We start from the raw sequence: 117,139 nt of genomic DNA, 5'->3' as shown, positions 1-117,139 counted from the left end.
CTCAAGCAGGCGGCCGCGACCATGACAAGCCGGGGGCAGCCAGATGCGGCTGTGGTGGCATTCGAGGGGGTGGCACATTCCATGCCCTCGGTGACCCAAGTGATGGCATCAGACGTGGGCCGGGCGGAGTTGGATGCCGCCACGGTGGCGTTCGACGGAGCAGCACAGTTCACGCCGCCGGGGGCCTCGCCGGAGGTGGCCATGACCGTGATAAGCCCAGCGGGGTCGGATACTGCCATGGTGGCGTCTAAGGGGGTGGAGCAATCCGTGCCACTGGCGTTCCAGGCCGTGGCGCCCGAGGCAGGCTGGATGGAGGTGGACATGGCTAGAGGGTCTTCGGTCGTCATGATGGTGGTGGGGAGGACCCAAAGGGAGCCCCCTTTGGCCCTATTATCGGGAGGCATCCGCTCTCCTATAAGGGGAGAGCCACTGCTTCAGTGGATGGCCACCGAGGCGCCATCATCGGCTCTGTTCTCACTCGACGATGTTGTTGAGAGCCTAGAGCGGGAGAATCTGGACATCGGGTTCTCGGCTACGTTGAATGCCTTGAATGAGGCCAGTGGTGCCTTGCACAAAATCCTTGCTCCTTCAAGTTGGGTATCCGCTTGATCTTCTCGCTTGTTTTCTCTTCTTCTTCACATATTTTTTCGTGTCTTCTGAGTTCCGGTCTTTTTTCAGAACATTGTTGCTCATAGCCGAGACAAGTCCTGGTTCCTTCGTGAGCAAAAGGCAGAATGGGACCGCCTTACCGAGGAGGCCAGGCTGCGAGGAGATGTAGGCGCGCAACTTGCTACTGCACAGCAGCGGGAGGCCAAGGCATGTCGAGATGTGGAGGAGGCTCATGGAATGTTTGAGGATCTATCGGTGAGGGTGAAGCTAGACGAGGAGGATGCCGCCAGGCTTCGAAAGGAGCGAGACAAGCTGCTATAGAAGGATGCTGCAGCTAGTGAGTGAGCCAGTGAGCTCCTAGCGGAGCTAGAGACGGAGCAAGACCTCAAGCTGAAGGCTGAGGAGAGGTTCGTGGTGTTGCAGCAGAGGGCAGATCAGGACGCTGCGTCGATCACCCGGTTACACGAGGAGGGGGATGAGCTATGCCAGACCGAGGAAAGACTTCACTCGGAGCACAGCGCAGCTCGTGAGGATCGCGACCGAGCCATCCGGGAGCGCGACAAGGCATGTGGGGTGGCCGACTCCCTCCGGGCGGATCTTGGCGTCATGGTGAACCGAAGGTTGGATGTTGAGAGTGCTATTGCTAGGCTAGAGAAGGAGCTTACCAAAGTGCGAGAGATCCTCCGGACCAAGAGCGATGAGCATGAGCTTCTACAAGTCGCTGTCAGGGTGGTCATCGATGCCCTGAGGGTGGAGCAGCCGGTGAAACTAGCTCACTCGCGGCTCATGCCGCTTGTATCATGGCACGGGTGGGAGAACTTGAGGAGGACGCCTTCCACACTGGGATCACCCAAGCCTTTACTGTTGCTCATTCCCATTATGCTCAGGAGATTAACCTAGAGGTAATGAGCCATGGCTTTGCGCCTGTCTATGATGACAATGAGCTAGACGAGATGGAAAAGGTAGTGGCTCCCCTTGCGCGAAACCTAGCGAACAGGTTGAAAGAAGAGGTCCTTCGTTCGCGGAAGTAGTTAGCTTGATAAACACTTATTTGTAATATGTGAACAAGTCTCAGTACTTTTGTGTCCTGGAAATAGTTCTGTAATTTTTATTTCGTTTGTTTGATCTTACCTTCTCTTTTTTGCGATGAAAAAAGATTTAGACAATCGACCCTTTCGTTTGTTAAGGCTGTAGGGCCCGAAGTTTTGTAGAGGAAATTTTAATTATGCTGGTGAGCAAAATTACCATAGCTATTGGGGCGTGGGCTTTTTGTGGTCTTACCAGTCTGTTCCGCCGAACCTTGCCACTGGTCTTGATGCGAAGAGGAAGTCTAATATAATGTTTTCTCAAAAAGAAAAGAAAGGAGGTTCCTATACCTTTATCAGCCCCCAAGTGAGATCCGACCCCTTGTGGTTTGTTGGGGTTGGATGTTACTGGAGACCAGAGCAAGGGAGGCAAACTTACATTCCCATACCTTTAATGATTGCTGCGTGACCATGCGTTATGAGCTTGCTAACGGGGATGTTCGGACGGAATCCAACCCCGTTTGCTTCATGGTAGGGTCGGCGAAGCCCTTGGGTGGCGTTCTGCTACTCCTTGGCCTGCCTTCCAATAGATTCCCCCTCAATGGGGTTTCTATGGGCTTGGCTAGATGCTAGATTTGAACAAGAAGGTTGAGATGACCCTACTCACCTTAATGCGGGTCGGGCAAAGGCCGTTGAGGCTCATCTTTGTTTTCTCCCCTTGCTCTTGTTTGACACGAGGTGGCCCCGAACCCTTCACTGGTCAACCTTTGAACCTCGGTCTCTCGATCTTGGATCGAGTGGCTCGAGCCCCTAGGCCCTTTAGGGTCTGCTAGGGGTCGGCCGTGTTTTCGCACGCTACCTCGTCCTCGGTTTCCGTGGCTGGAGGGGCTGAGTTGATGACACTTGCCTTGATGGCTCGAGTGTCGTGCTCAATGAGCTCGCTAACGGGTATGTTTGTGTGGAATCCGGATCCATCATTCACTGACAGGGTCGACAGAGCCCTCATGTGGCATTCCACTACTTCTTAACCCATCTCCCGGTAGATGCCCGAGCCGTTTGATGGGCTTAGGCGGCCTGTTGGCCTCTCCTCGATAGAGATTCTATGGGTCTGGCTCGAGATTAGAATCGAACAAGAAAGGTCGAGATGTCCCTGTCCGCTTCTAAACGGGGTCGGGCAGGGCCGCTGGGGCTCATTTTAGTTTTTCTCCCCTAGCTCTGTTTGACATGAGGCGGCCTCGAGCCCTTTGTGGGCCAGCCTTTGAACCCTGGTCAGGCATCGCTCATATTGAATGAGGCGGCTATCGCTTCGTGATGCGATATGAAGTGTTGAGATGCAAGGATTTGCATATGTGGTGCTTGGATATATGGATTTAGCGTATAGTTTAATCAAAACGAAAGCGGGGTTCGGTAACATTACCTTGGTGGTATGAGCCATGGGAAGCTCCTACCAGACATGTTCGTGCCAAGTTCGGGTCTGATATTTGTGATGAGGCCAGTGTAACCTGCATAGGTTCTACAGGTGGACCCCTCCAAACTCCTTACGGGAAGGCGGGAGCTAAGGCTAGTAGTGTGAGGAACTGAGAACACGATTATGCTGGTGGACCAAAAAATACCGTAGCCGTCAGGGTGTAGGGTCTGGTGGTTCGTCCAGTTGTGCTCATCGCTTTATTCCCACACGCCGTGCTTTTGGTCTCCCAAACATAAGGAGGGGTTGGGCTAAGAGGGTGTTAAAACAAACAAGCGCCCTCGGCAGCCCTCGAGCGATGTCCGTGCCCCTACCGTTGCTAGGGTCGAAGGCTCGATAAAGAATTCAACACTCAAAGTAAGTAAACAAGGGTGCTTATCTTTCAATTGGTCGTTCATTTGTTGTTTTGCTTGGGCCACCCGATTGACCCAGGAGGCCCGCTGGACTCCCCCTAGAGGGAGGTTCCGTCATCGGGTCGTTCCATGGTCCTGCCTAGGGAAGCAGAAAGTTGCCTGTAGGTGAGCGTACCTCGGTTCTCACGTCCAGGGCGCATTAGTGGTGGGCCATGCTCGGGTGACGTTCTAGCTTACCAGGCGGCGTCCCGTCATTTCCGGCGCGTCTCCTCAGATTTCTGTCAGCATTGATTTCGCATTTGCATTGAATAGGGGAAGGCAGAAAGTTTTTTGTTCGAACCTTTCGCCTTTCCTTAGCTGCTCAACCCCCTCTTTAAATAGGGGGGAGGGAAAAGGAGTTCTCACCCCACCTCCCCGCCAGCTTCTGAGCCGCCACCTCTTCCCCTTCCTTTTCTCCGAATGCATCGACTCCTAAGTAAAAGAGGGTAATGCCAAGCAGAGAAGAACTCACATATCTACTTATGAATCTAGAGCGTGATGTCGAGCTAGAGGTCATCCAATGTAGATGAGATGGCGTGGTTCGCCGGTGCTGAGGAGGGGTCGCTGTTGCCAAAGGAGGAAAGGCGCCGGAGGGTCCTAAGCGTTGTCGATTTTGCCATCGTTGGTTGTGGCCTTCCTTCAGCGGGAGATGCTTTCTGCCCCAACGCCGTTGTTAGGGTTGCGGCTAATGACGATGGCGTAGTCCCTGAGCATCTCGGCGGAGGCGCCGTTGTCGGGGTTACGGCCGATGATGATGGCGTAGTCCCTAGGCGCCCCGGTAGAGGCGCCGTTGTCGGGGTTGCGGCTGATGGGATGGCGCAGTCCCTGGGCGCCCCGGCGGAGGGACACCGCAGTTGCCGGCATGGTGCTCATTGTTGCAGATGACGATGCTTTCGAAGATCCGGCGGAGCGGTGGGACATCGCCGATGGAGAGCATGGCGCGGCGCCCGCAATAGACGAACTGGTCCGTGTACATGCCCGGACATCGCCGATGGAGAGCTTGGCGCGGTGACCATAGTAGTACTCGTAGTAAAGCTAAACAGAGACTATAATCGAATAAGTTTGGGGGAGCCCCTGAGTGAATAGTCATTTGAATTTTAGGAGTACACTAGTCCTTTGTGTGATGAAATCACTTTGTAAGTGGTGAATTTGTGCAAAAATAAACAAGTTTTCATGTTTTGTTATGGCAAACAGTAATAGTTTTTTAGTTTCCTATTTTTGTGAAGAGGTTTTGATGCCCTCCCATGGCCCAAGATGCAAAAAACTAGGAAGGTGGGTGAATTAGTTCTGATTATACTGGTGAGCAAAGAGGTTGTAGCCGCTGGGGCATGGGTCTCCCGTAGCGCTACCAGTTGTACTCAGAATTTGTTCCCAAAATCTTAGTTTTTTAGGACTTGAGGAGAACCGAAAAACTTAGATAAAGTTTGCAAAGATAACCACAGGAAGTGTTTGCACAATGTACTTGTATTATTTGTATCAGCCCCCGAGTGAGGCCCGGCCCCTCGCGATTTGCAGGGGTCGAATGTCACTAAAGATCGGGGATTTGTAAAGACAAAAACTGATAAGAAGGAACATGCATTTATTAAGGGTAAAAACGACGTAGCTGCTCAATGTTCCAGGCGTTGGTGAAGACCTCGCCGTTGATGGTTTTCAACTTGTAGGCACCTGGGCGGAGTACTTCTGCGATGACGTATGGCCCCTCCCAGGGCAGGGAGAGCTTGTGGCGGTCCTTATTGCTCTGCACGAGGCGGAGGATGAGGTCCCCGACGTTGAAGGCCCGGTCCCACACCCGTCGACTGTGGTACCATCACAATGCCTACTGGTCCTTAGCCGAATGGAGGAGGGCGATGTCGCAGGCTTCATCTAGCTGGTCCATGGTGTCTTGGTGGGATGCCTCGGCCCCCTGTTCGTCGTTTGCTCTAATTCTTGGTGCTCCGTAGTCAAGGTCCGTTGGGAGAACAGCCTCCGAACCATAGACCATGAAGAAGGGTGTGTAGCCGGTGGCCTAGCTAGGAGTTGTCCTTAGGCTCCAAAGCACCACCGGGAGCTCAACGAGCCAGCGCGCGCTGAACTTATTCAACCAGTTGAAGATCCTAGGCTTAAGGCCTTGCAGGAGCATGCCGTTTGCATGCTCGACCTACCCGTTCGTTTGGGGGGTGCGTGATGGCTACCCAGTCTATCCGGATGTGTTGTTCATCATAGAATCAAATGAATTTCCTGCCAGTGAACTGCGTGCCATTGTCGGTGATGATGGAGTTTGGTACTCCAAAGCGATGGATGATGTCGAGGAAGAATAGCACAGCTTGCTCGGATTTGATCATGGAGATCGATCGAGCTTCAATCCATTTTGTAAACTTGTCGATGGTGACAAGTAGATGGGTGAAGCCCCCGGGTGCCTTTTTGAGTGGTCTAACCAGGTCGAGCCCCCAGACCGTGAAGGGCCATGTGATGGGGATCATCTGGAGCGCCTAGGCCGGAAGGTGAATCTACCGAGCGTAGTACTAACACCCTTCATAGGTGCGTACAATTTGCTCGGCGTCGGCTACTGCGGTGGGCCAGTAGAAGCCCTATCGGAATGCGTTTCCAATGAAGGTCCTCGGCGTGGCATGGTGACCGCAGACCCCGCCATGGATGTCACTCAGCAGAAGTCTTCCATGTTCACTGGGGATGCAGAGCTATAGGATCCCGATGTGGCTCCATTTGTAGAGTTTGCCTTTTACAAGAATGAAGGACTTGGCACGGCGTGTGAGCCGTCAGGCTTCCATTTTGTCTACTGGTAGTATGTCGTGGAGGAGGTAGTCAAGGTAAAGCGTTCTCCAGTCGTCGAGAGCGTTGGCCTCTGCTACTAGACCTTCTTCAAGCTCCATGAACTTAGGGTTGGGTGGAGTAGTCAGTGGGTCAACCCTTGGGGCCGGATTAGATGGGCCATCGTCGGCCTGTTCTAACTGCTCATAGCGCACCGAGGGCTTGTGTTGATCGCTGGCGAAGACACCCATTGGTACTGGCTCTCGGCCAGATGCTGCTTTCATGAGTGCGTTGGCTGCTTCATTGAGGTGCCTCGGGATGTGATTGAGCTCGAGGCCGTCGAATCTGTCTTCCAGTCATTGGACTTCTTGGTAGTACACCGCCATCTTGGTGCTATGGTAGCTTGACTCCTTCATGACCTGGTCGACGACCAGCTGGGAGTTGCCCCTAATGTTGAGGTGTCGGATGCCTAGCTCGATGGTGATTCGTAGGCCGTTGATGAGCGCTTCATATTCTGTGATATTGTTTGATGAGGGGAAATAGAGCCAAACCATGTGCCTCATGTGGACCCTGAGGGGGATATGAAGACTAGTCCCGCGCCGGCACCCTTTTTCATCAGCAATCCATCGAAGTACATCGTCCAGTACTCTTGATTGACGATAGTTGGTGGCATCTGGACTTCGGTCCACTCCGTGATGAAGTCAGCCATCACCTGGGATTTGATTGCCGTTCGGGAGGCATAAGTAATGCCTTGATCCATCAGCTCGAGCGCCCACTTTGCGGTTCTTCCTATAGCATCCTGGCTATGGACGACCTCGCCGAGGGGGAACGACCTCATGACTATCACAGAGTGTGACTTGAAGTAGTGGCGTAGCTTCCTTTTGGTGATGAAGATGGTGTAGAGGAGTTTCTAGATTTGGGAGTAGCGGGTTTTGGAGTCGGATAATACCTCGCTGATGAAATATATAGGGTGCTGCACCTTGAAGGCATGCCCCTCTTCTTCCTGTTCTACTATGAAGGTGGCGCTAACCACTTGCGTGGTGGCCGCTATGTATAGGAGGGATTCTCCATTGCTTGGAGGAACCAGGACCAGGGGTTTTGTTAGAAATTGCTTGACCATGTCAAGCGCCTCCTGGGCCTCGGCTGTCCACTCGAAGCGGTTGGACTTCTTCAGGAGTCGATAAAGGGGGAGCCCTCGTTCACCGAGGCGTGAAATGAATCGGGTGAGGGCGGCAAGGCACCCCGTGATCCACTAAACCCCTTTATGTTTTGGATCGGGCCCATCCTTGTGACGGCTGAGATTTTCTCTGGGTTGGTTCGATGTCGCGCTCGGAGACAATGAAGCCGAGCAGCATGCCCCTCGGGACCTCGAAAACACATTTTTCAAGATTGAGTTTGATGCTATTTGCCCAGAGTTTTGCAAAGGTTCGTTCGAGGTCAGCGGCAAGATGGTCAACCCGTTTGGACTTAACTACGATGTCGTCGACGTAGGCCTCAACAATCCACCCGATGAGGTCCTAAAACAGTTGAGCATACAACGCTGGTATGTCACCCCTGCATTCTTTAGACCGAATGGCATGGAAATGTAGTAGAACAATCCGAAGGGGGTGATAAAAGACATCGTGAGCTGGTTGGACTCTTTCATCGCAATCTGGTGGTAGCCGGAGTATGCATCAAGGAAGTAGAGGGTTTTGCACCCTGAGGTGGAATCGACTATTTGGTCTATGCGTGGCAAAGGAAATGGGTCTTTTGGGCATGCCTTGTTGAGGCCCGTGTAATTGACACACATCCTCCATTTCCCTCTCTTCTTTCACACAAGAATAGGATTTGCCAACCACTCTGGGTGGTGTACTTCCCTGATGAACCCAGCAACCAATAGTTTTGCTATCTCTTCGCCGATGGCCCTACGTTTTTCTTTGTCAAAGCGGCGTAGACGTTGCTTCACCGGCTTGGAGCCTAGGTGGATTTTCAAGGTATGCTCGGCGACCTCCCTTGGGATGCTTGGCATATCCGAGGGTTTCCACGCAAAGATGTCTTTGTTATCACGAAGGAAGTCGACGAGCGCGCTTTCCTATTCAGAGGAGAGCGCGGTTCCGATGCGGACTTTTTTGCCCTCAGAGCTGTTGGGATCCATGAGGACCTCCTTGGATCCTTTTGCTGTTTTAAATGATCCAGACGACCTCTTTGCGTCGGGCACTTCTTCAACGACCTCCTCCCTGTGGGTGGCGAGCTCTTCGGAGGTGACGACTGCTGTGGCGTGGCAGCAGCATTCGACTTCGCACTCGTAAGCACGACAGAAGGAGGTGCCGACGGTGATGACCCCATGGGGGCCCGGCATCTTCAACTTGAGGTACGTGTAGTTGGGGATGGCCATGAACTTCATGTAGCATGGACGTCCGAGGATGGCGTGGAAAGTTCTGGGGAACCCAACCACATCGAAGGTGAGGGTCTTAGTCCTGTAATTGGACTGATCCTCGAAAGTGATGGGCAGATCGATCTGCCCTAGCGGTACGGCCTGTCTACTAGGTACAATGCTGTGGAAAGGCGCTCAGATGGGGTGGAGGTTCGTTCGGTTGACGCCCATCTTGTCGAGCGTCTTGGCGTACATGATGTTGAGGCCGCTGCCTCCGCCCATTAGTACTTTCGTGAGTCGCTTTGGGCCAACGATTAGATCGACAACAAGCGGGTACCTTCTTGGGTGTGGGATGGCATCTGGATGGTCGGTTCGATCGAAGGTTATGGTGAATTCTGACTATTGGAGGAAGGCAGGCGTGGCTGGTCTGGCCGTATAGACCTCACGATGTGCGACCTTCTAGAGGCGCTTGGAGTCATAGGCCGCTGATCCTCTAAAGATCATGAGGGTGCCATTCAGTGTTGGGAAGGCATCATCCTTCCCCCTCTACGTCGTCTGTGGTGGGGGCAGGTTCCTTCCCCTGCTCCCCTTTGTTGAGGCCCCCGAACAAGTATTTGCGCATGAGGCCGCAATCCTTGTATAGATGCTTGGCCGGGAAAGAATGGTTTGGGCATGGCTCCTCAAGCATTTTCTCAAAGTGGTTCAGAGCGCCCTCCGTGGGCTTCCGACCACCCTTGCAGTCGGCATCGACCACGAGTGAGTTGTTGCGTCGTTGCTTCTTGTTTTTTCTTTTGGCGGGACGGTTGGAGGTGCCTTTGCCGGTGTCCTTGTCCCACCTCGCCTTGCCGTCAGAGTGGTCAAAGATGGCTCTGACCGCCTCCTCCCCTAAGGCATGGCTGGTGGCGATGTCCAAGAGCTCCTTGGTGGTCCATAGGCCCCTACGCCCCAGCTTGTGAACCAAAGACTCGTAGGTTGTCCTAGATAGGAAGGCTCTTATCACGTCGGCGTCGACGATGTTAGGGAGCTCATTGCACTACTGGGAGAAGCGCCGGATGTACCTGCGGAGGGTTTCATCTTCCTTCTGGCAGTAGTTCTTGAGGTCCCATGGGTTTTTGGGGCATTTGTACGTGCCCTGGATGTTGCCCACGAAGATCTCCGTCAGATTCGCCCAACTTTGAATGGCATTGGACGGTAGGTGCTCCAACCACGCTCATGCCGAATCGGCCAAGAATAGTGGGAGATTGTGAATAATGAAATTATCATCACTCACACCACCAGCTTGACATGCAAGCTGATAGTCTTCAAGCTAAAGCCCGGGGTTTGTTTCCTCAGAATATTTAGGGATGTTGGTTGGCGGTCGGTACCTTAGTGGGAAAGCAGCGTTGAGGATGTGTCGACCAAAGGCCTGAGGGCCTGGTAGGCCAGGGCTCGGGCTCTGGTCCTCGCCACTATCGTAGCGTCCGCCGCGTCGAGGATGGTAGCTGCAGTGGGCTCCCTCCCCTGTGTCGCCGTGGGTGCGGCTGTGAGCGTCGATGGTGCTGTGCACGTCATGGTCGTGGTCGAGACGTTGATGTACCGGGACGGTGGTGTGCTACCTACTGCCTGGCGATGTTTGGTGAATGGACACGTCCTTGGTGGGGCGCACCGAGGGCGTGCACTGGCTGGTGTCAGGCTCACATCGTCAAGACAATGAGCTTTCTTCCTACTACGCCGCCGCACGCTCGAGCAACGTGTGAATTTCTCAGTGGGCTCGATGATCCTCGAACGTCGCGGCCTCTGGAAGGCCGTGCAGCAAGGCTGTCATAGCAGTGATGTTTTGGCTTGCCCAAGTGAAGTGAGGGAGGGTCCCGTCGTCGATGAGGATCCTCTAGTGTACCATGCGGGCTGTGGCACGCGCACGGCCACCATTTTTGCGGCGTTCGATCTCACGATTAATGTCCATGTACTCCTGGACGAGCCCTTGTCCGGCCTCATCGATTTCTAGCTTGCGGGCTCTTAGCTGCTCCATCCTCAAGTAAGATGGGGCCACTGCCTCCCCCCTAGACCTACCGTCAGGGTTGCTTGTCGGGGTAGCCTCTTCCCCGGAGACGCTTTCAACGCGCCCCTCGAGGGTTTGCGCTATGAAGCATTCCCGAGAAGGGTGATGGCTCCCCCTGCTAGAATCAGAGCTGGAGGAGGATCCTGGCTCCTCCATGAGGAGCTTGTGGAGGGTCTCCGTATCATGTTCAATTGTCCCCATGAACTCGCTGTCCATGGGTGGCTGATCCGTACGTAGCGCCAGAAGGTGGCCAGCGGTCGTCGCGGCGTTGCGGAGACCAAGCGGAGACACTGTCGGGGTGCTCCGTGCGTGGTGTTCCGGAGAGAGGGTGATGCAGCGTGGGGCCTCCCTGGATAACTAGGATCTAAGGGAGTCGCCGGACTAGCCCTCAAGCCTCCGGTGTCTGAAGCTGATGGAAGGGAGAGACTGGATGGCCTGTGGGCTAGCACCAGCTTTCCTCCTAGTGTGACGATGAAATCTAGGTCACCGAAACACACATGTGCACCGGGGACCCAGCTGATTGCATGGTTGGCCATCCGAGGCCTAATTTGGAATGCGCAAAGTCCCCTACCTGGCGCGCCAACTATCGGTATTTTGTACAAGCACCGGTAAGTAAATTTATAGTGATGCACGTTAGGCCCGGATGGTGCGCTAAAGGACACAAGATTTATACTAGTTTGGGCTGAATGTCCCTACGTCTAGTCTGTCGCTGCTCATGTTATTAGCACTAAAAATAGTTCGTAGTAGGGGGTACAAACGGTTGAGAGAGAGAATGGTCCCAAGTCTCTGATGGAAGGATCGAAAGGATGCCAAGAGCTTAGTAGTAGCTTGACTATGTGTGATGTGTTTCATGTTGTCTCAAGTCCCTCCTCTTGTTGGAGGAAGCACATCCCCTTTTATAGATGAAGGGGATGGCTTTACAAGTGAGAGGGCAAGGATGCGTATGCTACCTAGCCTTGTTGTTCACGTCTACCAAGCCTTGTAGTCCATTCCGGTGGGTGCGAGAGGATGGTAAGCGCCTACAATACTGTCGATGCCACTGTAGAATGTCAGGATGGCTACAGAGTAATGCTCCACATAGGGTATGGACTCTGGTATAGTAGTTTTGACTTATGAGCCTTGCCTAGCCTTGCTCTGCATGCCTTCTTGTTCCTATGAGTCCCTGTCGGAGGGACGTGGGGTCAGGGTCTAAAGTAGCGCTGTGGGCAAGGCCTTCCAATCGAAGAGGGCGTCCGGAGGCTAAAGCGAGTGCTCTGATCTAGTGGACCCGAGGGGCCGTGAAGCAGGCGCCGCTCCCTTGGGACCATAACGTGGTGATAGCACATCCATCATTTGTGGAGGACGTGAGTCCTTTCCTAGACTGTAGTGGTTGTCGTATGTCTACGTCGGGTTCCATGTCCGAGAGCTAAAGGCGGCGCCTACAACTCTGTTGGGCGAAGAACACGCACCCGTAACATTTTTCAAGCTCTGCTACGCCTAGGAGGGTCTAAAGCACCCATCCTGTCGTTCCCTAGCAGTACTTTTCCTACTGGGGCGTAGGGTATAGTCCTCGAAGCCGCGGTTGACCTAAACGTCTTGTCCTACTCTGTACCTATCATCGTGAGGGGGCGGGGAGAGGTTGACAGGCGAGACGAAACTAGTCTTTAGACATCGGGCGAGGCAAAGTCTGCCCTCGGGGGTTGGGCGAGACAGAGTCTATCCCTAAGCCCTTGGGCGAGGCAGAGCTGGCCCTTATCCCTCGGGCGAGACCGAGCCCAGCCCTCGGGGGTCGAGCGAGGCAGAGTCTAGCTGTTAGCCCTTGGGCGAGGCAGAGCTGGCCCTTATACCTCAGGCAAGACCGAGCCCAGCCCTTGTGGGTCAGGCAAGGCAGAGTCTAGCCCTTAGCCCTCGGGTGAGGCGGAGCTGCCGAAGGACGTCGGACGAGGCGGAGTCTAGCCCTTAGCCCTCGGGCGAGGCAGAGCTAGCCCAAGGGCGTCGGGCAAGGTGGAGTCTAGCCCTTAGCCCTTGAGCGAGGTGGAGCTGGCCCAAGGGCGTCGGGCGAGGTGGAAGCAAACTCTCGTTATTTGGGCAAGGAAAGTAGCGGTGTCCTTATCCGTTTGGGAGTTTTTAACGTTCAATGGCTATTGGTTCCACCTCTCGGGGTACCCCGGTGTTAGGTCCCCAACATGGAGAAGGCAGGCGCACATAAGAGCATGTACCACAAAGGACAATAAAAGTTAAGAAAGACACCAAACAACCCACAGTAAAGTGCTGCCACCAACCGCAACAACCAAAATTAATAACCCAATGCCCTTAAAACCATATAAATAAGACACCCGGGGCTCCCCAAGACACTAAATCAAGTTTTAGTCTAGGGCTAAAGCATTAGGATAGCCACCCACGCTGCTCAGATCGGCTGTGATAGCGTGTGAGGCATCCTCACGCGTAAGCACAATGAGTGGGATTGATAGAGTATCAGGGGTCTCGGCAATCGCTGAAAGAGCGAAGTCCCAGGGATGGGACAAAAGGCTGTACAAGCATAAGGTTGCCAGTGGTGAAATCTAGATGTTGAGCAAAAACACGTAAAGATCAGGGCACATACCATCCAAAGGAGCGTGTGCCTGGTGTTCGTCTGGCATGGAGCTGAAAGATGAGGCAACAGGATGTGGTCGCGCCACTGCAACAAGCAAGCATCGAGGGATGTTGCTAGAAAAAATGTCCCCCCATCCAACGAAACCACACCACGAAGCCATGTGCATCCATGAGACTAGATCCTTGTAGCAGCTCTATGCTAGTAAGCACGACACCACAACGCCATGCATCAATCTAGCTAATTCACCTTGTAATAGTGCTAATTCACTCTGGCAAATTAACCAAATGAATTAGATGTTGCGAGCCAAGAAGCAGAACGAAAGATACCGATTGTGCATATCTACCAATATGCCTAGCCGCCGAATCGAATGTAAAACACCATCTCAAAAAGCATGTAAAGCAAAACAACTTCATCTCCATTTTGACACAGCACCACGTCAAGGGGCTGGCACAGGAGCCTCTCGAGCGTTAGCATTTTCACACATCCCCTTGACACAAAAAGGTTGGGGGGGGCACAACGCCTATTTGACTTAGCTATACGCCGAGGGGCTGGCGCAGAAGCCTCTCGAGCATCAACATTTTTGCACATCCCCTTGACACCAAAAGTATGGGGGGGATGATGCCTATTTGACTTAGCGATACGCCGAGGGGCTGGCGCAAAGGCCTCTTGAGCATCAGCATTTTTGCGTATCCCCTCGCCACCAAAAGGTTGGGGGACGACACCTATCCAATCAAGCGACATGTGGCAAACAACATCGTAAGTATTATGTATACACAAGTATTCCACAATATGACACAACAGATAAGATTACAAGCATCACATAACATCCACAGTTTTAATTATGCTCCGTCCTGCGTAGGGCATCCAAAATGGTGGGGTTGAATTCCAAATAGAAAAACCTATGGAGAACCCTCTCCTTTCTGAGCATGCGACGGAACTAGGACCTTAGGAAACCGGTCATGCTAGAACCCAAACACTTCTTGCGATGATTAAACCAAGAAGCACCACCAACGTAAAAACCGTTGCAATCTATCATTAATGGGTAAATTTCCACAGGTTGTGCATGCCCCACGCTAGGAACCTACGCACCGAAATCACAGTAGTTTAAACTTAAGTCTTTACATCCACACCCAACCAAAATCAATGGTTCAAGAAACATCAGAATGGTGAATCCTAGTGTTCTACCCCATCTTGAGTGATGCCCTCACCAGGACCACCGGTGCCCTCCTCAGCAGGGGTATCAGTAGCAGGAGTCAAAGGCTTATCCGCATCATCCGAACCACTGCCAGCCATGCCATCGCAAGCATTCTACACTACAATAAACTTTTTAACCTTTTCTTTGATGGCCATGCACTCCTCAATAGACTGCAAAATAGGTTTCAAACATAAAAATGACTTTTCTTGACTCATCGCACAAAAGCTTGCAGGGTAAAAAGAGAACCTATGGCCAAGATCCTGGACCCAGGACGCCAAAACCCTTCGAAAAACCTCTTCCCCGCCTCATGAGCGTGGCTAGGAGCATTCTAGCAAGACTGCATGTCCTTGACCTCAAATTTATCAAGATGGTCGCACCCGAATTCCTCTAGAGCCTGGACGAAAGCATGGAGAGAAATGAAAGAGGCGTACTCGTGCCCAATGGTCATGTAGTCATCGATAGTGGCCTGCTCGTTTGCTGGCCATTCCTTGAAGTCGATGACAGGGGCATCGCGGGGCTCTTCCGACTCCTCGCCCACACTCTCAATGAGTTCCTTGTACATGTTTGTCGCTCTCTAGGCGCCGGCAACTACCTTTTTGCGTTCATCATGCTTTCGCCTCGGGTATCATCAAATTCTTGACCCATCTTCTCGATCTGCTCCTCGGTAGTCTTGCAGGCAGCTACATTTTCTTCGACCAACTTTTTAGCCGCCTCCAGCTCCTGTTCGAGGGCCTGGATCCATGCATCCTTGGCCGCCAGATCCTTTTCTAGGCACTAGCAAAAAGCTTGGCCTTGATGTTGAAGCCCCCAAGCCAGAAGCATGGCCTACGAAAATAAAAAGGCAAAACATGAAACTACAGCCAGATAGAGAAAAGAGACAAAGCGAATACATGTCAATACCCATCCACTTACACAAGCAGCATGAAAGTTTACCACCTCTATAAGAGATGAATTAGGGACCTTCAAAAGGTCCATCTCCACCTCAGGAGCTGAAAATGAACTGAAGCACACATCAGTGAAACTGTCTGCGCTTAGGTTTGATAGCAGTCCAACGGTGCGGTAGTCCACGTTGGTGACCACCCAGGAATTCGACGAGGCCCCTAAAGAATGAGCAATCTAGTAAGTCTCCTCCTTCATGGAACTCATTTGACCAGAAGAGCTCGACCCCGAATAAACTCGCATATCACCATGATCCTCAAGCCGAGAACTCAGTCGTAGTTCCCCATGACCAAATAGTTGCCTATGAACCAAGTCATCGCTTAGGCGAATATACTTCGCATAAAATTTAGATTTACCCTGCAGCTAAGAGCCCAAAATATCAGGAGATGCCATGGGGGTATGGGCTGGGTGAGCAAAAGCCACCTCTTTGGGAGAAGTCATTATTGCCTTTTTTGTGCTAGTCTCCTTCAAGAGTCACTGGCCTTCCACAAATTCTTCTTAGCTTTTTTAGTAAAGAGGTCATCGACAAACATTGTATCCGCAAGACTGAATGTGTCATTCACATCGGCGACTTTGGCCCTACCAACCATCCCATCGAAGCTCGAAGATAGCTAAAACAACAAAAGCAACATCGCATTAATGAATATGTAAAACAAAGGACGATTAAGAAACGAAAGGCCAAACCAGGAACAACAACAACAAAAATGCACAAAAAATATAACACTACCATTTCAATCCAGACTTGCCTAAATCGGTGGGTCTATTCGATCATGACCTTTTTGCTATTGCCCACCTTGCCAGCAATCTCTCTCCTAATCCGCACATCGGTAGGCTCCACTAGACCACGTCCTCGCCCGCTAAGCTTTCGCTTACGGGATTCCATTGTAGCAGTGCTCTTTCCACGTCCAGACATCATCTTCCATACTCTGCGTCCTCACCCTTGGGCCCCATGACCACGACCATGAGCGGCGGCGTTGTTAGTCGAAAGGCTGGTTGAAGGGCCTGACCAATCAGCATAGCAAAGACCCATTGCTTCAAAGACATAGTTTAGTCGCCTCTTCCTTGCCAAAGATTGGCACCAACCCTTGTGCTCTCTATTGCCGTAAAATCCAATGATTTCTTTGGCCTTGTGCTCTATCAAGTTCACAAAGCTAAAGTCGGTAGTAAAAGCATCCAACGACGCGATAGCAAGACACGGAAAGACATATCCGTCCCTTCGCTCTATATCAGAAAACTGAGTCTCATGGCTCAACAGAGGACTATTGCAAGATATCCATTCTTCCACCAAATCTCGATTAATCTGCCAGCGCGATGTCAAAGCAAAGGTGTATGTGGCTTTGGTATCATGTGGCCCATCAGCTAGAATCTTGGCCAAGCGAAATCCCTCTATGGGCGTCATCTTTGAGACAAGTATATGCGCTTTCGACAGCCCATTTATCAGCGCCTCTGCCACCTCTTCATCGGAGCACACATGGTGGTAGAACCAGTAGTCGGTCCAACAAGGCCATTTATTTCGGTAGGTTGGCACAATTTGCACGGTGCCTTTTGTCTTCTTCGGGACAAAATTGTAGGACCCATAGTGGGCCACCATGTCAGTCTTGGTCTGCTTATCCTTGACCATTTTCTTGTGAAAATGAGTCTCATAGTAGCGAGCGAACATGTTTACGCTTGAAAGATCCTAAATGGCTAGAGGGGGGTGAATAGCCTATAAAATTTTTCTACAAACACACTAGAGCAATTGGTTAGTAACCTAAATAGCAAAATGCAACTTTGCTCTAGCTCTACAAGGGTTGCAAGCCACCTATCCAACAATTCTAGTTGCTACGATCACTAGGCACAAACAATGGCTATGTCACTACTCACTAAGAGCTCTCAACAAGTCTACACTAAAGAGCTCCACTAGGTGATACTAAACTAGCAAGCAAGACAAGCTCTCAAAACTAATTACACTAAAGAGTTTGACAACTAGTTTGCTGGGAATGTAAAAGAGTGAGTATGGTGATTATATCGCCGCATCAAGGAATGAACCAATCACAAGATGAAGACAATCCAATCACTAGGAGGAATCCAATCACACAAGAGACACAAGATTTTTCTCCCGAGGTTCATGTGCTTGCTGGCACGCTAGTCCCCATTATGTCGACCAATACTTGGTGGTTTAGTGGCTAATAGGTATCAGACACCTAGCCCACCACAAGAGACACCGCAAGAACCTACCCACAAGTGAGGTAGCTCAATGAGATGAGTAATTTACTAGAGTTGCCTTTGGTGCTCTGTCAGGGAAGGCACAAGACCCCTCACAAGCAACCGATCGAGGCCAAAGACAATCACCAACTCTGCTCAATGATCCTCCAATCATCGGGCCATCTAGGTGTTGGCAAACACCAAGAGTAACAAGCTCACAACCAACCCAAATCACCCAACTAGTGCCACAAGATGATGCAACTCAATGCAATGCACTAGAGGCTCTAAAATCTCACTTAAGATGATGAAATCAAGTGTACAAGTGAGTGAAGTGTGATGCTCAGCTTCCAAAGGGTGTGCACAAGTGTATGAGGTGCCAAGAGAGTGGCCAACGCCAGCCACACCCTCTATTTATAGCCACACAAGCAAATAGAGCCATTATACCCCTTGGAGTTGTTTCTGCGAGGTCACCGGACAGGGTGACCTGCCCAACGATTGAATTTTAACGGTCACAAACTAGCTGTTGGGGCACTAGATAGGGTGGCAGTGGCACCACCCTAGGGGTGGTGGTGGCCACCCAGCCATGCCCCCAAGAGACCAAGTCTCTAGAATAAAATGGCGGTGCATCGCCGTCCTAGTGGCGGTGCCCACAGCAGTGACCGAAGCCAAAACACTTGCTCTCTAGAATAAAATGGCGGTGGCACCAGACAGCCCATGGTGGTGACCAGGTGGTGCACCGCTGCGCCCATGGCGGTGTACACCGGCATGTCCAGTGACCACCCGAAATGAGCCACTCTCGGCCCTTCACTGCCAGATCTAGGTGGGAACCGCCCTAGGGGTGGCAGTGCCACTCAGGCACTAAACCCCTTCCCCAAGTTGCAATTTTTTGCATTTCATTCCATGACAACTTAGAGCAACTTTCCACAAGGGATGCTAACTCTTAAAGTGTTTTCTCAAAACATGTTAGAGCCAAGTTAGCATTTCTCAAATCATTTTTGATAAATATTTTTGCTTGCTCTCCGATGTGCACTAGGCCTAAATGCAATGCATGAAGTCCAACACCTAGTGGCACTAGATGACCGAATTGTCTAGTTAAGAACCCCTCTTAATAGTACGACCATCTATCCTAAATGTCATCACACTCTCTTTAGTGTCTTGACCACTAAAACAAAATTCCTAATTATACCTTTGCCTTGATCTCCATAGGGTTTTGTTTTTCTCTTTCTTCTTTTCCAAGCTGAGCACTTGATCATCATCACTTGTGGCCATCTCATCATTTCATGTGATCAACATCACCATTTGAGTGCCACTATGCTTCACAATTTGGATTGCACCAACCTAGCTCATATCACAACTCATGCCAAAGGTTAGTGCATAGGTTTCATCAATTATCCAAAACCAAACTAGGGCTTTCAATCTTGGTAACATATCAGGTGCAAACCAAGCAACCTATGGAAACTTGGAAACTACTGATCAGGGACATAGGATGTCAATCCAATGGATAGGATGAGAGGTGGCACGATTTTGCGCTTAAGCCCCCCCACCTACTGGTTTTTTTTTCCAAAAACCCCCTGCACCCTCCTATGCAAATTCATCATTAGAGACATGCGCTGCCCTAGGTGATTCGCATCTTGTCGCCCCAGCCCTACGCCGCTAGAGACCTACACTCTGTCATCGCTGGCCCTTGCCCTCCGCCACCCCTTGGTCACATCACGATCGAGGGAGCCAAAACTGCACTGTCGAATCCTCTTGGAGGACATTAAAAAGATCTTGAAGACCACCAGCGGCACACCCTTCATCATCCTAACAACCGGTTCTTCATCTACCTGTGAGCTCGATCATGGGAGCACTGAACTGTATGTGAACAACTCTGATATCATGCCATGCACATAGGCACTGAGACACAACACACCATGCTATGGATCGACCAGCAGCGCCTGGGCTTCAACATGGACATGGTGGAGAGAGACTGATCATGTTTGCATGTGCCTGGCCATCTGTGAGGTCCTGCGCAGCTCTGACGTGTGTGAGTTCTTTTTTGTGACCTTTCTTTTCATTTTTGTTTTCGTGGCCCGGTTTCCTTTTTGTTTGATTGAAAGTTCTATCAATATGATTGCCAGAGGACATACTCGAATGGCGTGATGATGTGGAATGACAGCAACAGCCAACAGCAGCAAGAGCTGCAGCAGCCATGGACAAGGAACAATGCCATCTCTGAAGCCGTCGTCGTTGATCCCGCCATTGTGGGACTTATAGGAAGAAGTTTTGAGGCCACCGCCATGGATCATTTGAAGCCTATGGTTGGAATGATATTTGATACACTTACAGATGTGGAGAAATTTTACAAATCGTATGCACATGAAGCTAGTTTCTCTATTCGTGTTGGTCAGCACAAGAAGCAAAATGATGAAATATTATTCAAGCGGTATTATTGTTCAAGGGAAGGATACAGAAAGGAGAACGTAAAAAATGTTATTGATGAATCCGAAAAAAAGAGAAAGACACATAATGTGATGGAAAGCAAATGTGGTTGTGAGGCACATATTGTTGTGAAGCTTGGCAATGACAAGAAGTATCGGATATCTTCAATGGTTGAGGAGCACAGCCATGGTTTTGTGTCACCAGATAAGAGACATTTGCTAAGATCCAACCGTAATGTTAGTGAGAGGGCAAAGAGTACCTTGTTCAGTTGTCATAAGGCTAGCATTGGCACCTCACATGCATATAGACTTCTCCATGTCAGTGAGGGTGGGTTTTAGAATGTTGGGTGCATGCTGAGGGATTTGCAAAACTATTACCGTGACCTCAGGAGCAATATCAAGGATGCAGATGCACAAATGTTTGTGGCACAACTTGGGCGAAAGAAGGAAGTAAATCCTGCCTTCTTTTATGACATTATGGTGGATGAACAAGGATGACTTGTTCGTGTGTTTTGGGCAGATGCCTTATGCAGGAAAACTATAGTGTTTTTGGTGATGTGGTGTCGGTAGATTCAACATACACCACTAACTAGTATAACATGATTTTTGTGTCATTTACTGGAGTCAATAATCACTTGCAAAGTGTTTTCCTAGGGACAACATTCTTGGCAAATGAAAAGATTGAGACATATGAATGGTTGTTTAACACCTTTCTTAAGGCTATGCATGGAGTAGCACCTCATCTAATCATAACAGATGAAGATGCGAGCATGAAGGCTGCTATTGCTCATATTCTACCGGATACAACTCATAGACTTTGCATGTGGCATATCATGGAAAAGGTTCCTAAGAAGATCGGGCCCTCTATAAGAGAGGATGAACTATTCTAGGATAGACTACACACATGTGTTTGGGGCTCCAAGACTACAGATGATTTTGAGTCACAATGGAATTCTATCATAACATATTTTGCACTCATGGGAAACGATTGGTTTTCCACAAAGTTTGCCATGCATCAATCATGGATTCTGGCATACTTTATGGACATACCTCTAGCAGGAATCCTTAGGACTACATCACGACCAGAGAGTGCAAATTCTTTTTTAACCATTTCATTCATCGAAAATTGACCTTTGTTGAGTTCTGGCTAAGGTTTGACACATCTTTGGAGTGCCAACGCCAAGAGGAGTTGAAAGCCGATAATTTAAGTCTTCACACCACTCCTAAATTGATGACACCATGGGCCATGGAGAAGCAATGTAATGTGATATATACACATGAAGTCTTCAGTAAATTTTAGGAACAAATCGTAGCTACAAGAGACCATTGCATTATTCAAGGCATTACAGAGTGTGAAGATATAAAAATTGTCACCATCAGCAGTATCTCTGGAAAAGAGCGAGTGGTTCAGTTGAATAAGTCAGACATGTTTGGTAGGTGTTCCTATAAATTTTATGAGTCCTATGGCATCCCATGCCATCATATTGTACAAGTGCTTAGAGCTGAGAAGCAAAATGAGATACCATCTATTTATATTATGAAGAGATGGGAGAAAAGATATAAAAGGTTTGTATTGTATGATTTTTTTCTATGGGTGTTTTGTACAATAGTACTAATCAGATATTCAATTTTATAGGGATCTATTGTTTGATGAAGAAGGTAACCTGCTAGATGAAAAGCCTAAAGATCCTATGGTGGTGTCAATGCAGAAAAAGAATTCAGATTCACGCAACTAGTTTGAAGATCTTATCCAAATGGCCATGAACTCTGAACAAGGGATGGACTTTTTATTTTCTAGTTTATCCAACCTAGTGGAACCTCTCCAAATGATCATGCCTACTACTAGAGTTAATAAACAGGATGAGTATGAATCTTTCCTTGGTAGTAAAATTCCAAATCAAGTCGATATACATCCACCAAATGATATCAAGTCCAAAGGGAGATGCAAATGAATTAAGAAGAGCAAGGAGATGAAGGCTGCAAGCAAGGGTAAAAGTAAACAGACGTGTGGAAAATATAAGCAAGTAGGGGATCATGATGCACGCACTTGCCCAAACAATGTTGTTGGCTAATATTTCAAGTTCGTGTAAACACTTTTTTTACTAGTGACATCATTCAGTTGCCAATTTTCAGTGTTACATTTTCCTATCTACAAGCTTGTGATTCTACAATGTACTGATATACTTAGTTCTAGTTTACATTTTCCTATATACAAGCTTGTGATTCAGTTACAAGGTACTGATATTGCACTTTCCTATCTACAAGCTTGTGGTTCTAGAACATCCCTTATGCATTATTATAATATCTAAAAAGTATTATTGATTTGCTTAGATTTGTAGTGGGACTAAAACATTATTGATCTTCTATATTTTTTAGTGCTGATAACTATTGACACTCACCAAACATTATGTTTTCTTCCATTTGGGATCAACATGAACAATCAATCCTACTTTTTGTCTCTTTATTTCGACAACTACAGAATCTGGTTGTGCTCACATGTGCTTTCATGTCTCAATTGATGTTCTATTTTGTCAGCCCAAACTTCTTGTATACATGTGCTACTTTCTACTGATATTAGCTGCAGGGCTTGCTTGATCCAAAGTAGAAATTCCCAATAACCAGTACAACATTTTGAGTTCTGCAAATTTCTGTTCATTCCAATGATAGCACAATTTAGAATACAATTTGCCATCTATACAATTTCTATAGTCTTTGATGTGTCCTATACAATCACAACTTGCCCAACTTTCTACCACCTGGACGGTTTATAGATCACCAGGCAAAGCACGATTTACAGAACACATGCTTCAATGCATCTCAGGATCAACACACAACTTCAGACTGAAGCAATCCTCCCCATTCACCTTCCTCTCACCAATGCACCTCAGGATCAGCACAACTTTAGAATGAAGCAATCCTCCCCATTCACCTTCCTCTCGCCAATGCACCTTGCACCAGCATGGCAGTCAACGGATACAAGCCCTACAGAGACAAGGAAGAACAATTTTCAGTCACAAATGGCCATTCCAGCAGGCGGCGGAGGGCCATGGGTCTGTTCGATCCGATAGGTAGACGACAGACCCTGCTCTACTCCTTTGCTGCCAAAAGTGGAGTGCATGCGTGTGCGTGCTCTGCTCTGCTACAACCAAATGTTGTCGACCCACGGAATGGAGTGAATTCGTGCGCAGTGCACTACGTCGTCGTCCCGACACCTGCTTTGGCATGGCGCCAGAATCAGAACAGAGACAGTACTCCTCCTAGAGGAGATTTAGAGAAAGCGATAGACCATGGCTGCAAAATAGTAGACATGCTTTTAACAGCGATAGCGAGCGCTCGGTGGGGTTAGGGTGGCGGTCGATCGGGGCAGGATGTCGACATCGAACTTAGTCCATGGCTCGCACCCCTGACCAGTCGGCTGGGGCGGCGAGATGCGAATCGCCTGGGGGTGATGCAGGTCTCTGGCGGCATAGGGCTAGGGAGATGAGATGCGAATCGCCTAGGGCGGCGCAGGTCTCTAACGTTGAATTTGCACAGGAGGGGGCAGGGGGTTTTTGGAAAAAAGCCGACAGGTGGGGGGGGGGGGGGGCTTAAGCACAAAACCATGCCGCCTCTCCCCCCATCCATTGGATTGACATCCTATGTCCCTAATTGGTAGTTTCCAAGTTTCCATAGGTTGCTTGGTTTGCACTTGATATGTTGTCTTCAATCTCCCCCTTTTTGGTAATTCATGACAACCTATTTACAAAGATATTCGATAAAATCTATTGGATTCATGTTGCTTGCCCAACCATATTACCATGTGTAAAGGTTATGGACAAGTTTCATAAACTTGAAATTGGTAGTATTAGCTCCCCCTACATATGTGCTAAGAGTTTCTATTTGAAAGCTTGCACATATGCATGGATAGAAAGTTTGGGAGAGTAATAGCTACTAAATGATGCTAAGGTGTAAAGAATGGACCTTTGAAGTGTGATACCAATCGGAGTTGCCAATATACATCATCCTTAGCACCATTAGTAACTAGACATTCACAAAAACTAGAAAACCCTATGAGATCAACATTATATGAAAGGGTCTAGCTTTTACATGATAGGCACAAGTCTAGTTACTCTTCCTATTCTTATGCATGCTAGTTTTCATTTGATCAATCCTTTTCTACAATCTAGCATACACCACACAAGCATGAATAGGAAATTTAGAACTTGTGCCATGCAAGAAATCATATGTAATGCACATACAAATGCAACATACAAGTTTATGAGCTTGCTCCGCCTACTTGTGTGCTTCAAATTTTAATTGATCCCCTTACAATGTCATTTCATTTGTTAGTTTGCTCCCCCTATCTCTTACTATCTTTGTGAATTTCTCTCCCCCTTTGTCAACAATTAGCACAAAAGGTGAGCTCAAATTTTAGATAGGTTGGGGTGAAACCATGTGAAGTGAGGATCATTTTCCTAATTTGGTTCAATCTAGATCATTTGCAAAAGATATTTAACTCGGTTTGATCCAAGGGCAAGCTTCTTCACACCTCCAAATAAGGGTTATCATGCACCATATTGAATTAAACACTTATAGCTCATTTTCTAGATCAAACACTAGGTTCACAAGCTCACAAACATGTCATATGCTACCACTAGATCATTTCAAGCATACAAGCAATAGTGGTACCATACAAGCATCAAATTCATTTGATTTGCATGAATGAGCCTAAGACATGATAGGAATGACTAGATGCACTAAACAAGTCCTTAGTAATGGATGAATCACATGTCAATCAACTTTATCTTGCTTTGCTCGAAGGAGAGGCATGTCATATAATGGGGGTGCATCAACACATATTTGAGAAGTCAAGTATGTTCAATTCATTCCTTAGTTTGCGAAACCTTTTCTCATCTAGTGGCTTGGTGAATATATCGGCTAGTTGATCATCGGTGCCCACACTCTCAATATAAATGTCCCCTTTTTGTTGATGATCTCTTATGAAATGGTGACATACATTTATATGCTTTATTCTTGCATGTTGAACCAGATTGTTGGTGAGTTTGATTGCACTCTCATTGTCACATAGCAACGGTACTTTCTTGAACTTGATTCTAAAGTCATTCAAAGTAGCCTTCATCCAAAGTAATTGAGCACAACAACTACCGACTGAAATGTACTCCGCTTCGATGGTTGAGAGTGCTACACTATTTTGCTTCTTTGATGACCAACACACAAGTGATCTTCCCAATAGTTGACATGTGCCCGATGTGCTCATTCTCTCAACTTTACATCCTGCATAATCAGAGTCCGAATATCCAATAAACTCAAATCTAGCTCCTTTGGGATACCATAATCCAACATTTTGTGTATGCTTCAAGTACCTTAATATTCTCTTGGTGGCCTTCAAGTGACTTTCTCTTGGTGAGGCTTGAAATCTAGCACACATGCATACACTAAACATCACATCCGGCCTTGATATGGTCACATAGAGTAGGCTTCCAATCATAGATCATCACCGATATATCTATTTATCTACCATGTTGCCACTAGCATCACTATCCAAGCTTCCATTTGTCCCCATTGGTGTACTAATAGCTTTAGCATCATCCATTCCAAACTTCTTGAGCATGTCTTTGATGCACTTGCCTTGACTCACAAATGTGCCATTTTTCAATTGCTTGATTTGAAGACCAAGGAAGTAATTAAGCTCTCTAATCATGGACATCTCAAACTCACTTGCCATTATCTTTCCAAACTTCTCACAAAAATCTTGATTGGTTGATCCAAATATGATATCATCAACATAGACTTACAACACAAACAAGCATTGCCTAGCTTCTTGGTGAAGAGAGTGGTGTCAACCTTACCCATCTTGAATCCCTTAGAGAGTAGAAAATCTCAATCTCTCATACCATGCTCTTGGTGTTTGCTTCAAACCATACAAAGCCTTTCTCAACCTGTAGACATGGTTGGATTTCTTCTCATCTTCAAATCTAAAAGGTTGCACAACATACACAAGCTCATTAATGTACTCATGGAGAAATGCACTCTTCACATCCATTTGGTATAGCTTGATGTTATGTGCACAAGCATAGGCTAACAAGATCCTAATTGCTTCCAATCTTGCAACTGGGGCATATGTCTCTCCAAAATCAAGACCTTCAACTTGAGTGTAACCTTGAGCCACTAATCTTACTTTGTTCCTTACAACAATCCCATCTTCATCTTGCTTGTTCTAAATGTCTCACTTTGTTCCAATCATATTATGATCCGTAGGCCTCTCAACTAACTCCCATTGATTTATTTTGAAGTTGTTTAGCTCTTCATGCATGGAGTTGACCCAATCAAGCTTCATCTATCTTCTTAGGTTCAATGGATGACACAAATGAGAAGTGTTCACAAAAATGGTGCCAATTTTGATCTTGGTTGCACACCTCTTGAGATATCACCAATGATAGAATCCAATGGATGATATCTTGCAACATTGGTTAGTTGGAGCACTTGCACTTGATTGCTTACATTTGATTGATCACTTGATTGAGATGATGAACTAGCCACTTGTTGTTGATCTTGCACTTTGTCATCACTAGCACTTGCTTGAACTTGATCATGAGAACCACTAGCTTGCACATTTGAGTTAGAGAGCACTTGATTCTTGTCATCTTCAACATCAATCACCTCTCTAGCCCTTATGTCACCAATGTCTATGCTATTCATTACATTGACCAATTGAGTGCTTCTTGCATCACTAGATTCTCATCTTCCTCTTGGGAGCCATTGGTTTCATTAAATTCCACATCATGAACCTCCTCAAGAGTACCACTAGGCAAATTCCAAACTCTATAAGCCTTGCTAGTAGTTGAGTAACCAAGTAAGAAACTTTCATCACATTTCTTCTCAAACTTGCTCAATCTTGTGCATTTCTTCAATATGTAGCATTTGCAACCAAAAACCCGAAAGTATGCAATATTGGGCTTTCTTCCATTCAAGAGCTTATATGGTGTCTTCTCCATCATGGGATGACAATAGAGTCAGTTGCTATAGTAGCAAGCCATGTTGATTGCTTCAGCCCAAAATGAATGAATCACATTGTACTCACTCAACAATGATCTTGCCATGTTAATCAAGGTTCTATTCTTCCTCTCAACTAGGTCATTTGATTGAGGAGTGTACTTGGTTGAGAATTGATGTCTAATCCCAAACTCATCACACAAATCAACTATTGTATTCTTGAATTCACTTCCATTGTCATTTGTTACTTTCTTGATGGTTGTTTCAAACTCATTTTGAATTTTCTTGATGAATGTCTTGAAGGTTGCAAACACATCACTCTTGTCAACAAGAAAGAACACTCAAGTGTATCTAGTGAAATCATCCATAATCATAAATCCATATTTGTTTCTACCAATGCTAGTGTATATGGTTGGTCCAAACAAATCCATGTACAACAACTCAAATGCCTTAGATGTACTCATCATGCTCTTCTTAGGATGTGTGTTGCCAACTTGCTTTCTTGCTTGACATGCACTACAAAGCTTATACTTCTCAAATGTGACATCTTACAAGCCTCTAACTAGATCATGCTTAATCAACTTGTTCAATTGTTTCATTCCAACATGACCAAGCCTTCTATGCCATAACCAACCCATGCTAGACTTAGTGAGCAAATATGTTGACAATTGAGCTTCTCTAGCATTGAAATCAACCAAGTATAGATTCTCATATCTAAAACCTTTGAATATCAAGTTAGAGCCATCTACACTTATGACCTCTACATCATCAACTCTAAATATGCACTTGAAACTAAGATCACAAAGTTGTGCTACCGACAAAAGGTTGAAATTCAAGCTCTCTACTAGTAGCACATTGGAAATTCTCAAGTCATTGGATATTGCAATCTTACCAAGCCATTTGACTTTGCCTTTGCCATTATCACCAAATGTTATACTATCAATCCCATTGTCATCATTTGAGTTAATTGAATTGAACATTCTTGAATCACCGATCATGTGTTGTGTGCACCCACTATCAAGCACCCAATACCTTCCTCCGACTTTATAATTGACCTACAAAAGAAAATCAATTCTTTTTAGGTACCCAAACTTGCTTGGGTCCTTGAAGGTTAGTCACTAAGGTCTTTGGTGCCCAAATAGCTTTCTTCTTTGAGCCCACAATAGGTGTACCAATGAACTTAGCCTTCACACCATTCACACCCTTGGTAAGCATGTAACAAGAATCAAAACAAATTGAGGATACATTAGCAATTATCTTGTTCTTGTTCTTTATGTAAGATTGCTCTAAGTACCCTACTTGCTTGCATCTATTGCAAAACTGACCATTGCCCTTCACAAAGCTAGCTTTGGGAGTGACAAAGGCCGTCTTGCCTTTCTTGGGGGTATAGCCTAATCCCTCTTTGTTGAGAGAAAACCTTTGGCTATCCAAGCACTTTAGCAAGCGGGCATCTCCACCGTAGGCATTGCCTAAGGCACGAGTGAGCTCATTCACCTCCTTCTTGAGGGTCTCATTTTTCCACCATTAGTGAGGGATCACAAGTAAAACCATCACTTAAAGGTGAAGTTGTAGTGGTGGTGCTACAAGAGGGGTTAGTGGGAGCAACAACAATTGGTTTATAAAAAGATTCATCAAGAATATCACATGTTAGTCCCATATCACATGACACAATCACCTGCTCCTTCTTCGCTTCTTCCTCCTTGACTTGCTTGAGAAGAGAGGAGTGAGCCTTTTCAAATTTAGAGTGAGCTTTGCCAAGCATCTCATGGTCTTCCCTTAGACTCTCATGAGAGGCATTTAGCTCATCAAAGGATTGCTCAAGAGATTTGATCTTCTTGCACAATTCTTTGCACTCCTTTCTCTTCATCTCAAAGCAAGTGTGCACTTGCTCACACATGTCCATAAGATCCTCCTTGGTGTACTCCTCATCATCATTACTCCTACAATCATCACTTTCACAATCATCATCACTCACATCATATTTTACCTTGGTAGGCTTTACCATGAGGCATGTCGATGGAGTATCGAAGATGGAAGGCTTCTTGTTGACGGCGATGCTTACTAGTGCTTTCTTGATAGATTTTTTGCCATCATCACTAGAGTCATCACTATCCAAAGAGCCATCACTATCCCATCCACCACATAGCCTCCACCCTTCTTCTTCTTTTGGAAGGTCATCTTCTTCTCCTTCTTTTCCTTCTTGTCCTTCTTGTGCTTCATCTTCTCATCCTCATCATTATCACTATTGTAGGGACAATCCACTACAACATGATTCGAGCTCTTGCACTTGTAGCATCTCCTCACATACTCTTTGCTCTTGTTGTTGTCTCTTCTCTTACTTGCACCATAGCCCTTCTTCTTCATGAATCTTTCAAACTTGCGCACAAAGAGAGCCATGGCTTCATCATCAATGTCACTAGCATCTTTATCATCACTTGATTCTTCTTTCTTGGACTTGCCCTTCTTCTTGGGTGGTGAGCTAGCCTTTAATGCTACACTTTTCTTCTTCTTGTCTTCATCTTCCTTCTTGTCATCCTTGTCAACCTCCTCCCTTTCCATATGGTATGTCTTTTGTGTTATGTCATCACCTAGTACTTGGTTAGGGGTGAGTTGCTTCCATCCTCCTCTAATGATGATCAATCTCAATGTCTCAAATCTAGAAGGTAAGCACATCAAGAACCAATGAGAGACATCATCATCATTGATCTTTTCTCCCAAAGCCTTCAAATCATTGATTATCACTTGCAATCTATGGAACATCTCCGGAATGCTCTCATCATCCTTTATCTTGAAGCTTGTCAACTTGTCCTTGAGGATATATAGTCTGGCACTCTTCACTGCCGTTGTTGATGGTCGTTAACACCAATTATAAACCATCAACATAACCTGCATATATACTTAATTCCATCACCAAACATAGTTATAGGGTCTGATTCTAATAAGTTCTATGACTTTTTGTGCTCTCACTTGTCTCACAGCATATTTAATTTTTCATAGAACAAAATTATCTCAAATGGTGAATTGGAGTGCACCATTGCGAAGAGCTCATCGAGCTGATCAAAACAGATATATTATTTGCTATATTTGGAGCTCGAAATAAAAATATATAAATTTCGCAAATAAAATAAAAACTCCACATCATGAGCTGCAGGATTAATTGGGCTCAATTCAAAATTTGTCCCATAAAAGCCATGTGTATTTTAATGAGATATGGTGGAAAGTTTAGTACCAATGAGGCTAACTAAGAGGAGGAGGGTGCTAGGAGCCCTCATATATAGCAGCCCTTACCCCCTCCCTAGAGCCATCTTGGAAAACCCTAATTCATATCTCTCATTCAGATCAACGCACACTAGAAGGATTATGTCTAGAACTCTCCAATGTAGTAGATTAGTAACTCGGGAGTGAGGGTTGAGTTGGGCTCATGCTCAAGTTCCGGATCTAGTCTTGGAGGCTCAGCAAAGCCTTGTATCTTTACTTCTACAACTTGTAAGACTTACTATCAATTTATTATATTCTTATCTACATGGCTATACTTACTTTGAATATATATCTTGCTTAGTTGAGGTTATCATTACTTTTGTGTGCGGGTTCATAGAGCGCTTAGACTGCTATAGTTTATCGATTGGGTTAAGTAGCCGAGCCTCGTGTAAGCATGGTGCTTATATGATTCTCTGCCTATGAGTACACCCTATTCTCTGGTTGTGTGGTAGTAGCAGGTGGTGACAGTCCCATCTATCCTTTGTAGTACATGCTGAATTGATTAAATTGTAGGACCGTAGTTGCGTTAGTAGAGTTATCCATTGTGGATGCTCTACTATCTAAGCGGCGCCCCGAAGTGCACAAGAGTAGAGTTAGTCTTAGCTATAGTTGGGTGTATATATACTTTGACCATGTAATACGAATATCATAGGAATCGACCTCACTCGTTGTTCTCCCGAGTTGACTAGTTTACATTATCTTAGTGATCTATCCCCTGAGTGTCATTATACTTAATTCCTATCATTACCTTTACCTCTTGCTTTAGCTATACTGGTATGTTGATTAGTATACATTTGTTTGTTATCCAATAAATTTTTACTCCATTGTTTCCCTGTGGTAAAATATAAATAACAATACCAGAAATACTCCTGATAAAATGCTATAATGGTATTCTGTGTGCTTGCGGAATCCTGCATATTCTATTTGCACTTATAAATACCAACAGCCGATGTGCCCTCATATATTTCTTTCAATCTCTTCCATCTCACTAGCTCTCTCACTATCCTTGATTTGCTCAAACACCTTGGAATCAATGGCATCGTAAATGGTGTTTAGAGCGATTGTATTGCATTGCTTGTTGGCCTTGTCATTGTTGGTGAGATTGTCTGGATCAAGAATCACAAAGTCACTCACAGTCACATCCCACACTTGGTCATTGATTGAACCAAGGTACATCTTCATCTTTCTCTTTCAATTGTCATAGCATGTACCATCAAAGAACGGTGGTTTGTCTCCCACATGGTTGAACACAATTTGAGCCATCTTTTGACACCGAGGTTGTTAAGCCTTCAATCAAACGGTGGCCATGGCTCTGATACCACTCGAAAGGTCCTAAATGGCTAGAGGGGGGTGAATAGCCTATAAAAATTTTCTACAAACACACTAGAGCAAGTTGTTAGTAACCTAAATAGCAAAATGCAACTTTGTTCTAGCTCTACAAGGGTTGCAAGCCACCTATCCAACAATTCTAGTTGCTATAATCACTAGGCACAAACAACATCTATGTCACTACTCACTAAGATCTCTCAACAAGTCTACACTAAAGAGCTCCACTAGGTGATACTAAACTAGTAAGCAAGACAAGCTCTCAAAACTAATTACACTAAAGAGCTTGACAACTAGTTTGCAAGGAATGTAAAAGAGTGAGTATGGTGATTATACCACCGTATTGAGAAATGAACCAATCACAAGATGAAGACAATCCAATCACTGGGAGAAATCCAATCACACAAGAGATAAGATTTTTCTCTCGAGGTTCACATGCTTGCTGACACGCTAGTCCCCGTTGTGTCGACCAACACTTGGTGGTTTGGTGGCTAATAGGTATCACACATCTAGCCCACCACAAGTGGCACCATAAGAACCTACCCATAAGTAAGGTAGCTCAATAACATGAGCAATTTACTAGAGTTGCCTTTAGCGCTCCACCGGTGAAGGCACAAGACCCCTCACAAGCAACCGATCGAGGCTGAAGATAATCACCAACTCCGCTCAACGATCCTTCAATCACTAGGCTGTCTAGGTGTCGGCAAACACCAAGAGTAACAAGCTCACAACCAGCCCAAATCACCCAACTAGTGCCACAAGATGATGCAACTCAATGCAATGCACTAGAGGCTCTCCAATCTCACTCAAGATGATGAAATTTAGTGAACAAGTGAGTGGAGTGTGTTGCTTAGCTTCCAAAGGGTGTGCACAAGTGTATGAGGTGAAGAGAGTGGCCAAGGCCGGCCACACCCTCTATTTATATTTACACAAGCAAATAGAGCTGTTATACCCCTTGGAGCTATTTCTGTGAGGTCACCGGACAGGGCGGTGCATGGCACCGGACATAGTGGTGACCTGCCCAATGGTCAAATTTTAACAGTCACAAACTAGACGTTGGGGCACCGGACAGGGTGGCAGTGACCACCCAGCCATGCCGCCGAGAGACCAAGTCTCTAGAATAAAATGGCAGTGCACCACCGTCCTAGTGGGGTGCCTAGGGCAGTGATCGAAGCCAGAACCCCTGCTCTCTAGAATAAAACGGCGGTGGCACCGGACAGCCCATGGTGGTGCACCACCATGCCCATGGCAGTGTACACCAGCGTATCCGATGACCACCCCAAACCAGCCACTCTCGGCCCTTCACTGCCAGATCTAGGTGGGCACCGCCCTAGGGGTGGCGGTGCCACTCAGGCACCAAACCCCTTTCCCAAATTGCAAATTCTTTCGCATTTTGTTCCACGGCAACTTAGAGCAACTTTCTGCAAGCGATGCTAACTCTCATAGTGTTTTCTCAAAATATGTTAGAGCCAAGTTAGCATTTCTTAAATCATTTTTGATAAATATTTTCACTTTCTCTCCGATGTGCACTAGGCCTAAATGCAATGCATGAAGTCCAACACTAAGTGGCACTAGATGACCAAATTGTCTAGTTAACAACCCCTCTTAATAGTATGACCATCTATCCTAAATGTGATCACACTCTCTATAGTGTCTTGATCACTAAAACAAAATCCCTAATTATACCTTTGCCTTGATCTCCATAGGGTTTTGTTTTTCTCTTTCTTCTTTTCCAAGTTGAGCACTTGATCATCATCACATGTGGCCATCTCATCATTTCATGTGCTCAACATCACCATTTGAGTGCCACCATGCTTCACAACTTGGATTGCACCAACCTAGATCATATCACAACTCATGCCAAAGGTTAGTGCATAGGTTTCATCAATTATCCAAAACCAAACTAGGGCTTTTTAACGCTTAAGGCACACCCGGACATCTTGAGTGCCATGGTGAATATGCCAAGCCACGCAAAAACATTAGGAGTTAGCTCATGGATCTGTAGATTGAAATGTTGTAGAACTTCACCCACGAGATCTTCATAGGGGAACCATCATAGCCTAGCTACGAAGAAATCATGAAAAACAACTGCCTTGTAGGGCTCTAGGTGTAGAACCTCTTCTTGGCCTAGGGCATGGCATAAGCCACGAAGCGAAGACTTCATAATACCTTGCTCAACATACTTATCAAGTTTGGCTTCTATAATGCGAGAATGACCCAAGCGGTAGGTAACTAGAGTCAGTTCTGGTTGGCCCCGGACAGCGGCGGGCATAGGCCCCACAGTTTCACCCTCTTCACCCTCCTCCATGATATCCACATCGGTATCGGTTCCCTCGCTAGCATCAACACGTGAAGGGCCTGGCCCGCCCGTAGTAAGTCGCTTCGACGCCAGGTGTCGGTGTTTTGGATCATTGGCTAGTAAATTTTGTGATTTGCGTGTCTAGCCTAGATGGTTGTGCTCGGAGGACACAAGGATTTATATTGGTTTGGGCTAAAGGTCCCTATGTTTAGTTTGCTACTGCTCATGTTACCGACACTATTTTGCTGTAGGGGTTACAAACAGGCGAGAGAGGGAGCGGATCCCAAGTCCCTGGTGGAAAAATGGAATGGGGTTGATGCTAAGATGTTTAGGTGTTATCTCCTATCATTTCTTGGAAGCCCCTCCTTCTGGGGGCGTCCTGCTTCCCCTTTCATAGATGAAGGGGAAGATACAGGTTACACGAGAGAGAGAGAGAGATCAGCAAGGGGAGAAGAAGGCTTCTGACATCATGGCGCCCTTCATTTCCTTCATGCGGGTCCCACTGACCCTATAGATGATGACAGGGATGGCTCCATGTCGTTACTCTATTCATCACTGGTGCTGTACGCTAATGTCATTAGCTGGTCGTGGTGCTCCATACCGTGCGGCGGGCGAAATGGTTAACGAACACCACTGTCAGAGGCCGTACGGGGATTAGGTATCACAGCATCGACACGCCCAATGTTGTTGGTGATGTGTGTCCTTAGGTATGGCCCATCATGGCTGTGGGTCATGTCACGATGCACATACTCCCTTTCTAGTGTCAAGAGTTTGACCCAGGGTCCATACCCTAAGACCCGTAGTGGTTGGGGCGGTACAGACCCCATCGGGCGAGGCAGAGTCCCCCTTCAAGGGGTCTGGCAAAGCAAAGTCTCTGCCTAAGGAACCTATCGGAATGGAGCCCGTGTACTCTGGGTCAGGGCATGTCATAGCCCACACCCTCAAGGTCAGGCAAGATGGATGTAACACCCTAAATTTGCATTTTCTAAAAATAGCCAAATTGATTTATTTAAGCAATTTTGGTGAGCATTGAAATATAGGAAATAAATAATTTTTGTGAAAACTAAAATCAAATATAAGGTTAGCTGCAAGTGATGCATACATGCTGTTGCATATTTATTTTGAGATGAATGGTTTTGATTCGAATTCCAAATGAGTTCAAAATCTAATTGAAATTTGTATTTAAAATGCTTTTGGAAAATTTGTTTGGAAAAAGAAAAGGAAAAATTCCTCTTTCCCTCTCTTCCTGGACTTTCGGCCCCATGGCCATTTCTTTCCCCGTGGCCCAGCACCGTAGCCCAGCCCCGCAGCCGCGCCAGCCCGGTCGCGCGCCTCGGCCGTTCGGCCCAGCAAGCCCCGCCGGCCCGCTTGGCCGCCAACCGCCCACACCCCCCCCCGCGCCCAGTCGCTGCCAGCCCAGGCCCCACCTGTCGGCGCCGTCTCCTTCCCCGCGCGGCTCGGCAACCGCCCGCGCCCGGCGCTGCAGCAACCGCCGCCCACGACTGGCGTCGTGGGAGCGTCCCCCTCCGCTCCTAGGCCTCGATAAATAGGAGCCGAGCCCCCTCTCGCGCGCCCCTGCTGCCCCGCTCCAGTTTCGCCCTCGCTCTCGGCCGCAACCGACGCACGGAGAAGCTCCGTCGGCCGCCGTCCTCACCTCCGCGCGGCCAGCCGTCACCGAGCCGTCTCCGTCTCCATCCTTCCCCGCTGTGAGACTCCCCATGATCCCCTTTACCTCCCCAAGCCGTTTAATTTGAGTTTCATGGTGTCTAGTGCCCGTTTCGCGTGCGCCCGAATGCTCTCGGCCGCCGGCCATGGTGTCCGCCGCCCCGGCTTTCCCCTCTGGCCGATTTCTTGGCATGGACGTGTTCGCTCGCTCCCTCTCGTTCTCCCGGTGCTCTCGGATTCGAAAACCGAGGCCCGTAGGCCAAGTTACCCGCGCGCCGGTGATCTCCACGCCGCCGGCCATGGAGTTGCCGCCGGCGTCACTGTTCCGGCCGGCCACTCCTTTCTTCTATCTTCCCCAATTCGTTTCCAGCCATCCGTTCTCTGATCAACGATCGAGATTAGAAGATACCTCTTCGGGGGTCATTTTGCTTAAGAGACCCTGTAGTTTTCTAAGTCTTAACCCGCGGTCTAAAGCATAGTTCACCGAATGCGCATTCTTGTTTGGAAAACGTAAACTTCGCTGTTTAAGTCAAAAGTACGCTTTCAGTATTTACAGAAATGCCATTCGAACTGTTTCGCTTATAGAATTGTCGTTTTAACTCCGAATTGATCCATTCAAATCGCGTTAGCTTCGTAATTTCATAAGCTACAAGTTGGAGCTACTGTTAGTCAAGTTTGGAACTTTTTAATTTCATGATTAGAATTAATTAAATATAGGGCTTTTGGAAAACCCGTTTTAATCATAACTTTCACATTTTAGCTCCGTTTTTCGTGAACTTCGCATTGACGTGACCGTAGCGAAACATAGATTAGTTTTACAAACATTTTATTTTGATTTCAATACTGTTGGTGTACTGTTCTAATGATAGGAGTGTTTGCTTTGCATGAATGCTTTTGGAATGTTGTATGTTGCCGTGTTGGTCGCGTTCAGACGGTGAGGAAAACGTTGGAGACCAAGAACTCTTCGACGACCAGCAGGACCAGCACGAGTTTGTGAACCAAGGCAAGTATAACATGGGCCTTCCTTGATGTCCTATTTCACTTTAAGCAATTACTCATTTGCATGTGTCTAAATTTGATACCCGTAAGGACATCCTAGTGATTGTTATCCTGTTCCTTGTCTCCTATGGGTTAAATGCATATGGGTAGATTGCTAGTGCTCTAACTGAACATTGATATACTTATAGATGAATGATACTATGGAACAAAGTGAGTAACATGAATTATAACAACTGTTCCATAGGGCGAAAGTGCAAATGACCTTTGTTCATGTTGCTCCCGGCCCTCCATAAGGACTTATCTGTCGGCAAAAGCTGGGACTGACAGTGCAACCGGGAGAGTCATATGGCTCTGACTTTAGCTCAGTAATAGGACCTTTCCTAGCTGGTTAGAGGTTACCTTTTTGGCGCAAATGGGGCTTGCCACTTTGGGTATAGGGCTGCCTCTGTTCCTATGAGTATAGCCGCGATGGACTTGTGCCATAGGAAAGGGGGGTCCCTACATCTGCCTGCTAAGGAAACCTAGCGGCCCTAACTTGTTAGGGAAACCTATGAAATGGCTTCATAGTGTACCCTGCCCGCTCACCTTGGTAGTGACATGGGAGTAATTAACCCGGGCATATGGGGATCACGACTCGCGGTGAATGTGCACCACCTCTGCAGAGGGTAACAAACTGTTATAACAGCCGTGCTCACGGTTACGAGCAGCCCGGAAAACTCACAGAATAACTAGTTAATTGTTGATGATCATTTAAAGTTGTTCAATGATGATATATGGTACACCTGATCCCGATATTTTGTTCTTATGGGTTTAAATGGGAGCTTAAGCATAACTTGATAATACTTGAGAATAAAAGTTTGACCTATTAAAAATGCTAACTGCAGTAAACCAGAGTCTATCCTTTTGAGCTTCATAACCCCATGTTAGCTTGCTAAGTACGGAATGTACTTACACTTGTTTATTTTCTTTACTTGGATAAAAATCCCGGATGGGTAACAGATGACAACGGGTATGAGGATTTCCCGGAGGATTATTAGGCTTGTGGTCAACCAGTTGACCTTCCCTGTGATGACGGCCATGAGAGTTTATTCTATTTTTATTATTCCGCTGTGATGTATGATACTAAGTTCTATTATAACTCTGATGTATGAGACACTGTGATGATACTATTGTAATTTGTCAGCTTGTGTGTGTGAATGATTCCTGGGCACACACGAGTTTTGTGCATTCAATTTTATCCTTAAAATTGGGTGTGACAAATTGGTATCAAAGCCGTGTTGACTGTAGGACGCAAGCCTAGTTAGAAAATGGTCATTTTAGCTGCTTTGCTCCTCTGGTTTCTTGCTTACTGACTTATTCTTGTTATTTTATTAAAACATTTATGCTTTTCATACCTTAATCTATTATTTAAAATTGTTGATTCTAATTTCTATCTCACTTTAAATCTATAGATGTTTCATAATCCGAAGACTGCTCGACTCAGCACCGCCGGTTATCGCGCCATGTTCACCCCACGTGCCCCACCGGCGGAGAGGGAGATTGTGATCATCTCCGACGACGAGGAGGTGGCTACACCGACGCCTACTCCTACACCAGTCGCCGTGCCCGTCTACCCTGTGGTGGCTACACCTAAGGAGTCGACGGCTACTTCCCCTACCCCTGTACCCTCCCCAGCTGCCCCCGTGGAGGACGATGAGATTGGCTGGAAGTGCAAGTACTACTTCAAGCCAGCTCCAGAGACAGCCTACTACCACACTCTCCTCACCCACGTGCTGGACGACTACTTCCCCGACTTGCACGCCTCCATCAGCTACCACTGCGCCGAGTACAAGCACCCACTGGAGGCTACCTTCTGGAAGGTAGAGCTGGTGGTCACCGCATGGAATGATATCATCAAAGGACATGAGGTGGAGACTGTCCACAGTGCCCCTGCCAGGAGAGCCCATGCTTTGGATGGCATGGAGGATGCAGCACAGAATGCCTACATCCACTACCATGGCCGTCGCTTCGAGGCCATGAGGGAGGATCGTTTCAGGTTCCTTCCTCGAAATGATCATGAGGGTGTTTGGCAGGTTTTGGCTCCACCGGAGAATGACCCAACTCTGGAGGCAACGGTGCAGCATGTCCACGCTATGCAGGGAGTGGATGATGAGGTCAAAGGAGAACTGCGTGCATCTCAGAGAGCGCAGAGACGTCTTCAGAAACAAGTGGATGAACTTCGTGCACAGCTGGGACAGCCTTCCATCTACAAGAAGAAGCGCCGTTCCTTCACCATGATTGACACCGCTCCATAGGTGTTAGGTGCCTTGATCTAGATTATCACGTCGTTAGTTGTGTCCTTATTTAGTCTTGTTGGTCTTGTGAACTTGGTTGATTAGATGTTTGATTTGTGAACTTGGTTGAGTTGGTATTTTGCTTGATTGCTGGAAGTTTGTGGGTATGTCCACAACTTCCTTAGATTGGAACTTTAAATTTAGAATGAAATCTTAATGCAGAAGTATCATTTTATCTTATCTCTGCTGTGCTGATTTCTGGAGCAGCCTGTGTTCTTTATCTGGTAACTCGAAATCTGGGATGATAAAAATTCTGAAATTTTTGTGGAGATAACTAGACCTCTGTATCTTTCAAGTGTCTTTGGAATCACGTCAATAGCTGTTCATATTTGGGAGATCTAGCTGTCACAAGTTGATGTTCCTGCGCTGTCTGGAACTCAGAACAGTTTCGGTTTAGCTCTATTTTTGACTATGTGCGATTTCGAATCTGTAAAAGTGGTCTAAATGAAAGTTGTAGCTGATGTCCTAAGCTTTCTAACGAATCTTGGTGCACCTCTGTTGGATCTCTGGAACTCGAGTTATAACAGTTTTACTGAACTGCTGAATTTGAATCTTGCCCAGAAAATTTTCAGCATTGTTTCTTATCTTTTGTAAGCTCTCTAAAATTGGAAAAATATCTAAATTTTGCACATTTGTTGGACAACAGATGGCCGCAAGAGGAGGAAGAGGCAGAGGCCGTGGTCGTGGGCGTGATGCTCTTATGAATCCACCACCGCCACCTGTGACCATGGAGCAGATTTTGGGAATGCAAGCGCAGCTGATACAAGCTATGATGCAGCGCTTGGACAATGAACCTGCAAGAGGTCCACCGCCTGTCCAGGTTAGAGATAAGCGTGGAGAGTTTATGAAAGGTCGTCCACCGGTGTTCACACATGCCACAGACCCTATGGAGGCCGATGACTGGTTGCGTGCTGTGGAGAAACAACTGAACATAGCACAATGCAACGACCTGGAGAAAGTGTTGTATGCTTCCGGGCAACTCCAAGGAGCTGCTCAGGATTGGTGGGAATCATTCCAGTTTGGATGTCCCAACAATGCTCCTGATATCACTTGGCAGGAATTTAAGGACAGTTTCCGATCATACCATATTCCTGATGGACTAGTGGAACTGAAGCAGGAAGAATTCAGATCTCTCAAGCAAGGATCAATGACTGTGGCGGAATATCGGGACAAGTTTGCACAACTATCTCGCTACGCTCCTAATGATGTGGCAGATGACAAGGATAAGCAACGCCGTTTCCTCAAGGGACTCTATGATGGACTGCAGCTCCAGCTGATGTCTAATACTTATCCTAACTTCCAGTCTTTGGTGAATCGCGCAATCGTGATTGATGATAAGCGCAAGGAGATGGAAGCTAAGAAGAGAAGGCTCCAAGGGCAAGCTTCTGGAAGCAACACTCGCCCACGTGTTTTTCCCCAGCAAGGTTTCCAGCAGAGGAATCAAGGACCAACTCATCAGGGAAACCGTGGTCAGTATCCTCAGCGGAACCAGTTCCAGCAACGCCCTCAGTATCAGCAACAGTTTGGAAATCAGCGTCCCCCGCAACAGACTGGCAATCCTGCAACACGCCAGGGAGTGCCTAACAATGCTCCTGTGAAGAGTGGCGCACCCAACAATTCCAATGCCTGTTACCGATGTGGAGAAGTAGGTCACTATGCTCATCAGTGTCCTAAGAAGCAGAACCAACAAGCACCTCAGAACCAGGCCAACAATCAGAAGTTCAATGCCCGACCACCCCTCACAGTGAAGGTGAACTATGTGTCATCTGATGTAGCTCAGGAGACGCCTGAGGTCATGTTGGGTACGTTCAGCGTCAACTCTATTTCTGCTATCGTACTTTTTGATTCTGGTGCTTCGCATTCTTTTATCTCTCAAGCTTTTGTTAGAATGCATAGCATACCTTTGTGTGCCATGAAAAACCCAATACTAGTGAATTCCCCGGGAGGTAGTATGCCCGCTTCTTATTGGAGCCCCTCAACTAGCATTTCCTTAAGGGGGGTAGACTTCAAGGTGAAGCCTATTGTGTTGAGAACAGCGGGAATTGACCTTATCCTGGGAATGGATTGGATGAAACAACACCAGGCAGTGATACAGTGTCAGGAGAAATCTGTGGTTGTGACATCACTCAATGGGGATAGAATCTGTGTAGAACTAGTAGTGCAAGCTCAGCCTACAGCCACAGTGAATCAGCTAGATGGTGAAATCAATGAACAAGATCGTGTCGTGGAGGAATTTCCGGATGTCTTCCCCGATGACTTGCCAGGTATGCCACCTGACTGAGACATTGAATTCATTATTGAATTATTACCTGGAACTGCACCAATAGCTAAACGTCCATATAGAATGGGAGTTAATGAATTAGAAGAGCTTAAGAAACAACTAAAAGAGTTGCAAGAAAAAGGTTTCATACGCCCCAGTTCTTCCCCGTGGGGGGCACCTGTGATCTTTGTGGATAAGAAGGATGGTAGTCAACGGATGTGTGTGGATTACCGCTCACTTAATGAGGTTACCATCAAGAATAAATACCCTTTGCCTAGGATAGATGATTTGTTTGATCAGTTGAGAGGAGCTCATGTGTTCTCCAAGATTGATCTCCGATCTGGTTATCATCAGCTTAAGATTCGGAACTCGGATATACCCAAGACAGCATTCACTACACGGTATGGATTATATGAGTACACCGTTATGTCTTTTGGATTGACCAATGCACCTGCATACTTCATGTATTTGATGAATAAGGTGTTCATGGAGTTTCTGGATAAATTTGTGGTAGTATTCATAGATGACATACTAATATTCTCCAAGACTGAAGAAGAACATGCGGAACACATAAGGATGGTCTTGCAAAAGCTTAGAGAACATAAGTTGTACGCTAAGCGGAGCAAGTGTGAGTTTTGGTTAAAGGAAGTCTCTTTTCTGGGTCATGTTGTCTCCAATGGTGGAATAGCAGTGGATCCAGGCAAAGTGCAAGATGTACTGAATTGGAAACCACCAACCACTGTAAGTGAGATTTGAAGCTTTTTGGGATTGGCTGGTTATTACCGAAGGTTCATTGAAGGCTTTTCCAAGCTAGCCAAGCCTATGACAGCTTTGTTGGAAAAGAATGCTAAGTATGTATGGTCAGATAAATGCCAGGCAAACTTTGAAGAGCTAAAGAAGAGATTGACTACAGCTCCAGTATTAATTTTGCCCGATTTAAACAAGAACTTCTCTATATATTGTGATGCATCCCGTTTGGGTCTGGGATGTGTGCTTATGCAAGAAGGAAGAGTGGTTGCATATGCATCCAGACAACTAAGGAAGCATGAGTTGAATTATCCTACTCATGACTTGGAATTGGCAGCTGTGGTTCATGCCTTAAAGATCTGGAGACATTATCTGATTGGACATAAGAGTGATATCTATACTAATCATAAGAGTTTGAAGTATATCTTCACCCAATCAGATCTGAATCTAAGACAACGTCGTTGGTTGGAATTGATCAAAGACTATGATTTGGAAGTGCATTATCACCCGGGAAAGGCAAACGTCGTAGCTGATGCACTTAGCAGAAAGAGCTATGCCAATGGAATGCAGACAACATCTATGTCAGCAGAGTTGTGTGCTGAAATGGAGTATCTCAACTTGAGCCTGGTCACTAATGCAATGGAATTGGTAATAGAGCCTACACTGGAACAGGAGATACGCAAAGGTCAATTGGAGGATGAAAAACTTAAAGAGATAGCAGAGAATGTAGTGCTTGGAAAGGCACCCGGATTCAGAATGGATGAGAATGGAACTCTTTGGTTCAGAAAACGGATATGTGTACCAGAAGTGAAAGCTATCCGTGATGCAATTCTGCAAGAGGCCCATGAGTCTGCTTATTCTATACATCCCGGAAGTACCAAAATGTACTTGGATCTCAAAGAAAAGTATTGGTGGTATGGTTTGAAGAGAGATGTGGCAGAATATGTGGCTTTGTGTGACACTTGCCAAAGAGTGAAAGCTGAGCATCAAAGACCCACAGGGTTACTACAACCAATGAAGATCCCTGAATGGAAATGGGAAGAAGTTGGCATGGATTTTATTGTAGGATTACCCCGCACTCAAAGAGGTTATGATTCAATATGGGTAATAGTGGATCGACTCACTAAGGTCGCTCACTTTTTACCAGTCAAGACTACTTATAATGGTGCAAGATTAGCAGAGTTATACATGGAACGAATAGTGTGCTTACATGGTGCTCCCAAGAAAATTGTGTCGGATAGAGGCACCCAATTTACATCGCAATTCTGGCATAAAGTACATAGATCTTTGGGAACAAAGTTGAATTTCAGTTCTGCTTACCACCCGCAAACTGATGGACAGACGGAAAGGATCAACCAGATTTTGGAGGATATGTTGAGAGCCTGTGCACTTCAGTATGGTGATAGTTGGGATAAGAGTCTGCCTTACGCAGAGTTCTCATACAACAACAGTTATCAAAAGAGCCTCAAGATGGCACCTTTCGAGGCGTTGTATGGACGTAAGTGTAGAACACCTTTGTTCTGGAATCAGACTGGAGAAACCCAAGTGTTTGGTCCCGATGTCCTTAGAGACGCGGAAGAACAAGTGAGAATGATTAGAGACAATTTGAGAGTAGCTCAGTCTCGACAGAAGAGTTACGCTGATACTCGTAGAAGAGAGCTGACTTTCGAGATTGATGATTATGTGTACCTGAAAGTGTCACCAATGAGAAGTGTGAGAAGATTTAATATGAAGGGAAAGTTAGCACCAAGGTATATAGGACCTTTTAAGATCCTAGAGAGACGTGGAGAAGTAGCTTATCAGTTGGAATTGCCTGAGAGCTTGTCCGGTGTGCACGACGTGTTCCATGTTTCCCAGTTGAAAAAGTGTCTGAGGGTACCTGAAGAACAAATTCCTTTAGAAGAACTTGTTGTCAAGGAAGATCTTACTTATGAAGAGTATCCGATAAAGATCTTGGAAACTGCCGAAAGAGTTACGAGAAGCCGAACAATAAAGATGTGCAAGGTACAGTGGAATCGTTATACAGAGGATGAGGCTACTTGGGAAAGAGAAGAAGATCTGAGAAAGACTTACCCCCAGCTGTTTGAGTAAGCAATCACCCGAATCTCGAGGACGAGATTCATCTTAAGGGGGGTAGAATTGTAACACCCTAAATTTGCATTTTCTAAAAATAGCCAAATTGATTTATTTAAGCAATTTTGGTGAGCATTGAAATATAGGAAATAAATAATTTTTGTGAAAACTAAAATCAAATATAAGGTTAGCTGCAAGTGATGCATACATGCTGTTGCATATTTATTTTGAGATGAATGGTTTTGATTCGAATTCCAAATGAGTTCAAAATCTAATTGAAATTTGTATTTAAAATGCTTTTGGAAAATTTGTTTGGAAAAAGAAAAGGAAAAATTCCTCTTTCCCTCTCTTCCTGGACTTTCGGCCCCATGGCCATTTCTTTCCCCGCGGCCCAGCACCGCAGCCCAGCCCCGCAGCCACGCCAGCCCGGTCACGTGCCTCAGCCGTTCGGCCCAGCAAGCCCCGCCGGCCCGCTTGGCCGCCAACCGCCCACACCCCCCCCCCCCCCGCGCCCAGTCGCTGCCAGCCCGGGCCCCACCTGTCGGCGCCGTCTCCTTCCCCGCGCGGCTCGGCAACCGCCCGCGCCCGGCGCTGCAGCAACCGCCGCCCATGACTGGCGTCGTGGGAGCGTCCCCCTCCGCTCCTAGGCCTCGATAAATAGGAGCCAAGCCCCCTCTCGCACGCCCCTGCTGCCCCGCTCCAGTTTCGCCCTCGCTCTCGGCCGCAACCGACGCACGGAGAAGCTCCGCCGGCCGCCGTCCTCACCTCCGCGCGGCCAGCCGTCACCGAGCCGTCTCCGTCTCCATCCTTCCCCGCTGTGAGACTCCCCATGATCCCCTTTACCTCCCCAAGCCGTTTAATTTGAGTTTCATGGTGTCTAGTGCCCGTTTCGCGTGCGCCCGAATGCTCTCGGCCGCCGGCCATGGTGTCCGCCACCCCGGCTTTCCCCTCCGGCCGATTTCTTGGCATGGACGTGTTCGCCCGCTCCCTCTCGTTCTCCCGGTGCTCTCGGATTCGAAAACCGAGGCCCGTAGGCCAAGTTACCCGCGCGCCGGTGATCTCCACGCCGCCGGCCATGGAGTTGCCGCCGGCGTCACTGTTCCGGCCGACCACTCCTTTCTTCTATCTTCCCCAATTCGTTTCCAGCCGTCCGTTCTCTGATCAACGATCGAGATTAGAAGATACCTCTTCGGGGGTCATTTTGCTTAAGAGACCCTGTAGTTTTCTAAGTCTTAACCCGCGGTCTAAAGCGTAGTTCACCAAATGCGCATTCTTGTTTGGAAAACGTAAACTTCGCTGTTTAAGTCAAAAGTACGCTTTCAGTATTTACAGAAATGCCATTCGAACTGTTTCGCTTATAGAATTGTCGTTTTAACTCCTAATTGATCCATTCAAATCGCGTTAGCTTCGTAATTTCATAAGCTACATGTTGGAGCTACTGTTAGTCAAGTTTGGAACTTTTTAATTTCATGATTAGAATTAATTAAATATAGGGCTTTTGGAAAACCCGTTTTAATCATAACTTTCGCATTTTAGCTCCGTTTTTCGTGAACTTCGCATTGACGTGACCGTAGCGAAACGTAGATTAGTTTTACAAACATTTTATTTTGATTTCAATACTGTTGGTGTACTGTTCTAATGATAGGAGTGTTTGCTTTGCATGAATGCTTTTGGAATGTTGTATGTTGCCGTGTTGGTCGCGTTCAGACGGTGAGGAAAACGTTGGAGACCAAGAACTCTTCGACGACCAGCAGGACCAGCACGAGTTTGTGAACCAAGGCAAGTATAACATGGGCCTTCCTTGATGTCCTATTTCACTTTAAGCAATTACTCATTTGCATGTGTCTAAATTTGATACCCGTAAGGACATCCTAGTGATTGTTATCCTGTTCCTTGTCTCCTATGGGTTAAATGCATATGGGTAGATTGCTAGTGCTCTAACTGAACATTGATATACTTATTGATGAATGATACTATGGAACAAAGTGAGTAACATGAATTATAACAACTGTTCCATAGGGCGAAAGTGCAAATGACCTTTGTTCATGTTGCTCCCGGCCCTCCATAAGGACTTATCTGTCGGCAAAAGCTGGGACTGACAGTGCAACCGGGAGAGTCATATGGCTCTGACTTTAGCGCAGTAATAGGACCTTTCCTAGCTGGTTAGAGGTTACCTTTTTGGCGCAAATGGGGCTTGCCACTTTGGGTATAGGGCTGCCTCTATTCCTATGAGTATAGCCGCGATGGATTTGTGCCATAGGAAAGGGGGGTCCCTACATCTGCCTGCCAAGGAAACCTAGCGGCCCTAACTTGTTAGGGAAACCTATGAAATGGCTTCATAGTGTACCTTGCCCGCTCACCTTGGTAGTGACATGGGAGTAATTAACCCGGGCATATGGGGATCACGACTCGCGGTGAATGTGCACCACCTCTGCAGAGGGTAACAAACTGTTATAACAGCCGTGCTCACGGTTACGAGCGGCCCGGAAAACTCATAGAATAACTGGTTAATTGTTGATGATCATTTAAAGTTGTTCAATGATGATATATGGTACACCTGATCCCGATATTTTGTTCTTATGGGTTTAAATGGGAGCTTAAGCATAACTTGATAATAGTTGAGAATAAAAGTTTGACCTATTAAAAATGCTAACTGCAGTAAACCAGAGTCTATCCTTTTGAGCTTCATAACCCCATGTTAGCTTGCTAAGTACGGAATGTACTTACACTTGTTTATTTTCTTTACTTGGATAAAAATCCCGGATGGGTAACAGATGACAACGGGTATGAGGATTTCCCGGAGGATTATTAGGCTTGTGGTCAACCAGTTGACCTTCCCTGTGATGACGGCCATGAGAGTTTATTCTATTTTTATTATTCCGCTGTGATGTATGATACTAAGTTCGATTATAACTCTGATGTATGAGACACTGTGATGATACTATTGTAATTTGTCAGCTTGTGTGTGTGAATGATTCCTGGGCACACACGAGTTTTGTGCATTCAATTTTATCCTTAAAATTGGGTGTGACAATGGAGCCCGCATCATCGAGGTCGAGCGCGATGTAGCTCACATCCTCGAGGTTGGGTGAAGCAGATCCCATGCCCTTAGGGTCAGACATGATGGGGCTCTCATCTGAGGGGTTAGGCAAGACAGAGCCCACGCCCTTGAGGTTGAGTGACCCATATTCCATGCCCTCAAGGTCAGAACAAAGCCCATGTCCTCAGGGTTGGGGCGCGTCATAGCCCATGCCCTTAGGGTTAGGCGAGATGAAGTATGCATCCTCGAGGTCGGGCGTGACATAGCCCATGCCCTCAGGGTCGGGCGAAGTGGATCCCACGCCCTTGGGGTTAGATGTGATGGGGCTCTCGTTCAAGGGGTCGGGCGAGATGGAGCTTGCGCCCTCAAGATCAGATAAGATAGAGCCCGTACCCTTAGGGCCGGGTGAAACCAAGATATGCTATTGACCATCCGAGGGATTTAGCATGCATGGCCATCAGCTTCCTTCTTTCGAGTATTCATAATTCTGATACCCGATAGTAGCCCTCAAGCCTATGGAGGAGTATGATACTCCTTCGAATGCTTTTTCAGATGGAAGGATTCTAAGGGTTTTGATCTCTGTTCGTGGCCTATGAGATGTCTTGGTGGGGTTGCGATTCCTCTCTATTGTGATCAGACTCCTTGGGAGCATGCAACTATGGGGCTCGGGGGGGGGGGTGGAAAGGATTTCTCTTTATTCCGATCCCCCTAGGATCCAATTGATATGTTAATGAGATGCGATCGCGCACTCAGTCTCCTTGCGAGTCCAACTTCTCTTGACCCCTTGCTCATTGTAGGGGTCCAATCGAGGGGTTAGCTCATCTTGTAATCATCCTCCCTCAAGCATTTTTTCGATAAAACAGAGGGGCTAAGCCGTGCAATGTTTTCCTCAATGGATGGATCATGGTGCTAGGTGAGATGTTAATAGGCTAGTTCGAGTGGGGCCTTGGCTTCCCATTCACAAGGGACCGGCATGGGTCAGCTGGTGATCGACTCCAGATTCCTAATGGCCAGTCCATATAGTTCTCTGGTCTGTTCGACTTGTCCTAAGGGCTCATTGCCTTTCTTCGAGGAAAAACCATGGACCGTGCACTAGCCAAGACTTGAACGTAGGTTGGGATGCCCATGGCGCTTGTGAGCCTAGGTGCTGGCCACTAGCGGGTCCATCCTTAACCATCCCTCACTCTAAAGGTGCCCTAGAGCGGTTGTGAACCCATTGATGGGCCAACCTTCAAACTCCTAGGCCTTATTGGGCCATGGGAGCATTTTTAGCTCTATATCCCCTCTTACCTATGGTAGTTCATAGCCCATTGAGGGGGGGAGCCATTGCCCAACTTGCCCTTCGAGGAGCGGTCAGGAGGTGGCGTGCGTATGATCCCTAGAAAGGTGGTGTGACGAGGAATGGTAGGCGTGCCAATCTAGGCAGACAGTTCACCTCCCGCTCCACTTTCCCTTGTAAATAGTAGTCATTCCCTTCGCCTTTAGGTACGCATAACCTATAGTCTCTCCTTCTTCGCTTCTCCACCGCCGATGCTTTAAATCTTTTGCTCTCGCTCTTGTGCCACCAGTGAAATCCTTGTTCCTCCACCCTTGCTCTTTCACTGTCAGCGAAGCTTTCATTCCCCCATACTTGTCTCCCATGGAGTCATGGTATTGCTCTGACATCACCCACATGCGCATGGAGGGCCTTGTCAAGTGTAGCCTTCTCCACAAGAGGACTGATGTGGTGGAGTGGCTCATGCCTGGTCGTGAGGTGCCAGCACCACCCGACGGCTATGTTGTGTCTTTCATGCCCTTCCACGAGCAAGAACTCACGATTCCTCCCCACCTGTTCTTTTGGGGGCTGCTGCACCACTACCAGATCGAGCTGCAGCACCTAAACCAAAATGGGATCCAACACATTGTGGCCTTCATTGCGTTGTGCGAAGGGTACCTAGGAATCAAGCCCCACTTCAACATGTGGAGATACTTCTTCTTCATCTCCCTACAAAAGAACAAGAAGAGGGACATGATGGTGCAAATGGGATGCGTGAGCATCCACCTTTGGGGGTACCGAGCGATGGAGTACATGCCCTACTAGCTCTCCAGATCCAACAAGGGGTGGCACGCATTGTGGTTCTACATGAAGAACGATGCCGCTGCCCCATTGTCGGATTTCACTGGGCACCTCATTGAAGAGGCGACGCTGGTGTGGTTGTGGGGACCTCCTAAGAAGGAGAAGAGGAGGCTGCATGACCTTCTTGATGTCATCGTGTTCCTCAAGGACCGTGGCCTTCACGGGGTTGGCGTTATCGGGGTGTACCATGCGAGGAGGGTGGCACCGCTGATGGCACACGTCCTCCCACTATATAGGATGGTGCCCGACATGTAGCTTAATGAGACTTCGCTCACCTAGGGGCCGCTCCATGATAGCGAAGTCATACAACGCATCAAGAAGGCGATGGATGAGTTTGACACCATGTTCCTAATCTTGGGGCACCCCGTGATGTGGCTAGATGCAGGCTTCATTGAGCTACCGATGGGATTGGGCTTCTAGACCTCCATTGCGCCACTACCGAAGCATGTGGCCGTGAGGGCGGTGAATGGTGCCATCGATGAGAAGAAGAAGAAGGTCCAAGATGACAAGAAGGTGAGGCAGTGGGTGAAGGAGCGGGAGAAGCTGGACCGAGGAAAGCAGCAGCAAGGCTCGGATGATGAAGAGGAAGAAGAAGAAGAAGGCCCCGGTCCCCCATCTAATTGGATGACCTGGATGGAGCAGACGAGGACCCATCCTTGCAAGTGGGCCCTTCCTGTGGCATGCCATGGGGTAGGTGAGAGAGGGCGCTCCACAGTGGGAAGAGGAAGGCGTGCCCTCGGAGCTGACGACAACTGACTGTCCTGCTCCGACCAAACCTCCCGAGCAGAGGGAGGGCCCGAAGCGGCAAAGCACCGATGAGGAGTAGCCGGGGTCGGGCGGACTGACCCCAAAATGTCATCACCCGGTGGCACCAAGGTTAGTTTAAGAGCATTTCCGTTCTTTTGTTCTGACTGATTTTTGTAGTGAACTAACCGTTGTATCCTCTACTATGTTAGAGGAAGCAGGACTTGCTTGAGGGTCGTGCCAAAGAAGACACTCACCATTTGGCTGATGTGCCATGATTTGGCTGGCTCTGCATCAGAGGTGAGTGGAAGTGGTGCCGGGGTGGTCGTGGCATCGACCGAAGGGGTGCAGCCGGTGGGAGCGTTCATGGGAGAGCGAACGGAGGAGGGCACGTCTATGGCGCCCATGGCAGGTGAGGCGTAGCTAGGCATGGCCATGACATCAGAGGCAGGGGTGAAAGAGGGCGCACCCGAGGCGCCCTCAGCAGAAGCAGTGATGGGTAGGTCTCCATGTCCATGCCACCTGCCCCTCTGCTGTTGGAGGGGCCACTTCAGAGGAGCTGACCATACTAGAGGGGTCAGCATTAGCCGGGGTTGGTTTAGAGCTATCCCGGTCTCTGGTCCGGGCGAGGGGTGACCCACACATGTGGGGAGGATGCTCAATCTAGTGGGTAGACCCATAGAACCTAGAGGTGACGCTACTCATCCTCGATGACACCATGGGAGGTTGGGACCACAGTTAGCGCCCTGACCGCCACGCTAGGTATGAGATGGTCATGCTTGCGACACTCGTTTTCCCTTTTCACTCTTCTAAGACTTGTTCTCTGCGTAGGTCCTTATTGGTCATAGCTAGGAGAAGTCACGGTTCCTTCATTGTGAGAGGGGTATTTGGGACCACCTTGCCCAAGAGGCGCAGTGGAATGAGGAGTTGGCCGCACAGCTCGCTGCCACCCGCTAGGAGGTGGCCGAGCTTGCTCCCACCGCCTAGGAGCTGGCCGACCTCTAGGTCATGGAGAAGGACATCCATGAGGCTGAGGAGAAGCATATGGCCTTGATCGAGAGGGGGTGCATGGATGTCATGGAGGTCGAGCGGCTATGAAAGGAGTGGGAGGACCTGCTCTAGACCATAGAGGAGCTTTGCATGAAGTGTTACTTTGCCTGCCCAGAGCACGCCGATGCCTAGTAGCAGATCATCCTCCACAAGGGTGAGCTTCAGGGGGGAGAAGGACTTGAAGATTGTTGCCACAAAGGTCGGCCAGCGCCAGGAGGAGGTCCGGCGCTTAGAGGCTAAGGTGACCCGACAGCGCAGCGAGGTGCGCAAGCTCTAGGCGGATGTGGATGGTAAGCCACTGGTTTCCTTTGTCGTCTTTCTTCCTAGAGCCCAGGGTCGGCCACTTGACATGGTCGACATGTGATTTGGGTAGGTCTTGACAACAGGCTTAGGGTGGAGGTGATGAAGAGCCATGGCCTAGAGAAGGAGCTCAGTGAAGTGAAGGCCTCCCTCCTGAAGGAGAGTGACAAGCATGACACCCTGCGTGTTGCCATTCAGCTAGTCTACGATGACCTCAAGCTGGCCCTGACATAGGAGACGAGCTCGCTCGTGGTCTATGTCATCTGAATCATGGATTGGGCATGTGAGATGGTGAGGGACGCACTCTGCTTTAGAGTTCATTGGTCATTCATGACCGCTCGTTCTCATTATCAGAACATCGATTTGGCGACGATGAGCCAGGGCTTCACGCCCGGCTACACCGAGGCCGAGCTAGAGGAGATCGAGGGGTCGGTGGCTCCCCTAGCATAGGACTTATCTACCAAAATTGAGGACAAGGTCATCCCCCCATGGGGTTAGGTAGTTAGATAGGCCAGACGACAAATTTGTAATAAGTAAATAAATCTTTATCTTTTGTTATGTTCGAAACATCCTTTGGTTCTTTGTCCCTTTTTATGTATAAAAAGGTTAATGCATTCTGACCCTTTCTGGGATTAAGGCTATAAAGCTTGGGGTGCAGGCGAAACAACTCTGATTACACTGGTGAGCAAAAATGTCGTAGCTGCTGGGGTGTCGGTTTCTTGTAGTCCGACTAGTTTTACTCAGGGCTTATTTCCACGGCCTTTGCTTTTAGGTCTTAACATAGGAGAGGGTTGGGCGTAGAGAATTTTTTTTGGTAGGTATACCCCCATCAACCCCCGAGTGAGGCCTGACCCCTTGCCGTTGCTAGGGTCGACTTTTGCTAAAGATCAAGGAGACATGATGGCGAAACCAAATAGAAAATGTACTCATATTTTGGATACTTTGTTCTTAAATTTCGCAAGTAGATGCATAGGCTAGGGGTAAAAGCGACATAGCTATTCAATGTTCCAAGCATTGATGAAGAATCTACCGTCGATGGTCTTGAGCACGTAAGTTCCTGGTCGGAGCACCTCTACGATGACATATGATCCTTCCCACGGCGGCAAGAGCATGTGGTGATTCTTATTGTTCTAAATGAGGTGGTGCACCAAATCCCCGACGTTGAATGCCCGACCCCACTCTCGATGCTTGTAGTGCTAGTGTAGCGCTTGCTGGTACTTGGCCGAGCGGAGGGCGATGCCGCATGCTTTGTTGAGCTAGTCCATGGTGTCCTCGAGGGATGCCTTAGCCCCTTGCTCGTCGTATGCCCTGACCCTCGGTGCTCCATAGTCATGGTCGGTTGGGAGGACTACCTTAGAAGCATAAACCATGAAGAAAGGCGTGTAGCCGGTTATCGGGCTAGGGTCGTCCTCAAGCTCTAGAGTACTGTGGAAAGCTCCGTGAACCATCATCCGCCGAACTTGTTTAGCTGATTGAAGATCCTAGGTTTGAGGCCTTGCAGGACCATGCTGTTTGTGAGCTTAGCCAATCTATTCATGCAGGAGTGGGCCATGGTAGCCTAGTAGATGCAGATGTGGTAGTCATCACAGAACCAAAGGAATTTCTTCCCAGTGAACTATGTGTCGTTGTTCGTAATGATTGAGTTTGGGACTCCAAAGCGGTGGATGATCTCAAGGAAGAACTGCATGGCTTGCTCGGACTTGATCATGGAGATCACCCGAGCCTCTATCCACTTGGTGAACTTGTCCATGGTGATGAGTAAGTGCGTACAGCCCCCGAGTGCTCTTTTGAGAGGCCAAACTAGATCAAGCCCCAAGATCGCGAATGGCCACGTGATGGGGATCATCTATAGTGCTTGGGCTAGTAGATGGGTTTGATGAGTATAGTACTAGCACCCTTCGCAGGTGCGCACAATCTGCTCAGAACGTGTTTTTGACTAGGGTTCTGGGTGCGACATGATGTCCGTAGACCCCATCGTGAATGTCCTTCAATAGTTGCTTCCCTTGTTTGATGGGAATGCAACGCTACATGATCTGGGTGTGGCTTTGCTTGTAGAGCCCCCCCCCCTCGATAATGATAAAAGACTTGGCTCGGCGTGCGATCCACCGAGCCTCCATTTTGTCTATCGGGAGCACTTCGTGGAGGAGCCAATCGAGGTACGGGGTCCTCTAGTCGACTAGAAGGTTGGGCTCCACCGCCAGTTCCACACCAATATACATGACTTCGGGGTTGGAAGGAGCAGGTGGTCGGTCAGCCCCCGAGCCTAGGGCAGGTAGCTCATCCTTGGTCTGTCCCCGTTCCTCGTAGCAGACTAAAGGCTTGTGTTGATCGCTAGTGAAGATGCCTGTTAGCACTGGCTCTCGGTTGGACACCACCTTTGCTAGCGTGCCAACCACCTCATTGAGCTACCTTAGGATGTGATTGAGTTCAAGGCCATCAAACTTGTCCTCTAGCTGGTGAACTTCTCGGTAGTAAGCAGCCATCTTGGCATCATAGCAGCTTGACTCCTTCATGACTTGACCGGTGACCAGCTATGAGTTGCCTCGAACATCAAGTCATCGGATGCCCAACTCAATGGCGATGCTTAGGCCATTGATGAGTGCCTTGTATTCGGCCACATTTTTGGAGGTAGGGAAATGGAGGCAGACTGCGTACTTCATGCATATCCCGAGGGGCGAAACGAAGACTAGTCCCACACTGGTGCCTTTCCACATTAGGGATCTGTTGAAGTATATGGTTCAGTACTCCTGGTCGACAGCTGCTGGTGGCATCTAGACCTCTGTCCATTCTGCCATGAAATCGGCTAGTGCTTAGGACTTGATGGCCGTCTAGGGGGCATACGAAATGCCCTAACCCATCAGCACGAGTGCCCACTTCGCAATCCTCCCTATGGCGTCTCGGTTCTAGATGACTTCACTAAGGGGAAAGGATGTCACAACCGTCACCGGGTGTGACTCAAAGTAGTGACGTAACTTCCTCCTAGCGATCAGGATGGTGTACAAAAGCTTCTAGATTTCTAGGTAGCGAGTCTTGGAATCAGAGAAGACCTCGCTAACAAAGTATACAGGGCGCTGCACTTTGAGGGCGTGTCCCTCTTCCTCCCACTCAACCACTAGGGTGGTGCTGACCACTTGTGTGGTGGCCCCAATGTAGAGCAGGAGCGGCTCTCCATTGGTCGGCGGGACCAGGATAGGGGCTTTTGTTAGGATTTCCTTAACTTTGTTGAGTGCCTCCTGAGCCTCGAGAGTCCATGCAAACTGACTGGTCTTCTTCAAAAGTTGATATAGCGGGGGCCTTGTTCGTTGAGGTGTGAGATGAAATGGCTAAGCGCGGAAAGGCACCCCGCAACTCGCTACACCCCCTTTAGGTTCTGGATCATGCCCATCCTTGTGATGGCCACGATCTTCTCTGAGCTGGCTTCGATGCCACACTCGAAGATGATGAACCCATGCAGCATGCCCCTCGGGACCCTAAAGACACATTTTTCAGGGTTGAGTTTGATATCGTTTGCTTGTAGTTTTACGAAGGCCTGCTCTAGGTCATCTATGAGCTGGTCGGTCCATTTGGACTTGATCATGATGTTGTCTGCGTAGGCCTCAATGGTTCACCCGATGAGGTCTTCAAAATACTTGAGCATACATTATTGGTATGTAGCTCCTATGTTTTTCAAACCAAAAGGCATCGTGGCATAGCAGAATGACCCAAATGTGGTGATGAAAGAAGTCACAAGCTGGTTGGGCTCTTTCATGGTGATCTAATGGTATCCGAAGTATGCATCAAGGAAGTAGAGGATTTCACACCCCGAGGTCGAGTCGACTACTTGATCTACACGTGGCAAAGGAAATGGATCCTTTGGACACGCCTTATTGAGACTCATGTAGTCAACACACATTCTCCATTTCCCATTCTTTTTTTGTACAAGGATGAGATTGGCTAACCACTCAGGATGATACACTTCCTTGATGAATCTAGCCGCAAAAGGCTTTGTGATCTCTTTGCTGATGGCCCTGTGCTTCTCATCGAAGCAACGTAGGCACTGCTTCACTAGCTTGGAGCCTAGCCTGATCTTTAAGGCATGCTCAGTGACTTCCCTGAGGATGCCTGGCATGTCTAAGGGTTTCCACACGAAGATATCTCTATTGGCGCGAAGGAAGTCAATGAGCGCGCTTTCCTATTTGGAGGAAAGCTTGGTGCCGATGTGCACCACTTTGCCCTCAAAGCTACTGGGGTCTATGATGACCTCCTTGATGCCCTCCATGAGCTTAAAGGATATGGCCGATCGCTTGGAGTCAGGTGCCACCTCGGTAGCCCCTTCCTTGATGACCACGAGCTCCTCGAAGGCGATGATTGCTGAGGCACGCTCATAGCACTCAACCTCATAGTCATAAGCGCACTAGAAGGAGGTGCCGATGGTGATGACCCCACGTGGGCCTAGCATCTTGAGCTTTAGGTAGGTGTAGTTGGGGATGGCCATGAACTTTGCGTAGCATGGTCGTCCCAGGATGGCGTGGTAGGTCCCATGGAACCCGACCACCTCAAAGGTGAGGATCTCCATCCTATAGTTGGTTGGATCCCTAAAGGTGATGGGCAGGTCAATCTGCCTGAGCTGTATGGCTTGCTTCCCAAGCACAACACCATGGAAAGGTGCCCCAATCGGTCAGACGCACGACCAGTCGATGCCCATGGCATCAAGTGTCTCGGCATATATGATGTTGAGGCCGCTGCCTCCATCTATCAGCACCTTGGTGAGGTGCTTCTTGCTGACGATCAGGTCAACCATGAGCAGGTATCTTCCTGGCCATGGGATGCTATCTAGATGGTCGAACTCTGACCACTAGAGGAAAAACGGCATGGCTAGCTCGACCATGTAGACCTCATGACATGTGATCTTTTGGCGACGCTTAGAGTCATAAGTTGCTAACCCACTGAAGATCATGAGGCAGCCATCGAGAGTCAGGAAGCCACCATCCTTTCCCTTAGCATCATCTACCACCGGGCTAGGCTTCTTCCTCTAGTTGTCCTTCTTGGTACCCTCGGACAGGAAATGCTTCATGAGAGTGCATTCCTTGTACAAGTTCTTGATGGGGAAGATGTGGTTCGGGCATGGCCCCTCAAGCAGTTTTTCAAAGTGGTCAGGAGCACTCTCAGTGGGCACCTGACCACCTTTCCACTCAATAGCGGCCACGAGCGAGCCCTCATATCGCTGCTTGTTCTTCTTCTTGTTGGGACAGCTAGAGGTGCCTTCGTCAGCGCCCTCATCCCGCTTCACCTTGCCCTTGGAGCGATCGAAAATCGCCCCGACTGCCTCCTTGCCTGAGGCACGGCTAGTCATGATATCGAGGAGCTCCTTGGTGGTCTAGGGGCCTTTGCATCCCATTTTGTGGATCAGAGACTCACAGGTGGTCCTGGACAAGAAGGCCTCGATGACGTTAGCATCAGCGACATTGGGCAACTTGTTGCATTGCCTAGAGAAGTGTCGGATGTACTCGCAGAGAGTTTCCCTAGACTTCTTTCGGCAATTCTTTAGATCCTAGGGGTTCCCTGAGCATGTGTTGGTGCCCTAGAAGTTTCCCACAAAGATCTCCTTCAAGTTCGCCCAACTTTGAATTCAGTTGGGCGGAAGGTGCTCCAGCCATGTCCATGTCGAGTTGGCCAAGAACAGGGGGAGGTTGCGGATGGTGAAATAATCACTATCCGCACCTTCGGCTTGATAGGCAAGTCGGTAATCCTTGAGTTATAGGCTAGGGTTTGTTTCCCTGGAGTACTTTGGGATGTTGGTCGGCGGCCGGTATCACGATAGAAAAGATACATTGAGGATGTGCCGACCAAAGACCTAGGGGCCCAGCAGGTCAGGGCTTCGATTCTCGCCACTATCATAGTGTCCACCGTGGTGAGGATGGTAGTTGCGGCCAGCCTACTGCCTCTTGTCAACACATCCACGCCTATGGGCATCCAAGGTCTTACACGTTTCGTGGTGGAGACCGAGGTGCTCATGTACTAGGACCATGGCAGGCCCCCCGCTATTGCATGGCTCCTAATGGACGAATACTTCCTGGCCATGCCATCCTGAACACATGCACTGACTGGCATCGAGCTCTCTGCCTGCTGTGTCGCCGTGCGCTTGAGCAGCATGAGTATTTCATGATGAGCCCGTCGATCTTTGGGCGTCGTAGGTTCTGGAAGCCCTTGGAGCAAGGCCACAGCGATGGCTATGTTCTAGCTTGCTCGGACGAAATGTGGGAGGCCTCTGTCGTCCTTGATGATCCTTCGGTTCATGTCATAGGTGATAGCCCATGCTTGGCCACTGTCTCTATAGCGCTCGAGCTCCTCGCATTCCTGCTCCAGCTAGAGCCATGTGTCTTCGATCTCCTTATGCCGATCCCTTAGATGCTCCACCCACAGGCGAGGTGGGGCCCTGCATCTCCCTTGACATCATCATTGGGGTCATTCGTAGGAGTAGCCCCTCCCTCATGGACATTTTTGACGTGCCCCTTGGGGGTGCCTGCCATGAAGCATTATCGCAAGGGGTGATTGCTTTCCCTGCTGGAGTCAGAGTTAGAGATCGACTCTGAGTCTCCTATGAGAAGATCATGGAAAGATTCCATGACGTAGTCCATCATACCCACAAATTCATTATTCATGGGGGATGGGTGCACACATTGTGCCACGAGGTGACCAATGGTCCCTATGGTGTTGCGTAGACCAAACAGGAATGCCATCGAGGCATCCCCGGTGTGGTATTCTGGGGAGAGCGGTTCTCCCCTAGCAAGTTGCATCATGACGTTGGCGAATGAGAAGGTGAGGTAGCCTAGGTCCTCCCGGGATGATCGGGGTCCTAGGAAGGCGTCGAGCTGGTGCTTCAGCCTCCCATAATCAAAGCCGAGGAGCTGGTCGCTCTAGGGGGCCCGAGCCTCTAGGGCATGCAGCCATAGCTCCTTGAGGGCCTCGATGGTTGCATCAAGGCTAGTGGAGCGAAGAAGTTGGACTGGGGTGGGAGCCCACACTAGCTCTCCCTCCGCAATGATGAAGAAATCCAGGCTCCCAAAGCGCACATGCGCGCCTAGGACCTAGCTAATGCCATGGCTAGCCATCTACAGCCTGTTGTGGATGATGAGACGCACAAAAGGCCCCTACCTAGCGCTCTAACTGTCGATGTTTCGATCATCGGCTAGTAAATTTTGTGATTTGCGTGTCTGACCTGGATGGCTGTGCTCGGAGGACATAAGGATTTATACTGGTTTAGGCTAAAGGTCCCTATGTCTAGTTCGCTACTACTCATGTTACCAGCACTAGTTTGTAGTAGGAGTTACAAATAGGCAAGAGAGGGAGCAGATCCTAAGTCTCTAGTGGAAAAATCAAATGGGGTTGATGCTGAGATGTTTAGGTGTTATCTCCTATCGTTTCTTGGAAGCCCTTTTATAGACAAAGGGGAAGATACAGGTTACATGAGAGAGAGAGAGATCAGCAAGGGGGAAGAAGGCTTTCGGCATTGTATGCTGATGTTTCCCTTTGTTTCCTTCATGCGGGTCCCGCTGACCCTATAGATCACGACAGGGATGGTTCCATGTCGTTACTCTATTCATCAGTGGCTTTGTACGCTGATGTCATCAGCTGGTTGTGGCGCTCCATCCCATGTGGATGGCGGCATGGTTAACGGACACCCCCACCGAAGACCGTACGGGGACTAGGTAGCACAGCGCCGTCACGCCCAATGCTGTTGGCGATGTGTGTCCTTAGGTATGGCCCGTTGTGGTCGTGGGTCATGTCAAGACACGCCTAGTCCCTTTTTGATGTCAGGAGTTTGACCCAAGGTCCGTACTCTAAGACGCATAGTGGTTGGAGGCGGTATGGACCCCATCGAGCGAGGCGGAGTCCCCCTTCGAGGGGTCTAGTGAAGCAAAGTCTTTGGCCAAGGGACCTATCAGAATGAAACCCGCATCCTCGAGGTCAGGGCGCGTTGTAGCCCGTGCCCTTGGGGTCAAGCAAGACGGAGCCCACATCCTCAGGGTTGGGCGTGACCTAGCCCACGCCCTCGGGGTCGAGCGAAGCGCATCCCATGCCCTCGGGGTCGGACGTGACGGGGCTCTCACCCGAGGGGTTGGGTGAGACGGAGCCCGCACCGTCGAGGTCGGGTGACCTAGATCCAGCGGCCTTGATGTCAGACGAGACAGAGCCCATACCCTCGGGGTCAGGCAAAACCAAGATATGCTCTTGACCATCCGAGGGAGTTAGCGTTCATGGCCATCAGCTTCCTTCTTCTAGGTATCCCTAATCCTGATACCCGACACCAGGTTACAGTCCTATGCATTCGCTAAATGAGTCATGTTTTGCTCAAACCCACTTTGCGAATGGGTGCAAGATTCCGAGCTAGAAGTATCAGATGAGCTCCTGCAGGATGAGCTATCGCTAGACGAGTTACATATGAAAAACCCAAAAAAACCAAAAATAGTAAAGAAGCAAAAAGGCTAAAGCAACAAAATAAGATAAGTACACAATAAGGAAGCAAAGGCGAATAGAACAAAGGGAAAACAAACCTATGGGGAACGAAGCGAAGAGTGGAGTCCTGCCATGAGAAGTGAATCACCGAGCGTTCCAAGCAAAAAGCCAAAGAGCGAAAACTGCACCTTAAGTGGGGATCGCAAGGAAAGATGAGAGCACATGGCTCTCCTGGTATGCGTAGGGGGTTTGTATAGGCACTCACCATGGACAGCACAAGCTACGAGGAACCGACCCAATGATTCACTTATCTGCTGTGACGGTTCGAATTCCAAGAGTAATCACAGCTCGAAAACCAAAAAAATAGTAAAGGATAAAAAATGATGATTATAGTAATGAATGAACAAATGAAAATAAAGAGTCCAAGCCCAAAGACGCAGATCTCCACTCTTTGCTGGGGATGGCACCTGAGCCCAATGGCGGATGGCTCCCAAGAACGCGTGAGGCACCCACGCATAGGTCGTACGCCTCTTCGCGCGGTGCCTAGGGGCTACTGTTGGGGGGAGGCTCCACCCATGGGCACCCCAAGAGGCTCATCCGCCGCCTTGACCACACCTTGCTGGGGAGGAAGCATCTCGCACAGGCAAAATGATGGGCCATAAGGAAATGAGCAGTCTTGGGCTGTCGAAGTACCCAACATTTCACTATAGCAAAATGGTCAGTACGATACGGTGTGAGGCAAGAGTCACAGGGTCCTCATCTCGTCCAGGCAAAATGGGGGTGGCGGTTGCCCGATATCGCGGTAATCAAGCCTTGTTTCCTTTTTTGTCAAGGCGGAATGGCAGGTCCAGCGACGAGGGCCGCCTGGCATAGCCCTTTTCGCTATGGCGAAAGGAGCAGGTCGATTTGGGTTTGCGTGGCCGTGGGCTTGGAGTCACCAGGAGCTATTCGCTTGGGCGAATAGTCGTTAACAATTTGTTCAGTCATTGTTGCAGGTCTCGCAGCCGAAGGGTCAACCACCCGTGTTTGGCCGATAGCCTTGTCCGCCCGAGGCCTGCTCGGTCGGCTGCAAAGGCGACAAGAGATGGAGCCGGTCGTTCCTCTCCTGGCCGGCGTCATCCAAGGCAGGTGGTGACTCCAAATGGCGAAGATGCCCTTGGCGGTGAGGAATATTCCCTGGATATGTAGCAGTTGTAAGGGCATTATTGTCCCGCAAAAAGCCTACGGGCATGTATAAATAGCCCCCAAGTGGGTAATGTAAAGAGGAGGGCATAAGTTGAATGAAACTACCATATCATTCCACTCGTGTCCCACTTTTCGCCCTGTCCTGACTCTGGAGCTCGCTCGTGCGGCAACCAGGTGTTCGAAGGCTTGGGCCACGAACAACACATCCCAAGTACACTAGTTTGGTCAAACTGTCATCTCTCAAATCGCAAATAAGCAATAGCTTATTGAAGGAAGGAGTAGTGTAACACCTCGGGTGTTTAAATACTAAAACAGGACATGTCATCATATGCATTGCAAAGCATTTGGTCATATGGAAAACTTTGATATGCAATTACTAAAACAAGTTTACATTTATGTTACGAGTGTTGCCTTGTTTGGTTTGAATTGAGTTAAAAATTTGGTTTGGATTTTGAATTTTCAAGAAAACCTTGATTTTTCAGTATTTAAATCCTACTCTGAAAACTCATTTCAAAATCTAAGCATATTTTGGGGTTGAGCCTAAAGAAAAAGTGTAGACCTTGTCAAGTTATACAAAGTTTGTTTTTGGAGTTTTCAAAGTTGTTTAGAAAAATTTGAAGTAATTTGAAAAGGCGTGGTTCTTTAAATGTCCACTATTTGAATTCAAATTTGCATTTCAAAATGTAGAAAGAATTTGGGTATGGTTATAAAAGCAAAGTTGTAGAACTTTAAATTTGGAACAACTTTTATTTTTGGAGATTTTTGAGTTGTTACATAAATTTGGAAGTAATTTGGATTTTTAAATCGAATGGCAGTTTGGTAATTCTGATGAACAGTAACCGCGGAAGCCAACTCACCGTCCTCGATCTTCCTTCTGCTTCCAGACGCGACTATGGCCGCCCTTGGCTTTGTGCTGGCATGGGAAAGGCCCCTGCGTGGCTTCTCTTTGCTTCTTGGCTGCTCTATAAAGCCTGTGCAGTCGTCGTTCTTTGTTTTCCCTTCTCTGTTTTCCCGACGCCATCGCTGCTGCTCCGTCGAGCTTTCGCCGTCGATTCAGCGCCGTTGCCGTCCTGGCAAAGCCTGTCCTAGCTTCACCTGCTCCTTGCGCACCCAGCCAGCCAGTTTTGGTCATTTGATTTCGCCGGGAAACCCCGTTCGTTGCTCTTCTTCCTCACGGCCGGCAGCACCGCCGTCGCGAGCGTGTCACCGTGGCCAGAGCTCTCCGTCGCCGGAGCACCGCCTCCGTCGATGTTTTGCTCCGCTGTGGTTGCTTGGATCGTCGACCTGCTTCACCGTTGCTTCTCCAGCCTCGTTCTTTGCTCCATCGAGTTCGAGGTGAGCTACTGGTGCTTCCTGTGCACGTCAAACCACTCATTCGTTGTTCTTTCGATCTAGCTTTATGCTCCAGTGCGTTCGGAGTGATCTCCTGGTTCTTTCCGAGTTGTTTTTGTGAGCTCCAGGTTCTTTTCCGAGTTGTTTGTGTGAGCTCCAGGTTCTTTTCCGAGTTGTTTGTGTGAGCTCTAGGTTCTTTTCCGAGTTGTTTGTGTGAGCTCTAGGTTCTTTTCCGAGTTGTTTTTGTGAGCTCCAGGTTCTTTTCCGAGTTGTTTGTGTGAGCTCCAGGTTCTTTTCCGAGTTGTTTGTGTGAGCTCCAGGTTCTTTTCCGAGTTGTTTGTGTGAGCTCTAGGTTCTTTTCCAAGTTGTTTGTGTGAGCTCCAGGTTCTTTTCCGAGTTGTTTGTGTGACACTTGGTTCTTTCCGAGTTGTTTGTGTGAGCGGGTGAGTTCAAAATGGAATTTTTCCTTTTTCAGAAATGATTGAATAGTGCTATAATTTGTTATTTTTGTGTAGATTTATTTAGAGCTCCAAAAATTATGAAACTTTTTGTGTGACCTCTCTGTGATGAATATTATTTAGTAAAAATATGAAATATTGATTTACAGTACTTTTTGAATGTAATGAAAATTGCTCATTTAATTAATAAATGGATTTCCATGATTTTTCTAGGCTCAATTAATTATCCAAAAATTATGAGATTTGTTTTGCCACTTAGTTATCATGTGATGAACCTTTACAAAAATTTTGAGCTCAATTGAAATAAGTTTTATGAATATGTTTAATTAGTTGTTAATTGGCATCCATCATCGAGCATCATATTTTGTATCTCGCATCATGTTAAGCATGACATTGTTACTACGTGTAGTGAACGAAGGTGAGCACGTGGTAGTTAATCAAGTTGTGGAGGAAGTTAATCCGCCTGTTGAGGTTGGATTTGATACTTGTGTAACGTCGCAGGAATTGAACTTTTCCGTCAACGAAGGCAAGCCCCGGATGCATACAACCATACCTTGTGTTTTATAAATTAATTTCGCTTTTGCTTTCCGTTACTGCATTAAGTGATTAGGAGTTAAGTAAGAGCTTAATTGGTGCATTACCACCCTTGTTATTCCATATTTACCATATTACCAGTTTTAAACTCGTATATGCCTAGTTTTGCTTAGCTATGCGTAGAACGATGAAAGTCGGGTGATTACCTATCATCTGCAAGTTTTAAATGGAACATTGGTTAATTATGTTAGCATGTGATATGGGAATATAGAGTAATAAATCTAGACCGGGTGGACTCGGTGAGTGTGAGCCACAAGACATGGAGGTCTTGTGAGCGGGTTCTTTCCGCCTATGTCGATTAAGGCACGTCCGTTGTTGAATTGCATGACGTGAGAATTTGTAGTACTAGCCACATACTCCGGTAAGCCTGAACTTGGCAATTCTATTACGAGAATAGCTACTTGCGCACTGGGAGTGGAGAGATGGCGAGAATAGCGTGTACCCACGTGGCCATGGGCTGGAATGGCGGAGTACTGTATTCTCGGGTGGCGTGGACCCGTTCTTGTTTTAGAGGATCCGAGGGTAGGTTGGTATATGTAGGTCGGGGACCTGCATATGTCGTGTGGTCTGGAATTCCCAGCTGGGTTTATAATCGGTTCGAATCGTCGTTGCTCCTCGGTTATGGAGACTCAACTCACTGTTCATCATCGTAGAATTAATAACTAGAACTCGAATAAGGCTTGTGAAGGTGTTGGATATAAAGTTTCATGATCTCAGTGCGGATCATGTCAGCTTTGTATATAATTCTTAAGAAGTTTTCTTTATAAAGAATGATGTTAAAAGAGTTTTTATGCAAAAGAATTTTGATCATTGTTAAAGCTATACCTTGAATCCCTGATCCTGCATTCCTAAGTTATTAGTTAATATTTCGGTTAAGTCTTGTTGAGTACTTTTGTACTCATGGTTCGTTGACCCTTGTTGCAGGTGAGCCTCATGAGCAGATCTGTTTTGGATCGTGCTGCATGACTATCGTTCGTTCTGACGATGAGAAGTAAATGTGTGATCCTTGGGCAGGTTGTTTATTTTGTGTGTTATGTATATGTTAATCATGCCACTCCACTACTACTATGGTTTGTAATAATTGTCGAACTTAGTTTGTAAAGTTTGAAACAACTGGTTTGTAAACTATGTTATCGTAAGACTTCCGCTGTTTTTACTCTGGTACTGATATTTGAATAAATGTTGTAATACTGCAATGACTTTGTAATGTGATCCTGCTCGGAAATCGTGGATGATTCGGGGTTCCCCGAGGACACCCGACAGTCTTCTTAAGTTATCAGGAACATATGTATAAATGTCAAAGGTCGTCGGACAGTGACGGATGCATGTGGACCCTATAACTTAGGAGGTTCTGCCACAAGTAGTGAGGTTACTAATCAAGTTTAGTGCCTTGGTACAACGGTCCATTTCTTTTTGGCTTATGGGTCTCAGCTATCTAACAAAATCTTGATGAATGGTCAAGCCAAACATCAGCATCTCAACAGAAATTAGAAGTTGATAGTGTCTCGCTCTTGGATGATTCCAAGCATGATTCTTTGATCCAATCATCCAACAATTTACTATTGTCATATAGTTGTAGATAAACAACAAATTATGCTAATTGCTTGCAACGAAAAGATAGGCGGCATCAATTAATACTCATTCTCCAAAGTGTTTGGAGCTAGACACATGTCATTTTCTAACAAATAGTTAATTTATGTTTAATGATGGAATGCACGCATGGTATTACAAATGAGATATGCTAAGAATTACTGGCCCACTAAGTATAGTTAGCATAAGAAACTTGAGATAAATTCTCAGTTCAAAGTTGTACATACGTCTGCTCAATTATTGATCAACATCGAAGCATGTGACTAATTTTATCAATTTTATCAACCAATATATAATTAATCTTACCCTTTCAAAAAATATATAATTAATCTCAAATTTTACCGTAGCTTATTGATGAACTAGTACCATGAGTGTGAGAATATTAGGCTTATGCATTTTGTGAATTTCACATAATAAGCCTTGCTACATTTCGTACTCTATTTTCATTCATGGGTTTATCCAACAAACATTTGAATGCTAAATTTGTAGTCTAGAAAAGCATCGCCTGTCCCATGAAAACTACAAAACTAGCTTGTGTTCCTCGAGGTCGTTGATCCTAAGCACATTCTTTGATCTCCAAACTAATCAAGATTGTAGTAGTCGTACAATAATAGCAACAAAGGGTATCATCAGATCAACATAGACCAGCCTAGTTGCACTGAAACCTGCCAGGTATATACCATTTTCTCATGCTCTCTCGGCGCACCCATGACGTGAACGAAATTATTCTATTGGAAGGACCAAAGAAAGAAAAGAGGAGGCCTCTGGCGCATGTGAATTTTGGAAGGAAATTGTGGCAGAACCTCCTAAATTATAGGGCCCACATGCACCTGTCACTGTCCAATGACCTCTGACGACTATGCATATGTTCCCGGTAACTTAAGAAAACTATCGGGTGTCCTCGGAGAACCCCAAATCATCCACGATTTTCTGAGAATGATCCATTATAGAGTCATTGCAGTATTACAATAATTTATTCATTAATATACATCAGAGTAAATAGTGGAAGTCTTACAATAACTTAGTTTACAAAACAGTTGTTTCAAACCTTACAAACTAAGTATGATTATTATTACAAACCATAGTAGTGGAGTGGCATTAGTAACATAAACATAACACACAAAGAAAGTGCCCTGCCCAAGGGCCACACATTTACTTGTCATCGTCAATTTAAACAATAGTCATGTAGCATGGTCCAAAGCAGACCTGCTCATGAGACTCACCTGCAAAAAGGGTTAACGAACCCTGAGTACAAAAGTACTCAACAAGACTTAACCAGAATAAAAACAGATAAGACTCAGGAATACAGACTCAGAGATTCAAGGTAAGGCTTTAGCAATAAACAAGGTTCTTTTGCGTAAAAGCTCTTTAAAAAGATTCTTTCTTTGAACATTTAATCCTTATCAAAATCATATATGAATCTGCCATGATCCGTATTGAGATCATGAACTTCATATCAAACCCTTTCTCAAAACTTCCTCAAGTTTCATTTATTAGCTACGATGATGAACAGTGAGTTGAGTCTCAATAACCGAGGAGCAACGACGATTCGAACCGATTATAACCCAGCTGGGGATTTCCAACCACACGATATATGCAGGTCCCTGACCTACATATACCAACCCACCCTCAGATCCTCTAAAACAAGAATGGGTCCGCTCACCCGAGAGCACAGTACTCCACCAATCCAGCCCATTACTCCACCAATCCAGCCCATTGCCACGTGGGTACATGCTACTCCCGCCATCTCTCCACTCCTAGTGTGCGAGTAGCCATTCTCATAATAGAATAGCCGAGTTATGGCTTACTGGAGTATGCGGCTAGTACTACAAAGTCTCACCTCATGCAATTCAACAACGGACGGTTCTTAATCGACACAGGCGGAAAGAACCCGCTCACAAGACATCCATGTCTTGTGGCTCTCATACACTGAATCCGCCCGGTCTAGATTTATTACTCCACATGCTCATATCTCATGATAACATAAATAACCAGTCGTATCCAAGAAACCATTTATATCTCGCAGGTGACAAGTAATCACCCGACTTTTATCGGTCTAAGTATGGCTAAGCATAAATAGACATTCTCGGATTGAAACGGGTAACAAGGTTGATATGGAAAAACAAGGTTGGTAATGCACCAATTAGGTTTTCACTCAACTCCTAATCACTTAATACAGTATAGAAAAGCAAAAGCGATATAAATTTATAAAATACAAGGTATGTTTAAATGCATCCGGGCTTGCCTTGATTGTCGGAAAAGTCAGGTTCCGGAGATGTTCCACAGATATCAAACCTGACCTCAACAGGTAGGTTAACTTCCTCAACAACTTGGTTGACTACCACGTTCTCACTTTCGTTCACTACACGTATTAACAATGCCATGTTTAATATGATGCGCAATATAAAACATGATGCTTGACGATGGATGCAAAAGTTAATAACTTGAATACAACTTTTCTTCGCGGTACAGTTGCAAACCTACAACTAACTAAACGTTTTCGTAAACTCAAACACTTACTTTAGTTGCCAAGGATCATTATATGCTAATGACCCAAGGTCATCACTCAATCCCAAATTCAAACAAAACATAAATCATTAGGATTTACTATTTGTTTTTATTAATTAATAACTAATTAATAATTATGAAATAAATCAACTTTCTCCAAATGAGCTCAAAATTTTTGTGAAGACTCGCCACATAATAACTAAGTGGCAAAACAATTTTTATAATTTTTGGACAATTATTTAAGCCTAGAAAAATCTGGGAAACCCATTTATTAATTAATTTGAGCAATTCTTATCACATTCAAAAAGTACTGAAAAGTATCATTTAATATTTTTCTAAATATTTTACATCTCAGAGAGGTCACACAAAAAGTTTTATAATTTTTGGAGCTATATTTAATTCTACACAAAATAAACAAATCGTAGCACTATTTAATCAATTCTGCAAAATAGAAAAAAATCATTTTCACTTCAACGCCACTGACAGGGTGACCCCACCTTCTTCCCCACCGAGCTGGACAGTGCGGGAAAGACAAGCCGGCAACCATTGCCGGCCGGGAGGGCAGGAGCGACGACGGGGAGGCGGCTCACGAGCATCACAGTACTCGGCCACACCCACTGATGAACTTGGCGTGGCTTGCAATGGCTCTAGACAGGCTGACCACGGTAGCAGGCAGCGGACATGGCCGACCGTGGCGGCGCGAAGACGGAGCGGCCACTACGGTCCAAAATTGATCAAGCTAGAGATAGATTAGGCATGAAGAAGCTCACCACGACCTAAAAGGCCAACTGATCGAAGCCGAGACACGCTGGAGCTCCCTGCCGACGACGGCATTCATGGCGGCCCGCACCGACGTCACGACGGCGTTCCGGCGAACAAGGCGATTCCGACCGGTAGCAGTAGCTAGGCTGGGCTCAATCGAGGCGCAGGGGCAAGGCGAAGCTGGTGGAGAGAGCTATTGGACGGTGGAGCTTTATCGACAACGAATTTTTATCGGCGAGCAAAACTGGACGGCGGCGCTGAGGAGAAGCAAAGATGAAGACAGAGGCGATGTCGACCGGCTCTGCGTCTAAAGAGGAGGAGAAGAACACTTCGCCTTCGCCAGGAGCAGCTCAGGCTAGCCAATCGGCTGCCTGCACGACGCATCACGAGAAGGCACCGATTGCCACGGCGACGGTGAGGAACAGAGAGAGGAGAAGAGAAAAGAGTCACTGCAGGTTACTGTAGCTCAAGGCAGTTTTTCTTTTCTTTAAACATTCTCTCAATCCATTCAGAATCTCAACTAGATCCTTTAAGCAAACTTGTTCAAAATACAAAGACCAACAACTTTGCTTTAAGGTTCAAACCCAAATTCCAATTGGTTTAGAAAGTACAATTTGAAATTCAAAACAGTTTGGAAACTATGGATTGAAACTCAAACAAATGTGTACTGTACATTCATTTAAATTGAGAATTCAAATTAGTTGTTTAGCTATTTTTGAGGAATTATCTAGTAATTAATCCTATTCCAAACTATCCAACCAACTTCACCATTTCAAAATACAAGCTTTGTACCAATTCATAGAATCAAATTTGCCAACTTTGATTTAAAAAAAATTGATTTGAAAATTCCCCAAATAATGAACTTTCCAACATTTGAATCAATGACTTGGGCAAATTAACAATTTGTAGAACTTGATATTAGATTCAAATTTGAAACTCACAATTTAACATATTTAACTAAATTTCACAATCCAACTTTGGTACTATGGTGAAGTATACACTTTGCACTCGACAATTTGCATACACAAAAATTTTAATTGTTGAAGAATTTCTTGCTCCATAAAATAACAAAACACTTAAATGGATGTCTTTTGGTAACATTCCAAGAAATGATATCACCACTCCTATGCAACATATACATGGTACAATTTGAATCATGAGATGCTTATATGCCATGATGCTTGATGATTATGCATGATAATGACCATGATTAAAGTTTTATTAAGTGCTAAACATCTGGGATGTTACAGAAATGACAGGAATACCCCTGATGTTGATGGCTCTAAACCTTGTTTGGGCTTGTTCTTTGCCTTTATCCAAAATGTGGATTAGAACCAAGCCGTAGTAGTGGTGGATGGAATCTGCTTGAAAGTGGGCGAGGGAAGGGGAGAACCTGAGCTGATGGGATCTCACTTTGGGGTCCATATATGCATGCTTATTCCCACGCAACGCAAGCATGTCACAATCCCCTGTTGCATTCGTCATCTTGTTAAGTGCACCAAGATTTGCACAAGGTTTTCAATGATTCCATACATCTACTTATTCCAATATTGTTTTCTCAGTGCTTGTACAAATCTATATAGGATCAGCTAGGAAGATGTCGATCAAAGTTAATGCCCGTAGTAAAATGACTAAACTACTGTAATTACATTTAATCGGCTCTTTTTACATCGAATAGCTAGAAGAATTCCTTCGGAGCACCGTAACAAATATTATTGTTAATTGGTCAATATATAAAAGGCAGTTGTAATGCAAGTTAGGTAGTTTATAGAATATATATTTATATTTTTTAAAAGTGCTTTTGGTGAAACAGTGTTCTACTGAGAAAATAATGCACTCAGTCTCTTAGATAGGGGCGGGTGCCAAATACGGATACAAGTGGGTCCAATGGTGTTTTTAGGTCAGCTACTAATTACGGTCAAATATCATTCTAGTTCATTTCTCCACTCATTCAAATTACTTGAAATGTCATTACTGTTCATTTGAGCAAAATTTTGGATTGATCCAATGACCAAAGTAATTAGTACTTGCATCTCTAGTGCCAAAGGTTACGGTTCAGCTAACTCTTGGGATGTAGTTTGTATTCAAGATTTTGTGACCAGGGATTATAATTTGTAACCTTGCATTTAGTTTAGATGCAATATTTATTACGGACCTTGCTACGTTTCATGTGTCTGAAATATAGTATGTTTTCAGGCAACGATCTTCACCGTTGGCTCATGAGCATGTAAGGCTGAGATTTAGCTGGATGGAGGAAAAATCAATGCAGTAGTGGATATGGTATTGCCTGAGAACTCAGGCATGTGAAGAACGTTAGGAAAAATGTAGAAAAAAAGACCAAGAAGTTTGGCTTTATAGAGAGCTAGGTGAGCAGAGCGGGTGCACACGTTATGCACGCGGGCTCTTTTTAGTACCACACAAGGTTGTCTCGTTGTATGTGTTCTAACACTTAATCTGTGTTTGCAGTGACATCGATCGTCAGGGCATATATGCTCCTTAGCACTAAAGCAAGATCTCTTTTTGACAAATCGCATCAAAGCAAGATACTATATAGGCCATTACCGAAAGTGATGATTGCGGTTCAACGTCTGCAACGATCATCAGCTAATAGAAAAGGCCACATATAATGTTCGTAGTTATCAATTAGGCATGCAATAGAGAGACTTCTTTTTTTTTGAATCGATCCAATGAGTAAACAATGCACACATAGGTTTGCAGTTTGCTTGAGCTTCACACGGCACCACCTGTCCTGCCTCCGTCTTAGGGTTTTTGATTGGTTACTTATATTAGATTTACCATGTACTAGATTTTATACAACACAATATAAACTACCATAAATGTATATGCAATGCATGCTTTCGTGTTTGTTTGTCCAGCATAAGTTAGCCGCGGTTGATAAAACTATATTTCTTTCTTTACATTTTATTGCATATAGTCACATTATATGTTCTATTAGATGTCTTATGTTTCTAGTAAAGATAGATAAGCATGAAGATATTTTATTTTTGTAAGTCCGTCGGTTTATGTCACTGGTAGAGAACCGAGCTTTACTCTCGGTGGGGAACCCCCTCTAGTCCCGGTTCCCCACCCGGGAGCAAGCATCCGGGACTAAAGGGGGGGTCCTTTAGTCCCGGGTCAGGAACCGGGACTAAAGGAGGACCTTTAGTCCCGGTGGGTAACACCAACCGGGACTAAAGGTGCTTCCTGACATGCCACGATGGCCGGCACCTTTAGTCCCGGTTGGTAATACGAACCGGGACTAAAGGTTTTTTTCTTTTTTCTTTTCTTTTCATTTTTTTGTTTTCTTTTCAAAATAGGTTTTCGAAGTCGTATTGTACGCTGCTAATTATACATTTATACGCGCATATAGTATGTTTCGGTTCAAGCACAATGAACGTATTAAATCACACAATTCAATCATAGAAATATATATATATATATATATATATATATATATATATATATATATATATATATATGCATGCATGCATCATATATATATTTACATGCATGCATGCATATGTGTATTTTACATTATATTATTTCATGTGCATATATTACAAAAGATTGCATTATAGTTGTTGTGACATAACAAGTTTCTTCTCATCCTCTAGCTTGGCTTCAATGGCAGTGTTGGGTCGAAGTAGAACTCGCCCTTGGAATCGATGCCCTGCTCATTAAAAAATCCGGCTATAGACTCTTGAATTGCTTTGATTTGGTCTTGCCGTATGACCTTTTCCTCCAACCATCGAGTCTACAGGTTTGAATTAAAGGAAAATAAATTAATATATGTACATATATATATATAAAGACATAGTAACACAATCAATAATAATAATTAAATGAATATATAGTGTATTTTTAACGTACTTTGAGTCTCTCTGTAGGAGTTCTTTGGGAGAGCACCTTGATAAACTTGCAAACATAGTAACCACAGTAGTTGTTCCCCTGTTCCTGCCTCAGACACCACTTTACGAGAAAAAGATTTGTCATCCAATCTGGTGATCCGGTGAAAGCTATATGTTTAATTAATAAAGATGATGCGATTCAGGGGACTTACTTTCAATGGGATTACATTCAGTGGCGCTTTGCATTTTTCCATGTGTTGCTTCTCAATAAAGGTTTTCCAAACACTGCCCAATAAAAAATTTGCCACGTCATCAGATATAGTTAATCATCATGTTTGTGTGTATATATAGTTGCTAGAGATCCCGAAATTACCTCTGGATAATATCTATCATATCTTGGTAGTCTTGTTGTGGTTTTCTCATCGAGTCATAGATTATCAAGTGACTTTTCACCAGATCGATGTCCATCAATATCCAGTGATTGCTGCATGTGTTTATAGGATATAACGCATAACACTCATTAATTAACTATAATCAACATATGAGCCATTAAGGCTATGATCGACATGATTAACACTCACTTGAAGTTATAGGGAAAGAGTATATCCTTCTTGTGGCGTTGGTTCACTAAGAAGTTCATGAGGTTACTCTCTGACTCAGACTTCCAATTAGTCATTGGAGTAATTGGGTCTTTGAATACTATATGGGGATCAACAAAACCAATTTCATTGTAGCCTTCCATTCTGAGCTCTGTCATTGTAAATCTGCATATATATAGTACTTGTTAGGATAATTTATATGCATATACACACATATGATGAGTTTAATAATAGATCGAAAGAATTATTACTTACAGGCAATAGCAGCTAATGATAACTTTGTCCAGAGAGGTCAGGTGGCATAGTTGATGAAATTCTGCAAAGTCAACATACATAACATCATCGCCACGGAACCAATGTTCGTCTCTAATTCTGACACCAACGCAGAAGTCTCCACTGGTAGACGCCTGCATGTACCACTTGTTTAGCAGGTACATTTGCGTCCCCAGATCAGATAAGGCTTGAGGGTTGTATAGACTCTGGCCTAGTACAAATTTTTTCTTCCAAATATCAACCTCCGCCGCACTCTCAATGTTTCCATCACCAAACATCTGGTAAAGGTCGAGACCAGTCTCATCAAGAAATTCACCAAGGTGATCCAAATCGACATCCGGAGGTATGTTTGCCTGATGCATTAATCCTAAATTCGAACCATATTCATTACCAACAACTAGCGGGGGGATTGATTGGTGCGCTTGTTGTCCGAGTTGGGCAACTCCTTTCCCTGCCCGCTTCTTTTTCTGTGCCGCCTCAATTGACTTGGTGAGAGTGCGGTCATAGTCTGATAACGTTGATTTGGACGGCTTACGAGATTCCCGCTGTTGATGCTGGTAAGAAGTCACCTTTTTTCTTAAAATATCCGGAGCTACGAAGAAGTACGGTTTCTCTGGGTTTCTCCTTGCTTCTTGATTCATTTTAAGTTTGTCATAGAATCTAGACATGTCTTTTTTATATGCATCAGTTCCTTCTTCCTTCTCTTCAGATATTATTTTGGGAATAACCCTTGGTTTCACGGTGGCTTTCTTTGCAGGCGGGGACTGGTTCTTCGTTTGAGGGGCTGGCCTCTTGCTAGGCTTCTTGGTAGGCGGGGGCGGGGGAGGCGTTGGAGACCTCCTTGGAGGTGTTGGCAGCGGCGTTGGAGACCTCCTTGGAGGTGTTGGCAGCGGCGTTGGAGACCTCCTTGGAGGTGGCGGCTGCGGCGTTGGAGACCTCCTTGGAGAGGGTGTGGATGCAGCCTCGTCTTCCAACACAATGTCATCGTACAGAGCACTATGATGATCTGGCGATTGAACAATTGGATTTAGATTGGGGGAGGATCTGCTACAAAAAAAGGAATGACATATTATTATGAGCAGATTGTTAATTATTTCAGCCAATACAAATTAATGATGTAGTGTTTTCATCCGCACGTACCTATGGTGAGGTAGTTCAGGAGGAGGTGGAGCCGACATCCCTGGAATGATGATGTAGCGCTTGCGCCATAGAATGAATGCCTTCTCCGCTTCTCCTAGAGTCTTCTCGCCATCACCTCCAGGAATGTCAAGAGGCAAATCACTAAAACCTTTTTCAGCTTTATCTACCGAGATGGTGGCATATCCTTCTTGGATTATATTCCCATGAATCCTTGGTGTCTTGGTTCGGTCGATAGGATTAACAAGACCGATAGCCACCTTGATTGTGGAATTCTCCTTCGGAATGTGTAGCTCACACGTTGTACAAGGTTCAGTGACGTCATCCACAGGGAAGCGCAGTCCTGTGTCCCCTTGATTTGGTATCTCCGTGGAAGCGCAGCTGCTTTTCAACTGAACAGATTGGCTAATGTTGATTCCTGGCTCTGATGCCTGCTTACTTGCACTCACTGCTATTTGCACTTGCCTTTTGATTTCCTCCTGCATTCTCGCTTCAAGGTTTTTTTCCCGCTCCTGTGCTTCACGCACCGCTTCCTCCAACCTCTGGAGCCGGTGTGCCTCTTCTTCCTTCTTTCTCTGGCGACTTCTGTAGGAAGGTCTGTCCTGAGGGAATCCATGCTCCCACGAGACACTTCCTTTGCCTCTAGTTCGGCCACCATGTTCAATAGTCCCGATGGCGTATGTCAGCTCATCCTTCTCTCTGTTGGGCCTGAACGCACCACTAGCAGTAGCTCTCTGAGCATAAAACAATCTTTCTGCTGCTTCTTGCAGTCTTGCGCCATAAACGCACTTCCCTGTCTCCTGGTCTAGTGTTCCCCCCCGGTCCCGTACAAGGTAACCACAGTGGTGCACAAATTTCATTTTATTCGGCCCCCCCCGGTTCTCCTGTATCCACATTGAACTCTGAGATGATGAAGCGACCCTCCAATGGCTTTTTGGGACCTCGAACATTTTTACTCTTCGTTGTAGTTGTTGATGTCGATCCAGAGGGCTACAAAACATAAACATTATTTTTAATGTCATGAGCACACATAAGACATATGATAATATATATATATAGCTAATAATAAAAAATATATACTTGGCCAATATGTTGTTGCTCATTTTGTTCAAGAGCTAAGTACTGACTCCCGTCATCTACATCCTCTTGCACGTTATTTTTAGCACCATCATCGCCGGCAACTTGAGTGCCAGTGTTGATCAAATTCATCATCAACTCCTCCTCATCCATATTTCTCGGGTCGGCCATCTAGCTTCAAAAAACAAAACCAATATATAGTACGTCAAATCTTTGCTTATTACATGCGTAAAATCTACAAACAATATGCATTATTAAATCTTGCCCCTCGATCACGGACGCAATTCGCCACACTAGGACGAACTACGTCGGTACTAGGGCGAATTAGGGCACGAGAAAGGGCGGTGTGACAAGAGTGGCGGTGCTCCACTCCGCCGTATATATGTCTGTACACATGGGTGAACGAGGGCGGCGGTGCTCCGCCGTATACATAGAAACGCATGGACGAAATGCATATGAATACAAATGACGTATATATACGTGTCGGCGCGGTGGCCGGTGTGCTGACGACGATGACGTGAGGCGGGCCGGCGTGCTGACGACGACGACGACGACGTGAGGCGGGCCGGGGCGGTGTCGGTGCGTGATGTTGTGATCCTATGTACCATGTGATCAACCATGTAGTCATTCATCATATGAGAAAATTCTATGTTAATAATATAAGTATAAGTCATTATGAAATGTAAGTATATGTGTCTTATTGCTCATATAACCATTACTATTTCCGAAATGATAAGAATTTATTTTCTTCTTTTACAGGCGATCTCTGATGCTATGATATAAAGTTTGAAGATAGTCTTCCCGGAAAAAAATATGTAATGCTCATATTACTTTAGCAACATTAATATATTATATCTGTATATTCAAAGTTCACAAATGAAAAAACATGTGATATTTTTGATAAACTAAAAAACGCTTAGTTTACAAACTGGGTATCAAAATTGAGTTCCTATTTGACCATTATATATCCTACAACAAATCCTTCAAAAAAAAAGACCCTACATGAATATATTTGGATAAAATTTCGTTAACAAACATTGATCTATGAAGATAGAAAAAATTCTTCTATTAATGTAGCGTTGTTTCCGAATAATATATAGCGTGTTTATTAACAAACATATCTTAACAGCAAGCGGATGGTTCGTAGCGTTGTTTCCGAATAATATATAGCGTGTTTATTATACAAGCCATGGATTTATATCGATCCAATTAATTTCTAAAGTAATTTTATTGGTGATCCTTAATTATACTTGTCATTTAGAGTTCCAAATATTCAAAACTTGCCTTAAGATATGTTTTTATTTAAAATCATTTAGAGTTCCAAATATCGGCAGTGTACGTACTGGAGGGCCTCGGGCCGGCGCGGTGGGGCAACGCGCGGTGGAGGGCGTGTCGGGCGCGGAGGAGGGCGCGGTGGAGGGCCACGGGCAAGCGCGGAGGAGGGGCACGGGCGCGCGCGGTGGAGGCCGCACGAGGAAGAAGACGGCGACGCCGGTGTCACGGAAGGCGAACGGACGCGGTGGAGGCGGCGCGAGGAAGAAGGGCGGCGGTGTTCGACGAGGAAGAAGACGAACGGATCGATCTGCCAGGCGCTGGAGGTTATATAGCAGAGGAGAATTACTCCCGGTGCCAGCCACCAACCGGGAGTAAAACCCCTTTACTCCCGGTGCGTATTACCAACCGGGAGTAAAGGTACCTTTACTCCCGGTGCGTGTTACCAACCGGGAGTAAAGGTATACCTTTACTCCCGGTTGGTAACACGCACCGGGAGTAAAGGATTTTTTTTAGCGGGCCGCGAAACTGCAGCCCACCTTTACTCCCGGGTGGGCTTCCCACCCGGGAGTAAAGGTGGCCTGCAGTTTCGTTTCCCGCCTGTTTTAAGCAATAGTCTTGTTACATACAATAGAAATGCAATAGTTTTTATTAAATACATAGTAAATTAAATAAAAGGCATAAAATTATTTTGTTAAAAATATGAATTTTATTTTTGTTTATTGCACATAGGAAAAATCGATAACCTAACTTTTTTATTTTTTGTTAGAATTATAAAACATAATGTAACTAATATTTATTATTTCGTTAATGCAAAAATGTAGTGTTTAATTAAAATTATTAAAATTATTGGTTTTGGACAGGAAATTTGTTTTCACATCATTTTAACGTTAATATTTTAATTTTTCATCACTCAGTATCCTAATAATTTACCTTTTTGAGAGAGAAATCCCACCAAATCAAACATTGATTTAATTTAAAACATGACATAATAAACATCTGAATTCACAATTATTACATAATATCTCAAACACACACTATATTAAATCACTATATCATCAAGTGGGCACAGCAGTGAACTTCTTCTTTACGTATGTCCCTTGGTTATGATCGCTTCGTAACCATGGAGTGTCCTCATCATTTACCAAGATGCTAGGGTCTTTGTTCACTTTGAAGGGCGGAATTCGGTCATCCTTTTCATATTCTTCTGACATGTCCGACTTGTCCTCAATTCCCACGATGACTCTTTTCCCTGAAAGAACTATGTGGCGCTTTGGCTCTTTGGTTGAGTCATTATCGTTTTTTCCTCTTTTTGGTTTGGTAGACATATCATTGACATAGAACACCTGATTCACATCCTTGGCAAGGACGAATGGTTCGTCTTTGTACCCAATATTACTAAGGTCTACTGTTGTCATTCCATACTCGTTGTCTACTATTACTCCGCCTCCGGTCACCTTGACCCATTGGCACTTGAACAATGGGATCTTCAAAGTAGGTGCATATTCTAGTTCCCATATTTCATCTATGCGTCCATAATATGTCTGCTTATTCCCATTCGGGTCTGTGGCATCTATGCGGACACCACTGTTTTGGTTGGTACTCCTTTTATCTTGGGCTACTGTATAGAATATGTTCCCATTTATCTCGTACCCTTTGTATGTGACGATATGCCATGATGGTTGCATAGCCAATAAATACAGTTGCTCATGGATGCTCTCATCACCTTGACATTTTTTTCGCAACCAACCGCCGAAAGTTTCCATGTGCTTATGCGTAATCCAAGCTTCAGTCTTCCCTGGAAACTCGGATCGTAAGAGATCCTTATGTGTCTCAATATACGGATCTACCAAAGAGGAGTTCTGTAGAACTGTGTAGTGCGCTTTATTGAAATAATCATCATCCGTACCAATATATGTTTTTCTCCCTAGTGTCCCCTTTCCGCTTAGTCTCCCCTCATGTCTCGATTCAGGAACACCAATCGAGTCAAGGTCGGGAATAAAGTCAACACAGAACTCAATGACCTCTTCTGTTCCATAGCCCTTGGCGATGCTTCCTTCTGGGCGAGCACGGTTGTGAACATATTTCTTTAGGACTCCCATGAATCTCTCTAAGGGGAACATGTTGTGTAGGAACACAGGACCGAGAGTGAAAATCTCCTTGACTAGGTGAACTAGGAGGTGTGTCATAATATCAAAGAAGGAAGGAGGGAACACTAACTCAAAGCTGACGAGACATTGAACCACATCATTCTGTAGTTTAGCTAGATCAGTTGGATCAATTGCCTTCTGAGAAATTGCATTGAGGAATGCACATAGCTTTACGGTGGCTAGACGTACATTTGGAGGTAGAATTCCTCTTAATGCAACTGGAAGTAATTGCGTCATGAGAACGTGACAGTCATGGGACTTTAAGTTACAGAATTTCTTCTCTGGCACATTTATAATACCCTTTATATTCAAGGAGAATCCAGATGGTACCTTGATGTTGTTTAAGCATTCAAACATGATTTCCTTCTCCTCTTTGCTTAGAGTGTAGCTAGCAGGACGTAAGTAATGGCGTCCATCATCTGTCTTCTCTGGATGTAGGTTGTCTCTTTCTCTCAAACAACGCAGGTCCTGTCATGCTTCAAATGTGTCCTTAGGCTTTCCATACACACCCATAAAGCCTAGCAGGTTCACACAAAGATTCTTCGTCAGGTGCATCACATCGATCGAGCTACGGACCTCCAGGACTTGCCAATAGGGTAGGTCCCAAAATATGGACTTTTTCTTCCACATGGGTGCGTGACCGGTAGCGTCTTTCGGAATAGGTTGGCTTCCATGTCCTTTTCCAAAGACGACTTTCACATCATTGACCATATCGAGTACATCCTCACCGGTTCGGTTGCGAGGCTTGGTCAGGTGGTCTGCTTTCCCTTTAAAATGCTTACCTTTCTTTCTTACGGGGTGATTTGCAGGAAGAAATCGACGATGGCCAAGGTACACGACCTTTCGACATTTTTTCAAGAATACACCTCTAATATCACCGAAGCAGTGTGTGCATGCATTATATCCCTTGTTTGACTGTCCTGAAAGATTACTTAGAGCAGGCCAATCATTGATTGTTACGAACAACAATGCTCGCAGATCAAAGTGTTCCTGTTTGTACTCATCCCACACACGTACACCTTCTTTATTCCACAAAATGAGAAGTTCATCAATAAGTGGTCTCAGGTACACATCGATGTCATTGCCAGGTTGCTTCGGGCCTTGGATGAGCACAGGCATCATAATGAACTTCCGCTTCATGCATAACCAAGGAGGAATGTTGTAGATACTTAGAGTAACAGGCCAAGTGCTATGACTACTGTTCTGCTCTCCAAAAGGATTGATACCATCTGTACTTAAAGCAAACCTTAAGTTTCTTGCGTCATTTGCAAACTCCGGGAATTCTCTGTCGATTGCTCTCCACTGGGACCCATCAGCAGGGTGTCTCAACATATTGTCTACCTTACGGTCTTCTTTGTGCCATCGTAACAATTTTGCATGTTCTTTGTTTCTGAACAGACGTTTCAAGCGTGGTATTATAGGAGCATACCACATAATCTTGGCAGGGATTTTCTTACGTGGACGTTCGCCCTCACATCACCAGGGTCATCTCGCCTGATCTTATACCGCGACGCATGGCATACCGGGCATGCATCCAATTTCTCATACTCTTTGCCACGGTATAGGATGCAGTCATTAGGACATGCATGTATCTTCTCTATTTCTAGCCCCATAGGACAGACAACTTGTTTTGCTTCGTAGGTAGTGGCGGGCAATTCATTGTACTTCGGAAGCATCTTCTTTTGGATTTTTAGTAACTCTCCAAATCCCTTGTCAGATACACCATTCTTTGCCTTCCATTGCAGCAATTCTAGTGTGGTTCCCAACTTTTTCTGCCCTGCATCACAAGTTGGGTACAACAATTTCTTGTGATCTTCTAGCATCCGCTCGAACTTGATCTTCTCCTTTTCACTTTCACATTCTCTTTGTGCATCACGAATGACCTGACAAAGATCATCAGCCAGCTCATCTTCTGCGACTACCTCTTCTTCAGCTTCTCCCATTGCAGTATCATTGAAGCACGCACCATCAGGAATAATATCATTGTCGTCCCATTGTTCTTCTTCATCTTCTTCCATTACAACACCGGTTTCTCCGTGCTTTGTCCAACAAATATAGTTTGGCATGAAACCCGACTTGAACAAGTGTGAATGAAGAGTCCTTGAGCAAGGATATTCCACCGTATTCTTACATATGGCACATGGGCAGCACATGAAACCGTCGCGTTTGTTTGTCTCGGCCGCACGTAATAAAGAATGCACGCCGTCAATGAACTCTTGTGAGCGGCGATCAGCATTATACATCCAATGACGGCTCATCTGCATTACATGACATAAATATCATATTAAAACCTAGATCATAATTAATTATTTATACAACATGCGTGCCACCACAAAAGATACAAATTTATGAAAGCATCGCTACAATGTAGACAATCCCAACTACCACTAAAAGAACTAAAGCTAAAATACATTTCAGGAGCACAAGGATTTCGCGACCAATCTCAACTAAAACAGACAGATCCCCCGATTGTGCAACATCTTTGGGCTTCTTCGGCTGGATCACTGCCTCATTAGCCGCCGTATCTGCCTGTTGTGCAAGATATTTTTGCACGAGTTCAACATACTCTTCCTCCCAGTAGAAGCCTGAACATCGTCCACTGCCATCCCACTGAAATTAAAACAAAAAATTAGAACTTTAATCACAACCATCATGAAAATAGGTATAAACTAACCATAATCATTAAATACGATAAAATAACTCACATTGCGATCCGGACACTTGTAGAAGATACGATCCTTGTTGGGACCCTCCTTCTTCACTCGGTACTCCATCACAATCTTCATCTCATCACGACACTTGCCGCATGGAATGAGAGGAAGGCCCGGCCTAAGTCGCTTTGGAAACCCATGAGAGGCCGAGGACCCGGAAGCAGTTGCCATCTACTCTCTATACTCATTTTTTAATACACTATAAATTTCTTCTTTTATAAACAAATAAAATTAACAAACTATAAAATTATCTAGATCTCTAAACAATGATATTTTTAATGGTCATTGTGTTCTCGTCTTTTACTGCGACAGGTAAGTAATTCATATGATATTTCCGCAAATTAACAGAAGAATGGGAATGTACACACATAACAGACTACTACGACGATATCGGGACGTGTGAATAAATAACCATCCGTACTAGTTGACCTTGCTTACGTGATCATCTCGGCAAGCATTTCTCCACCGGACAGCACCGTACTTGGTCAAGGAAGAGCTCCGATTCTATGAGGAAGGGAACACGGTCTCCCACGACCGTTGTCGCTCTCCCTCGTAGAATCAAAGCTCCTCCTTGATGTCCGTTACCGCTCGACAGAGAACATGCTTGCCGAGCTGAACACGGTCCGCAAGTTCAACTAATACGGATTTTCTATAATTTTCTAACTATTTTCTAAGTTTTTATTTATATATACTACGTTTAGGTACGGTGATTGACAGACTACTACGACGATATCGGGACATGTGAATAAATAACCATCCGTACTAGTTGACCTTGCTTACGTGATCAGCTCGGCGAGGATTTCTCCACCGGACGGCACCGTACTTGGTCAAGGAAGAGCCCCGATTCTACGAGGAAGGGAACACGGTCTTCCACGACCGTTATCGCTCTCCCTCGTAGAATCAAAACTCCTCCTTGACGTCCGTTACCGCTCGGCAGAGAACATCCTCGCCGACCTGAACACGGTCCGCAAGTTCAACTAGTAAGGATTTGCTATAATTTTCTAACTATTTTCTAACTTTATATTTATATATACTTTAACCTTCTTTCATGTAAATATGCAAGCTTAAAGTGATTTTGAGCTCAAATTGCTTACAAATGAAAAAAAACCACAATAAAGAACCATAAATATATATAGTGAATAAAATGGCATAAGAAAATGGTAAAAAATGAGAGTATGAGATTGGTAACCTTTACAACTGAAGAATCGACAGAGGAATCGAAGAATGGATGGAGGAACAATGGAGGGAGGGAGGAAGCAAGAACACTACTGCAGTGAGCTTCAAAATGTGCTGAGCTCGGGCTCGGGGAGGAAGGAGGAGACGGCCGATTTATAAAGGGAGAACATTTAGTCCCGGTTGATAGATCCAACCGGGACTAAAGGTAACTTTCCAACCCCGGGCGCAGCCACGGCCCGGGAGTAGACCTTTACTCCCGGTTGGAGCCAACAACCGGGAGTAAAAGTATACCTTTAGTCCCGGTTGGTGGCTCCAACCGGGACTAAAGGTCCCTGCCACCTCTGTCTGGCGCAGTAGCCGTTGGGCAGGGGCCTTTAGTCCCGGTTGGATCCACCAACCGGGACTAAAGGTATTTCTAGTCCCGGGGGCAAAAAATTCCGGGACTAGAGCCCATTTTGGCCGAGGATCAAAGGTCTGTTCTCTACTAGTGTGTAAATCTCCATTGTCTAATCTAATACAGAAAAATCTAGCGCACTAGCAAATGCTCATTGGCCTCTTTGAGCACTGTGCAAACCTGTATAAGAGCCTCTGTAGGCAACTAAATATGGACAAACTACATTGCGCAAGCTTGGATATGCTAATGCAGGCAACTAATTAGAGCAGTATACATGCAGGCAACTAATTAAAGAAAATTTTAGTAGATAATAATGTTTATATAAAACACATGTTGCCAAAAACACCTTTTAAGATCCCACAACGGTTCTTTCATTAAGCAGGAGACAAGTCAGACATTTAATTTTTATATACCTTCTTTCATCAACTTGAAACTATTGAATGAGTTGACCATGTGCAAATTATAAGTGATTTTAGTTTTTTAAGTATATAACTTTTGTTATGCACCTAGATATATGTTAAGTCTAAATACATAGTAAAAGCTATGTACTTAAAAAGACTAAAATGTCTTATAATTTAAAACTAAGGAAGCATTGAATATAGTTTTTTTCTTTCATCTTTTTTTATGAAAAAAACAAGCTGTCACTTTAGATATGTTTCCATGGAATATATTTATTGAAAAGAGATAAATCAAGCACATATATATATTCTCCTATGTCTAGGCAATATCTATGTGAAAAGCTGAGGTTTGGATTGGGGGCATCTTATATTTGACAGGTGAACTGAACCATATTATTGCAGTGCAGCGTGCAACACACAAACGCTGGGTCAGGGTCACGGCAGGCAGAGATGGACAGATGCACATGCCACTGCCAAGAATTTGCTCATAAAAAGAAAAGAAAGTTATAACGGATGAATATGGATAGATCCATCTACGTAAGCCTCAAACTGCTGTCGGCCATCCGCTCCTGTTCCTTCCGTCCTTGTGCAAAAAGGGCTGTCACCCTTCTTGGTGCGCACTTGATCGATCAGGGCATCATCACCCATTTTCTTGGAGTGAATAAAAGGAGAAAATGGGCTGTATACGTGTACCGACATGATGTGAAATGTTCCAGAATAGGATTACTTTTTAATGTTTCCTCCTGAAATGCAAAAGTCCTTTTGATTTTTGCAAATATAAAATGTGCTCGATCAAAACTAATAATGCTAGGGAATTATTTTATTCAAATTTATTTTTTGAATGTCTTGATTCAAATTTATGAATTTTAGGAACTTTAAGGGACTTTTTTCACATATCTAAAAGCTAGCTCATATCATGTGAGATCAAGAGCGGATCTGGCGGTAGCGGTAGAGTGAAAGATCAGGCTCGAGCCCTCCTACCACCTCTCTTACAGTGTAGCCCCTCCATTTTTTTTTGAAAGAAGAGGAGGGCAAAGAACAAAGGAAGAAAGGAGCCCCCCCCCCCCCCCCCCCTCCCCCAATCCTATAGACCTCGGTGGCATTAGCGTGGGTCGGAGTCGCACTACTAGTTACTCGGGTGGTTGAATGTTGGCGTGATTGAGAGGGGTGTCGAGGATATATTGCAGAAAGGAGTGTTGTATAGTGAGTCAAATCATACTTGAACTAGGTCTCAAGAGAGGTGTGGTGTATTAGAACTTCTAATTCTATTATTATGACTTGAGCTGTAAAATTCTACTAGCTACGAATAAGACTCCTACTTATATGTACGTAGGAGGATCTTGGAGAGGACTATATAAACAAGGGGTAGAGGGCTAGAGGCCATATGCATCAATTAAACCAACACAAGGCCATATGCATCAATTAGATAGTTCTATTGAACTCTTGTATAGGGCAAGAATTAGAGGGTCCTAGATGATCAAGTAGGGTTGTAAGAGAGTGACAATAACTTATACTCTTTTAAAGTTGCATTTATAGAATTTGCAACTGGCTTTGCCACATTCTAATCATTTGTCATTGTTACTTTAATGTCATCATCTAGGGTTTTCTACGAGATTCATCTACGTCTATCTTGATATGGTGTAATATTCTTTTAAAGATCAAGGAGAGCAAGTTGGGCATAACTAGGAGTATCGGATTCTAAACATGGAGCAGGCTTGAGAGGTCTGCCACTAGCAAGAAGATGAGGGAAGAGTGAGATGAGTGCTGAACCTAGAGAGCACCAAGACAAGGGCAAAAATGTCATCTCGCTCACATTCTATCCATATAGATTTGAGAAATTAACAAAATAATCGCTACGATGTTTTTATGGTAAATAACTACAATTTCATAATACTATCCGTCAAATTTTAATGTTTGCAGTGTGAACTGATCAATACTACAGTATGTTCTTAATTATCCTACGATAAAATTTGTCAAAAAAATCAACCTTATCCACAAGGTGTAGAAATGGCAACTACGCTCGGGTCTTCAGTCTACGGAGCAATCATGAAATAACCAACACGAAGTCTAGACACCATTGGCTTGCCGTGGCTGCAATGCACTTGCGAAACTGTGCATGAAAGCTGCGCTGAACGCTACAAAAAGTCTCTTCCGAGCCTTTCGCTTTCATTGGTAAAGGTAAAAGCTTCAAGCATGTGGTTTTGTTGAATGAGGCAACAACAAGTGCTGCTGGTATATACATTTTCCAATCTAGTGGAGTGCTGGCCCTACCCAACGACTCAGTTTGATATATATATATGAAGACACACAGCAAAGAAAGATAAGCAGCCTATGTGAGTGTCATCCGTAGTTTTCTTTCTTTATCATTTATCTCTGAACATTTCATCCGTAGTTATCCATATTTGTGCAGAGAAGGGTTGAAAGCCTGGGAGTTGGGGAAGAATGGAAAGGCTTCTCATGGAAGTAGCTTTCCAAAGGCTGAGCCACTTGAGGTGCACTCACTTCGTCCCACAGAATAATATCATTCTTACTTTTTAAGAAATCAAACATTTTTAAGTCTAACCAAATATATATAAGAAATTATTTATGGTGCATAATAAGTACCATTAGATTAATCGTTGAATACATTTTCATAATAAATTTATTTGAAGATATAAATGTTGCTAGTATTTTTTATAAATCTAATCAAACTTAAAAAAAATTGGCATGTACAAAACCCTAGGCGACACTCTTTTTAGGGGCGAAGAGAGTATGTGTGAGGGTGAGGCCCTCTTTGCTGCTGCAGTAGTCAATGTGCACAATTATGCATGGGCTTTCTTGTTGTACCGTCCATGTTTGTTGGTCACTTGGCCTAATCTTGGGTTGGTCCCCAAATGACGACACTCCTTTCTGCAAAAACTAATCATGGTCGTACAAATTATGACCCGTGATCGAGAAATTTTATTGTGATCGTATGCTTCCGCCCACTCAGCTGATTGTGCACATGTGAATAGCATGGTGGATACTGGATAGCTAGGATCATATATACATATAGATATATGGGAAGGATATGCAGCTTCTTTTTCGTCCATATGGCCATGCCCATACCTAAGTGTTCAGTCTAGCAACAAGAGGAAGAAGGCACCAGTTTTTTCGGGTTGTTGCAGCTGAACCACCGGCCACCATTTGATTAGGTGTGCCAGTGGACCACACAGATGAGATGGCCTAACAGTAGTGTCGTCTTCACGTGCTATAATCCATCCATGTGCTGCTGGAGGATATATATGTCACCAGTCTAGAAATGTTTGAACCTGCACAAGGCATAGCACAGAGATGGTAGAGTGTAGATTTTAGAAAGTGTTTAGTTTGAGAAATCAACGAACTCGCGGCTTGTGATTAACAGCGTAGATAGAAAAAAAAAAGGTACTTGTGAGGATTTCTATTGATCTAAGAAATAAAATATAAACCTTCTTGCCATCCAGACGAGAATTGATAGAATTTTCTCAAGAACTCATTTCAGGGGCAAGAGAGAGGGAACCTCCCAAAAAAAACTTTGGGCTATATCCGGCACAAACCTTTTTTTTTTTTGAATTATATCCGGCACAATCTTAGAAATAGAGATTGCGATACTCTATCAAAGGAGTAGTCTGGAAGCCTACCGAGCATGCAGTCTGGGCTCAAAATATATCTGACGCGATGGAATAGAATTGCTAGGCCCTTTTTTTTTTGAATAAGAATTGCTGGGCCCTTACATACACCCGGCCGGGGGCTTGGTTGGTTTCCACATGGGCTGGAAGATAAATTTACTGCATAGAGTACTGCTCAGACTGATGTTTTTTTTTTTTTGAGAAAGGAATGCTGTTCAATAGGGGCCTGTTTTGTTGCCTGAAGGCCGGCCAGTGCTCCATGCAGGCTAGCGTCGTTTGGATGCCTGTGCTCGGCCACGGGACTGGCCCGACACGTGCAGGGAGCCCCTCGGAGTCTGGCTCCCTTTTCCGCCGGCCTGGCTGGCGCGGGCGCAGCACGCGTATGCGTGTGAGCAGTGGCGAATTTAGAATTTTCACGCGTATACGTGTGAGCAGTGGCGAATCTAAAATTTTATATTAACGTATACCATCCAAAAAAAATTTATATAATTGGACAAATCATTTAGAAATTTGGTAATGGTAGTAAAATTGGCAACGTACTTCGATAATAATAGTAAAATTTATAACATAATTTGGTAATAGTAATTCGGTAGCAGTGGTAAAATTTACGACGTAGGGATGACTCAATGTTGTTAGCAATGAAAGTGGACAAGATTTTTCTATATGAAAAAGAAGAGAAAAGAGCAAAGACTGAATTATGTCTTGGTGTCTCAAACAGTCGGCTTTGCTTGTTACTTGTTAGCCATGCACGAGCAGCTAGCAGGCAACAACCGAGCTCCCTAGCTCCAAACTTGCGATAGATGAACGGATGAGGACAAATGGTGCGTAAGTGCGTTGGATCTAGAAGGCAAGGCGTCACTGCATCAAGACATGGAGTCCTCGATCTCCCATCCGTGTGATTGTGGGCGCATGGGCCTAGATCCTAGAGAAAAGCAGCAAAGGTCATCTCAGCAAAGCTAGGTTGCTAGCGTCACTTTCGTTTTGAATTCTCCATGCTACATGTAAGTGTTCTTTTGTTATTGTTTTTTTCAAATACAATATATATACTCTAACTCATGCTGGATCTGTACGGTATGTTAGTGCATACCTGGCATACCCTATAGCTCCGCCCCTGCGTGTGAGTGGGCGTATGCACAAGACAGGAGGGAAGCAGGCCAACCAATCAATTAAGGTTGCATGTTGACGCCTGCATGCAAAACACAAGATAAATAACTAAGGGTCTTTTTGGCACAGCTCACAACTTCATGAGCTGTTATAAGCTGTTTTTTTTTGCCAAACACTCATTTTTAAAACAACTTCATGGGTAAAGATATTTTTCTTCTCCTCTCACAAAGATATGAGTTGGGATGAAGCTGAAAAAAAATAGCTTGTTCCAGCTTCACCTGCCACTTTGTGGGCCCCACGCTGTGTAAAGACGAGCTCTGCCCAGTGACGCAGGCGCTGCTATGTGTGAGAAACGGGCGCCACACGAGTGCTCGACGACCGCCGTCGGGGCCAGCAAGCGCTGTCGTGACCGCTGAGCGTGCTCAGCTGCCAAGAGGAGGGCTGTTGGGACGCCCGTGGTTGCCGGTACGCGCGAGCTTGCGGGCACCGCCGGGACGCATCCGCTCGAGCTCACAGCCATGGCCAGAAGGGCAGGCATGGCCACCGAGGCGCGGGAAGCCATGGCTGGCAGGGTGCATGCGAGCACGGTCACCGGGGCACGGGCCGCCACGACGCGTGCGAGCATGGTCGCCAAGGTTACGTGTTGCCGGCGCACGCGAGCACGGCGCCAGTGGCGCGGCCGGTCACAACTCGCAAGTCGGATCTGAGGGGATTGGATGGCTCGGCCTTGGCGACTATATATGGCCAACGGGCTGGGCTGGCCCGGCACGGCCCGGCGGGGGTTAGGCCGACAAGGCACGCCGTGCCCTGCGGGCCATGCCTATCAGGCACGCAGGCCTGGCCTTCGGCCCAGGCACGACCTGCTGGGCCTTTTTTTGTATTGTGCTGGCCCGATAAGCATGGCCTGCCTAGCAGGCTAGGCCAACTCGAGGCCCACTAAGAGAGGGAAGGGGAGGCGAGGATGGAGCCGTAGGTTTTGGTGCTGAGTAGGGCCAGCGTCCGCGGCGGCGGGCACCCTCGTGTCCGGCATCGACGAGCTAGGCGCGGAGGTGAGGGATGGTTGGATCTACGAGAAGGACGAGCCGACAAGGGATGGGGAGGCCAGATCCGCGGATGACGAAGCCACTGTTGTCGCGCTCGATGCCACCAAGGTGGCACTGGCGGAGGAGGGAATCCCGCGGGCCAAAGCCGGTTCCCGGCGAGCAACAGAGGGAAAGGAGGAGGGCGTCTGCGCCGCTCGCTGGTAGCTCTTGCTCGAGGCTGGCCGTCGCGCAGGGGCGCCCTGCTGTCGTGGTCGCATGGAGGAGGGGCGGCCACACGAGGGGCGGCAAGGAGGAGGCTGTCGCTAGCGGTGCTGGGGCCTATACTAGGAGAGGTGCTCAGTGGACAACGGTGCTGGCCTGCTGGGGACCCACAGAGGTGAGCAAATCGGGAGAGAGAGCGGCGTTGGCGAGCAAATTAGCAGCGGCGACGCCCGTGCTAGAGATGGAGGACCGGAAGGGGAAGGAGGCGAGCAGGCGCATGAGTTCACGGCTCGGGCGCTCGGTTGTGACAGCGAGTGCGGTGCGGCCGCACTCGCAAGAGAGAGAGGGGCGTCGCTGTGGGAGTGCGGGGATTGGGGAAAGGAGAGAGTGCGGCTGCGGCGTTGGGAGAGTTAGGGTTAGGGGTAGCCTAATGGAGACAGGGATCCCGATCTTCCGTCAGGTGATGGTAACTATCGTTGTGGCGGAGAATGACACACCGATCCGGCTTCAGATCGAACCCTGCAATCTTAGCACCACAGCTCCTCTTGTTATCAACCAAGTCACGGACCAAATTGACCTCACCAAGAAGGCTAATCCCTGCCTACGCAACGAAGAACACAAGCAAGAACAAGAAATATCGCAACCAAATTGCAGATGTATGATTAATCTCACGAGTTGGGGTCTCACAAACCGATGAACGGCGAAACTGTTCTTGACAGAATAATCTAAGCAAAACCCAAAACCTAATGATAGCAGCGGCGTATGATTATAAAGGTCTTAGGGTCGTCGCCTACCCTGGACGCGCCTCCTAATGGGCCCAAACACGATACACAGTCCAACGGACCAAAAGTAGGTATCACAGCACCCTGGCAGATTCTGGATGCTGACTTGTTTTGACTATTCCCATTGATTCTGAAGAGATTTTGACGTGAAACCACTTGGATTGGTTTCCTTATCAAATTAGCTTTCCATCCATATATGGATCATCGAAAACGGAGTTCGGATGTGTCCTGGACGTCCGTTTTATTGTAGACTGGTCCTGACGGCCGAGGCAGACTCGAACCCAGATTGGACTGGGCCTCTGGCTTGGCTTGGACGTCCTTGCTGGCCTCCTAAGGTGGTGGCCAAGGAGGAGGACGTCCAAGGCCATCTCTTAGGTGTTCTCCATCTTCTTGGGGCATGCTCCAACTTGGGCCTGGGTCACAAGGATGTCTAACAAGCCCATGACGACAGTGTAGCTCCCACCAGAAATAGCGATAGAATATATTGGTGATTTGGAGGCCTTGCCGATGTGATATTGAGATGGAACTAGATCTATTTGAAAGCTTATCAAACAAGCTTTCCATCAAGTGCTCATTGACCTCGATCGCACTCCAGATGGTTGAGTTCTGGCCTTCCCAATGAGGCACTGTCGGGCTGCCGACGAACCGAAAGTTCAACTTTAATGAACTTCCATTATGAAACACATTTGAACCTACAATCAAATAGTGACATGTACATGTAGAACCAAGTGAATTATAACCAAAGCCACTATGCAAATGTAGGAACGAGCGCACCTTATAATCATTGTTCATATCTGAAGGTGTCATGTCCTCATCATCCTCCCCTTCTTGGCAACAAACCGTCCTCAGTTTGAGCTTAGCTGGTGGACAAGTTGTCGGTAGTAGCCAATATTGCTCCCCTTCTTAAAATTTAACCTATTGCCTCATTACAAAATTTGGGAATTTTGACATGACAACATTATCGCTATTGGTGCCCTCTAGTTGATCATATTTTTGCACAATGAAAGGAGATTTCAGAGTTGAACAAATATAGACACGGTGCACCATATACTCTCCTTTACAATTATATTTGCCAATAAAGTGACATATACATCTAGATAACCATGGCAATCCTGCACAATTAAGTTTCTCTTCTAAACTACTAAGAGCATATAAAGTATCAAACTCAATATAACCCAAAGTATTTGAAGAATACAATAATTTCTTTTCTTTTTTTTCGGTAGCAATGGGAAGCAAACGTTTATGTTCAGCATAAGTAATTGGTTCCAAAACATGGAAAACTGAAGCATCATCAACTAATTCATCTTTATCACAAGGAACATCAAGCAAATTATCATGGGACAAAGATAAATCAAGAGAGGGTTCCACTAACAATTGCTCTATGATAACATGGTTTGTGAAAAAATTTAGTACATTAAGACAATTTTCACCTTCCGTGAGTGTAGCACCATGGGCATTACCTGTGTTCTCAGCAGGAGTAATAGGTGCATTGTGAAGTGATGGTTCTGAATTTGGATATGAGGTTGCGAGCTCCTCATTTTCTTCCATGTCATCCTCTCGCTTATATACATTATCCTGCAGAAGGTTAGTCATAGCAAGAGGAATAACAATAGACTCTTCCTCTAAATGGTGCACCTCAGCATACGAAGTCAAAACATGAGGTGGATTAACAAAGGTTTCTCGCATAAGAAGTTTCATATCATTCCAAGTTTGAGGTTTATCAGAAGGATCTAAAGACTCCCACCAAGATAAAGCAGAATATCGCAAAACACTAGCTGCATTTTTTACCTTCCTCCTTGGACACATAAAGCGAGTAGCAAATATGTTATCGATGACAATTTCCCACTCCATGTACTCATCAGCACCTATACCATCATAAGTCGGTGAATACGAACAATCTGTCATTGTTAGAAGATAGCAAAAGACAATACAAAAATATTATCCCTATCAAATGAATACGTGGTTGTAGTGGTGTCACTTTTGACAGCAAGTGGAAGCGTCTTACCAAGCTTTTACAAAGTTCTTACCAATGCAAGCAGTGGATGGTACAACCGGCGGCTAGTTCGTGATACCTATGAGGTAGTGGTACCGAGATTGTAAGGACCTTTTTTCTATACTGATCTGAAGTATATATGTGAAGCTTGGGAGGCACAAAAAAAACAAATATATATGTGGCACACAAGTCAGTGATAGATAGCAATATTGAATAAATGTCCAGAGCACTTGTCCTAGTTGCTGGCCTATACGTGTTCCTGTCACCAGTTGTGATAAACAAGAGAGGAAACAAGGATGAAAGGAAACAAGTATTAAAGATAGCAACGGATATGAACAAGGCAAAAGGTACCACAAACAATACAGCTATTGAGTGTTCCTTATGTGCTCCTTTTCGATATCTTCTATTCTCTTTTACTATTTTTTTCTTTTATTTTTTTTGTCCAATCTTTTTTTTCTTGCTTTTGCTCTTTTGATATTTTTTTCTCAACAAGGAGCACATAAGAATAAACCACAAAAAATTTGAGCTCAATTGAATAAAAGATGTGGCCTATAGAAAATTAGGACTGTGCTCTAAAAAGCATACCAAAACTTGTGGGCATAGAAACTCAATTTTCCTAATCGAATTTCACAAATCTAATTTTTGCAAACCCAGCCATGCTAGGATGAAATAGATCTAAAATTTTCTGGCGTTCTCCGTAGATATAAAATTTTCCCCGTTTCGAGTTCGGATGCAAAAGTTATGACTGTTTTAAGGAAGCTGCTCGAATAAAGGTTTTAGTGGACACAAGATGCAAACCGATGGTGATACGGAATAGCGGCGGGTGGAGGGATCAACACAAACTAGAAAAGAATACAATCTAAACCAGCAATAAGACTTTGACCTAGGACACAAACTCAACAACGGAATCTGAAACTGAAATATGCAAAGGCTATGGCGCGGAAGGTTCTATGATAGGAAATAAAAGTATGGCACTGGACTATAGGACGAATGCGAAACTATCAAACTAGGGAATACAAGTGAACCTGACGGTATACCTTAGCTCTGATTACCACTTAATGGAGACGGGGATCTCGATCTTCCGTCAGGTGATGGTAACTATCGGTGTGGCGGAGAATGACACACCGATCCAGCTTCAGATCGAAAGATCGAACCCTGCAATCTTAGCAACACAACTCCTCTGGTTATCAACCGAGTCACGGACCAGGTTGACCTCGCCAAGAAGGCTAATCCCTATCTGCGCAACAAAGAACACAAGCAAGAACAAGAAAGATCGCAACCAAATTGCAAATGTATGATTAATCTCATGAGTTGGGGTCTCACAAACCGATGAACGGCGAAACTGTTCTTGACAGAATAATCTAAGAAAAACCCAAAACCTAATGACGGTGGCGGTGTATGATTATAAAGGTCTTAGGGTCGTCGTCTACCCTAGACGCGCCCCCTAATGGGTCCAAACACGATACACGGTCCAACGGACCAAAAGTAGGTGTCGCAGCACCCTGGCAGATTCTGGATACTGACTTGTTTCGACTATTCCTGTTGATTATTAAGAGATTTTGATGTGAAACCACTTGGATTGGCTTCCTTATCCAATTAGCTTTCCATCCATATATGGATCATCGAAAACGGAGTTCGGATGCGTCCTGGACGTCCGTTTTATTGTAGACTGGTCCTGACGGCCGAGGCAGACTCGAACTCGGATTGGACTGGGCCTCTGGCTTGGCTTGGACGTCCTTGCTGGCCTCCTAAGGTGGTGGCCAAGGAGGAGGACGTCCAAGGCCATCTCTTAGGCATTCTTCATCTTCTTGGGGCGTGCTCCAACTTGGGCCTAGGTCCCAAGGATGTCTAACAAGCCCATAACGACAGTGTAGCTCCCACCAGAAATAGCGATAGAATATATTGGTGATTTGAAGATCTTTCCGATGTGATATTGAGATGGAACTAGATCTATTTGAAAGATTATCAAACAAGCTTTCCATCAAGTGCTCATTGACCTCGATCGCACTCCGGATGGTTGAGTTATGGCCTTCCCAATGAGGAACTGTCGGACTGCCGACGAACTGAAAGTTTATCTTTGATGAACTTCCATTATGAAACACATTTGAACCTACAATCAAATAGTGACATGTACATGTGGAACCAAATGAATTATAACCAAAGCCACTATGCAAATGTAGTAACGAGCGCACCTTATAATCATTGTTCATATCCGAAGGTGCCATGTCCTCATCATAGCCTTCGGGCCTTAGCAGTCCAAGAAGGGAGAGTGTGCGACTCTTAGCAGGCCAGGGAGAGAGGGGCTCTTAGTAGGCTAGGGAGAGCATCAGGCCGCCACCAGGCCTCTCACCAATTTGTGGGCCATGTCGGGCCAGCCCATGGGCCTAGGGTATGGCCCAGGCATAGCCCAGACCCGCACATCACCGGGTCGAGCCGTGCTCGTGTCGAGCTAAAAAAGCGGGCTTCATGCCGTGCCATCGTGCCTCGAGCTGCATGGACATTTATATCTATGACTCAGTGCTTGTAGCCTTCCAACCTCCATCACTTTCCATGGCAGGTGTGGAAGAGGCCACGACCGTTGTAGGTGCGGCTGCTGCTGGAGATGCATGCATGTAGCGGCACGGTGACCTCTCACATGCAAGAAGACAAGAAAGAGACGTATGTGAGAAGACGACAAAAAAATAGAAGGAGGAAAAAATAGAAAAAAATAAAAGCAAAGGGCAATGCAGTCATTTTATTGTTTTGGTCTACAATGTGAAGCTATTTTGCCAAACACTTTTTCCAAAATAGCTTTGTTTCACCAAATAAGCTATTTGTGAAGCTGTTTTCCAAAAAAATCAGCTTTAGTAGTGAAATTGAGCTGTGCCAAATGGGGCCTAAGGTTGCATGCAACGAGCCTAGCTCCTGAATGCAGGCCTAGCTACCCATGTGCGTCTTTATCGTGGCAGAAACAGAACAAAACGGAAGACCCAGCCGACTCGCCCAGGGCTCAAGGGCGAGCCGATACCTCTCTCCCTTCTCTATCGATATACTTACCTCTCCCAGACTAGAGATTTTTTTATTGTAAAGAGAGAGCTTTTCATTCTCTTATAGAAGCCTGCGTCCATGTGGGTAAAGCCCGGTGAAGCTTGGTCATCTTCTCAAAGGGAAGATCTCCCTTATCTATGACTTCCCAACCTGGCAGGTTGGGTTATTACTATTGCTTTCCTATTTTATAGAATTCCTCCTAGTGGAGCAGCCATGACACGAAGTTCCTTACCTTAGATGGATCTCGCTGGTGCCAACTAAACGGTAGGTATAGGCGGCGGATGTCTAACGTTCGGAGTTGTCATTCTAGGGGGATGGGTCTATCAGTGATGATTGTGAGAAGATGCAAGCTATGACACGAGATTTCTTTCAGAACTTGTATCCCCTGACTCTCAAAAAGAGCAGGAGGCCTCAACTCATTCCATTAATGTTGTTTCATTCCCCACGCGACTAAATCCAACTTAGTCTTTATCTTGCCTTGGAGTTCTCTTTCATAACTAAAAGGAGGTATTCGATTTATCGGATTTCAAGCTAGCTGCTCTAATGGCAAGGGATGAGAACCAAACATGCCCTAGAATATAGTATATTGTTAACATGCATAATAGTAACCAAAACAAAGAAGGAGAAGAAAAGAAAAAATGGTAATGCTCCTGTGGGGGTTTTCGGACGACCGACAGACACGGCTTCCTCACTTGCTACCGCACTGTTCACGCCCCTTTCAATGCCGCACAACCCCAACATCACCAAGCTATGTGGTCGCCTCCCCTTGCCGCATGCTCCTCGCTCCCAGCCATCGCGTGCCCACCCGTGCCTCTCTGCTCTCGCTCCAGCTGGTCACGTGCCCACCCGCGCTGCTCGCTCCCTCACTATCGCACGCGTCATTGTCCTCACCATGGCCGCTGGGTGCAAGTGTCGTGGTGCCTCATGTCTTCCCCGGCCGAGCCAAGGGCACCCACGAGCGCCACCGATGCTATCGGTGCTTGCGCATTGCTGCTCACCACTGGCTCCCACGCACGACTTTTTTGTTTTTAGCCATTTTTTGAAAGATTCTCTGAAATGTGCCCCTAGCGGAATGCTTTCAAAAATTAGACCCTCAGCTTGGCACCATCGCCATTGGTGCCAAGATCACACGGCATGGCGCCAGCATAATTGGCGCTAAGCCATTTGCACCGACACAAACGTGGAGCTGACGTGGCGTATAGCTTGGCGCCATTGCCATTGGCACCATTGTCATTAGCGCCAAGCTCGGCGCCATAGATCTTGGTGCCAACATCCTATTTTAAACAACCAACCCCTCTTCCTATCCGAGCCTTCCTCATTTTGTTCCTCCTCCCTCTCAGGTTTTCCCCCTCTCCACTTCGCCCTACCTCACGAATCGGCATATTGAACCATGGAAAGTTGGATGTGATCCGTAGATGTTCAAGAGCAAGGTACCTCACGAATTGGCATCGATTCAGTATATATTAGTCGTATTTTTAACCTAAGAATCATCATTGTTAGGGTTTCATGCACTTTTTAATATTCGTATGTATTATACAACCGTAGGATGCCAAGGCGTGGAAAAGGTAGCAAACCAAGGTATGCGTTCATTGTTGTGCATCACATGGTAAACCCTAGGTTTAGGGTTAATTGTTATTTGCTTTCTTTTATTAGAACAAAATTTGTTCAATTATAGTTATGGCCGGATGACCGGAAGTCCCTACGACCCAAAGCCGCTCCCTAGCGGTGTGCCAAGACCCATGTGCTTTTGTGGTGATCCTTGCAAGGTAGACATTTCTAAAGATGAGGCAACCTATAAGTAGAGGTATTGGATTTGTTCCAATTTTGCATTAGAGCCTACAGAGCGTCAGCGCCATAGTACATTTACTATGAGAAATTGTTATTGTTTATTAATTATTTTGTGTCATATGAAGTCTTGCATATTTATTTGTTTTGTAATAATTGCCTTTGTTGCAGACCCCTCCACCGCTTTGTGATTTTGAGCAGTGGATCAACACTGAGATCAAGGAGTCAGACAAGCGACTTCTACAAGGCCTGAAGGAGTGGGATGTGGAGCATCTAGAGATATTGGAGAAGAGACGCAGTGAGGAGGCAGCAGAAAAGGAGCACAAGGAAGAGGAGGAAAGGAGGCGTGTTGCTGCGTACAAGGAGAGGGAGAAGAAGCTTGAGCACGTGCACTGAGCGAAGACAGTGATGGAGGAGAATCTCGATGCCTAGGGGAAGGGAAAGTGGCCTCATTGAACTCAGTAGTTTGCATGACTTGTTAGTTCTATGGTTTATTCATGAACAATGTTGTCTATGGACTATACAATGTGTTGTCATGTAATGCACTTTAAGTGTGGGCATACCTAGGGCATGTTCTGCGTTATTTAGTTTGTCGTAATGTACTTCATATGTTATTGTGTTGTTTAATATGCCCTATTATTGGACCTTTCATAGTGTTGTTGGTTTTATTATTTGTTGTCATAATATTAAGTTTAATATTGCAGAGATAGTGAAACTAGTTCTCGTAGTGCAAATAAAACATAACAAAGTAGTGGATTACATAATTCAACATGCAGAACACACAACATGGCATGTCAGAACATGTACCAAACTAGGGTACATATGTCCTGGACTAAACCTAACATGCCTTAGTTAATTGAAGTGAACAACAAGAAAATGACATGGCATGTGAGAAACATGTACCAAACAAGGGTGCATAGTTCCTTGGACTAAACCTAACAAGCCTTAGTGAAAGCTCAAGTGCTTGGAAATGGAACCACAAGTGATCAAGTTCTTGGAGAAATAGAAAAGAAGAAAGAGAAAAACAAAAAGGCTCAAGGCAATGGTATAATTGATAGGAGCATTTTGTTTTAGTGATCAAGACACTTAGGGAGTGTGATCACATTTAGGATAGACAATCATACTATTAAGAGGAGCAAAACTTGTATCGAAATACAGTTGTCAAAGTGCCACTAGATGCCTTCATTCATTGCATTGCATATAGGATCTAGTGAAGATGACTAACACCCTTGAAATGTTTGCGAAAACATGCTAACACACATGCACAAGGTGATACAAATGGTGGTTAGCTCATATGAACAAGGGTGGAGAACTTAGTGAAGTGTTAGAGGTGAAAGGCACTATGAAACTATGATCGGACACTGGTCACGTAGTGACCGGACACTGGTCACGTAGTGACCGAACTCGGTGTGGAGCATCAGGTCAACACTTATAGAGAAGAGTAGTCTCAGTCCTAGTGACCGAACTCGGCTAGGGTTGAGCACCGGATGCTGGCTGTTTACTATGCAGTGTCCGGTCAGTGCTGAGTGTTGAAGTATAGAGAGCACCGAACGTAGGGGGTGTGTCCAGTCGGTGGTCATCGGACACGTCTGGTTGACAAAATTCCTCTCTGGTGCCTTTCTGTTCGTGATTGGATGGAGGAGTTGTAGAGTCCAGTCAGTTGTGTCGGTGCATCCGGTCGCAACTTAACCTATGGCGTGAAACCGACTAGCTGTTAGGATCTAACGGGTGGTATTCATACCAGGGTGACACATGGTGCTCATCGGAGCATCGGATGCTGGCCGGAGCATTTGGTCAATGTGACCGACGTGTCCGATCACCCCACAGTGACTGAGGACAGAGAGCCAATGGCTCTATTTGTTTAGGGGGTCTATTTAAGGTGTGTGGCTAGCTCTAGCTCACCCTCTTAGCCATTTGCATTGACATAGCATCCTAGTGAGCTTACCCAAAGCTCTCCCACTCATCTACATCATTGATTCATCTCTAGAGTGAGATTGGGAGTGATCCAAGTGCATTGCTTGAGTGAGTGCATCTAGAGACACTTGGTCATTGTGTTTCACTATGAATTTCTATTGTTACTCTTGGTGGTTGCCGTCACCTAGATGGCTTGGTGCAGCGAGGATCGTCAAGCGAAGGAAGGTGATTGTCTCTGGCTCCGATTGTGGTGATTGTGAGGGGTTCTTGACCTTATCCCTGGTAGAGAGCCAAAAGGCACTCTAGTGGATTGCTCATGGCTTGTGGATCCTCAACTTGTGTTGGTTGTGTGGCACCCTATTAAGGGTTTGGCGTGTGATACCAATTAGCACGTGAACCTCCAAGTGAATGTATTGCCACAATGAGGACGTAGCTTGCCGGCAAGCAAGTCAACCTCAGGATTAAATCATTGTGTTGATCATCCCTTGGTATTCTATTGTTGATCACTTGCCACGTTGGGTATACTCCTCCACTCTGTCTTGTATTTACTTTGTGGACATCTTTCTAGAAGTAGTGGTAGAGTAAGTTAGTTGTTACTTAGCTTGTCACCTAGGTGCAAGTAGCAACTTAGCCTTGTGTGTGACTTAGTGATCATAACTAGTGAGCTTGGATAGTTGGCTTCCAACCTAGGTAGTGCTAGTGCAAAATTCGCTTCGCTGCTTAAATTACTAACTACCTTGTCTAAGTGCTGTTGTTGAGTTTTAAATTAGGCTATTCACCCCCCCTCTAGGCCTTATCAAGGACCTTTCAAGTGATATCAGAGCCGAGGTCACCGTAATATGAGGCTTAACAACCTTCAATGTCAAAATGGCTCAAATCAACAACACCAAGAAGCCAGCCTAATTTGATAGCTCAAATTATCCCTTATTGGAAGGCAAAGATGACAACATATATCAAGTCAATCAATAGGAAGGTGTGGAAGGTGGTTGAGACCAAGATTGAGGCATCAAATCCGGAGAACCCCACCGCCGTCTAAGAACTGGTACTCTAAAACAATGATATTGCTCTTAGTGTCATTCATGATGCTATTGATGAGAGAACATTTGAGCAAATCAAGAACATTGAGATGGCTTATGAGGCATGGAAGAAATTAGAGTCATTTGAGGGCACACAAGCCATAAAGGGGGCCAAGGCACATATCCTCAAGGAGAAGTTTGCTAGCTTCAAGATGAAGGAAGATGAGAGTATGCCAGAGATGTTCCATAGGCTTCAAGTGCTTGTTAATGATCTCAAAGCACTTGAAAGAAGGTGGAGGACAAGAACTTCTCACACAAGTTCTTAGATGCTTACCCTCTCGATTTGGCACATTGGTCACTATTCTAGTGAGGAGTGGTTTGGACACCATAACACCAAACCAAGTGTTGGGAGAGATCATGACCGATGATACTTATAGAGATGATGATGAGAAGGAAGAAAAGAGGGAGAAGAAAGATGAGGAGAAGGATGAGAAGAAGAAGAGTGTGGCATTCAAAGCCACTACATCATCTAAGGGTAAGGCAAAGCAAGAAACATCAAGTGAAGATGATCATTCATAGGATGATGATGATGATGAAAGATGGCTCTGTTTGTAAAGAGATTTGGCAAGTTCATGGTGAAGAAGGGCTACCATGCAAGAAGAAAGAGATCTTCATCCAAGAACAAGGAAGAGTCAAGGAGGTGCTTCAATTGTGGAAGCAAGGATCATCTTGTTGCTTAATGCCCATACAATAGTGAAAAATAGTGATGACAACTAGAAGAACAAGAAGAAGGACAAGATGACCTTCAAGAAGAAGAAAAAGGGTGGTTCATATGTGGTCACTTGGGATAGTGATGCTTCTTCAAGTGATGATGATGATAGTGATGATGACAAGCCCACCAAGAAAAAGGCACTTGCAAGCATTGCTATTCATGAGAAGCCTTCTCTCTTCGACACTCCATCATGATTCATGGCTAAGACCACCAAGGTACAATCTTATGATGATGGTAGTGATCATGAACATGAAAATGAAAGTGATAGTGATAGTGATGATGATGAACCCACTAAAGATGAACTAATTGACATGCTAGAGGATGCTAAAGAGCATTTTGACATTAAGAGAAAGGAATGCAAAACTTGTGAAAGGAACTAAAAACCCTTAAGCAAGCCTTTGATGAGCTCAATGCATCTTATGAGAGGCTAGAGGAAGCCCATGAGAAGCTTGGCAAGGCTCATAAGAAGCTTGAAGAAGCTCATTCCACTTTGCTTAATGAGCAAAATGAGAAGAAACATGTTGAGACTTGCAACATAGGCTTAACTTGTGACTTAATTGATGAATCTATACATGAGCCTATTGTTGTTGCTATCTCTAACCCTTCTTGTAGCACATCTACTTCCACCTCATCTAGTAATGATGTTATTACTTGTGATGCCTTACTAATGGTTGAGAATGAGACTCTCAAGAAGGAAGGTCACTAAGCTCACTCACACTTTGGCCAACGGCCTATGGTGGTGTGGACCGCTTGCTTATGTGCTTGGGTAGTCAAAGAGCTTCTCTCTACAAAGAGGGATTGGGCTATACCCCTAAGAAAGGCAAGGTAGCCTTTGCTCCTCATAAGACTTGTTTTGTGAAGAACAATGGTCGGTTTTGCAAAAGTTGCAAGCAAGTTGGTCACTTAGAGCATGAGTGCAAGACCAAAACCAAGAATGCTAATGTATCCTTAATTAAGCTTAATACTTCCTACATGCTTGTTAAGGGTACAAATGGTGTGAAAGCTAAGTTCATTGGTACACCATGGATGGGCTCAAAGAAGAAAGCCATTTGGGTGCCAAAGAGCTTGGTCACTAATCTCCAAGGACCCAAGCAAGTTTGGGTACCTAAGAAGAATTAATTTTCTTTTGTAGGTCAATTACAAAGCCAGAGGAAGGCATTGGGTACTTGATAGTGGGTGCACTCAACACATGACCGGTGATGCAAGAATGTTTAACTCAATCAACACTAATGGAAATGATGGCTATGATAGTATTACATTTGGTGATAATGGCAAAGGCAAGGTCAAGGGGCTTGGTAAGATTGCAATATCAAATGACTTGAGCATATCAAATGTCTTGCTAGTAGAAAGCTTGAACTTCAATTTGCTATCCATAGCATAACTTTGTGATCTTGGATTTAAGTGCATCTTTGGAGTTGATGATGTAGAAATCATAAGTGTACATAGATCAAATTTGATATTCAAAGGATTTAGATATGAGAATCTATACTTAGTTGATTTCAATGCAAGTGAATCACAATTGTCAATATGTCTATTCACTAAGTCAAGCATGGGTTGGTTATGGCATAGAAGGCTTGGTCATGTTGGGATGAAGCAATTGAATAGATTGATTAAGCATGATCTAGTTAGAGGCTTGAAGGATGTGGTATTTGAGAAGGACAAACTATGTAGTGTTTGTCAAGCCGGTAAACAAGTTGGAAACACCCATCCTAAGAAGAGTATGATGAGTACAAGTAAAGCATTGAGTTATTGCATATGGAATCTATTTGGCCCAACTCAATACACTAGCATTGGTGGAAACAAATATGGCTTTGTGATAGTTGATGACTATACAAGATACGCTTGGGTATTCTTTCTAGTGGACAAGAGTGATGTATATACAACCTTCAAATCATTTGTCAAGGGTATTCACAATGAGTTTAAAACAACCATCAAGAGAGTTAGAAGTGACAATGGTAGTGAGTTCAAGAACACAAGAATTGATGAGTTATGTGATGAATTTAGAATTAGACATCAATTCTTGGCCAAGTACACTCCACAATCAAATGGCCTTGTTGAGAGGAAGAATAGAACACTCATTGATATGGCAAGGTCTATGCTTAGTGAGTACAATGTGAGTCAATCCTTTTGGGCCAAAGCTATCAACTACGGCTTGCTATTGTAGCAACCGCTTGTATTGTCACCGACTGAAAGAGAAGACACCTTATGAGCTCTTGAATGGTAGAAAGCCCAACATTGCATATTTTCGAGTCTTTGGTTGTAAATGCTATATCTTGAAGAAAGGCACAAGATTAGGCAAGTTTGACAAGAAATGTGATGAAGGATTCCTACTTGGATATTCAACTACAAGCAAAGCTTATAGAGTTTGGAATTTGGCTAGTGGTACTCTTGAGGAGGTACATGATATTGAATTTGATGAAACCAAGGGTTCACAAGATGAGAATGAGAATTTGGATGATGTGAGAGGCATTCAACTTTCAAATGCCATAAAGAACATAGGATATTGGTGATTTGAGGCCCAGGCAAGTGAATGATGATGAAGATGATCAAATGCAAATGCTCTCCAATTCAAATGCGCGAAATGATACAAATCAAGCTAGTACAATTGGTTCTCATGACAATGATGAAGATCAAGTGGCTAGTACACCATCTCTACCCAATGATCAAGCAAGTGCAAGCAATCAAGTTCCCACACTCCAACCTACTCATATTGCAAGAGATCATCCATTGGACACCATAATTGGAGATATTTCTAGAGGTGTGCAAACAAGATCAAGATTGGCTTCATTTTATGAGCATTTCTCATTTGTGTCATCTATTGAACCAAAGAAGATATATGAAGCAATAAATTATGTTGATTGGGTGAATGCCATGCACTGAAGAAGTGAATAACTTCACAAGAAATCAAGTATGGGAGTTAGTGGAGAGACCAAAAGGACACAATGTGATTAGTAACCTAAATGGGTCTTTAGAAACAAGCAAGATCAAGATGTGATAGTAGTAAGGAACAAAGCAAGATTGGTAGCACAAGAATACACTCAAGTTGAAGGTCTTGAACTTTAGGAGAAACATATGCCCCAGTTGCCTAGATTAGAAGCAATTAGTGAAGTCTTGCTAGCCTATGCTTATGCCCACAATATCAAGCTATATCAAATGGATATCAAGAGTGCATTTCTTAATGGCTACATCAATGAAGAAGTTTATGTTGAGCAACCTCCCAGTTTTGAAGATGACAAGAAGCCCAACCATGTGTACAAGTTAAAGAAGGCATTGTATGGATTGAAACAAGCACCTAGAGCATAGTATAAGAGATTGAGGGACTTCCTACTCTCTAAGGTATTCATAATGGGCAAGGTTGACCAGAGTTTAGAAAGATGATGGCTAATGAGTTTGAGATGTCTATGATTGGAGAGTTGAGTTACTTCCATGGACTTCAAATTAAGCAATTGAAGAATGGTACATTTGTGAGTCAAGGCAAGTACATCAAGGACATGCTCAAGAAGTTTGGCATGAATGATAGCAAGTCCATTAGTACACCTATGGGGACAAATAAAATTTGGATAGTGATGCTAGCAGCAACATAGTGGATCAAAAGCTATATCGGTCTATGATTGGAAGCCTACTCTATGTAACCACATCAAGACCAGGTGTCATGTTTAGTGTATGCATGTGTGCAATATTTCAAGCCTCGCCAAGAGATAGTCATTTGAAGGCAACAAGAGAATATTAAGGTATTTGAAGCATACACAAAATGTTGACTTGTGGTATCCCAAAGAAGTAAAGTTTGAGCTAATTGGTTACCCTGACTCGGATTATGTGGGATGCAAGGTTGAAAGGAAGAGCACCTCAGGCACTTGTCAATTATTGGGAAGATCACTAGTCTCATGGTCATCAAAGAAGCAAAATAGTGTTGCACTATCAACAACCGAAGCCGAATACATTTCCATCGGTAGTTGTTGTGCACAAATACTTTGGATGAAGGCTACTTCGAGTGATTTTGGAATCAAATTCAAGAAAGTGCCATTGCTATGTGACAATGAGAGTGCAATCAAGTTGACAAATAACCCTAATCCAACATGCAAGAACAAAGCACATTGATGTTCGCCATCACTTCATAAGAGATCACCAACAAAAAGGGAACATTTGTATTGAGAGTGTAGGCACCGAAGATCAACTTGCCGATATATTCACCAAGCCATTAGATGAAAAGAGATTTTGCAAGCTAAGGAATGAGTTGAATATATTGGATTTCTCAAATATGTGTTGATGCACCCCCACTATATGACATGCCTCTCCTTCGAGCAATCCAAGGTAAAAGTTGATTGGCATGGACATACATCCTTGCTAAGGACATATTTAGTGCATTTAGTCATTCCTCTCATGCATTAAGAACCTTTCTTTAGGACTCTCTTAAATTAGGCTCATTCATGAAAGTAAAATGAATTTGATGCTTATATGGTACCATTATTGCTTCTATGCTTGAATTGAACTAGTGGTAGCATATAACATGTTTGTGAGCTTGTAAACCTAGTGTTTAATCTAAGAAGATGAGCTATAAGTGTTTAACTCAATATGGTACAAGATAACCCTTATTTGGAGGTGTGAAGAAGCTTGTCCTTGGATTAAACCGAGTTAAATATCTTAGGCAAGTGTTCTAGCTTGAACCAAATTTGGAAATATGATCCTCACCTAATTGATTGACATTGATAATCTCACCTTTCCTAAAGTAGCATCCTTGTAGTCACAATTTGAACCTTTGTGGTCATTGTTGACAAAGGGGGAGAAAATGCACAAAGATAATGAAATAATAAAATATCTACTAAGGGGGAATTATTGATATAGGGGGAGAGTTATGATAAAGGGAAGGGATAAATTAAATTGAGCACACAAGTAGGGGGAGCAAGCTCATGAACTTGTATGATATATTTGAATGTGTATTTCATATGTTTGCTTGCGTAGCACAAGTTTAAATTTCAATATGCATGCTTGTGTGGTGGATGCTAGTCATAGGATTAATTGATGAAATGAGAACTAGCATGCATAGGACAAGTAACTAGATATTTGTTGTAATATTTTCAAGTGGTTTCTAACGTTGAGCTCAAGTCTTTGTTTCCAAGTGGTATCTAGCTTGAGTTCATTTCCATGTGGTATCTAGTTACAAAATGGTGCTAAGGAAGGTATATTGGCACACTCCGATTGGTATCACGCTTCAAAGGTCCATCTCTTATACCTTAGCATCATTTGGTAGACATTGACTCCTATATTGCCTATCTAAGCATATGTGCGGGCTTCAATCTAAACTCTTAGCACATATGTAGGGGGAGCAATTGCTACCATTTAGGATTCATGAAACTTGTCCATATTCTCTTACACATGGTAAATATGCTTGGGCAAGCAACATGGATTCAAATGAATTTCATTTCATATCTTTGTATAAGGGTTGTCATGAATTACCAAAAAGGGGAAGATTAAAAGCTCTAGTTTGGTTTTGGTGAATTGATGAAACCCTATGTGCTAACCTAGTTTATCTAAGTGGTTAAGAGATAGGTGGCACACTTCAAGCGGTGAGCAAGATGTGATGATCAAGGTGGAAATGGAACCACAAGTGATCAAGTGCTTGGAGAAATGAAAAAGAAGAAAGAGAAAAACAAAAAGGCTCAAGGCAAAGGTATAATTGATAGGAGCATTTTGTTTTAGTGATCAAGACACTTAGGGAGTGTGATCACATTTAGGATAGACAGTCATACTATTAAGAGGAGCGAAACTCGTATCGAAATATGGTTGTCAAAGTGCCACTAGATGCCTTCATTCATTGCATTGCATATAGGATCTAGTGAAGATGACTAACACCCTTGAAATGTTTGTGAAAACTGTAACACCCCAGGTGTTTGCCACCAGTTAAGCAATGAGTTTGAGCTAAAACATGGTATATTAAGTGATGATGAAGATGTCAAGGTCAAACCTATAGAAACGAGCCCCAACCTAAACTTGGAGATTGCACCTTTGCTCGCCTATAGACCCCTTTTCAAGATATATGCTTGGGTGGTGTTATTGGAATATCTTCGTGTGTCTCACATCAATACCCATCTATATTGATCCATGGAAAAGTTTCGTGAAGTTTGGAATCAAGAAGTCACATGAAATGACGAGTTATGTCCTTGCTTGAATAATTTTATAAAGTGAATGGAATTCTTGATCGTCAACCAAATCTTGCAACCTTGCCCAAATGACTCTAGATGAACTCTACAACAAAAGTTATGAAAGGTTCATGTTGAGGAGAAGTCAAGAAAATGCCTCAATCGGTCAATAACTCTAATTTAAGCTTTATAGTGACGATACTTTGACCTATGTTGACCAACCACTTACAGTGCATGCATGGAGTTGCACCTTAAATAAAAGTTGAAGATTGGGTAGAGTAGAACAAACTTTGTTTTTGGACTAAGAGCTAGATCAGCTTGGAAGTAAGTCAAATCAAGGTCACAAGATCGAATTTGCCGTTGTTTTCAGCACTTAGAAATATTCTAAGTCTGGAGTTTCGCTAAGCAACGACGTTGGCATTCCGCGTTCTCCGAAATTCGCTAAGCAACTTGATTTGGTACAAAAACAAAAGTTGGAGTTTACACCCTGGTAAAGAGCATACAAAAAGTTGGATGCAGTTTGAAGAAGTTTTGACCACCGAAAGCGAGTTTCCGGGACTACCGTCAAGGTGTTGACACTGCTGTTTTGAGATACATTTATCTTCTAATATGTTTTGCTAATGGCTGAACCCCCTTAATGAAAAACGTAGAGCTTCGTGCGGGCTTCGATCTTCGTATTTGGCCCAGGTCCTGATTCGGCCTGGAAATAGCCCAAAATCGTGTCCCACGCTGATCCCGTCGTCGCCCGCCACCTGTTCGCGAAAATGCCCCAACGGACGACACGCACCCTGTACGTGGCCGCCATGCGCCTCCGCCGCTGCTCCACGCGTCGTGGACGCCCTGCGCCCTGCTGCCGATGAGGAGGGGCACCAGCACGCCCTCTCCATCCTCCTCTTCACTCCCTGCTCGCTCCCTCTCGCTCTCCAGAGCCTGCGCGCGAATGCCAGAGCGCGGCCGCCATGGACGCCGTCGCGAAGCTCATGCCACCGCTGCCGTTCCCGCCGCTCCCAGTCTCCTCACTCCCCACAAGCACCGCCCTAAGCTTCGCCGCCATCTCCTTCACGTCGCGCTCGTGCTCGCCGTCGCAAACCGCCACCGTGGCCGTGGAAGCTCCGGTCGCCGCCGCTGTAGCCGCTGCCCGCGTGTGGCCAGCCGTCCTTGGGCCACCGCAAGCCGAGCTGTGGGCTCCTTGTTGTGCGTACGCTCTCGCTAGTGCTCCACGCCGCTGCCAGCCACCGCCCGCCAACGCCGGCCAGCTCCTTCGCCGTCGCCGTCGGAGCTGCGCCCCTGTGCGCCGCGCACGCGCACGGCCAGGCCGTGTCGGGCCACCACGGTGCGAACCGAGACTACCCACGGGTGCGCAAGGGCCCCCTAGTGCTCCCCCGCCCCTCAGCCGCCGACGACGTGCCTTCTCCGGCCGGATTCCATGAGCTCCGACGACCTCCCCTGCTGGAAATCCCGTCAGGGACCTCCTACAAGAATTCGACGAAGTTCAGGGTCCTAACTGCGAAGTCAGTGACTCATGTGAATAGTACCGTAAGGACTGGTTTGTAATTATTTTGCAAGAACTTTGGAAATTCATAGTAAATCGTAGAAAATTCGTAAAATAGTAAATGAGGACTTTTTGGAATCCTTGTGAAATTGTCTATGCAGTGGATCTATAATATGGCATGTTTTAGTTTAAATATTTTGCGGTAAAAATAGATTTGTGCAGTAAGGTTGTAATGCTAGTTGAATTTGTTATTTTTCATAACTGTAGATCTAGGGCTCCAAATGAAGTGAAATTTTTGTGGCATGCTACTCATGTGATAGTTGATATGTGGTAAAAATTTCATGAGTATTGGATGAAGTATGAGTGAGTTATTGGGTTATCTTGCTCTCACATAAATTCTTGCTTTAGCAACTTGTCTTTTTCATAGAGGTTGCTATACATATCCAAATGGAGTGAAATTTGTACAGTAGACTATTGAGAGGATATGTGAGCCACTGTAATTTTTGTAGAAGTTATTGTGCACTTTTGGTATATGTTCATTAAGTCACCTTATTATCTAAAGTAAATTAAGAAATGCATTAAAAGAATTTATTTGGTCATGGACACTAGATTTTCTGGTGTTCTTTAGACATGTGTGACATGTTGGTAAAGTTAGTTTTGCCTAATCATGTACTTGCAACATAAGTTAATAATTATTTTCTTGCCGATGTGGTTTATGGACAGATCTGGGAACTTAGCAAAGTTCTTCATGATAATGTGCTTTGTGGTGAAACTTGTTTATACAAAAGTCGTAGATAATTCATGTATCTAGCTTCTATTAAAATTTGGTGTCATTTGGCCAAGTAGTTTAAGAGTTACAGCTGTTTAAAGTTGGGTTTCAGAAATGACTGCTTTCTGTCAATTGTAGACCAGTTTCTGTAAATGGGTATATTTGACTTAGTTAACTTGAGAATCATGCTGAGATGATTAAAGATGAAATGTAGATAATTTCCTAAGCTTTCCAGAATGTCTTGTTTCATATCATTTGGATTTATAAAACTCCAGATATGATTGATTTATGAAGCTGTTGTTTGCAAGTCCAGAAATTGGCATATTCCGGTGATAGTTGTTGCTTCACCTTGACTTGCTTTTCATGTTGCTAAGTGTGGTTCACGTCCTTGGTAATTAAGTTAAATACACCTGAGATCTTGTGAGACTTATGTGCCATATATAATATTCTTTGTTATCTTAGCATGATAGATTGTGTGATGTTAAGTTAAGCATCGCAAAGTACTTAAGTGTGTTTAGTGTAAACGATGCTTGTCTTGCTTGCTATTTGTGATGCGTCTCATGGTACTATTCTTCATATTCATGTACTTGCATCTTGCATCTCATCTAGGTACGCTAGATGCACCATGTGAAGGACGAGATGTTGGAGCCAAACCCGAAGATGATGTTGATGGATCTATCCCGAAGATGGAAGGACTAAGCGAGTGCTAGGATCTGAGATGTCACCAGGATGGTGCAAGTTAACTGAACTGACTTGTGTCGGATCCCAGGCAAGCCCCGGAGCATTATAAGTCTCCTAATTTATAAAAGCAATTCTTTTCTATATATGAGTTATATATTGTTGCATTAAGTTGTAGGAGTTGATTGAAACCGTTGATGCATTTATTACTATCCTTGCCTACCTTATTACCTTTTTACCATGTTAGGTCAGGATCGAATAACTGCTTAGCCTTGCTTAGACCGGTAGCGATCGGTGATATCCGGTCACCTACATTATAGGTGGTTACTGGAAGAATTTAGCTATGGAAAGAATGATATCCTGGAATTAACCATGTGTAATGGATAATTGGAGACCGGACGGAAAAAGTTGGAGGCAACCAGACAGGGTTCTGGGGTGCTGTTAGTTTCCGTCTGTGTCGATTAAGGACCGACCGTTGTTGGGCCTCGAGTCATGTTGAACGCATGCCTTACATTTAGCTGGCCGGATAAAGTACCTTCCGACCGCGAAGCTGGGAGATTTTTCGGGCCGAGCAGATTGCCCGCAACACACTGTGCCGGAGCAGGTGTGGTAGGACACGGGGGCGGGATGATAAGGCCAAAGTGCAGTCGGTCGGCCCCCGGGTACATGTGGTTCCTGTCAAACTCGAGATTCCTGGAAAGTTGACTCGGTGATCAATATCTCACTTTAGCGGGTGAGTGAGGTTTGTGTAAGGAATAAATCACCAGCTGGTTAGGAATCGATTCGAATCGCCATCGCTCCTGGATAGTGAGCACTTGACTCGAGTTACTTCATCGTAGTAATTATTATGGAACAATGATGGTTATCTGGATGATATGAGATATGCTAAATCTAAATTGGTAACTGGATGTTATTGGTTAATCAAGTGATTGCTATAGTACAGGTGCTTACCTAGATGGATAGGCCATAATAAAGATGATGCAAAGTACTTAAAATGGTTTCTTCATGATAGCTTATGCTTTTCGCAAACAAGTCAGCTAGCCCACTAAAGAAAGCCATGCATAATCCTTGGTGTCACTTTATTTCTGGTTTACGACGGGTAAGTCTGGCTGAGTACATTCGAGTACTCAGGGTTTATCCCACCTTGTTGCAGGTGATGTTCTCGACCTATTGATGATGGTGGCTAACCGCCGGTGGGCTCGGTGATTCTATACTTACTTCTCATCTATATGCTTTTGTCGGATGATGTCACTATGCTAGCAATATATTTGGAACTTATATTAATGTAATCATTTGAAAGCTATGTTGTTTTCACTAAGCGGTTTTGAAACCTAAACTTGTACTATTATTTGTTAACCTCTTTGTAATATTATTTTCGCTGTAACCCGATGTATGTGATGTGTATTTGCTTAATCACGCGATCTTGGTTGTGATGTTGATTTACCGAGGTCTTTCGGGACACTCGGCGGACTACCGGGTTTATATGAGTGAAAGTATGGGTGTGTCAACGTGTTAGCGGGGACAACCGTACTTGATCTTGTATAAATTGGGCGGTTCTATCACAAAAACATGCTAACACACATACACAAGGTGATACACATGGTGGTTAGCTCATATGAACAAGGGTGGAGAAGTTAGTGAAGTGTTAGAGGTGAAAGGCACTGTGAAACTATGACCAGACGCTGGTCATGTAGTGACCGGACTCGGTGTGGAGCATTCGGACAACACTTATAGAGAAGAGTAGTCTCAGTCCTAGTGATCGAACTTAGCTAGGGTTGAGCACCGGATGTTGGCTATTTACTGTGCAGCATCCGGTCAGTGCTGAGTGTTGAAGTATAGAGAGCACCGGATGTAGGGGTGTGTCCGGTCGGCGGTCACCGGACACGTCCGGTCGACAAAAATCCTCTCTGGTGCCTTTCTGTTCATAATCGGACGCAGGAGTTGCAGAGTCCGGTCAGTTGTGTCGGTGCATTCGGTCGTAACTTAACCCGTGGCATGAAATCGACTAGTCGTTAGGATCTAACGGGTGGTATTCATACCAGGGTGACATGTGGTGCTCATCGGAGCACCAGACGCTAACCAAAGCGTTCGGTCAATGTGACCGACGCGTCCGGTCACCCCGCAGTGACTGAGGACAAAGAGCCAACGGCTCTATTTGTTTGGAGGTCTATTTAAGGCGTGTGGCTAGCTCTAGCTCACTCTCTTGGCCATTTGCATTGACATAACATCCTAGTGAGCTTAGCCAAAGCCCTCCCACTCATCTACATCATTGATTAATCTCTAGAGTGAGATTGGAAGTGATCCAAGTGCATTGCTTGAGTGATTGCATCTAGAGGCACTTGGTGATTGTGTTTTGCTACGGATTTCTCTTGTTACTCTTGATGGTTGCTGCCACCTAGATGGCTTGGTGCAGCGAGGATCGTCAAGTGGAGAGAAGGTGAGTGTCTCTGGCTCCGATCATGGTGATTGTGAGGGGTTCTTGACCTTATCCCCGGCAGAGAGACAAAAGGTACTCTAGTGGATTGCTCGTGGCTTGTGGATCCTCAACTAGTGTTGGTTGTGTGGCACACTATTGAGGGTTTAGCATATGATGCCAATTAGCGCGTGAACCTCCAAGTGAGTGTATTGCCACAACGAGGACGTAGCTTGCCGACAAGCAAGTGAACATCGGGATTAAATCATTGTGTTGATCATCCCTTGGTATTCTATTGCTGATTACTTGCCACGTTGGGTATACTCCTCTACTCTCTCTTGTATTTACTTTGTGGACATCTTTCTAGAAGTAGTGGTAGAGTAAGCTAGTTGTTAGTTAGCTTGTCACCTAGGTGTAAGTAGCAACATAGCCTTGTGTGTGACTTACTGATCATAACTAGTGAGCTTGGATAGTTGGCTTGCAACCTAGGTAGTGCTAGCGTAAAATTTGCTTCACCGCTTAAATTACTAACTACCTTGTCGAACTGTTGTTGTTGAGTTTTAAATTAGGCTATTCACCCCCCCCCCCCTCTAGCCTTATCAAGGACCTTTCACTTAGGTAATTAAACCGAACAACAATCCTAACACGTATGTGGCATATGAATACGATAGATTTGTTCTATCTAGTAGTGTGGCCACATAGCAAATTGTGTTGCCCCTTCTCCACAGTACTCTCCCATTGTTTGTGGTGGAGGTGGCAGGGTGGCGACGGAGGCTCGTTGTTCTTGTGATTAGGGCATGTGCAATATGGATCATTGGAGAGTGCCTCCTGTGAACCAGCACCATTGTTGTTGTCGTCGTCTTCATCGTCCTTGTAACCGCTGCTAACTAAATAGATACTATCAAGTAACTATCGATTTTTACTACATACTATAAACTACCTTTGTAACTAACTATCTATGTATCTAATCTAACTACATAAATATCTAACTACACAAGGTATTTAATTTAACTAACTAACTTACCAATCCCCCTAATTATCCATCTATCTACCTATCTAACTATGTATCTAACTATCTAAATCAAGAACTAACACACCATTTAACTAACTATTCATAATTACTAACAAAAAATTATCTAACTAATCATACCTTGATCGAGTGAAAAGGAGAAGGTGCCGGTGCAGTGGACTCACAGCGACTGTAGGAGCAACCTCGGCCGCGGGGCGGCAGGGCCGCCCCATGCCTCGGCGCCCCGGGCCCTCTGTCCCGGCCCTCGCGCCCTAGCCCTGCCTCAATGTCACGGCACCTGCTGGCAGGGGGGCGGCGAGGCTAGGTGGGGCGACGCAGCTAGGTGGTACGGAAGGGAGGGGTGGGGCGCCAGAGGCATGCGGTCGGCCCGGCACGGCTGGGCAGGGCGCGTAGGTGGCCAGGCGGTGCCACGCCTGCGGCGCTCGAGTGTCGCGGATGGGCGGCCAGGCGGGGGCGGGCGGGAGGGCGGGGTGGCATGGCTAGCCTAGGCGGGCGATGAGGTTGGACGGGGCGGCGCGGGGCAGGACGGCTGGGCGAGGCGCCGACGGCGTGCGGTCGGCCCGACGCGGCCGGGCAGGGCGTCTGTGCGGCGCTCGGGCGGCATGGGCGGGCGGGTGGGCGGGCGGTGCCGCGTCTGGGGTGCTCGAGCGTCGCAGATGGGTGGCCAGGCAGGGGCGGGCGCGAGGGCGAGGTGGCACGGCTAGCCTGGGCTAGCAAGCGACCGGGCGGTGCGGCCGCGGCAGCAATCGGGTGGGCTTGCGGTCGAGACTAATGTGAGGGAAACAGAGAGGAATGGAGAGAAAGAAGACTGGGCCCGTATGTCGGCCACGCTTGACATCACAGATCTTGGCGTCAAGCATCGCGCCAAGATCTACGGCACCTTGCTTGGCGCCAAGATCTATGGCGCCAAGCACCAACCATATCACCGCCACGACGCCACTACGCGCCACCTCCCGCGGCCTTAGCGCTAATAACACCGGCGTCGAGACATTAAATCTTGGCACCAGTACCAACGGCGTCAAGATGAGGGTCTATTTTTTGAAAGCATTCCGCCAGGGGCATATTTGAGAGAATCTTTCAAAAAAGGGCTAAAAACAAAAAAGATGGCTCCCACGCCCTGACGGTCGGAATCGACCAGTTTCAGCCTTTGCCTCCCCTATGTTGCATATGTATATTTCTAAGTGTTTCAGATGTTTTGAAGGTATGTTGCAAGGGTTTCATATGGATATTGCAAAAGTAGGTCGGTGATGTTGCATATGTTGCAATTGTTGTACACGTATGTTTTTTTGAAAGCAAAAACTATGGGGGAGGTCCCCACAGCACTTCATTTTCATTTTATAAAATTATGGGTAAAGGAGGACTTACATCAAAATTAACTGAAAGCGTCTAGCCAGAAACAAATGGCTGATCTAAGATCATCCATGAAACGCAGCGACTAAAGTAGACATTGGTTTTTAAACTTTCTGAACCAGATGTCTACATGAACAGGACCATTATTGAAGACTCGATCATTCCGAAGCTTCCAGATCTCCCAGGCTGCAATGACCACTGCTTCCATGAAGAATGGGATGTTGTGTTGCTGCCTTGCATGTGCTACCCTTTGATATAAGCTGAGATTATTGTTCCACTGAACACAAATTTTCTCCCAACACCTCTCGAAGAAAGCGCACTCAAAAAAGAGATGGTCCAGGTCTTCATCCATCCCTTCTGTGCAAAGAACACAATGGACCTCGTCCACCTCATCAAACAAGTTTCTCCTTAGCATTACCTTGGTGTTCAATCTATCCACAAGCACTAGCCAGGCGAAGAATTTAACTCTCGACGTGCATTTGGATTTCCAAAGCTATGTGAAGATTGGATGTGTTGGCACATTCTGAAAAGCTAGCTTGTATAATTTCCTTGATGAATATGTGGCATTACCCCATTGGTACATCTAGATGTCTTTGGTTTGTTCATCAAAGGTCTGGGTCAGCAAGACATTGCTTAGCATTTGCAGCTCATCAAATGCTTCTTGTGATAGTGGCATCATGAACAGACTATCCAGATCCTCAGCAGACATCACTTCGTTAACGCTTATGCTTGAGTTCCGAGCAAAGGAGTATAATCTGGGAAAACGGTGAGCAAGTATTTCATCAGTCCAGAGATCTTCCCAAAAGGTAACTATGGTGCCATCTCCAATGGTGCAGCGGGCTATGCCTCTGAAGACAGTGTTCAATCTTTGTACATCCTTCCACCAGAAGGATCCCACTTCTCTGGTGGCGTGTGGCACCTTTTCATCATAGGCCACGTTTAGTTGGCCGAAGTCGGCGCCACCGGATTCACTGTAGTGCCACTTTAGCGCACTGTAGCATTTCGTTTGTATTTGGTAATAATTGTTCAATCGTTGACTAATTAGGCTCAAAACGTTTATCTCGCAAAGTACAATCTAACTGTGTAATTAGTTTTTGATTTCGTCTACATTTAGTACTCCATGCATGTAACACAAGTTTGATGTGACGTGGAATCTTCTTTTTGTATAGTGTCAAAGTTGGGAGTTGGGAGCAACTAAACATGGACATAGTATTTGTTCCAGCCCAGACTTACCCAGGGGATATCCTTGGTACACGTATATTGCAAGCGTATGTTTCAAATGTTTCAGCTGTTTTTAGATGTACGTTGCAATTGTATTTATCTAGATGTTTCAGCTGTTTCAGACGCATATTGCAATTGTTTTATCCAAATGTTATAAGTGTTTCGTCTGAATGTTGCAAAAGTTGATATGAATGTTGCAAGAACTATGCTATTATGTTGTAAAAGTAGATCTGAATGTTTCAAAGATATACTGCATATGTTGCAATGATGGAAGCGATGATGTTGCGGAGGAGATGAGATAAGACGGGAGCCTGGAGCGCTTGGATCTAGCCGCGACCTCCAACTCCGCCGTGGCCTGCGGTCTGCTATCGGTGTTGGACGCGTCCACGGCGCCCACGCGGTCGGCATGCTCCTCCACTTCTAGCGAGGTGTGCAGCCCGTCCTCCTCTCCCCAGTGGCTTCGCCGTCGTCTGTTCCGTGCTGTTTCCAGTGCCGGTCGTTGGTCATCCCTGCATCGTTGGCGTTGGCGTTGGGGTGGAGGTAGGGTGCTGTGTCCGAACGCAGGCGTGGGATGGGGACGCGGGGCGCTGGCACGGAATGGAAGGTGGGCATAGGCTTAGGATGGGACACGGGGGACGTCGTACGGTGGGAGCTACGTCTGGACGCTAGTACGTAATCTGGAGTAGTATATCATATTCCCCCCCGCATCACTATGCAATTGCAATGTATCTTTCTTTTCCAATCAAACAAGTCATGCAAAAGGTGACAATGTTTTTGTAAACAAGAAACGATACAGCTATTTCAATTGCATCGACGAGACGACGACGCAAGAGTCATAACTCGTAAACAGATTACTCATGACGCACCGCAAGCCATCATGACCTTCTCATTTTTCTCTTGTCAGAGACCTGCATGCGCATGGATGCATGCATGGCACCACCACGACACACGAGAAGTGGTCAGCGCATCCATTGACAGTTATGCAGATTATACTGAGCGTAATTTAATGTAATGCATTATTAATGTAATCAGGCCGCCAGCAGCAGAACAATTCCATTACTGATTTAGCAGCTATATACATGTAGTGCCAGATTGGCAGCAGCCAAGTGCCAAGAAAGGTCTGCATTGCCTTTTCGGTATATACATACATGATACATCACCATCCATGTCGTTTCCTTCGCTCCCGTAGCCTTTTAATTCGTTCCACCTGAACATCACGATCTCACCTGACAAAAAAAAACATACATATAGCTTGGTTTCAAGAAACTTCTGCTGCATGCATCAACCGGAGGAGAATCCATGGCAGCACTGACACGTGGCTCCAATTAGGAGAAGAGACACCGAGATAAATCTCCACGAGTGCTGCTGTAAGCCTGTAAAACCAAAACCATCCTCTAATCATTTACCTCGCTCATATGATCAGCCGGCAGCTGATGGTTGATCCAGTCTATTAGTGCCTTCCATGCAGGAAGAAACTTTCTCCGGAGAAATTGACACCTGAAGAAAGTTACAACGGCATGCCCACTCATTGAGGATAGGGCGGATAGGGAAATAAACTGGGGGAATTCCCTGTGTGCCATTAAAAAAGATCATGAATGCCCTATGTATTCCTGAAAAAGTTCAGCAGTCTTGCACCTACTGCTCCAACTTTTTTATGCCCTCCATGCCGCTACCGTCAGATTGGGCTCTAACACCAGTCAAACTGCAGGTGTGAAAAGTCAAAAATACCCTTAAGTCTAAATATGT

The 117,139-nt window shown here is 45.7% G+C and overlaps 1 protein-coding gene across 1 annotated transcript; it reads left to right on the top strand.

The window, feature by feature from the left end:
- Positions 1-19,658: 19,658 nt before the first annotated feature.
- LOC136503135 (protein FAR1-RELATED SEQUENCE 5-like) lies at positions 19,659-96,997 on the top strand. Its single transcript, XM_066498310.1, has 2 exons — positions 19,659-20,174; positions 96,773-96,997. Exons 1-2 carry the CDS (start codon positions 19,659-19,661, stop codon positions 96,995-96,997), a joined length of 741 nt encoding a protein of 246 aa, XP_066354407.1.
- The last annotated feature ends 20,142 nt before the right edge of the window (positions 96,998-117,139 follow it).

The sequence above is a fragment of the Miscanthus floridulus genome, chromosome 14 (genome assembly GCF_019320115.1).
Source record: "Miscanthus floridulus cultivar M001 chromosome 14, ASM1932011v1, whole genome shotgun sequence".
Lineage (NCBI taxonomy): Eukaryota > Viridiplantae > Streptophyta > Magnoliopsida > Poales > Poaceae > Miscanthus > Miscanthus floridulus.
Note: the sequence above shows the minus strand (reverse complement) of the source record. Positions and strands in the feature narration are given on the sequence as shown.

Excerpts from the sequence above, each read along its gene's own strand:
- LOC136503135 (XM_066498310.1), top strand. The coding sequence starts at position 19,659 with ATGATGTGGAATGACAGCAACAGCCAACAGCAGCAAGAGCTGCAGCAG. Across the intron at positions 20,175-96,772 it reads TGCTAAGATCCAACCGTAAT|ACCCCTCCACCGCTTTGTGA; the intron begins GTTAGTGAGAGG and ends CCTTTGTTGCAG.